Source organism: Physeter macrocephalus, chromosome 15 (genome assembly GCF_002837175.3).
Source record: "Physeter macrocephalus isolate SW-GA chromosome 15, ASM283717v5, whole genome shotgun sequence".
In the NCBI taxonomy this organism is placed as follows: domain Eukaryota; kingdom Metazoa; phylum Chordata; class Mammalia; order Artiodactyla; family Physeteridae; genus Physeter; species Physeter macrocephalus.
This window is the reverse complement of record NC_041228.1, coordinates 76,752,549-76,875,834: the sequence shown is the minus strand read 5'-3', so window position 1 is coordinate 76,875,834 and position 123,286 is coordinate 76,752,549. Positions and strand designations below refer to the sequence as shown.

General features: G+C 41.7%; 2 protein-coding genes across 8 annotated transcripts; one reads left to right on the top strand and one right to left on the bottom strand.

Moving 5' to 3' along the window:
- Positions 1 to 46,432: 46,432 nt before the first annotated feature.
- Positions 46,433 to 80,325, bottom strand: TMEM68 (transmembrane protein 68). 6 transcript variants are annotated; one of them, XM_055091010.1, is made up of 9 exons: positions 80,195 to 80,325; positions 73,180 to 73,224; positions 72,385 to 72,587; positions 72,194 to 72,293; positions 63,582 to 63,749; positions 60,764 to 60,957; positions 58,310 to 58,418; positions 53,457 to 53,596; positions 46,433 to 47,632 (listed from the first exon to the last, which is right to left on the bottom strand). In XM_055091010.1, the coding sequence occupies exons 3-9, from the start codon at positions 72,436 to 72,438 to the stop codon at positions 47,528 to 47,530; spliced, it is 870 nt and encodes a 289-aa protein (XP_054946985.1). In that variant the 5' UTR covers positions 72,439 to 72,587; positions 73,180 to 73,224; positions 80,195 to 80,325; the 3' UTR covers positions 46,433 to 47,527. The 6 variants fall into 6 exon arrangements, with proteins under 6 accessions (XP_054946985.1, XP_023982705.1, XP_007102687.2 ...); XM_024126937.3 differs by having other exon boundaries at positions 72,194 to 72,587; XM_007102625.4 differs by lacking the exon at positions 58,310 to 58,418 and adding an exon at positions 55,654 to 55,714 and having other exon boundaries at positions 72,194 to 72,587.
- A 584-nt stretch (positions 80,326 to 80,909) lies between these two features.
- On the top strand, positions 80,910 to 104,199 carry TGS1 (trimethylguanosine synthase 1). Of its 2 annotated transcripts, none has more exons than XM_055091009.1 (11): positions 80,910 to 80,950; positions 85,417 to 85,481; positions 87,239 to 87,411; positions 87,761 to 88,577; positions 90,736 to 90,853; positions 91,854 to 91,940; positions 93,146 to 93,320; positions 95,086 to 95,392; positions 97,455 to 97,613; positions 99,231 to 99,374; positions 103,024 to 104,199. In XM_055091009.1, the coding sequence occupies exons 3-11, from the start codon at positions 87,352 to 87,354 to the stop codon at positions 103,338 to 103,340; spliced, it is 2,184 nt and encodes a 727-aa protein (XP_054946984.1). In that variant the 5' UTR covers positions 80,910 to 80,950; positions 85,417 to 85,481; positions 87,239 to 87,351; the 3' UTR covers positions 103,341 to 104,199. The 2 variants fall into 2 exon arrangements, with proteins under 2 accessions (XP_054946984.1, XP_054946983.1); XM_055091008.1 differs by having other exon boundaries at positions 87,215 to 87,411.
- Positions 104,200 to 123,286: the final 19,087 nt, after the last annotated feature.

The window sequence follows — 123,286 nt, the reverse complement described above, 5'->3', positions numbered from 1 at the left end:
GAGCCTGTGCTCCGCAACGGGAGAGGCCACAACAATGAGAGGCCCACGTACGGCAAAAAAAAAAAAAAAAAATATATATATATATATATATATATATATATATATATTTAGCACAAATTATTCAAGGGAAGATTCTTAACATTACAATAGTGTTATTATGAAACACTTCTAAGCAGGCCTCAGAGCACCAACCAACATTCTCAGCAGATTTTCTGGGGCTGGATTGTGTTCAAATCCTGGCTCTACCATTTATTCGCTGAGCAACCTTGAGCAAGTTACTTAACATCTCTGTGTCACCCTTTCATCATCAGTTAATGGGGATATTAATAATCCTGACCTCACAAGGTGTTTTGGGCCAAACTGTGTCCCCCCAAAATTCATGTGTTGAAGCCCTAACCTCCAGTACCTCAGACTGTGACTATATTTGGACTAGAGCCTTTAAAGAGATGATTAAGTTAAAATGAGCCATTAATGTGGGACCCAAATCCAATCTGATTGGTGTCCTTATAAGAGGAAGAAATTTGGGGCTTCCCTGGTGGCGCAGTGGTTAAGAATCCGCCTGCCAGTGCCGGGGATACGGGTTCGAGCCCTGGTCCGGGAAGATCCCACATGCCGCGGAGCAACTAAGCCCGTGAGCCACGACTACTGAGCCTGCGCTCCAGAGCCCGCGAGCCACAACTACTGAAGCCCGCACACCTAGAACCCGTGCTCCACAACAAGAGAAGCCACCGCAATGAGAAGCCCGTGCACCGCAATGAAGAGTAGCCCCGCTCGCTGCAACTAGAGAAAGCCCGCGCGCAGCAACGAAGACCCGACGCAGCCAAAAATAAATAAATAAATAAATTTATAAAAAAAAGAAGAAGAGGAAATTTGGACACCTAAGAGACACCAGGGATGAGCAAGCAGAGGAAAGGCCAATATGAGGACACAGGGAGAAGGCGGCCGTCTGCAGGCCAAGGAGAGAGGCCTCAGGAGAAACAAAACCTGCCCATACCATGATGGTGGACCTGTAGCCTCTAGGACTGTGAGAAAATAAATCTCTGTTGTTGAAGTCATCCAGTCTGCGGTATTTTTTTGTGACAGCCCCAGCTAACTAATATACAAGGTTGTCATGAGGCTTAAAAAGGGTTCATGGGTTTCACTAGTATTATTTCATTTAAAGGATTTGTTAATGCTACTTCCCACTTATATGTTCTAAATCTGTCATAAACATAGGGTAACACTCTACTAATGAAATTATTCTCCTCTGCCAATGCTCCTGTACCCTTCTGCAAGCCACTTACCAGTCTGAGTTTCAGTTTCCGCATCCATAAAACGGGGAGACTAAACTTGAAATTTCTAAGAAAATCATGTTCATCTAAAATCAGTGATTTAAAGTCTACAAACAATAAATGCTGGAGAGAGTGTGGAGAAAAGGGAACCCTCCTACACTTTTGGTGGGAATGTAAATTGATATAGTCACTATGGAGAACAGGATGGAGGTTCCCTAAGAAACTAAAAATAGAGCTACCATATGATCCAGAAATCCCACTCCTGGGCATATATCTGGAGAAAAACATGGTTCGAAAGGATACGTGCACCCCAACGTTTGTTGCAGTGCTATTTACAGTAGCCAGGACACAGAAGCGACCTAAACATCCATTGACAGAGGAATGGATAAAGAAGGTGTGGTACATATATACAATGAACTATTACTCAGCTATTAAAAAGAATGAAGGAATGCCATTTGCAGCAACATGGCTGGACCTGGAGGTTATCATCCTAAGTGAAGTAAGTCAGACAGAGAAAGACAAATATCATATGATACCGCTTATATGTGGAACCTAAAAAAATGATACAAATGAACTTATTTACAAAACAGAAACAGACTTAGAGAACGAACTTCTGGATACGGGGGGGGGGGGGAGGATGGGGGGGAGGGATAGATTGGGAGTTTGAGATTGACACGTACACACGGCTATATTTAAAAGAGATAACCAGCAAGGACCCACTGTACAGCACAGGGAAATCTGCTCAATGCTCTGTAATAACCTATATGGGAAAAAAATTTGAAAAAGAATAGATACAGGTACATGTATAACTGAATCACTTTGCTGTGCACCTGAAACTACCACCACATTTTTAATCAACTACACTCCAATATAAAAGAAAAATTTAAAAATAGAATAAAATAAAATACAGGGATCTAAAAATGGCTTCGGGTTTGATGAAAGAAGCTCCTCTGAGGAGTATGGTTTGGCTCCAGCAACAAGCCGTTAGGCCCAGGCTGGAACTCGGGGCAGGAGGAATGATTGTCCTCAAGGCTCACCAGCTGCGGGAGAGGCCTCCGGAACACTCCAGAGGCTCCCATCCGCCCTGGGTCTGTGGGATGCAGAGAGAAGAGGATGCGCGACGCTCTGAACAGAAGGGAGGACAAGAACAAAGTACTGAATCTGGGCTTGAGCAGAGTGGAGGACATTTCATTAGAAAAACCCTGAATGATGTCAAACACTGAAAAGGAATCCCAGCCAAAAAAAGAAAAACGACTTGGAAATTAATTTAGAAGCCGTTAACTAACATTTTAGGAAAAGAAGGACATAAAGAGACCAGGGAATGTGGAGAACAGATGGCAAAAATAGAGCATTTTGTAAATAGTCACATGCATCTCACAGACTGTTAATATCCAATATCCTTAACTCTGGCCGAGTATCTAGACTTCTGCCTGGAGTAAGGTGTATTATTGGAAAATGGGGCATTAAAAAAACGGCTCAAATGAGGTAAAGCTGGATGCATTCGGTCTACATTTTAGCACATTTTAAACTGCCTTTCACTTAAATAGAAAATGATTAACACAGATACATATCACCCAAGTAATCAGCATGACATGACATGTAGAGAGCAACCATTTTTATCCAGCTTTAACCCTGGAAGATAAACCTGGGTTCTGAACTGCACACTGAGTCATTATTTGTCAATGTTAATTTAGAAAGTACCTGTCTCCTCTGAGCTGTCTGAAGATATCATTCAAATTTTTTTCTGTGAAGCGAGTATGCATTTGAGAGGTCTTGCTTCCCGAGCAAACATTTGCAAACTTCAGCTACATCACTGTAGGGAAACATATCAAGTTATCTCTAGACCTGGCAGTCATTGGCTGGGGAAACGATTCCTCCAGAGGTATTTCACTCCCCTCCCTCCCGGCGCAAATTGCCGCTAAACAGAAATGAAGCCAAGCTCCAGCTCTCTCCAGCTGGCTTAGGGTATTTTACCAATAGGAAAAATGAAAAGTAGAGGTAAAGATGTGTACAATTCATGCAAAATGTATGAGTTACCCTAACTAATGTGGATAAAGAGAAACATTCCAGAGTCCCATTTTTATGCTTCGACTCTTGCTAACTTACTAAGTAGGCTTTAAATGAAGAAACAATCTCACAGAATTTTCAGAACTGGTATGTTTTCTTTTAATATGTACCTTTTTGTGGAAAGTTTAAAGGGGAGGGACTAGAAAGAACTGAAGTCTCCCACACTTTTATTTCAAAAACAAAAACCTTCTGCTTATGGTTCTAGAAGCGGTGAGACATTGGTTAGTAGAAAGAAGATTCAATGGAGTGATGGGACCCTGGGCCACTCTAGTCCTGATTTTGCCACCAACTAATTGTATGATCTTAGCCAAGTCACCTAAATTTAAAAAAAAAAAAAGTGTCCTCATCTATCAAGTTAATCTCTAAGATCCCTTCCAAACCTAATACTCTTGAATCTCTGGCAACTGTGTATTGCCCAGCTCTGTATCTTTCCTTCCGACTTTCCCCTTCCTTGGTTACCTGCCCTGAGGTCTGCACCAGACAGTGCAAAGCACATCTTTTCTACCTATAATCAGGTTACAGTCTAAAGGAAGCTCACGATTCCTTGTTTCCAGAAGCCCAAAGTGAAGTCATCAATGAGTTTAATGTGTACACATCAACGTCGCCTGTGTAAAGTTAAGTCTTAAGAAGGAACTGCAGAATAAATATACAAACACAATGTGAAAAATTCCTCTCAAAACAAGAACAATTGGGCAACCTAGACTCCCAAAGAGTTCACTATGTTACAAAGCTACAATAACTAACAGAACAGTATTGGTGTATGGATAAATGAGGTGATTGGCACAGAAGAGAGAGTCTAGAAATAAACCCACACACAGATGAACGTTTAGTTAGCGACCAGGATGGCCTTGCCATTTGTGAGGACAAGAGGGACCTTTCCATCAACAAGCAGCTACCGGGAAAGAAAATTAGTTGGATCACTAACTCCCATTTTGCACTGAAATAAACTACAGAGGTCTGAAAGGCTTCGACTTTTTTTTTTCTTTTAATGACACCTTTATACGAGGATTAGAGGAAATCTTGGGAGACTGTTTTATTACCCCGAAGTGGGAAAAATCTTTGTAATAAAGATTCAACACCCAAAAGCCACTTAAAAAGGGAAGAGGGGATTTGACTACATTAAACTCTTTTCAAACGTCTACATTGAAAAATAAAACGTAAAGTAAAAAAAAAAAAAAAAAAGATATTTTTAAGTCTACTACTGCCAAGTAAGACAAAACAACCTCCCTGAGGCAGAGTAGAAGCTCATGCAATTTAGCTCAAGGCAGATCCAGGGCTCTGCCGCTTCTGAGCAAGGGTCGGAGCCTCAGTTGCCCCATCTATAAAATGGGGATGACAGTAGTACCTTCTTCAGGGGTGGTGGTCGAGATCGCGTGCAATAACACGTGACGTTCCCGAGCGGGTGGCGTAATTCGGAGCTCGGTACCCACAGCTTGTCTTCCCAGCATCAGGACGGCACAGGCAGAGGTGCTTTGAGAGCGGGGAGGGTGGGGAATCACGTCTAGCCAGGAAGTCAAGAAAGGCTCCTGAGCGCCAAGCGCGAGATGGACACTCGAAGGAGGAAACCGCAGCGCAGGCAGGCGCGGGCCCACGAGGGGGTGTCGCGTCTCCACACAGGCGCCCGGGGCACAGTGCGAGCCCAGCAGGCTAGCTGTCAAGACGGCCCCCCAGATTTACAAGCAAAACCTAGAAAACCTACAAAAATAAGTGTTTTGTGGTTTATCTAGGAATAATACAGAAAATATTGCTGCTATTTTTGGTGAGGAAAATCAATTTTGTATAGTTTATTCCAACCTAAATAAAATGTGAATTTTGTTAAAAAAAAAAAAAAAAAAAAGACGGCCCCCCAGGTCCAGCCGCTTGGAGGGCCACCGGCGGGTCTCCACTTGTAAATGGGAATTCTTTTCCCCTGCAGTCTGTATTTGGTTTTTAAACTGTGAAGATCTGTAGGTTCATCACAGTGAGATCGGTGCCAACCAGATGCCAGCTCTGTAATTAGTCGGTGTTCTATAATCCTGGGATATTAGCGCTGGGGTAATAACGAATCATCACTACCATTTATTTCGCACCTCTTCTCTGCCAGGCACTCTACCCGGCATTTCTGACCCACAGGCAACCCGGCATTGATGAGGCCCCCTGTGGCCCGCGGGTGCCACAGGTGCTGGGGACAGTTGTCCCTGACACCATCCCTGACCTTGGCGCGCTCAGCAGGGCACGTGGACCAGGACACAGGCAACGATAACATATTATTTTGTACGTTGACGTGTATTACGACTTGTATGAAGTAGGACGGACTCGGCGGCTTTGGAAGGAAGCGGGCAGCCACGAGGGCCGGAGGCTCGTGGGTGGAAGGGCGGCTGCGCTCCTGGCCTCGGCGCAGCCGTGGGCGCACCGGCAGCCCCTGGGAGCTGTGGGCCGTCTCGGAGGCTGCAGGCCACCGCTGGCCACCACCCCTCAGCACTGTCTCCGTTCCCAGGTGTCTTTCCGGCTCACCGCTCTGTGCGGGGACGCCTGGTCTGGCCTCTCCCCGTAGAGAGCCTGCCCGGGGCCGTGGTCCTCACCTCCGATCAGTACGTGCGCTGCGCAGCCGGGCTCAGCCCAGGACCCAGCCCCGCGCCCAGTCTCTTCACCCTTCAGGCCTCTGTTTCCTCCCCTGCAAACGGGCCCAACAAGGACCTCACAAGGCCGGGCTGTGTCCCAGTACCTTCTCCTCACACACTGTGCATTCAGTAAACAGTCACTGGTCTTATTAGAGCATTTAATCTTTAACAGGTTTGTTTGTCCAAAGAAGAGAAGGCAGCGAGGTTTTATTATGTATTTCAAAAAGTAAAGAACTTCTTAAGGCTGGTATTATTTTTCTACCAGATGAAGCAGAGGAACGTTCACTCCGTATTAACTGGAACTTTCCACTTTTCGGGAAGCACCCACCATTTAGCCTTCACGCCGCAGCCTGCAGCAGGGACCAGGGCTCTCACCCCAGTTCTTTTCTAGCGGACAGATCTTAACTGACCTATTAACTTCTCTGGGTCTCAGTTTACACCATCTTCTAAGTGAGGGATGTGAGCTAAAAACCGGCCTCTCCTGTCAGCGTAAGCGTCTTTCTCTAAAGGCTCGAGGGGGAAGATATGCGAGGCCATCCAGCCCAGCATACGATGGGGGCCTCAGAAATGCTGGCCGAATAAGCCAACGATCTCAACAGCTAGGTTTAAAACAGAGACACAGAGGCGGACTGTTTAGCCAAGATCAAGCACTTCTCCTGTAGCCAGGCCAGGACTATGATCCAGTATTTAGTTTCATGTCTCACGAATTCTTTGCTCTCAAAGCAACAGTCAGAAGAAATGGAAACAGGACAATGCATTTTCTGTAGCATCAGTTGCTTAGTTATCTCTGAGCGCTGTTTAGTTCTGTTTCCATAGCTGCTGGAGAACGCTGAGGCTGTGATCTGAAGTCCATCTTCATTCTCTCCGTCCTTTTTCTAAAACAAATGCAAAGTAACCATTTCATTGCTCTAGCACGGCTTTATCATCTGAAATAAGCCCTTGAAAACCACTTTGGTGAAGACGTGCTGCCTTCTATCTGTATCGTGTTCAGTGACTTGAAAACTCCTATGGAGAAAGTAGTTTTTGCAAAATATTCATGTTTTATTTCTCTGAGCTCTAACTCATTCTCTTTCCACTCCTAATGAATTTCCTCCCCGTCTCAGGCCTCCTTCTGCACGGTTCTTTTGTTTTGTAAGCATCCCGTGTGTGTCCTAAGCTGTTCTTCATGTCCATTCTTGGCCAGATGGGCTTCCATGGTTCCTTCACACCGTGGTTATAAACACTCATGTTTTGTTTCTGTAGTTGCGGTCTCTCTAACTCCTTTTTATGTTTAGGCAGATGTGTTTCACTCTGTCACCCTGAAATGATGAATGGACTAGGATGAGACGATATTTCCCTAAGAAGACAACTTATTTTTTTCCTGCATTAGTTTGGAAATCCATGAACCATGTCCATGAAGCAATAAGAAGGAAAGTGAATTAAACCAGTTCCACTATTAGGGCAATTTTTTCTCTTTCGTCCTGTTTATTCTCATCTCCAGAAAGCTAAAAATGAGCTATTTACCTGTTAACGAAACTAAATTATTTTCCTGGTTACACTATATTCTTTTTCATTTAATCATTTTGTTTTGAATCTCAGGATCCCTCTTGAAATAAACAGGTAGTGAGGTTCAAGCTTGTACCTACTTGTTGCTGCAACTGCATAACACAGTGGACGAGTGGCTCCACGCCCCACCTGCCACCTGGGCGCTCCCCCAAGACTGGATGCTATGAGTACGCCGTAGCCAGGTTTTATGGAGTTCTGCTGGAGGCCAGCAACTTCTCCCTCTGGGAGACCATCTTGAGGGGAGTGGATGTGTCGAGTGATCCCTGGTTTTTTGAGATAAGGAAAAAACAAAAGGACTAGCAAGTTTTATTTGGGGGCAAAGGCATGTAAATTGTTTGGCATATATTGAGACTGAGAGGCTGTGAGATCACCAGGCTTGGACATAAGATATGAAGCTCAGGACAGAGAGGTGGGTATATCAGATGTAGACATAGACATACCAATAAATTCTTTTACAGAGGATAATGGAAACAAGAGGAGAGATGCTCAGAGAGAGAAGAGGCCTGTGAAAGCAGTCTTAGGACTACCGACATTTCTTTAAGGAATGAATATTCCAATGGAAATCAAAAAGGAACAGTATGACAGTAGAGGAAAAATCACAAGAATGTGTTATCACAGAAAAAAATGAAGAAAGTAAATCAAGACAGAGAACATTATTAAGAAGAAAAAATGCAGCAGAGAAGTAAAGCAAGATAAGGACTGAAAAGTATCCACTGGATTTTTATTGAGATAGAATTCATACACCTTAAAATTAAAGTATACAGTTCAGTGAGTTTTACTGTATTCAGCAGGTTGTGCAACCATTAACAGTCTAATTCTAGAACATTTTCATCACCATACCTGTTAGCAGCCAGTTCTCACTCCCTGGCCACCACTTTCTGTCTCAATGGATTTGCTTATTCTAAAGGTTTTGCATAAATGGAATCATACAATGTGTGGCCTTGTTTGTCTGGCTTCCTTCATTTCTCCTATTTTCAGGATTCATCCATCTAGCAGCGTATATCAATACTTCGTTCCTTTTTGTGGCTGAATTGTTGTACACCAACTGATTTTCACAGCAAGTTTGTTCCTCTGCTCTCAAAAGGGTTTAAAAACGCTTCGGTGGAGTAGAAAAAAAGGGAAGTAAAGAAGTTTCTCCTCTTCCCTGGATTCTATCTCAGCCACCTGCCATGGGAAGCTCTGCCCTCCACTGCCTTGTAAGGCGAGACCCACAAAGCAGTGTTTATATCACCCCTCACATCACAAGTGAGCAGAGATGGAAGGCTATAAGGGAATTCAGGGACTTCTGAGGGCAGATATAATATGTACCCTTATATTGTTTACATTTTTTTAATATATTGTTTAGACATTATCCTGTTGATAGATTTTTAGGTTGCTTCCAATTCAGGGTTCTGATGAATAAAACTGCTATTAAAATTCAGATACAAGTTTCTTCGTGGACATATGTTTTCATTTCCCTTGACAAATACCTAGCAGTAGGATTGTTGGGTCATAAATAGGAGCACATTTAATTTTGTAAGAAATTGGCACAAGGTTTCTCAAAGTAGCTGCATGACTGTATCTCCCACAGCAAGGTAGGGAAGTTCTAGTGGCTCCACATCTTTATCAACACTTGGTGTTGTCATATTTTTCATTTTAGTGAAGTGGTACCTTGTTTTGGTTTTAATTTGCATTTCTCTGATAACTAGTGATGTTGATCATCTTTTTGCATGCTTATTGGACATTTGTGGTCCTCTTCTTCTCCTTCTTTTTTTTGTATCTGTTCAAGTCTTTTACCTATTTTTTAAAAGAATTGTTTATCTTCTTACTACTGAGCTCTGGATACAAGACATTTGTCAGATATATGTATTGTGAATATTTTCTCCCAGTCAGTGGCTTGCCTTTTCATTGTCTTCATGGTGGCCTTGAAGAGCAGAAAGGTTTAGTTTCAGTAGACTCCAATTTGAACTTTTTCTTTAATGCTAGTGTTTTGTGTCTAAGAAATATTTGTCTACTCCAAGGTCATGAAGATTTTCTCCTACTTTTTCTGCTTTTTAGCTTCTACCTTTAGGGTAATGATACATGTCAAATTAATTTTTTCATTTTTTTAAATTGAAGTACAGTTGATTTACAATGTTGTGTTAGTTTCTGTTGTACAGCAAAGTGATTCCGATATATATATATTATTATTATTATTATTCTTTTCCATTATGGTTTACTACAGGATACTGAATGTAGTTCCCTGTGCTATACAGCAGGACCTTGTTGTTTATCCATTCTGTATATACTAGTTTGCATCTGCTCACCCCAAACTCCCAATCCACCCCTCCCTCAGCCCCCTCCCCCTTGGCAACAAATTAATTTTTATATATAGTATGAGGTATAGGTTGCAGTGCATTTTTTTATCGAGTTAAACCGGCTCAAATTGTTGAGGAGATTATCTTTTCCCCCCATGGAATCACCTGAGCGCCATTGTTGAAAATCAGCATGAATCTGCTTCTGTACACTATTCTACACGTGTATCCAACACTTCACTGTCTTGACGTTAAGTCTTGAAACAAGGTAGTTTAGGTCCTTCAGCTTTTTTCTCCTTTTTCAAAACTATTTTGCATTTCCATGTAGATTTTAGAATCAAATTGTGGATTTCTACCCACCCCACCCCTCCGAAGAAAGACGGCTGGAATTTTTTTTTAATTGGAATTGTGTAGAATCCATGAATTGATTTGGGGAGATTTGATATCTTATCAATATTGAGTTTTCTAAAATATGAACATGGTGTATCTCTCCACTTACGGCAGCCAGCAGTGTTTTATAATTTCAGTGTAGAGGTCTTGCACATGTAATGTACATTTATTTTGAAAATGTTCAATTTTATTATAAACGATGAAAATGTTTGTAGTTTCTAAAACATTGGCAAAAACTTTTTAAGTGTTTTAAGTATAGACAACTTAGTAAGCAAAATCTTTTTAAGAATAAACAATGCCCAAAATGTTAAAATGTCTAAAATGTGTTAAGTAAAGATAAGGAGTTACAAAGTAGAGCGTGTGTGTGTGCTAAACATAGGTAAAAGGGGGTGGAAGGAGCAAAAAAATACCTAATATTCATGCAGCACCTGGATACTAAATATTCATGACACACCAAGTACCCTGGAGGTACTAAATATTCAGGATCTATTAAACATTTAAGAGGTGTATACAGAACTAAATATACAAGAAGCTCAAAATATTCAGGTTACAGTACATATTCATAGGCACTCCATATTCAAGAGGCCTTAAATCACCATCCTTGGTGACATTCATTCTGGCCTCAAGAGAAACAAAACCCAAGCCTGTTCAACAAGCGAAGAGCAAGCAACAGCTATGGCCAGGTTTTATCGCACCTACATCATTCCAGTAGAGCAAGGGTGTGTCACTGGCCCAGGACATCTTCTGTCTGTGAGGCCCCCTGCTCAAACCTCAATTCTTGTCCTTGTAACACATTGTCAGTGGGGAAGGCAGATGACGCAGAGGGAGAGACAGGACAGGTGAACCTAGCAGAGCCCAGGGTTCAGATAAGGTAGCACTTCCATCTGCCTGCACTCTCTCCAAAATGTGCTGAATACCCCATGTCTCTTTCCTTGCTTTTTTTGCCTGGTGTTTGTTAATTGATTAAGTAAACCATGTGATTTGTGTTTCTTCTTCTTTTTTTAAGGCAGTTCTTTTAGAGCAGTTTTAGGTTCTCAGCGAACCTGAGGCGGAGATACGGATTTCCCATATACCTGCTCCTTCCACACATGCACAGCTTCCTGCCTCCCCCCCGGCCCCCGTCAACACCCCCACCAGATGGTACATTTGTTACAATCCATGAACAGTTGACTGACACATAATTATCACCAAGAGTCCATAGTTTACATGAGGGTTCACTCTTGGTGTTGTATATTCCATGGGTTTGGACAAATGTACAATGATATGTATTCATCCTTACGGTACCATACAGAGTATTTTCACCGCCCTAGAGATCTTCCGTGTACCACCAATTCACCCCTCCCCCTGCACCCACCCCTGGCAACCACTGATCTTTTTACTGTCTCTGTGGTTTTGCCTTTGCCAGAAGTGGGGCTCATACAGAATATGGCCTTTTCAGATTGACTTCTTTCACTTAGCCTTTTATTTAACCTACTGGTCTTTATAGTTAAAGTCCGCCTCTTATGGACCTCATATAATTGGGTCTTTGTCATAGGTTACATTCTCCAAAAGCAGATGCTGAACTGGGAGTTTGCTGTGCAGAGTACTTACTGCACAGCAACTGTGGAAGCAGGGGTGGGGAGTAAGCAGGATGGGGCCGAAGAAGAAGTCAAGCTGCACTGAAGTCTTTGCAGAGAGACTCAGCTGACCCGAGAGGGAGCTCTGGTGCACGCGGGGCTTGTCAGAGTTCTCCCACCTTGGGCTGAAATGGTCAGGTCTTTGTGTTCCTGCCTCAGTCAGTGATTGGATGTGGACCACACTGGGAAGGGCATGGGCAACAAGTCCTTCCTTGAAGAGGGTCTGGTAGAGCAGCTTTATGTCCACCATAGTCTTGACTTCCATCCAGTCTGTCTTTAAGTGGAATGTTCGGTTCATTTACATTCAATGTAATTATTGATATGGTTGGGTTTTCATCTACCATATCTTTGTTTTCTATTTTTTCATACTTTTTATGCCTGTTTCTCTCTTCCTGCTTCCATCTGGGGTAATCAAATAATTCTGATATTCTTTAATACTTAATAATTCTTGTATTGGCTTTTTAGCTGTGTTTCTTATCATTACTTTTTTAGTAGGTGCATCTTTAACTTATTGCAGACCACTGGCAGTCCTCCCCTTCCGGCCACAATGGAGTAACCTGGACTGGATTTATCATTTCGCCTGAAGCAATTAAAGACCAAGCAGAGTATGTGAAATAACTTTTCAGGCATTGACACCAGCACCCGAAAAGACTCGCCTCCTATGTTGCATCCAGTTTTAGACATTTTAGTGGGAAGGAAAGTCTCTTGATTGTTAAATTTTGTCATTAATAATAACTTATATTGACAGAGTGCTTTCACATCATTTTTCATTACTCAATATTTATTGATTGTGCTGAGTAATTTGACTTGCGTCATTTGATCTCAGTCTCATATAAGGAAAAGGGTTTCTTCAGGCTTATTAGGAGAGTGAACAGCCTGTACACCCCGGGAACACCTGGTATATTCCAGGTGTTTTCCTTGGAATATCTCCATCTAATTCCTCCTAACAATCCAGGGAGGACTATATTGTTATCCACATCCACTGGATGAGGAAATGGGACTCAGAGAAGGTAGACAGCTGGACCAGTGTGACTCTGTCACTGAGAAGTGAAGCTTGGTGATCAGACTGCAGGCCCGCGTCCCCCAGTAACAGCCTTCCTCTGCAGCCTTCTCCTCCCAATAGCAGGTTCCGAGGTTTAGGAGGGTTAATAACCCGACCAAAGTACCCTGGCAGCAGGTGTTTGATCCAGGTCCTTTTGTCTTCAGATGTAGATGATATACAAAGGAATGATCATCAAATGAAACCCATTTCCATTACATACTCTCTAGTCAAAACAATTATTTTGTTATCCTTAAATTCATAAAACCATGTCCACATCTGGGACTTGACTGAGATTTCAGAAATTCTTTGCAGCTATTGCCACTGATACATTATTAAGGCAAAATGTGTTCCAGGAGTGTTTTGTTAAGCCACATTGTTAATACTGTAGATGGATTAAATGATGCATCTGATGTCATTTCATTTTTTTGCCGTATTTGTGATCATCCTGACGGTTTAATAATAGAGAGTCTAGTCTAGACAGCAGCTGCAAACACACACACACACACACACACACACACACACACGGCCTGATTGAGGAAGTAGTCAATGCTCATGAGCATTCATCACCCACTTAGCACTGTGGCATATCCTAGGAAGGCAGGATTTATATATCCTGCTTTCTCCATATCCATTTTTCCAGAGACTTCTTACTAAACACACCAACTGAAGAAATATTACAGTAGTGTGGAAGGTCATGCTCTGTCTACTCATAGCATCAGGCTAGAAAATTCCCTGATGGGGGTAAAAGAAAAATAAATAAAGGTGAGAGGTTTATGAATTGTCTCTCTTCTGGAACGTGAGCACAACCGTCACTTGGTGATGAATTTGACTTCTCTGCTGCTGGGTGCTCCAAACGAGGAATGATTACTGGGTGCCACTTGGCACTAAGTTTAAAGCAGACAGTAAACCTGATTAACCAGAGACATAAACCCATCCGAATTTTTTATAGCTTATGACTTTGGAAAGAAAAGTGTGGGTCATAAGGAAACCAGATTATTTTCAGATTTATTCAAAAATTTACTGCGCCAGTCATGCCGTGGGGTCAGTGAAGACTTGGCTAGATTTCCTGCGCGTATTCCAGAAGAAACCATGGCGGGGGTCTGGATGTTATGATAGCCTTAGGGCATTACAATAGCTTCAACCTTCAAAGAAAGATGCCATTTTGTTCGGAAGATTGCACTTATGAAGACAGAGGCTGAAACACATTTTGGCAGACTTTACAACCACAAAAATAGCGTGCAGGCTAACCCATTAAGTAATGAGATGATTTCATCAAAACATCTCGGTTCCTCCACCTTCGGCCCACTATTTTCCAACGCAGAGGAAAATAAAATGTCTACCTGGATGAAAGATTAACGGTCCTAAGTGGGTGATGGTCCTTATTTCTTGAAGACGGGGCTTCTGCTGAGGAAGGCACCCCTGTCCTCCTCCAAGTTATCGCAGTGAATTGGGCTCTGCTGCTGGTTTGCAGCCAGTATTGCTGATATTGCTTCGGTAGAGCTGTATGGATTATACATCATGCATTTACTTCTTGATTTACAGCACACAACTTTCGAGCAGGCATTCTGGAGATAGCTAAATGAGCAAAATGCAGACAAGCCCACAGTCCGAATAGGGATCGAGGTTTACAGCCAGATACACTCTAATTCACAGGGATGGACAAGTTCAAAGATCCATGGGTGCAGAGAGACTGTGTAGACTAACGGTGCCCTCGGGGCTGGGAAGAGGTGTGATCAGGCAAAATGTCAGAGAGTCATCTGGGCTGGGTCTTGAACAACGGCGAGAATCCTTCAGGCTTCTGGGAGAGCATCACCAGCCCTTACTGCGGCCCCTCCCGCCAGGCAAAGCTGTCCCATCTTTGTGCTCTGTTTCTTAATCCCAGGAAGATGGCAACAGGTCGGCCAAAGGCATTGTCACCCTTGATGCTCATTTTACCTCTTCTCAGTGGAAGTACCCTCTTGGAGCAGGAAGAACCACGGATGTGATGACTGCAGATGACGTCACTGAAAGATGCTGTGGGTGCCCACAGCCCCAGGGACGCCCGCCGGCCACAGGTGAGAGCACAGCTGTACTGCCGGGTCTGCCTGCTTCGGACCCCTGTACTTGAAAAGAATCCGAGAGGCTAGCAACCTTTCAGAGGCCAAACAGGCAAAATAGCAACTCCTCATCTTTGTACAGAACTTGCGGTTAAGTAGAACTCACAGAATGTTAGAACAGGACCCGCCTTACAGGTCTGTAAGTTTCCCAGGGTTTACTGATAAAACACAGAGCCACCCCCCACAAAACTATCTTCTAGAAAACTCTGCATTTTTAGTTTTCGTGGATTTAAATATTAGTTCCTGTAATTTATTAAGACCCCTGCCTTCCAGGTAGTAGGTACGGCTGGCTTTTGGGGGTCACCTAGACCCTTTGGGCCCATGCAGAGGGTTTACCTGATGGAATCTTTGGTCAATTGACATGTACGAAACAAAGTACGGGGGAACTGACGGGAGGCAGGGGAGAGGGCGGGGGTGGGACAGGGGTTCGGTGACTCAGGGCTCAGGGTTCCGCACTTCCTGTCGCCCCGACCTGGGATGCTCTTCCCCCAGATCTCTTCAAGGCCGGCTCCTTCTCATCCTTGGCCTCATCTTAAATACGCCTCACAAGAGCCTTCCCTGACCACCAGCGCTCTCCTTATATCCAGAAATTATTCTTTTCCCATCACCCTATTTCAACCGTATTATCATTTTATTCTGATCTTGATGTTTCTGGGCTCTGTTACTTTCGGTCTGTGTCTCCCATTAGACTATGAACTCCTCGGGGCAGGCAGACTGTGTCTTCACTCCTGGACACACAGTGTCTGGCCCACAGTCGGGACCCGGCGGATCCCTGGATCACGGCATCAGTTCAAGGAAACAGGCAGGGGGCCTGGGGAGGAGGAGCTTCAGGCCCCCACCAGGCCCACGGAGCTCGCCTTGCAGGTAAGGACGTTTCCCATAAATGAATTTCTACCCCAAAGCTAACTCAGTCACTCACTGCTCCTTGCTCTGAAGAAAGATTCCGTAACTATTAACCAAGAGCAGCAAAGTGAGGCTCTGGTCGGACTTTGTGAAGAGGAAGTGAAGCTGTCTTAGCTCTCATTTCACCTCTGCAGGGTGGCTGCTGCTTTGGAGGCTGAGAGTTGTATTTTTGCAGAACATTGGAAGATAACTTGAATTTTGCCCAGTACAATATAAATATGAAACGGCTCTATACCAAATCCAAGGGATGGGAGGATTATTATAATTTAAGAACCATGATAAAGTAAAATGAACATGGCCTTCAAGGGCTGCGACAGAAGTTATTTTAGAGACAACACCAGCGGGACTAATGAAGGTTAGACGTGGATTCTGTGAGAAGCACAATTTTTGAAACCCCGAAGCCAATACTTATCTATTAACGCGCACGTTGCCAGAGGGAATGAAACGTGAGTTAAAGGGGTTTTCCTTTAAGAAAATTCAAGTCTCATTTTCCTCTCGAAAATAAGAGCTTCCGCCAAGTTTCTTTTTCTCACTCTCCTCTTTGGTGTGAGTGCTCAGCTCCTATTTAGAGAAATGAGAGTACTATGCGTCCGTCCAAAGGATGCATGCATCTCTGGGCATCACCATTCCAGACAACCCGCTTCTAAGCGGCCTTTTTTGAATGTTCACGTACGGATGAAATTTGGCACGTGCGGGAGAGGGGCAGCACTGTAACCTATCCAGCTGATTTTTCAGCCTGGCAGTGATGAAGTGAACTGAAACTAATTCAGGGCTCTACTTCACATTTTTGGCAAATGAGCAAATATGCAGATTCGTCCCAAACAGATGTGTCTGCCAGTTACCCCCGGAGCAGTTCCAGAAGCTGAGGTTCACGGAGCTGGTGCTCCAATTAGCGAGAACATCATAGCAAGTATATAATTATTCTGGAACCTGTTGAGCTTTCATCTGCTATCGATTTCATTTCATTTAAGCCCAATTCAGGCTGAACTTGCAGTGAACTCTATGCTTTAAAATGGAGATCTTAGATTGTCACAGCTTTTGTGTTTGCCACGTGCTTTTGAGGTAGTGGTCAGGAAACTGTCTTTGCAATTGGCACACTCTGTATTCCAGTGGTCTCTCTGATAGATTATAAAGCTTTATTGGCAATGCAGTCATGGTTATTTACAGTCCTCTCCAGTAGTGCCGTAGTAAATTGCTTCCAATGAAAAATGTGAATCCTGAAAGAGAAGTGATGGTAGCTTGCACTGTCTATCCAGGCAGCTAGCCAGTCATTTACAGTGCATTAGGCACCAGGCTGGGGGTACAGAGGTGTTAAGATGTGGTTTCTGTGACTGTGGGACTCAGATTGGGAGAGGAAGTTGAGTAATCCAAACAAACTCACAGCCCAGTGACCCACTGTAGCCATTGGAGTGGAAGGATGGACTGGCTGTTATGAGAGCACTGAAGATTTAGCAACCGATTTTGCCTGGAGAAGTCCAGGAAGGCTTCCCAGAGGAAGGGGTATTTGAGCGGAGTCTTGAAAGGTGAAAAAAAGTTTTCCAGGGAAAAGAAGAATGGGGAGAAAGGGGGAACTCCAAGTTAAAGAGACACATGGACTCATGAAAGGGAGGGATATGTTTTAGAAATAATGAGAATTCAATGTAGCAAGGATCAGAAATTAAGGGAAAAAAGGACTTTTCACTAAACGTGAAAATTTCAGAAATTCCTGCAGCGCCCCGCCAATTTTCTTGTGGTACCCAAAGGCACCTCAGTACTCAGTTTGGGAACCACTAGGCTGGTGAATAGGTTGAAGTCAAACCATGAAAGACCTTATATAACAGGAAACCTTTCTGAAGTACAAATGTGACACAACCATGAAAGTGAAGATGTAATCAACCAACACCTTTGGTTTTTTTTTTGTTGTTTTTTTTTTGCGGTACGCGGGCCTCTCACCGCTGTGGCCTCTCCCGTTGCTGAGCACAGGCTCCGGACGTGCAGGCTCAGCGGCCATGGCTCACGGGCCCAGCAGCTCCGCGGCATGTGGGCTCCTCAAGGACCGGGGCACGAACCCACATCCCCTGCATCGGCAGGCGGACTCTCAACCACTGCGCCACCAGGGAAGCCCCAACCAACACCTTTGAACTGAATTTCTAAAGGAGATTTGAAAATAGGTAGATGAGACAGGTAAATAACATTTTCTCTTCACATTCCTGATGCATAATGAAGTAAATAGAGATTCTTTAATTTCTCTCAATTCGAAACAGAGCCGGGCCTTATGGTCCTTCCCCTCCACCCCCCATGTCCTCAGTCTGCCTTTGTCTGCCTTTCCACACAGTAGACTATTATTCAGCCATTAAAAGGAGTGAAGGATTGGGGCTTCCCTGGTGGCGCAGTGGTTAAGAATCCGCCTGCCAGTGCAGGGGGCACGGGTTCAATCCCTGGTCCGGGAAGATCCCACATGCCGCAGAACAACGAAGCCCATGTGCCACAACTACTGAGCCTGCGACCCACAACTACTGAAGCCCACACGCCCTAGAGCCCGTGCTCCGCAACAAGAGAAGCCACTGCAATGAGAAGCCCGTGCACTGCAATGAAGAGTAGCCCCCGCTCGCCACAACTAGAGAAAGCCCGGACCCAGCAATGAAGACCCAGCGCAGGCAAAAAATAAAAAGTAAAATAAAATAAAAATAAAAGGAATGAAGGATTGAGACATGGAAGAACCTTGAGAACACTGTGCTGACTGAAAGAAGCCAAACACAAAAGCTCACATGTTGTGTGATTCTACTTTTCTAAAATGCCTGTAAGAGACACATCACAGGAGTCCATAGAGACAGAAATGGTTGCCAGGGGCCAAAGGGAGGGAGGAGTGGGGAGTGAGGACCAATGGGCATGGGGTTTCTTTCTGAGGGGATGAAAATATTCCAGGATCAGATACAGTAGTGGTGATGGTTGCACAACTCTGAGAATATACTAAAACCCACGGAACTGTATACTTTTAAAAGAGAGAATTTTATGGTATGTGAATTATATATCTCAAGGGGAAAAAATCAGAGAAGGCATCACTTGCAAGAGATCCATCCCTATTCCAGCCCCTCAAAATCAGGATTCCCTCCTGTCTCCACGGGGCCACGTGGGTGTGACGTTAACTATCCCTCTTGGACAGGACAGCGGCTGCCCCCAAGTTTCCTGGGGCCCGTCTCCTGGGCGCCGTCAGGAGGGGCATTTGCTGAATCAGCAAACTGTGTCCGCACTACAGCGCCCTCCCGCTCCTGCCGTGTCCCCCTGCGCCTTCCCGCGTCTCCTCCCGGGTGTCATCGCGCTCAGCTCACCTGAGCTCCACGAGGTGAAAGAGTAGCCACACAGCCGAGTAGAATCTCCTCTGTTATTTAGCCGGCAGAGTCCTGACTTTGACATTGCTCTGCAGTTTCGTGCGATGTCACCCTTGGAGGAACTGGGTGAAGGCGCGGGAGACCCGGCAGCGGCAAACCTGATCGGGCCTGTTTCAAAAGGCAATTCCGGGAAACGTCAAAAGGAGCTTGGTATCCAGAAGAGTTTTAACAAGTCACGCGAAACCACGAGGGTGGCGAAAATCCTCCAGCAATGTGCCTCCACTCCCACCTGAAGTCACTATTTACTGCCCGATAACCCGAGAATGAGGACCCTTCCTCTTCCTTCCACTTACCTGTAATATTTCAGGAAAGTTCCTTGATATGTTTAGGTCTTTACTGCACCATCTGGGGAGAAGCGATAACACGGTTTTTATTGGGTAGTCTTTGTAAAGCATTTTGTTTTTTCAGCGCAGAGTAAGTATATTGAAGAAAGAAAAAATGAGTAATAACTACAAGGTCGGGGCACATGGAACCCCCGGCCGGTGGCGGTGACTCGTGCAGAAGCAGAATCACGAACCGCCTTCACCAGCCCGCTTCCTCTCGCGCATGCGCAGAAGCGCCCACGCGCTAGATCCCGGGAGGACCCTCCCACGTGGTTTGGGTACCTTTGTACTATGTCCTGTGCAAGATGATCTCCTGAGTTACCGGGGGAAAAAAACACTACAACTTCATTTATTTCTTTTTATGCTTCTGTTTATCTTATTTTTTTGTTAATATTTGTTTTACCCTTAAACTTGGGTTTCCATTCCATTTCTGCCATAGAATTTTATTCAAATTTAATATATTTTTATGTTTGAAAGCTTTTTTATTGATTACCCTCAATGAATCAAAGTTACAATTTGGAGTTGGTTGTTTATTTCCTATGAATCTAAAGTTCGAAATGTTTTAAAATGTGTGGATTGAATTATCAGTCAAATGATCAGTATGACGCCATTGAGTAGATACAGTATATGGTCAAATATATTACATGAAAAGTAAAAGATAAATTGGAAATGTTCATCCGAACAGATTTTGCACAGTTCTTTTTTTCTGATGCATTCCTTTATCCTTAGGTGATGACAACGTGTTGCTAAAATGACACAGGGCACAGCATTAATTCTATCCTGACTTTTCTTTTTTATGGATGAAAATGCTGAGAATTCCTTACTCACCTAAGTAAGTAAATGGGAATGAAGACATTTGGGGATACAATGTCACTCAACTGCTGAATTCTCCCCGAATTCTATTTCCCCAAATTAGCATAGTTATGTATCCTCAAAATGTATTTTTAAATGATCTGTCAGCTAGCTGACAATCAAGTTCTCCTTCAATTTTGTTGGAAGCCAAGAATTGGAAACCACCTGACTTAAAAAGGAATAGCTACCCACTTGCTAGAGTTTATCAGTTTCTTAGACCCACATCAATATTTCAAAGGATCCCTTTGCATGAAGGTGTTAACACTCCAGAGCATTATGCTGTAAGGGAATTCGCTGGTGGTCCAGTGGTTAAGACTCTGTGCTTTCTTGCTGAGGGCCCAGGTTCAATCCCTGGTCGGGGAACTAAGATCCCACAAGCTGCATGGCTTAGCCAAAAAAAAAAAAGGCTCAGAGCAATATGCTGTCGTAAGATTTGGGATGGGTGCGAGGTACCCCTTCCTTCTGTTAAGCAGGAAAGGGGTCAGTATGAAAGGGGTGGTGGGAAAGAAGAAGCAGAAAAACACCTGGACCACAGGGGGCCTTCTCAGGGACATCAACTGTCCTGCTTGTTGACAGTCTTAGAGTGGACTACCTTAAAGCTCTCCCTGCTCGAATAACATGGATGCCTTTTGTACTCCCTTATCTCCAGTGCCCATTTCCGGGTTGTGCAGCCACTGGGTGGGGAGAAGGGAGAGGTGCTGAGCCACGAGCCTGGCACCTGATGGAAAAAGTGGCCACTAAGCAATGTCCTGAGCAAGGCAACCCAGGGGCATGTAGGGGCTGGAGCTCCCAATGACCAACGCTAAGTGGTCTGAGATTCTGCCTGTAAATAGTGTCTCCCCACACCTTCCTAAAACCTGCCACCCACAAGTGCATCACAAGAGAGGGCTTGTGGAAATCAGCCAAAGCAACAGACTTCCACTTTGGGTCAGCACAGCACAGAGAGAAGTGAGAAGTAATAGGCCAAAAGGAGAGATGGTAGAAGCTCCAGAACCCACGAAGCAGGAACTTTGGGCCAGAACAGAGCATGGGAACAACAAAAGTCTCCAGGAATCCAAGGAGAACTCAGGGAAGACATTGGTTTTATCCAGGATGTGAGACAAGAGTTTGTATTAATCTTCTTTGAGCTCAGAAAACAGGACCACCTCAGCTGAAAGCTGAGTTAGGCTGAGCAAATTAACACCTGGAGCAAAGTGGAGAGAAGCCAGCCAAAGTCCCGTATCCTCTGGGCTCTCACCGATACCTGAACCAAGCGTTTGACTATAAGATGTGCTCAACTTCCTGCTCTGCCACTTACCCTCTGGTGACCTGGGGATGTCATCACCCTCTCTGTGGCTCTCTGTCTTTATCTGTAATAGTTATATGTTGCTCATTCATTCCTTGTGAAGATTAAGTGACGTTGCGTCTACAGCATATAGCTCGCAATCGCTGTTTTTATTACTATTATTACTGACCATTGGTTCTATTCCTGTATCTTCTGCTAAAATAGCTTATGTCCAAATTTTCTTTACAGACCTTCCAGAATTCACCACTCATTCAGCAAATTTTTATTAAGTATCTTTTATGTGCAGAGCACAATTGAAAACAAAAATTTAATTCGTTCTTTTTTTTTTTTTTTTTTTTTTTGCGGTACGTGGGCCTCTCAGTGTTGTGGCCTCACCCGTTGCGGAGCACAGGCTCTGGACACGCAGGCTCAGCGGCCATGGCTCACGGGCCTAGCCGCTCTGTAGCATGTGGGGTCTTCCCGGACCGGGGCACGAACCCGCGTCCCCTGCATCGGCAGGCGGACCCCCAACCACTGCGCCACCAGGGAAGCCCAATTCGTTCCATTTTGTTTATCATTGAATTTATATCTTCATTCCCAAAGAATTTAAAGAATCAAAAAATATATTGGACAATTAAAAGATTTTGCCCCAAAGATTAAAAAATCTTGGTGAAGGAAGAATTGGTGTCACATAATGAGATTAAAAGCAAGAAAAGTTAACAACTATATGTGTCATAATGGCCTGCAATTAGTTATTAAAAGTGGGCCACACACTTAATGCTGAATTGCCTACCTAGCAAAGCAAAGCCAAAAACATAAGCAGTTAGGGAATTCCCTGGCAGTCCAGTGGTTAGGACTCCGTGCTTTCACTGCGAGGGCCCGGGTTCAATCCCTGGTCGGGGAACCAAGATCCCACAAGCTGCATGGCTTGGCCAAAAAAAAAAAAAAAAAAAAGCAGTTACAGCACTCACATTGCCCATGAGACGGACTGAATGTTATTTACATGAGAGGCTACAGCTGTCAGTAGCAGCAAGACCTAAAGAAAATTACCCCGGGTGACACTGAGAGACCTCCTACGCACTGAGGACACAGAAGAGACATCCGCGACATCCTGAGGAACATTCGTACAAAAGCCACAACAATATTGCATTTCTATTTAATGATTAAAATAAAAAAGAAGCTGAGACTTCTGAGACCCAATGGCGTATAAGAGGTGGGTGAATGCTGACCAAAGAGGGGAATTACAAGTTCCGGTGGTTCCCTCTCCAGTCAGGGGCCCGTCCACACGGACGGCGGAGACCAGAGAGGGGCTGCTGTACAGCCATGACTTCTCAGAAAATTGGATTCTTTCTCTACACGACTGCTTCTTCCAAGGTCTCTGAGGGCCTAACACCACAGCACCATGTCGTATAAAGATTCTGTGGTCTGGCTTGGTCCGGGTAGATTAGAACGTGGAGAGGATGGGTCCACCCGGAGCGTAGGCCTGCTCAGTTCATTGCAGGGGTCTTTGTCGCAGGCCAGAGGTTCGGATTGCAGAAGAGCACGGGGGCCAGGCCTCAGTGATTCTGTGCTGCTGGCCCATGGACCAGACTCTGTGAAACACAGATCTACGTGGGATGGATGAACTATATATCCTTCAGAGACTCCCTCTTTCTGCCTGAAACGAAGCTACAAAGAGAAGTAGGTTGTGATCAAGGGTATATTTGCAAACAAGAGCCCAGGGCACACGTTCTTGCTGCAAGATTTTAAAAGAGCTATATCTTTTTAATAGACTTGAATCATCTTATAAAAATTAAGAACGTAATCAGACTTACGTCAGACTAGAAGACGGGCGAGGAGGAATATTCCCCAGGTAGGGCCAACATTTCTTCAAAACAGAATTCTGTGTCTGCTTCCAGGCTGGGTGCCAAAATTCCACACTGGAGGACATTATTAATGTCGTTTTGGTCTGGAAAAAATATAAGGCACTTATAAACTTCTCACCTTTGCCATTTAAAAAAAAACAAACAAACCCTCAATGAGGCACCTGTGAAATAATTAATTTTAAACAGTGTCTTAGAAAACCTCCAGGGCAAAATTAGGTGGAAAATGTACTCCTGAGCATCTAAGTGAGTTGATCCAACGACACAAAATTGTTGACAATTAAATTTTGAGGGCATTTCCCATAAATGTTGATCTAAAAGATTTTAGAGTAGTTGGTTTTAAACCATTCTTTCTCACTACTTATAGAGCAAAACCACTCCTGAGACTACTTCTACTTGTGACTATAAACCCATATCTTCAGCAAATAGGACCAGAGGGGTACAATCCTAATGCATCCGAAAGCAGCTCAAATCATGAACGTACATTTTTTTTATAAGGGGTGTAAAAGGAAAGCAAAATATACCCCTCTTTTAAACTATTTATACTCATCTAACTTCTCAGTAGACTGTCTTTGCTGCTGATTTTGAATCTCACAGTAGTATTAATTACAAGTTATGTGTACGCGTCAGTGACCAAGATACATGGTCAGTTCACGTGACTTATTCTGACTAGTTCCTGTCCAAAATCAAAGGCAGCAGAGATTGTGAACCATCTAGTCCCTCACCTATTTCTCCATAACAGCAATCAACAGTGAAATAAGTTCTCAAAGGCCGCTTACTAGCCTGAGAAAAGAAACTAGCCATTGTCAGGAACCGCTGCTATCGGTAGATGGAATGTTCCAAGTGGATCGGTAATTTAGGGGAGTAAAGACTTTTCCTGCTTAAACACAGGACAGACCAGTGCATTCTTAAGTGGAATCCCATGAGAGAGAAGGGCCAGAAAGTTGGGGTCCTGGATCCTCTCCACTGCTCCAGCCACAATAGCTCTTCTTGTTCCTGTTTTCTTTGGCTAGTCTTCCACAGAAGATTTGTCTAGGGAAAGAAGTTGTAAAAGTTTTAAAGAAAACATAGAAGAATTCTCCTGAGTCCAACCAGAGAGGAAATTCCAACAGAGTTATTATGAATAAACAAAATAACCAGCAATTGTAATAGACCTTGAGGAATTCAGGTGGCAGGAAGTATTCATCAGGTTTTTAATTAACTTTGGTGTCTAATTAACTATACAAATGAGGGAGCCTTATCAGAACAAATAAAGGAGGCACAGGCAAAGTTCAGGGCGCTTTGTGCTGTGGGTTATAGAATTAGGACAAGGAAGGCTCACTAAGTGTCAATAAAAGTCACCCACAACACTTATAAACAGTTATCTTTGTCCATCATTTTGCCTTCAATCCATTTCAGATGCCCCGACATAGAGCCTCTCACATGGAAATGATTATACATGGTTTAGGAGAAGTGACGGATTTGAAAGGAATCCGTGATTGGCCTCTTCCAAATTCTATTTATTAGGACAACTCAAAACCTGGTCAGTTTGGGGCTTTGATGTGTTTGTATATTTTCCAGTTAACAGAGTCCTTGTCAATCCAGAAGTGTGAAGGGGGGAGATTTACAATTTGCCCCACCATTAAATTGATAAAGCCAATTTAATTTGTCCACAATTTGTTTAAAAGAAGGAAGAGAAACTTATCAGAGCAGCAGAGGCTTTGATTCAAGATCTTCAAACAGGAAGAACTCAGCAATAAAATTGGGAAGCCTTATTCCACCTCCCTCTCCTCAAGCCCTAATCTCACCGCTCACAATTACAGAACAGAGAGCTAGCTGATGGGACAAAATTGACCACTGAGGCCGAGCCAGAAGTCCCAGAGCTGGGAATAAGTAGGAAGAGGCTGACCATTCCATCTTCGACACTAGTTTCAGGGTGGAAATCAGATTTGCCCTGTGCAATCATACAGATTCACACTCCTTTTTCCAAAGAAATATTGAAGAAAAATAATCTAGTCACTTGAAATAGTTTTATATTTTTATAATAAAAGGAATCATGATATACTAATAAAAACTCTATAAGGTGTATACTATCTTACCTATGAGAAAACTTAGGCCCCAAAAAGGATTAAAAATTGGCTTTGAATTTGAGAGTGAGGAAGTATCTTTGAAATGAGTCTGTCTACTTAATTCAGAAATTTCATCTACAACATCACCAACTCATGATTATTTATTCTGTTTGAATACCTTCTGTGATTCAGGAAAATTCACTCCACTTTTGAACAGTGCTCATTATTAAAAAGAGCTTCCTCGTATAAAGGTAAAATCCGCTTCTCCAAGAATTTCTCCGTGGGTCTTAGTTCTGTGCCTTGTGTCTGCACAGAATAAATTCACCTCTTTTGCTACAGAGTCCTGAACATTTCGCAGGGGTTGGTTTCGGTTGAGGGCTTCTACCCCATTCTAATTCTGGTCGTGCTTTTACGGATATACTCCAACGCATAAAGAGCTCTCTCAAAAAGTAATGGCGCCGATGGACATGTAAGCGTACGGTGATACAAAAGTGTACAGTGTGGAGCTATCACATCCTTTGACTTGGACACTAACAGATTGTCCTGAACCCTAAATTTATGTTGTACCATGTTACATCCTACAATCTCTTTTTTATATGAACCACAGTAGAGCTACCAATATGCAATTTATTTCTAATAGAGTTCATTACATTTATTCGATGCAACTTTCTCTTGTTTGTATTAGTGTAAATGTTAAGTGTCAAGATATTTTTAAACCATAAGATTACCATCTAACACATAGTGTGTCCTAACTACACCATGCCTGCGGCCGTCACTTCCCCATCAATCTGAGATTTTCCTGCTTGTCAAAAATGCAGATTTCTAAGTAAGACACACTGTAGATCTTCTGAGGCTCAGAACCTACAGGGAAGCAGGGAGGGAAGAGTGCAGGACCCAGCCATGGGCAATAAAGGATGGAGTTCAAACTGTCTCCTTTTCCATCTCTTCTGAGTAACTTCCTTAAAATGTGGAAAAGTGGAAAACGATCGCCAGAATAACCACCGTCATCACCCTCACTTTAGACCCCACCCCTTATGTCAGAGAGAAACGTAGGGCTGGACCACATGCTCATTGAAAGAGCATGACGTCCGGGGCAGCCTCTGGTATTTCTTGTCTGACTCCATCACCTCCCACCTAAAACCCGGGAGGCATTGAGACTCCAGTGAATATGCTGTCAATATTTATTTTGCTTCCTAAACTGATAAACCTAGAGATCTGGGGTGAGGAATGCTCATTGGAAAGTTCTCACAAGTTTTCCCTTCCCTCCCTGCTACTTCAAGTCCATGAGACCGAACTGGCAGCAAGGTGATTCAAACTGTAAAACTTATTGAAATGCTCTTCCACAATTTTGAGGAGTGGTGGGGCAGAGAAGATAAAAGGTGTACATGTATTTTTTTCTCTTTCTTTTTAAATTGAAGTATAGTTGATTTACAAGATTGTGTACGTTTCAGATGTACAGCAAAGTGATTCGGTTTTATATGCATATATAAAATAGAAATGTATATTTATATACATATATATTCATATTATTTTCCATTAGAGGTTATTACAAGATACTGAAGTAAACGCATTTTTACTAAGTCAACTTCTTTGCTTTTTCAGAGCCAAGGTAGGTGTCACACCAGGAAACGACGTTGCATCTCTGCACGGCAGCTAAGCATACAGCCTTGCACTCACACAGGTTGGATTCGAATTCCACCCTATCCGCTAGTTATGCAAACTCGGGTCAAGTTTCTTGTCTCTTGGCGTCTCCATTTCCATATCTGAGGAGCTGGAACAACTATTATACCCACCTCAGAGGGCAATGTGAGGGCTCCATGAATTCAGGTGTCTTAAAGCACTTAGCAAAGTGTCCGGCACACAAAGTGTCCCCGCACCTTGGAAGGGGTGAAGAAGACCTCCACGGTCTGCCCTGGAAGCACCGAGGGCACGGAGTGCTCTCTGCTCAGGTACATGAGGTCCTGGAAGCCACAAGGAAATGGCCCTCTGCCACCTCTCTTTCACGCCCTGATCCCCAAAAACTTCTTGTGAGAATAATGGCGACCTTGAGATCTGCAGTAAAAGAAATTCGAGAGGTCCCGTGAGCTCTGTCAGCTCTGCTCCACAACACGCGTGATCGACACTGCAGCCGGTGTTTAGTGTAGCAGGTGCTCAAAATGTCACTAGTCGGGGCATAACTTCATGCTGGTCTATTAACCATGTCTTTCGCTTTCTGTATTCTGATGCTTGGGGGCCTTGCCTACCTGGACAGATGACCCCTCCCAGGGTAGCCAGTTCCTAGAGTTAACAAACCCCCTGCGTGCCAGTGTACTTGAGAAAGGGAATTTGCAGGTCTTTATCCAGCACCATCTAGCATAGACATAGGATCTGTGGACACAAATCTCCCTGTCACACGAGAGCTCTACTCTCAAGCCAGAAAAGAGGCTTGAATGCTGCCGGGGATTAAGACCTTCAAAAAAGATGTTTCAGTTCTCTGACTTTCAGCTCCTTCAGCTGCAAAATAGGAATGATAATGTCTTCTCTGCAAGATTGTTGTGAAAATTAACAAAACGGAATATAAAACACTTGGCAATAGCAGGTGTTTTATTGTTATTTTTATCCTCATTGTTGTTCATCTCTCTTTGCCCCATTTCCGTATCAGGAAACAACACGTGGATTATTAATTTAGCACCGACAGATACAGTGGGTAGAGTACCCTGCACAGCAGACACGGATACTCTGGTCTCTCTTGCAAATTAGCATATTGGCCTGCACGCCGGACTTGCGAGTTTGGTTAGTTAAGTCAGTCTCATCTGTTCTGAAACACTAGTAAAACTGCGCTTACATATACGTAAAATTGAGGATCGGGCTCTGGAACACCATCGTATGGTAGGTACTGCCTTCTGGGGACGCATTTCCTGAGTGGCTGGCCGCTAGGCCACCCATCACACTGCCCCCTATCCTAGTCCTCCAACTGCGGTCAAGGGCTTGAGCTAAAGCCATGTGTTCTCATGCCCCATGGGAATACTCAGAATATTTGGTGAGACCAGGTGAAGGAAGTTAGTATAATTGCTTTTATTTTAAAATACTTTTAAGTGTAGCATATCATTTAATTTTAATGTCAACTTTGTGGATGTAGAGAGGAGAGTGAATCAGTCTTTCTCTTAAAAAAAGAAAGAAACAACTTTGAGAAATTAAAAGTCTGCCCCAAATTGTGTAATTGTGATCAGGTGGGATCAGAATCTGTGTAGATCATTCCCCCCCATAACCTCTTGCAAAATACTATAGAATTACATTTATACAAGATTTAGCCAACTTTTTTAGTACTCCCTTTTTAGAGGAAACCCTTCCCTTGCAATCATTTCTGATAACGCAATAAAACAATTTTACGTCACTGAGACTTCATATTGTAAAAAGGAGTGAGAACAACATATATAGTGGTAAACTGGAAAAATTTGGCTTAACCGTTGACCTTAAAAAGATGCTCTGGCAATGGCCAGGTAGTTCCTGTTGGACCAATCTTTCCACAAATAACAACTACAAACTCTGGATAAAATATAAAAACAACTAGCTGAAGATCCTAGAGAACAGACAAGAGCAGGAAGATATCAGAACGAAATTAGCACAAGGAAGAAGGGAAGGCACAGGGTGAATTTTCTATTTTTATGGTTTTTAACCTGAGGGTATGTCCCAGTCTGTACCATGTGCCTCCACTTGGGATTTAAAAAAGTTTTTTTAAAGTCTTATTTGCTTGAAGAATAAGAGAACTGAGATTGGATAGAATTAGCAGCTGGGAAATGAGGAGGAAAATCCTCAGAAACAAGAGAGCCAGAGAACTAAATTCTGTGTATCAACATGGCCCAGACCCTTGCCAACCTCTAAATCACACTTGCACAGCCCAACTCCAGGTAGAATGAAACAGGGAAGACAGAGCTTGTGGTTTGAGTTCAACAAGTTACCCATCTGCCTAAACAAAACACTAATGCTCTTTGTAGTAACATAGCAGAATCAAGATCTATATGGTATATCACTCACAACATTCATGACACATTCCAAAATTATATGACATACAAAGAAACAGGAAAACGTGACCCATACTTAAAAGAAAAGACAATCAGTAGATACTAACTCTGAGATGATCCAGAGATTGGAATGGCTTTAAAGCAGCTATTAAGACTATGCTCTAGGATACAAAAAAAATATGCTCATAATTAATGCAGAGGGAAAAAAAATCTCAGCAGAAAAACAGAAACCATAAAAAAGAACCAAATCAAAATTCTATGACTGAAAAGTTTAATATTTGAAATTAAAAATTTATTGGATGAGCTTAAGAGCAGACTGGGAATGTCAGAATTTTTAAAAAAGATAAAAATAGAAATTTTCCAGTATGAAAAACAGAGGGAAAAAAATGTATATTTTAAAAAGTGAACAGAACCTCAGGGAACTATGAGATCCCCAGGTGAAAGCAGGTCATCAATACTAGTTGTCAATCAGTTAGCCAACTGTCCCAAAGATTAAATTATCCCTCGTTCACTTATATACATAAACTCTGAATAACTTTATTAAATATAACGCATACAACCCACAAATTTCCAATAGGACTAAGAAATTGGGTCCTAATGGCAAAATGACCTTGATCATGCAGAAGACCATGTGAAAGTTAAAGAATATATCATTTCCTGGAAATACGTGAAGCTTCAAGAACTAAAGCCCTCCTAAAAGACACGGACTTAAAATTCCCCTTGATGTAAAAGCAAGATTGAATTATAAAAACAGACTTGGCCTTTTTATAGAGGCTCACATTTAAAAGTCTTGGACATCACAGTGGATTCTGGGTCCTGACCAAGAATCAGTTGCTTGACAACCAAATCCTGCAGCCTCAGCTAGTCTGAGGAGGTAGTCTTTTCCTCTTAGGGCTCTTAAATCTCTCTACAACTCTAGGAAGGCAACTCCAGAAAAATATGTGAAATCAATCAATCAGTCCATGACATAACCACATTTGCAACTGGTATTAGCAAGTGTCATCAGTTTGGTAATTATCACTATACTTCTGTGCATTTTTTTTTCTGCTTCTTAAGGTATTTGAAGCATTGGATGGGTGAAATCCATGATTTTATTGAATGTTTAGAAGAGTATGATTAAATGTTTGCAATCAATGCTTAAGCATTTGGATAATTTAATTTGTTAAATGTGTAAGTTTTGATTTATTCATCTTAAGCAGCAGGTAAATACTTAGAAGAATATCAATCATTTATGTTTAATGTCTGAAGGATGCTTAAATAAATCATAATATTAATAAAATAGACATTAAATAAAATATAAATAGGTGTTGGTGTTATTTACTGTTTGAAGTGCTTTTGTTCACTGAGAAGAATCCAGCCAACAATTTTTTATAAAGTTCTATAGCAAATGTGAATAAAACCTAGAAGGAAATAGATATTTTATGCATATTTCCATAATATTGTATTGCATACTACTCAAATTCCAACTTAAGAGATTTCTAGCTTTAGTATCGTAAGTTCCAGTTTCAATAGATCAGATTCAATCCCGTTCTGACAAAAGAATAATACGCTGTTATCTCAACAGCAAGAAGAACAGCTCAAGGAAGAAGGTCATTTCTGCATTCCTGGCTGAGATTCATGCCCCACAAGAAACACGTGTGACGCTCTATTGTTTTACTTTCGAGTGCCGGTGTCTAAGCGTCCCTGCCAGGCTGGCAAGGGGCTCCCACACAAGGGAATGGGGAGTGACTGCTTCAAGGGGCACAGGGTTTCCTTTTGGGGTGATGAAATGTTCTCGGAACTAGACAGAGGTGATGGCTGCACAACACTGTGGAGTACTAAAGGCCGTTTAATTGGACACTTTAAAATAGCTAATAGCTACATTTGTGTTATGAGAATATTGAATTAAGACAAAAGAACAGTGGAATGGGGGAAAAAGGAATAAGTCACTGTTGGATGAGAAAGAGAGTTTTTGAGAAAAAAAAAATATTTCAAGAAGGCAATATGAGGACAAAAAGAAAAGTGATATGGCTACAGGGGTAAACTGAAGGCTCAGACCTGCTTCGTGCTGTCTCACACTGAGCTGAGGGGCTGTAAGAGTAATATATAACTTCTTCAAGATCCTCCCAAATTCTTCTCAATTTAATTTTGGACACTTGGACACCACTGTGGTGTCCAAGACTTTTAAATGTGAGCCTCTATAAAAAGGCCAAGTCTGTTCTTATAATTCAATTTTTCTTTTACATCAAGGGGATTTTAAGTCCATGTCTTTTAGGAGGTTTTAGTTCTTAAAGCTTCACGTATTTCCAAGAAATGATATATTCTTTAACTTTCCCATGGTCTGCATTATCAAGCTCATTTTGCCATTATGACCCAATTTCTTAGTATTACTGGAAACTTATGGGTTGTATGCATTATATTTTAAAAAGATATTCAGAAAATCAAAGCAGCCAGTAACTTAACATGTATCAACCTCAAGGGTAGACTGTTATAAAAGTGTAGTCAGCAGGACGTCACCTTAGCCTTTATCAGAGTCAGGTCACTGGTTACTTCCTCAACATGGGACCGAACCCCAGTGGCATCCAAGGCTAAGGTGAAATTTTCTAGCTCAGAATTTGATCAGTGCTCCCCCTATAGAGTAATCAAAGTGACTAAACAAGAAGTATAATTTTTACCCAACAGATTGGCAAAATTTTAAGATTACTAAGAGCTGGTATTGGTAACGTGTGGAGGAACATATTCTCACGCCAAGATCCCAGGAGTGTAAAGAAGATCAGCTTCCCTAGGGGGTAATTTGGCAATATGCAATCAGATTTTTAATATGCATACCCTTTACGCAGCCATCTTACCTCTGTGAATTTATCCTAAGGAAAGAGCTAGAAAGGCATACAAAGTTATATGCAGAAATACGTTGATCATGGTGTTATTCGTAATAGCGAAACAATGAAAAGCATGTTTTCTCAATTCTCAATAGGGAACTTGTTAAATAAATTATGGTACAGCCACTCAATGGCTGTTGCCATGGCAGATTTAAAAATAATCTTGAGGGCTTCCCTGAGGGTTTCCCTGGTGGCGCAGTGGTTGCGCGTCCGCCTGCCGATGCAGGCGAACCGGGTTCGCGCCCCGGTCTGGGAGGATCCCACGTGCCGCGGAGCGGCTGGGCCCGTGAGCTGTGGCCGCTGAGCCTGCGCGTCCGGAGCCTGTGCTCCGCAACGGGAGAGGCCACGGCAGTGAGAGGCCCGCGTACCGCAAAAAAAATTAAAAATAAAAATAATAAATTAATAAAAATAAAAACAATCTTGAGGATCAATATTCTTTATGGAGGAAAATACGATATGTTATGTTTAATAAGAAAGATTACAAAACATTGTAATACAATCACATTTTTTATATGCATAGAAAAAATACGGAAAGGCACACATCAAAATGTTAATACGATTTCTCTCTGGGTGGTGGTTAATTGTCATTTTTACTTTACACCTTTTTGTATTTTCCGGATTTATTTCTATTAATGTGCTATTTTCATTATAAGAAATAATAAAGTTATGTTTATTTTGAGCAGCAGTCTAGTAAAGGAAAAATAAAAGTGAAAAAATTTTAGAAACAAACAAGCAAAATCTCCAGGGCAAAGATACCGATTGGCTCAGCTAACGTTGGAGTCCAAGCTTAATCAATGGGCTTAGGCTGCTGGGTTCCCACCTGTGAATCAGGACTCTTCCTGATTCATCCTGAGCCAGCCATCCACCCAGTTCTTGTATAATTACGCAATTTCAGTGAGTTTATCAACACCCTGAAGGCAATTCTTAGGCCGCTAGGTCTAGACCAGGAGTTCTAATCGTGGCTACACACTGGAAACACTTAGATGAACAGGATGGGTCTGTTGGGTGAATCACAACATCTCAGACCTTGGAATCAAACTGGACACTGCTGTCCTCATTTCCTGTTCACAGGAAAACCACTGGGCTTTGTGTGGTATTTGCTTTCTATTTCAACCACTCTGGAAAACACCTTTGCAAAGGTATAATGCCATGGAAGGTAAGTAGTGTGATCCAGTGTTGAAACTGTGAACCATTTTAAGCTAGTGATTCATGCGGTGTCTGAAAGATGTCCGCTGTCTCTGTGCTTGCCTTGAGCGTGGTACCCGTGCCTCTGCTGTAGCGTCTCAGCACGTGGAGCAGTTGGGGCAGGGTGTCTTAGCTGATGCGACTTCTTTAGCTTCACTTCCACCCTCAGCCGACTATTCCCATGACCACACTTGTCCTTGCCATAGCCTGGAGTATCTTTACCTTTCACCCTCACGTTCCACTCTTTCACACCCTGATCTGCTTTTATCCATCACACACTCTCTCTCCTAATTCCTACTTTTACTTCATGAAGCTCTCAGACTTCTTCACTTTTCTATTTTCTACCCATCTATCAACCTCTTTCTGCTTAAGCATTTCCCTATTTAGCCAATCATTCTACTTCTCTGCTTAAGACCCCACCCTGACGAACACGAAAAGCTCCATGTAACACACACTACTATATATAAGATAGATAACCCAAAAAGGACCTGCCATATAGCACAGGGAACTCTACTCAATATTCTGTGATAACCTATATGAGAAAAAGAATCTGAAAAAGAACGAATATATGTATAACTGAATCACTTGGCTGTACACCTGAAACTAACACAACCTTGTAAATCAACTATACTCCAATAAAATAATAAAAAAAAAAAACTCCGTGTAAATTGGGATCTGTGGTCTCCAACATCATCAAGATTCTAAACCCGAAGACCCTTTATATAATCTTAGTGGCTATCCAAAAATGCTTCCAAACTTTCCCCTCATTTTTGGAAAGTCCCACTACGTTGCCTTCTGTCTTGTAATTAGCAGCTCCATGAACTTTACCAAGAAACTAACTAAGAATCATAATCCTCAAGCTAGAACTCACCCAGCTTCCTACCGCACTCCCACAAATATCTCCCCATCGACCCAGGCATCTCCTCTCGTGGCCAGGAGCTTCCCTTCCTCCTGTCAAGGCGAATACCCCCACCTCTGCCCAGGTCCTCCTCCGTTTGTCCCTGCAGATACGCTCTCCCCTCTTCCCCCAGCTGCACTCCGCTACTGGGGGGCGGTGGGGGGAACCACTCCCCTGCCCTCTGGCTTCTGCTGGAGTTTTGGCCAACAGGCCTGTGCGGAAGGCCGGGAAGGGGAAGGAGGGGAAGGTCGGCTGATACAGCCCCCTGGGCCCCTCCAGGCCGAGCCTTGAGTTGACAGTGGCCGTCTGTGTCTGTCAAGCCGCAGCTGCTCCTGGGCGGCCCTGGCTTAGAGCTGGGACAGCTGGTCTCCAGCCACAGGTGGTCTCTGGCCCAGGAGTGCTCTCCTGGTCTCCCTTACCCCCCCCCCCACCATGGTAACTAGGCCCTTCGTTCGTCTCACTTCCATCACCACTTTTGACTGTGTCATCTGTTTCCTGTTGGGTCCCTGGTGGGGTACAGATGCACCTTTTATACGTCTTTATGGCAACTCTTTCTAGAAAATGCCATCCTCTGGCTAGTGGTAATGCTGATAATAAACTAAATAATAATATAGCAACAACTATGGCTTATTGAGCGGTTGTGACGTTCTAGACACCACGGCAACAGTGCGACACATGTGATCTCATTCAATCCTCACGCTGAAACTGCTGCCGTCTGTTCCCAATCCCCTTTCGCGGTGTAGAGAGCTGAGGTTTACAGGGGATAAGCAACCTTCCGACGGTCACACAGGGAAGGGGCAGGTTGGAACTGAGCCCAGGGCCATGAGGGACTCACCTGCACACATTCCTCGCCATCAGTCCAGGCGGGCTGGACTTGACCTCCCCCGAGCTGGAAGGGACCAGGAGAAGGTCCCATGTGGTCTGTGGTGTTGCGCTGACGATTTCCATGATTTTCAGGTTTTAAACTTGCTTCTTGGATCCCTTGGTTTAAGAGGAATGCAAGCCAGCCGGCTCTGGAGTTGCAGCTGGTTCCTGCGGGGCTGGAGGGCAGAGGGGACGAAACCTTCGTGGCTGTGAGCAGGGATGAGCGGAGGACGAAACCCACGAAAGACGCGTGCGCACACTCCTTTCGCTCCTTGTTCCATCCGGAGAAGGACATTTGCACGCCACCGAGGACTCACTTTTATTTTAAGCCCTGCTCTGCCCCAGCATGCAAAAAACTCACGGCACGTTCTGTGAGGTGTTTCCCTAATGAAGGGACTGAGCTCCCGTCAGTTGGCAGCAGGGTCCACTTTGATTCCAACGTCTGAGATGTCGTGCATCACCCAACAGACCCAGAAACTCCACGAGTAAGTAATTGTGTTATTTAAGAATAAATTAAAATAGTTGTTTTCCTTTCAAATGTATGTGTAGTACTTTTTTCAAATGGCTAAATTGTTCAGGTTTGAATACATATGAAGTTGTTTAGATCTAACTATTCAGTGAATGGAATTGTTAGGTATTGCTCTTGGCCTGGGTGCCCCATACAAAATCTATTGGGACGCTGAGGATGCTGTGACCTCAGAAAGTGTGCAGACCTCAATGCTAATATGTTTTCAGCTACATCTAAAAGAAAGTCCTGTTTTTTTTCCAAAACTCCACGTGCAAAAGAATAAAGTTGGAACTGCACCTTACACCATGTGCAAAAATGGATGAACTCAAGTTGGATTAAAGACCCAAAGGTAAGAACTAAAACTATAAAACCTTTAGGAGAAGACTTCATTTGGACGCGGATTTGGCAATGATTTCTTGGATATGACACCAAAAGTACAGGCAACAAAAGAAAAAAAGTAAATTGAACTTTTTCAAAATGAAAACTTTTGTCCATTAAAGGCCACCATCAAAAGAGCGAAAAGGCAGCCCACAGAAAGGAGAAGATATTTGCAAATCATACATCTGATAAAGGATTAATATCTAGAATGTATAAAGAACTCCTAAAACTCAACACCAAAAAAATTCAATTCAAAAATGAGCAAAGGACTTGGCAGATGTTTCTCCAAAGAAGACAGGCAAAAGGCCAATAAGCACATGAAAAGACGCTCTGCGTCACTAACCATTCAGGAAATGAAAATCAAAACCACAACGGGACACCACTTCACACCCATTAAATGGCTACTATCAGAAAACCAGAAATAATTATTGGCAAGGATTTGGAAAAAACTGGAGCCCTTGGGCACAGCTAGTGAGAATGTAAAATGGCGCAACTGCTACGGGAAACAGTATAGCAGCTCCTCAAAAAATTAAGCCCAAAGTGGGTCACGTACCAAGCCCTGAACCAACGTCTGGCAAAGGGAAGGGGCTTCCCTAGACTGATCAGCAACTTTTAGGTGCCTTGTGGGGAAGGTGGTCACCCAAGCCAAAGTGTGGCTATTTAGCAAGAAGAAACAGGAATGCTGTTTCAGGATGGAGAGTGGACCTCCAGCGTCAGAGCCAGTGCAACGTAGAATGCTGGATGATCCATTCGAACAGATGCTGCAGGGGATCCAGGGTCACAGTGGGCTAGTGTGGGGAGATTGTTGATTACATCAGGAGGTTAGTAGGTGGCAGCGGCAGAGACACATGAATGACGCTGAAGCAGAAGATTATGAAAAGACGCTGCAGTTTTTGTTTACGTTTGGATAAAATGGGCAAATAGTGGCCTCCAAGTGGTAACAGGCATGCCAATGCAAAGTGCATAAAGAATCTTGTCACCCACCTTTTCATAAAAACTAACATCGCCCACGTTAGTAAGAAAGAAAGATGAGAGAATGAATACATGCTCAAATGTGACCCCGGTGGAAGGAGGGAAAGGAAAGTTCTTTCAGGAGAAAATGGATGGAATGTGTCTTTTATGTAGTATTATCTTTAAAAGAAAAAAATCTCTCTGGGCTTCACAACCTCCCTGTCCAGCCTATTACAGTACTTCATCACCCTGAGGCTCAAGAAACTTAATCAATACCACCCTTGCCTAAATTTAACGCCAATTATTCTTTTTCAGTCTTTAACGCACACAAAATACACTGTTCTTTTCCAAAAGTTATCCCACACAGGTTTCACAAAATCCACTTAATTGTATCCTGGAACATTTAAAAGAAACCTCTTGGTAGCATTTCATGATGGTAGTGCCAATCGATGAAAATGAACAATTCCTAGATTCGATTTTCAGGAAACTCAATGCAATACATGTCACAGAGAGGATTTGTTTGTTGTCTACATTCTAGGGTTAGTGTAGTCCTGAACATTGATCTTTAGGGGAATCAAGTTCTTTTGATTAATCAATAGAGCAAACTATTTTCGAACTGATTCTAATTTTCTAGCTAGTAGAACTTGGGATTTAAATACAACGGTGAGTTCTTACAAATCGATTAAATTGCTTTTTTATGTGAAGTCAGTCACATGGTTTCTTTTATCCCAAGAAAATATTTTAGTCTTCTCATACACTTTGTTCATTTATTCAGTAACTGTTTATAATATGGTAAGTATTCTTCAAGGAACCAAGGGCACAACTGTCAGGGCTATGTCTCTTAATTTGCTGATTCTTAATATTAACAGTATACGACCTGCATCCAGCGTCTATGCCAGCACCGTGCCAAGTAAGTTACATCTGGTTTTTGCTTGAAGAGGTGATGTGAGTTGCCCAAGCTCTTCCTACTAAGATGTGGAAGAAGAGACATTCAAACCCAGTTTGGCTGTCTCTGGAGCCCAAGCTCTTAATCACAGTGCTACCATGCTTCTGGCAGATAACGTTTATTGCATCTCAAGTGTGACAAATGAAAAAGAAAGGAAATCTAAGGCACTCAAGCCTGCAGGGGGACAGAGCAGACCATCAGGGATAGGGCTTGTCAGCTGAACAAGAGTTAGCCAACGAAAGCTGGAGGAGTCGAGGGGATTGTGCAGCTAGGCAGAGGAAAAGTAGGGGCGAGGTGCAGAGAAACGAAAAACTAGCACACACCTGTATGACTAAGAGCAAGTGACTGGAGGAGGGAGAGAGGGCGAGTAGTAAGATGCAGGCTTGCTTGTGACCCTTGTGAGTAACACAGGACTTTATCTAAATGCAGACCGGAAACACAGAATTGTCATCTCATTTAACTTAATGCTTAGTCCCCTGGGGAGACGGACGTCCCCGAGTGAAGAATGGATGTGTAACAAAGTATTTTCAATCTAGTTTTCACCTCCTCTCATATTACAAATTCCCTTGAAAAAGGGTGTTTTATATTTTTATCATCTACTGTCTATCTTAGCCAACACTGACAGAAAATAAATATTATAGCTTATGATTCTGTTGGTGTCTTCACAACAGTCCCAGTCAATTTGAAATAGAAAAACATAACTGCACGAAATATCATTGCTTTCATAGGACATGCCTCAGTAAGAGTACCTATCACAGTGCCCGTTCTTATTTAAATTCATTTGATTCAACATTTAAATTACAAAAGTAATACATCTTCTGTCAAAAGCACACACACAAAGAATAGGTACTTGAAGAAAGGTAATGCAGCATACACAATGTTCACAACTTACTCTGAATCCTTCTGTCTCTAGGCTAAATAATTAAGTATATAAGTTTAAAAAAGAAACAAACCAAAAAAAGTGGACTTGATTTTCCCCCTTATTGGGTAGAACCCAGGTCAGAGCGGCACCAGATCATGTGCCTTGGTTTATCACTCTTGCCCGGAGCAAGAAAAATCTCTCCCTTCTGGGGATTCCCTTCCTCAAAGTTTCCAAATTGTGGGCCCCCCCTCCCTAAGTCTGAGTATTTGCCAGGAGAAGTGGACCAAGGCTGCGAGTCCACAGTCACCCAACATCGTTCTCACTCACGATTTCTTCAAGGTGGCCACGGCCTCCTGTATCCTAGTGTCCTCTCTTCCTTTCCAGGAACCTCAGTTTGTAGCTGGGCGCGCACCACCAGCCTCCTGCAGTTAGACGTAGTCGTGTAGGTGTTGGCCGTAGAGGTGCAAGCTAAACTAATGTGTGAAAAAGCCCAGGAAATGTCTTCTATGGGGGATACCGAGCAGGACCCTGGGACGCTCCTGGGCACAAAAGCCTTTCTGATTACAGGAAATAGGCTTCATTAAGCTTCCACGACCTTCCCTGAGTTCCAATGTGCAGTTTCAAACAGTTGCTAATTAGGGAAGGGAGGGGATGTGGAAACAAGGGAGAAGCAGTCAGGAAACAATAGTACAGCCTGGGGGCAGGGTCCCGGTCTCCCCACCCCCACCGAGGGATACACATCACAGTATCTTTGAGCTGTTCTGCAGATCCTGAAACCTCCACCGGGTGGGAGAAGTTAGCTGTGTGCTGCCTGCAAGCACGGAGACCCAGACCAGCTGGAGCCAGAAGGTTGGTGATGCCGACTCCCACTTACCTCACCACCAACCAATCAGAAGAAGGCCCACGGGCTGACCACGCCCTCTTTGAACCATGACTATAAAACTCCTCACTACCCCTTCCAGGCAGGACACACAGTTTTGAGGGCGTTAGTCTACTGTGGCCTCCTTTGCCTGGCAAAGCGATAAAGCTATTCTTTTCTACTTCACCCAAAACTGTCTCCAAGAATTAATTCAGGGTCGGGGCACAGAGGCCGAATTTGGCTTTAAGAGAAAGAGGTAGAGCCGTCCTCTGCGCACCCTCCTTCCTGTAGCCTGGACTGGACCTTGAGTCACCTCATGGACCATGACCCGCCTCAGGGAGCCACAGGAGATCATAACTGAAGGGTCCAAAGCATGGATTTCCTTTTTTTTGGCCACACTGCACGGCTTGTGGGATCTTAGTTCCCCGACCAGGGATTGAACCCGGGACCCTCGGCCGTCAAAGCGCAGAGTCCTAACCACTGGACCGCCAGGGAGTTCCCGTGGATTTCTTTTAAGTTAAAGAGAAAGTTCTAATGTTTTGAAGCCACTATTATTTGGGGTTTTCTGTCACATGCAGACAAACCAGTCCTAACTCATACACTGAGCTTTCAAATTCTGTGGTGATTGATTGCTTGTTTACTCATTGTATAAGTTTTACCATATGCCCTACACTCTGTGCTTTATATGTGATGCTACTAGATGCTATAAAGTGCTAATAAACTCTTTATAGAACGATTTCCATTCATGTGCTTAGCAAATCTGTGAGACAGGAGCTTTTATTACCCTTGCTTTTCATAGAGGTGAACTGTGGCTTGAGGGGGAAGTAATTCTACCCAAGATCACACAGCTGTGAGGAGGTAGAGCCAGGAAACTGAGAACCTTGAAGTCCAAAGCTCTTACACACAACCCCACGTCACCATGCCACTACCCTCCAATGTTAGTGAGAAAGGCAACTAGCAAGTAACAAATTGTATGTTATATCATTTGATCCTCACCTCAATCACTACCACAACAGCACAAGCAACGAAAGAAAAAATAGATGTTAGATCTCATTAAAATTGAAAACTTTTGTGCATTAAAGGACACTATCAAGAGAGTAAAAAGACAACCTACAGAATGGGAGCAATATTTGCAGATCATATATCTGATAAGGGGTGAATATGCAGAACATATAAAGAGCTCAGACTTGTGGTTGCCAAGGGGGAGGGGGAGGGGGATGGACTGGGAATTTGGGGTTGGGGGATGCAAACTATTGCATTCAGAACAGATACACAACAAGGTCCTACTATATAGCACAGGAAACTATATCCAGTCTCCTGGGATAAACCATAATGGAAAAGAATATTTAAAAAGAGAATGTAGGGACTTCCCTGGTGGCGCAGTGGTTAGGACTCCACGCTCCCAAGGCAGGGGGCCCGGGTTCGATCCCTGCTCAGGGAACTAGATCCCACGTGCATGCCGCAGCTAAGGGTTCGCATGCCGCGACTAAGGAGCCCACCTGCCGCAACTGAGACCCCGCGCAACCAAATAAATAAAATAATTTTTTAAAAAAAGAATGTCTGTATGTGTAAAACTGAGTGCCTTTGCTGTACAGCAGAGATTGGCACAGCATTGTAAATCAACTCTACTCCAGTAAAAAAAGCAAAACAAAACTCAACGACAACAACAAAAACCTAATTCAAAAATGGGCAAAGAATTTGAATAGACATTTCTCCAGTGAAGATATACAAATGTCAAACCAGCGCATGAAAAGATGTTCAACCTCACTAGTCATTAGGGAAATGCAAATCAAAACCACAGTGAAACACCATTTCACACCCAGTGGGATAGCTGTTCTCAAAAAAAAAAATAAAAATAACAAGTGTTGGTGAGGATATGGTGAAACTGGAACCCTGGTGCACTGCTCCTGGGGCTGTAAAATGGTACCGTCTGGTGGAAATCAGTTTGGTGATTCTTCAAAAAGTTAAACATAGAATGACCATATGATCCAGCAATTCCACTCCTAGGTGTATAACCTAAAGAAATGAAAGCAGGGACTCAGACAGATACTTGTACACCAATGTTCATAGCAACATTATTCACAACAGCCAAAGAATAGAAACATTTAGAATATAGAGACAAGATGTGATATATACCTACAACCGAGTATTTTTCAGCTGTAAAAAGGAATGAAATTCTGACACATTCTACAATGTGAATGAACCTTGAAAACATTATTGTGGTATAATGAATAAACAGATATATTTGGTCTTTGTTCCCAGCTCCTGGCACTGAGCCCCTAAAGCTCTCCGAATGTCCTGTTAGGAATACCTTTTGTATGCTAATGAGATGACTCCTGGTCCGGGGCGGGAGTGGCTAAATAGCTTCAGGGTGGGAGCTGGTTACCAGAGAAACTAACTGTGTGATTAGAGGGTTAGAACCTTCAGCCCCATCCTCAATGTCCAGGGAGCAGAGACGGGCTAGAGATGTAGTTCAACCACCACTGGTGATCACTGTGAGGTCTGGGAAGGCTTCTGGGTTGGTGAACACGTGGACATGCTGGGCAGGCAGTGCACCCAGAGGGGGCGTGGAAGCTCTGCGCCCCGCCCGCTGTAGCTTGCCCTCTTCCATTTGGCTGTTCCTGGGTTGAATCTTTGATAATAAAATTTTTAGTACAGCATTTTCCTGAGTTCTGAGTTGTTCTACGGAATGATGCCACCTGAGGGGATGTCATGGGAACCTCCAAATCTGTAGTAGGCCAGGCGAAAGTGGGAGTGGCCTGGGGGCCCCATTTGCAGCTGGCATCTGAAGTAGGGGCGGTCTTGTGGGACTGAGCCCTTACCCTATAGGGTCTGTGTTGACTCCAGTAGTTAGTGTCACACTTGAATGGAATTGGAGGACACCCAGCTGATGTCAGAGAACTGGCGTTGGAACTATGTCATTTGGTGTCAGGAAAGAGCTCAGATATTTATGTTAAGTGAAATAAGCCAGACACAAAAAGACAGATATTGTGATTCCATTTATATAAGGTACTTAGAGTGGGCAAATTCATAGAAACGGAAAGTAGAATAGAGTTTACCAGGAAGTGAGGGAGAGGTGAATGGACAGTTATTGCTTAATGGGTACAGAGTTTCTGTTTGGGATGGTGAAGAAGTTCTGGAAATGGATAGCGGTGATGGTTCCACCATATTGTGAATGTACTTAATGCCAGTGAATTGTACTCTTAAAAAGGGTTAAAATTGTAAATCGTGGTATGTATATCTGCCCAATAAAAAAGTAACAAAAATATATTTTAAAAATAGTAATCATATACATAAATACAAAAACACACGCAACTTATCTCTGTAAATGTCTATTATTTCAATGGTTCATAAAATGTCATAAACTTCAAAGGGTCTCATATTTAAATCACTTAAGAGTATATGCATTATCCTTTAAACAAATATGAACCTCAGATGATAGGTAAATGTTTGGTGTATGGGGGGGGTGGAAATTGGGAAGTTTCTTCTTACAGTAGGATATGCCAACTCATAAACGTAGAATAATAATAATAGGGTTTCACACGTTGAAACCCTCAGAGTAAGAATTTATCCCGGCAATACTCAGTTCAAAGATGTTAAAACTAGTGGGTGAAAGTTTGATGAGGAACAGATATTTACATATTCTCTCCATAAACTTATTCATGACAAAGGAAATAATAACTTTACAGGGAAGAAACCTGGTGGGCGCCACGTTAACCAAGTGATCAAGTTACTACGATTACTAATGACACAAACCAACATTCCATGCCTCCTGATATGACCCATTGGAAAGAGCACAGCATCATTTATGTAGCATTTCTGGAATAATGCATAACCTGAATCAAATCACGACGGAACATCAGGGAAAAACAGATTGAAGAGGTGGCTACAGAACAGATAGTCTGTCTTCTCCAAAAATGTCAGTATCATTAAAGACAAAGTAGGGCTGGGGAATCATCCCAGATTAAAGGTGACTAAAGACATAGGAAAACTAAATGCAGTGTGTGGTCCTGCTATGAGCCATGCATCAGGAGGAGAAATTGATGCAAAGGATATTATTGAGACAACTGGTGAAATTTGAATCCGGTCATTAGATCAGATAATACTATTATCTCAATGATAAATTTCCTGATTTTGATCATTGCTCTGTGGTTCCGTAAATGGACGGCCACATAGGAAGGGGCATGGTATCTGCACTTACCATCAGACAATTCAGGAGAAAACTTTATAGATATATATGTGGGGAGAGAGGAAAGAGAGGACAGAGAGAGAGAGAGAGAGAGAGGGAGGGAGAGAGAGAGGGAGGGAGAGAGAGCGTATGAAGGTAATAAAACAAACGTGTTATAACAGTTGGGGAATCTGGGTGAAAGTATATGGAGTACTGTGCACAATAATTGCAACTTTTTGGTAGATTTGCAATTGTTTCAAGATGAAAGTGTTTTTGAAAGGGTATGAAAGATTTCCCATAAAACTGGGCCAAGTTCATGCTTCTGGAGGGAGTTCCTGGCTTTCATCAGGTTCTGACTTGAGGACATATGTTTCAAAAAGCGTGAAAAACACCCCCTCCTTGAAAACCACAATTTGAAAAGATATGCACTTCCCAGTGTTCAGTGAAGCACTATTTACAATAAGAAATGGAAGCGACCTAAGTGTCCATCAGCAGATGAATGGATAAAGAAGGTGTGGTACATATATACAATGGAATATTACTCAGCCATAAAAAAGGATGAAATAATGCCATTTGTGCAACATGGATGGACCTAGAGGTTATCATACTAAGTGAAGTAAGTCAGACAGAGAAAGAAAAATATCATATAATACCACTTATATGTGGAATCTAAAAAACTGATACAAATGAATTTATTTACAAAACAGAAACAGACTCACAGACATAGAAAACAAATGTATGGTTACCAAAGGGGAAAGGTTGGGGGGAGGGATAAATTAGGAGGTTGGGATTAAAATATACACACTACAATATGTAAAATAGATAATCAACAAGGACTTACTGTAGAGCACAGGGAACTCTACTCAGTACTCTGTAACGACCTGTATGGGAAAAGCATCTAAAAAAGAGTGGCTGTATGTATATGTATAACTGATTCACTTTGCTGTACACCTGAAACTAACACAACATTGTAAATCAACTATACTCCAATATAAAACAAAAAAAGTTTTAAGACAAAATGGTCAACTAAAAACAAAGCAAAACAAAAAAACAACCCCAACACCTCCTCCTTTCTATTATTACTTATGTCTCTGTATTTAGTTACATTCCCTCATTCTTCTAAATGGCATTTAAATTCAAATAGCAAAGATAGAGGGAGGGAGACACAAGAGGGAAGAGATATGGGAACATATGTATATGTATAACTGATTCACTTTGTTGTAAAGCAGAAACTAACACACCATTGTAAAGCAATTATACTCCAACAAAGATGTTAAAAAAAAAAAAAGCTAGAGAGCTTGCATCAGACAAGACAGAAAGCCTTCCTGTTAATCTGAGTATCAAAGAAGAGAAAAAGGTTTTAAGTAATGCAGTAAAACTTAAATACTGTAAAAAAATAATGGCTTTTGCTACATTAGCAATGAATGTTTCTTTCTACAGTTTTTAAAACCCAATAGTTGCCAAAAAATATTATTCTCGTTCATATTATGATCATTTATTTCTTCATTCTGGAAATATTTATCAATTTTAAACAAACACTGCTCCCTGCTAGCGAGGGAAAAAAAGCTGCAAAATATCATTAGTTGACTGTTTTCATTGAAATTGGAATTAAAATATATTTATTACATTGGAAAGTCAGGTTTTTTCATTGTGACTGAGATTGACGAATATGATTGTAGGTGAGAAATACATAAATAGTAAAACAAAAAAATCAGTTTAAAATAAGAAAACGTCACATATGTAATCTCACAAGAATATGAACTTCAGTTCAGCTTTACTTTTATTTTTATGCCACTTAATTTTATATACATTACACGTATCATACATACATACTTGTTATACAAAAATTTATACAAAAATCCAAGTAATGTAATATCTTAAAAAAGGAGAGGGACATACTGCATTTGACTTCTGGTACTATTGTGTTTAAATACTTTTAAATTCAGATTTCAAGGAGACAACAAATCGAAAGCCATTAATTTTTCAGAAAGACTTATGTTCACATAAATTCATTATTCAAGTATATTTTTTTGTTTTGTTTTGTTTTCGGTACGCGGGCCTCTCAGTGTTGTGGCCTCTCCCGTTGCGGAGCTCGGGCTCCGGACGCGCAGGCTCAGCGGCCACGGCTCACGGGCCCAGCCGCTCCGCGGCACGTGGGATCCTCCCGGACCGGGGCACGAACCCGCGTCCCCTGCGTCGGCAGGCGGACTCCCAACCACTGCGCCACCAGGGAAGCCCTCAAGTATATATATATATTTTTGTGTGTGTGGTATGCGGGCCTCCCTCTGTTGCGGCCTCTCCCGTCGCGGAGCACAGGCTCCGGACGCGCAGGCCCAGCGGCCACGGCTCACGGGCCCAGCCGCTCCGCGGCACGTGGGATCCTCCCGGACCGGGGCACGAACCCGCGTCCCCTGCATCGGCAGGCGGACGGGATCCTCCCGGACCGGGGCGCGAACCCGGTTCCCCTGCATCGGCAGGCGGACGCGCAACCAGTGCGCCACCAGGGAAGCCCAAGTATATTTTTATCGAAACAATAAACCATCTGACTGGTTGCAAAGTCAAGCTGAACAAGCCATGATGTTGAGCAAAAGCCGAGCTTTCTCTCTGTGCTTTCATCGGCCTAGAATCAGCTTCTAACATATGAGATGCAGGGCACAGCCGTGATTTCTAACCTGACGCTATTAAATGCCTATCACAGGGCTGACGATACACAGCTCACCCTGTACGGCTCGTCTACAGAGTCTCATTAAAAATATAATACTAGAAAGAATAATAACAATAATTAGAAATTTCACTTTCCCTAATTTCTTTTTTACTCAATTTGAAAAACAGTACATCTTTTTCATTGTCCTTGGCAACTTGACATCATACCTGAAGGAATAATTTAAACATCCTATGGACAAAATATATATATAAACTTCTAAAAGATCTTGGTATTGTTTAATTAATTGAGTTATAATTTCGTTCTACAGTTATCAATCACAGCAAATATAAAGAATTTAAAACAATACTCCTCACCAAAGTCTTAACATGTTTTTAAACATTGAATTGTTGAGGCATAGAAACATTATGTGATTTGCCCAAGGTCATGAAAGGAATGAGGGGCCGAGGAAAGAGCATTTTTTTCCTAACTGAAGTGTCTGTACTAAACCCTAGGTTATGCCACCTTACAAAACTAGCTCAGTGCACGAGATACAGAAACTAGATGCGTTATTTAGGAATGTTGGTTTAACCTCCATTGCTGTTATTAATAAACTTAACTTTAAGAATCTATGTTGACGATACATTATTAGGAAATTATAGAAAGAACCATGATCATTTTCTAAATAATTAGGCATGTAATGAGTTATTGTTTAAATCTGACACAATGGATTGCAGAAACAAAATTGACAATACAATGTTAAACAAGTTCAGTGAAAGATGCTTATTAACATGATTTTTTAAAAAAATACTAATTATAGAACCCACAAAATTTTGAAGACAGTCCTACAGACATAAACATATTAATATAAATGTATTAAAGAGTCTTCTAGTTGATCTTTTGTTTGTTATGAAAACGTTCTAGCAAAGCACTCATAACGTTTCCGGGTATTCTTTGGTGCTTATCAATCAAGGCTTGAACAGCATCCTTCGTCTATCAAGAAAACAAAAGAAAAGCCGTTATTCTTTTGGTTCTCAACGTAGATATTTAGTTAGTAAGGATTTTAACATACTATTACTTATAAGAAGTCTTCCCTAACTTAGCACCCCTCGCTCCTCAGAATAAATGATTTCCTTCTCAGCACGCCCATAGCATATTTCTTTTTGTTTTAAATGTAATACTGTGTATTTAACTTCAAAACCCTTTCAGCATTCTAAACATACAAAAAAATAACAGAACGTTGCAAACTGTGTTTAGTACAGAAGGTTCTTGAACTTTCATTGACGCAGTGGCTCTTCCCTGTGCATAGCATATTTCTTATACTTACTTTATTACACTTGAATTACAGATACTGTCTGCATGGCAACTTTCTACAGCAGGTTGTAAGCTCCTTAAAATACATCTTAGCATTCCTCCAGCACTGAGCACAGCAATGCCTTGCACATAATAAACACTAAAAAGAACTGAAGGGAAAACAATCAGAAGAAAAATGTAGTAGGAGATTTTCTGGTGGGCAGATGGAAGTTTTCACTCCTTTTCACCCACTAATAAAACTTTTATGTGTTTGTCTTTCATGACCATACACACTGATCGCATCAGGCAATGCGACAGGAAAAAGTGAGGAAAACTACGAACAAGCAGATGTGCTTTAGTCCTTTACCCTAATTTCTAGACAATTGAACGGGAATTTAAATTAAGTCAGAGCAATGGAAAAGTCAATTAGGATATATCAAGAAATCTTCTAAAACTATTTGTGCCCATTAAATTCATGACAAGTTTCAGCAATTTTTACTTGTTTTTCATTTATTTTACTGAAGCATGGTTGATTTACAATAACAATTTTTACTTTAAATCAGTTTGTGGCTCTCTAAAAAAAATGTTTCTGTGTGCACATAGTGCAGGCAGGCATACCCGTACACACTTCTTTTCAGATGCTAAACCTTTATTAAGCCTTCTTTTTACAAGTCTTGGACCTTCATTTATTTTTAAATATGATGAAGAAACCCTAGCCCAAAGATGTATTTTAAAAATATGCCTCTCTAATGCACAAGTTTTCACATCTGTGCGATGAGAACAATTTCACACACTTACGATAAGGGTTACATGCCACTGAAGCCATGTCTTCAGGCACTTAGCACAGCGACCGACACACAGGTTGTGTCCTGTGCCGTACAGTTTAAAAATTCTATTCATTCACTCAGAAGATACTAGATGCTTTGGAAGCTATAATGTTAGTGAAACAAGTCTCTGATCTCAAGGAGCTCGTAATAAGCATAATCAAGGACAAAGCAGTTAAAATGTAAGCTCATGTGCGAGCTGCATCGTCTGAGATGTGAAAAGAACACACATCTAAAGTTCATCGGTGGCCGGTGGCCAGGGAAGTTTGCATCAATGGGGTGCTGTTCGGTCTGGGTCTCCCCAGGCCTGTAAGAGTTCAGTAACAGTGAAGAAACGAGCAGCGGGGGATAAGACCACAAGAAAACAGTTAAGTGATGGAGAGCTGGCATTTCGGCTATGTGTTCATTTGCTGGGTCGTAGAAGGCTTTAAAGGTAGGCTTCAGTTAAATCACGAAGGGAGCTAAATACCAAGTGAAAAGGTAGAGACTGTCTAGTATGAACTGATGTATCAGGGAAGAAGTTTTGGGTGGAGAGATATGAGGTCTGTGCATCAAGAAAATACAGCTCTCGCAAAGATCACTAATGACCCCCTTCTGTCACGAAATCCCACGGACTTTCTTTTCATCTGACGTGACCTCTTAGTCACCATTGATCCTGCTTCTGGAACTCACACTCGCGGAGGAAAAGCGAGGTTTTCAGGACGCTCCCTGAAATCCGCTCGCGGATTTACACTCCCCAAATCAAGCACCGACTTATTCCTCCCAAGGCTCGGTAAGCTTTCCACAGCGTTAATTACCATCCACGTGCCGCCGACCGAGTCCCAGGTGGATATCTCCGGCCGCCCAGCCTCGGACAGGAATGTTCCATACGACCTCCCTTGAATGTTTTAAAGGCACCTCAAACTCAACATGCTTAATTTAGACTGAACTAACACTCTTTCCCCCCATCCCACCCTTTGTCCTTTCCTGAGTTCACGCCCTATTTCTGCAAATGGCCACGAATCCAGCCCAGTAACCAAAACCTGGGAATCATCCTTAACAAATCTTGCTTCTCATTCATGGAGAGTAAGAATCCATTGGTGGCATCCGTTAGCTCACCTCCCAGTATCACTCAAATCTACCCACGTCTCCCTACCTTCCTTCCACCTTGAGAGGACATGTATATTATATCTACCTGGACATATAAATCAATCTGTACTTAACGTATATGTGGATGTGTGTATGCAGAATGCAGAGAGCGAGGCACAGAGACAGATGGAAACAGAACAGACTTCTTTAAGACTGAGAGAACTTTAAGGAAGTATCCCAAGTGCCCTCTTCAGCATGAGTACAGTGTATTTTAATTTAGATTTAGATAGTGTCTACAAAATGAATCTTCTCCACAGTCAGTCTAATGCCTGAACAGTCTAGCTCCCATTTCTTAAATGAGGTTTCATTTCTACATTAATTTAGATGTTAGTAATTTTGAATTTGCGATAAGCCAGGGATCATTATGCTACAGTTTACGCTTATATTGTAAACAATGAAGATTGGAAATTCATGCACTGTATCCACAAAAGGAAAATTTCAAGTATTCTTTATTTCGAGTTTACTTTAGTTCAACAATGACAACTTCCCGTCAAAAATATGGATATGGCAACTATATATTTAAGGAAATTCCCTCAAGAAATTTTACTAAACTATGCTTTAGTAGACAACTTCTGTTACTTTAAATACTGCTAATAAAGTACATAAAGTAACTGGAGACAATAACTGAGGTCTTTCAATGATTCAGGAAGGCCTCTTCTTTTTACTAGTTTGAATTGGTAAATATAGAAATATATATTTTAACATCTAAAATATCTAACTCTACCAGTGCCACGAATGTATTTCTCACTCATATGAAAAACCAAGTCCCGGGAATTTAATGATCAGGAAAATGTATATTTTCCTTAGCTGAGAAAAATAAGGGAACAGGATTCATTTAATTTGAGACCTGGACGAAACCTCTGAGATGGCGATTTTAATTTCCCCATTCTACAGTTGAGGACACAGACCCAGGGAGGAACATACCATTTATCCAGCATGACTCTGCTGCCTGGTGGGAGAGCTAGGCTTAGGCCTCAGAACCCTAAACTTCCAGGCCAGTTTCTTTTCCCCTCTCTCTCCATTACCTTGTATCTTAACCATAAAAATGGACGGTATTTGTAAAAAAGTATTTCTAACTCGCTCTGACCCAATTAAATCCTAATAGTTAGGCGGGAAAAACCTTTTTAAAGAACAAAACAGAATTCAGCTCTATGCGAAAGGAGAATGCGTTTGTCAGGGAGCAGCAGAGATGTGGCAGAGGAACAATAAAGTGTGTAGGCAGAAGCGACATGACAGGGCGAGGTCTGAGCCCTGGTGTCACCTGAAGTCACCACAGTGAGGCGTCACCTGAGGATGGGAGAAGTGCTGTGCGCAGAGCCTGCCCGGACCGGGAAACCAGTGTGGGAGGGGTTTCCTTTCAGGAAAAGGATTGCTACACGCTCTGAGTTAACTCACTTAACCAGTTAGTAGAATAACTAGCAGGAGGTACGTTTTCTAAGAATGAAGTTCACAGACAAGGAACATAACGTATCATCAACGTCACCTTTGTCAAGCTTCCTACATGCCAGCTGCTTGATCTGAACAGTGTCATCGGATGTGACATTCTAGCTGCCTCAGCTGGGCATCCTTTCCTAAGTGCCAGACCTTGCTGAGCCCTGGGCATTACAGTTGCTCATCGGCGCTGCCTCTTCTGGGCCATCCCTGTGGAAAGGATCCAGTCCGGCCCCATTAACGCCCAGTGTGGCTGTGTACCTGCCTCGGCCAGTGTCACTGGGGGTGAATGGCTACTTCCAATGGCCTCTCCTAACGGAACTGTTCTTAGCAAACAAAATCCCTAGGCTGATACTTACCGGCCGAAAAATAGAGCTCCCACTTACTTTTCCAGTTTCATCTCAACCAAATGCTCACTACTCACTCAGCTAGTGATTCCCCCAGTTTATTCCAGAGCTGTTGTTAGCTGCCATTCCAGGAAAAAACCAGGAGCTGGTTTTGGTCAGATGAGACTGGGCAATGCCCTTTGAAACAAAGTTAAATAGACCTCCTTATTGCGGGGCTTCTTAGAACCTTCAAGATGCTCACATGCTTTGCGAAATTCCTGAAGGCGAGTTCATTAGGCACCCTTCCCAACCTCACTGTCCTAGTCCCATCAGGCTGCTCTACACGGTTGGTGTGTGCAGTCAGCTTTCCTACCACCGTTTCTTTGTTGGACCTCTTCCCTCCTGCCCCAAGTCCGCACGTCCAAGTCCCGTCGTCTTTCAAGATCTACCACAAATGCCCTCAATTCTAGCAAGCGTTTCCTATTTTTTCCCTCACAAAGCAGTCTCTTTCCCTTTTGAGCTTCTCCTGGTCTCACTCAAACTCAGCCTCCCTACTGCTTCTAGTGATCTTTCTAAACGCCAACCTATTACATCAGTCATCTGCTTTCAGTAGCTGCCCCTGGCTTTCAAGAAACAAAATCAAGGATGTGCCTTCGTGGTCCGGACACTCCTATGTTTCCAGCCTCATTGTCTATACTCTCTATCCCTTTAGCTACCCCAGACCACCCTCAACTCCCTGAAGACTTCACGCCAGTTCATGCTGCCATCCTTTCATACGCTGTTTCCTCTACCTCTCTACTCTTCATCCAGCGAATCCCTTTTCGCCTTTCAAAACTGAATTCAAGCATCACTTCCTTCAAGGAGGCGTCCCTGGTTTAATTTAGATGTCTTTCCTTTGTGGTTCCATAATACCCTAAAATAGCAGTTCTCAACCAGGGGAGATTTCGTCTCCCAGGGGATAATGGCAACGTCTAGAGATGTTTTTTTTTATTGTCACGGTGAGTGAGGGATAGCGATGAGATGCTACCAGCATCTAGTGAGTAAACACCCTACGGTGCACAGAACAACCGCACAACAAAACACCAATAGTGCCCAGGTTGAGAAATCGTGCCGCGAGCACACCACTGTGCTAACGCATCATCTTAAAAGCGTCGATTTAGTTATTTAGCTGCCACTCTGGGCCGTAAGTTCCTAGAATAACAGCAGTAGCCAGCAGTCATGGAACACTTACTAGATGGCAGACACTGCTCTCGATGATGGATGTCATCAATCACATGTGACCCTCAGGGGTAACTCTGTGAGTGGGCTCTGTTCTCTCTCCTGCTCCCCTGCCCGAGCAAACAAACAGTGCCACTAGAACAATCCGACTTCACAACCCACACTCTTAAACACGATTCCATTTTCCTCCCAAGGTATTTCTACCAGACAAAAGCAATTTCTTTTCACGGAGGTCAAAGCTTTCTTCTTCTGAATATCACTTAACGAAACCTTTTAATTAACGGTGCCAAGAACTTTAACCTCAACACAAATTGGCATTTTAGAAAGAACGGTTCTTTGTTGGGGGCGGGGCAGGTGTCCTGTGCACTATAGAATGTTTACCAGCATCCCTGGCCTCTACCCACTGGACGCCAACAGCACGACCACCTCCCGAGTCTCGTCCGTGGTGACGATAAAAATGTCTCCAGGCATTGCCAGATGTCCCCTGGGGGAAAAATCACCACTGATCCAGAACATGCTTGTAGAATTATTTAATTTTTAAAAGAAAACCTGAAAGTACAAGTGTGTCCTAAAACTAAGAAAGAAAGAATAATTTACCTTTTCAGCTAGTTCTTCTGCTGTGATCTTTGGATCGTATGGAATGGGGTCACCTAAATAGGTGCGTAACTTCACTGGAAAACCTCCATACATTGGAGCAAATGGATAGCGGAACTTCTCATACAGCCACCTAAATAACCCTGTTTTAAAGAAAACAAAATCATTTTAATTGGGTAAATAATCTGAGCATATAACTGTAAACTTTCAAATTAATTATGTAAGACTTAGAGGATGGAGGCAAACAGGATCACCTCCTGGCAATTAATACAATATCTTTTAAAAGATGAGCTTTTCATTGATTGTAGCAAATGTACCACACTACTGCAAGATGTGAATAACAGAGGAAACGGGGGAGCGGTGAGGTTTGTGGGTACTCGCTATGTCTTCTGCTCGATTTTTCTGTAAACCTAAAAATGCTCAAAAAAATGAGGTCTATTAATTAGGGGGGAAAGATGAGCTTTTAAAAATATAAGAATTAAAAAAGGCAAACTAATTACTATTATTGCAAAACACAGCATAAAGATTGCAACAAAGAGCTAGAAGCTAAAAAGTCTAGAGACTCACAAATATGTGACTTACACAAACAAAAGAAAAAATGAAAGCATAAAATAAATTCAAGTAAACATGAGACTAAAATGCGCCAATAAACTAAGTAAAGACTAAAAACATTACTGTAAACGAGGAAAAAGAATTATTAATGCTAATGACCAACAATGAAATTTAGCAAGATTAAAAGTGGTAGTAATGTAACATAAACTGATGGACTAAGTTTTAAAAAAAGAATCCAAAAAATGACAAGCAACATGAAACGCATAATTAAGAATTGTACTGAAAGTTTAAAACACTTTATATATGGAAACACAGAATATACCATGAGACCCAAAGTAATACTCAAAAAAAATACCACTACACACCAACTTTTGAGAGATTCAACTTTTAAAGTAAAAAAAGCAGTCAAAAAGAATTTTCAAACCACTTTACAGTTAAAGAAACAAAATTAGGAATAATTTCTGATATGCAACTTAAATTCTAAAGAAATGACCTGAGAGAAAATTAGAAGGATTAATTACACAACAAAAGTTAAACATCACATCAATCTGCTTTTCCATTCCAAATCTGAAGAAAAAGAACTAAAAAAAACATAATGGAATATCAACAATATACCAACACAGACATAAAAGGAACAACAGAAGTTTAAGGTTTTCAGGATGGGATTTGAATGTGGATAGGAACACTAACAATACAGCACTAGGGATATAAAACAATCAATCAAATATAATATATAAACCATAGGGTACAAAGCAAACTATAAAATTAAAAAAGAAAAGAGACTTTGCAAAGAGAAAGCACATTGAATTGTTATCACTCTTATAGCTAGGTTCAAAGCTTACTTTGTTATCAATAAATTAAAGGGAGGCAAAAAGAACTTTTCAATGTAAATCTATCATGGTTCAAAAAAAAAAACAAAACAAGAAGTAACCGAAATAAATTAAAGCAAATGATATCTCCTTAGGTTGTTAATCTTAATTCGATATTTTCTTGTCTAAGAACCTACTGTATAGCACAGGGCACTCTACTCAACACTCTGTAATGACCTATATGAGAAAAGAATCTAAAAAAGAGTGGCTATGTGTATATGTATAACTGATTCACTTTGCTGTACACCTGAAACTAACATAACATTGTAAAATCAACTATACTCCAATAGAAATTAATTTTTTTAAATTTAAAAGAGATTTATGCAAACATATATATATATTTTTCAAGATAAATAGCCTTTCAAATTCTGCCCCCCACCAAATTTTTTTTATTGCCATCCATTTTTAAAGCTGTCACTTCTTCAGGAATGAGTTAGGAAGATAGTCTTTATTTACAAATAAGTACATTTGTTTTAAACCTCAACAACATGGTTTAACACAGTAAATTAGAAAAGTCACTCTGTAAGTTTAAAAAGCCCATGATAAATAAGCTTCAGTATATACGTGAGACTCTTAACAAAAATCTAACATCCAGAACCACCATTACTTAGAACCAGTTATCATTTAGATTTTAAAGAGAAAAACATCTAAATAGTATATGCATTTTCTAAAGTAATAATTCAAAAAGTTTTCCTATAGTGTTCAAAAGCCCAAATATTTAAAATATTACATTCTAAATATTACATTACAACAGAAAAGCCATATGAATCAGAACTTACTTGTTCCGCCGAGGGATCTAAATCCTTCTCGAATATTTTGTGTAAACATAGGGATAATGGGCTAAAGAGACAATTTGAATTAAAAAGTAAATACATTAATCCAGTTGATGTCTCTAATGCAAACTTTTGAGGGCCTGTTTAAGTTACAAAACCAAGGCATTTAAAAAATAAAGGTATACTGTTATCACCAGTATGATTTATCAGACTAAAATTAACATGATCATTTGTAGAAAAATATAAATTGGAAACACTACCTTCTAGTGGTAATACATAATATTTCATTTACCAACTTTCCTATCATTCCACATGAACTCTTGAAACTCAAGATTAAAGTGATCATTAATTTCATTACGTAAAATGAATGTGATAATTAAATTGGTTTCAGTGGGCTACTGAAGAAAAAGTTTCAAGACAGAAATTCTCTCTATGGAGAAACTTACATATGTTCAAATGACAAGTTTTCGCAAGATGCCGTCATGGAATTAGTGAAACACCGTATTTTTGTGAGCTTATTAAATCTAACAATGTTCAACATCAATGAAAAGTAAGTATAATACTCAACACCAAAAAAAAGAAAAAAAAAAGGAAAAACATATACATAAAAGAACCCTTTCTATCATTATTTTGGAGGATATCTGCTCAAAAGTTCATGGTTTTTATTTTTCCATGAATATTATTGATTAAATATGATTTTTTAAAAATGGAGACCTTATCTAAATGTCATGAAACAATGGATAAAGTAGCAAAGGATCATGTAAGGAAGTTACGCCACGGCGAAACTGAAGTGGATAAAAAATTGAATGAAACACTTTAAGAGGTACACAAAATATACTGAATTAAATGATGTTTTAGAGTAGATAAAACTGGAAGGGGGGGGCGAGGATCACTTTACTTACAGTCTACTATCAGCATTTGTTAATACAGAATTACCTGCCTGAGTGAGCAGGGTTTGAAACATTTAAATAAGCTGACATTTAAAAAGCCATTCCTTTTCAGCTTTGGAAAGCAGTAAAATCTGGTGGACTAAAGGAAAGAGACTACAGGCACAGCTTTCTTCATAAAACTTACTCCCTTTAAATCACCTAACTGATCATTTATTTATTATCTCTCTCCCCTCGCTAGAAGGAAGACCCCCCATAGCAGAGACTTGGTTTCATTCACTGCTGGAAACATCTAGAACAGTGCCTGGAATAAAGCAGGTACTAAAAGACAGTGTGACAGGTGAACTAAAGAAGGAATGGATCAACAGGACAGAGAGAAAATGCTTCTAAGGAATTAGCTTGTATTCTCTGAGTACAAAGGGTAGGAAACAGGCAGCAGCAATTTTAAAACCAGAAGAGCCGGGTAAAGAAGCAGCAGTCCGATGAATAATTTAAAACCTGAGGGAGTTAATTCACAAAGCTAACACCTAAGATAAAGTAGACTGACTCTTTTGTAAAAAAATTCAGATTATGATTTTCCTAAAACCACCACTAGTTTTGCAGAATAAAGTGATGGTTGGAATCCCAATGTTTTAAAATACTTCTACAATGTCTTTAGAGTTGAGAACTTAAGATGCCCAAGAAGGAACAGAGCGCTTTCAGCTCATATATACACCACTTTGCCTTCTCTGACAAGTGCTGCTAGATTTTCGTCTACTGACTGGCATGAACCCCGAAGTTAGTACTGAAGGATGCACTATATAAAGACTCTTCAGGTATATATATCGTCCTTTAAACGGCTAACTCTCCAGAAGCTGGACATTTCTAGAAGATACTAAACAGGAGAAGGCTCGCCCTACAAACTCAGTATTCCAGGCTATACCCTGGTTTCTAAATTTACATTCAAGCTTGCAGCCTTACAGCTGCAAGCATTACCTTATCCCAGCTTCATACTGTAGTTCGTTCCTTTGTTTGTGCACACTTTGTATAACAAGGTAGTTGCATAAGTAACCTAGAATCAAATTGCTTACATGTATACATGTATCTCTGTACGTATATGTACACGTGTGTGAAGAGGTAGAGAATGTGTATTTTGTTAAAACTATTCTTGGGGAATAGAGCGTGGCCTTGGAGTCTTAACTTTGCCTCAAAAATTTAAGTGGGAACCATTGGACAGGTCACTAAACCTGTTTCTTCATGTATGAAATGACAAGAATAATAATTATCCCATCTCAAGGTTTTTATAGATTGGGATAATACATATAAACAATTTTATTGAAACGAATGCTATTTTCTTTTACAGCTGTTATTTGCTTTCCAATTAGAGTAAATGGGCTCATTTTTTCCCCAAATTATTTAGCTATGAAATTACCTAAAAACTCTTAGCAAAGTCAGAATTCTCAGGAGTTCACAAAATAAGAGTGATTTAGATTATATCAAAAAGCCTGCAACTTGCAGACGAGCCTTAAATATTTTCTGCCAATATTTTGTGAATTTCCGTTGATGACCTAGATTGTTTTCACTTGAATTTCCATTCCTTTGTTTCCATTTAAATGCGGTTAGTCTTGTAACAACAGTCGTAACTTTTTATTCCAAGCTTATGATAATTCTGTGAGACCTAAGAAGGACTTTTTCAAATAAGTTGCTGGTGCCATTTACAACTGTATCCACATGTGACTGAAAGGTTTCCCTCGCGGATCTGCAAGGCCCTCTAATCTGGGGGTCGGCGGACTCACTGTGAAGTGTACCAGCTGCCCGCGGTCCTGAACTGTAAGCTCTGCTTCTGACTTGCTGTGTGACAGGGTCCCTCCATCCCTTCATCTCTGTGTGCCTGAGTTTCCTCATCTGTAACATTGGAATAATTACATATGTCACCTACTTACTGTACAGGGGTACCAACATAAAGCCTTTAAAAGTGCTCAGAAAGGTTAGGGTGGTACAAGATTTATCAGTGATACAGTGCTATTTTGTAAATCAGCAATGTTAAAGATTTTTGTTTATTAACTTGTAAAAGGCTGCTTATTAAATTTTCTCAAGTTTTGTATAAAAAACCTTAAATTATCTAGGTTATCGGGGTTTTTTTTTGGCTGTGCTGGGTCTTCGTTGCTGCGCGCGGGCTTTCTCTAGTTGCGGCGAGCAGGGGCTACTCTTCGTTGCGGTGCGTGGGCTTCTCATTGCGGCGGCTTCTCTTGTGGCGCACGGGCTCTAGGCAAATGGGCTTCAGTAGTTGTGGCACGTGGGCCCAGCAGTTATGGCTCAAGGGCTCTAGAGCGTAGGCTCAGTAGTTGTGGTGCACGGGCTTAGTTGTTCCGCGGCATGTGGGATCTTCCCGGACCAGGGCTAGAACCCGTGTCCCCTGCATTGGCAGGTGGATTCTTAACCACTGCGCTACCAGGGAAGCCCTATCTAGGTTATCTTAATTAATTATCTAGAAACTCAGGGATTGATAAAAGGGCTTCTTTCTCTATATAATTTTTTTCTTTCAAGACTTCTTCCAGGCAATGGTCCTTAAAACTGTAACTTAAGGATGAGGAATTAGAATTCCATGATCAATCTGTGTGATTCCAAATCTATTTTTGTCACTTTTATCTTAAACCTTGGAAGAAATAATTCTCTCAAAATACAAACCTGAAGATTGAACTACCTTTAAGCTTTTAGCTGTTATCATTGCTTTAATGTACATTTATGCTGATTATCCTTAATTTCTGAACAACTGTGCATATATCATCTTATATTCTACATTATTCATAAAGTCTAAGGTTTCGTTTTCTACCTTAGTACATAAGACTTTTTGGAAAATAAAATGGGCTATAAATTAATTTTCTGTATCATTAATACTATTAACATAGACTTAAATACAAAAGACTCCTTTCTTGTAGTGTTTAAAAAATCAATTCAACAAATACAGAGAGCCTAAGTGCTAGTCATTGTACTAGGAACTCAGAATATAAAAAGTGGCTTTGTCCTAAGGGAGTTTATAATCTACTATAGGACAGTAGTGTTTAAATTTTTATGCTGTCCATTATTAAACACTTGGACAAGTACATTAACTTATACCAAGATCACACTGTTAAAGCACTATAGCAATAACTTACTTCTAGGAATTACATTACAAATATGTACAGTAGAGAATAGAGCTCAATGTATTTTATTTTATTGTAACTCTGCAATTAAAAAATAAAGGGAAAATGTCCATTCTTCTTCAAATGTTGCTTTTGGGTTAGAAGGAGTCATCCATAATCCTCTCCTTTTTAATCAAAAGTCTGTATCTGCAAGATACAGGCAAGCTAAGGGTGCAGACTGGTGTCTATATGACAGCAGTGGAAACACACACAAAAAAAACAGAAATGTGAAAGCATTAGCAGCAGTCTCTAACTAATTGGCCTGGAAAAAGAAAACCACCTTGTCAAGTGCTATGATTTCTTTTTCTGATAGACAATCTATAATGAAAACAAACAGAAAACAAAGAAGAAACATTCCATAAGTAATAAATGTTTCATAGGAGAAAGTACAATACAGAGACCAAAAAGCTTAGATATACTTTCCAAAGCAAAAGAAAAGAACAAGATGGCATTCAGATTTTCCAGTTTACTAAGTAGAATAATAACAGTGAATCCCAGAGGAACACTTAATTTTATTGACAAATTTGTTCTTTTAAAAAGATCTAAACTACACCAATAGCTCTTTCTCATCTTTATTCATACTATTAGAGAGCTGATCACATTTGCTTATGAAAAATGGTAGAAACCATATATTATCTGAGCTCTATTGTTATATAAATTGGTCACAGATACAAGAATTATAATGAAACCAACCAATAGCCATCACTGAAACATGCCAACTCAGTTGAACCAAGGGATTAAAATACAGAGTTGGACTGATTATACTTATGAAAAAAAGTATAACTGAAGGAATACAAAAATTTCATAAATATGATTAAAAGAAGCTGGATTTTGAAGCATAAAATAAAGCTTTGCTAGATATTTGCAAATTTCCAGATTGAATTTTTTTGTAAAGATGGCTTCCCATGCACAAGGAATATTTCTCTATTGTTATCTTAGAGTTAAAGACACTAATTTTTAAAGTACTGCAATGACAGTATCTAAATTCTGATATACTCTTAAGCTATTTAAGCATTTATTTTAAAGTAGACATAGCTTTCCTTTAATAATCAGTTTTATACAACTCACCACTTTTGCATCAATTGCAACCTGAGCGAAGCCTTTACGATTACCCCACACGATGTTGTAGGTCTCATCGCTAATCAGGGCTTCTCGAACACCACCTGGTGAGATAGCTAACAAGTGACCACTCCGCAGAATTTCAACACATTTTTCTCTTGGTCCATGTATAGCACAAAATACATCAAGTAATAAACTAAACCCTGTAAGAAACATTAGCATGAAGATATATCTTAAGTACTTCTTGTCCAATTCTTCAAGAGCAAAAATCTTCACAACCTACATAATGTACTATCTACACTTAAATCAGTAAATTCTTTTTTTTAAACCAACAACAACTCTTAAGGTTAACATAAGATTAATATTGCTGGTAAATTAAAGCTATGTCTTGTTGATTACTTCCTCAGTGATCACCTACTACCCTGGCTACATATTCAAATTCTTAATTAAAACTCATGGGACTTCCCTGGTGGTCCAGTGGTTAAGACTCCATGCTTCCACTGCAGGGGGCACAGGTTCGATCCCTTCCAGGGAACTAAGATCCCACATGCCGTGCAGTGTGGCGGCCAAAAAAAAAAAAAACCTGGGAAAATAGGGATTCTTATCCCCATTTTACAGATGAGGAAAGTTGACTCAGAGAGTTAAGAAGCTTGCTCCAAGTCACACACCTAGCAAAGGGCAGGGCAGAGATTCCGGTCCAGGTATGCCTAGTCCAAAGCTCCTTCCACTGCATCTCATGGTCAAACACTGTCTACAGTATTTATTAGAGCAATCAGAAAGGACATCCCATCAGCAATCACACATCTAATCTTCCATTAACCCTATAAGAAAGAGAATCACTCAAGAGAATGTGAGTCTGACTGGTCTAGCCCTACCAAAATTGGCAAGCCACAGTTAAATCTATTGAAATTAAAAGTTACATACTGCTAATGCCACAATAAAAATGTCTTAAAATCAACAATAATAGCAATATCATTAAGAGTTTTTAATAAAGTGAGTGGTTGGCTCAGGAACAATTAATTCCCATCTTAATATTATACAGTTTTTCAAATTACAACTATTTATGGATGAAAGAAATAATCCTATCAGTAATTAAATATTTTAACCAAATCCTAAACTGGAAATTGAGAGGACTGATGTTTGTATACATTATCCCTTGAGGCTGGGAAATACGGGGATGGACAGTGAAAACTGAGCAGAATAACCAAACTTCTCACAGGTTTAAGGCTCTGAAGCCAGATTATCAATATTATTGAGAAGAAATAATTCTCATCCTATACTATGTTAAAAGTTCACTGATTTCACTAGTTGTATTCTCATGATAAATGAATAAACGGGGGAGGTTTAATAAATTACAAGATGGTCATAAAGGGGAAAATTTTTGAGTCAAATGCTAAATAAAAATATTCACATTTATTATTTATAAAAAGAAAAAAAAGTAAGCAACCTAATGTTCCATAAGAGAAAACTAGTAAAGTAAATATTTTAGTCATGTATTTAAAATGTTACTTATAAAACATGGGAAAATGTTAATGCTACACTAAATTTTTAAAAAAAGAACAAAACAGTTTGCATAACGTGAAGATGTGCAAATTAAAAATGAAGCGGGGCTTCCCTGGTGGCGCAGTGGTTGCGCGTCCGCCTGCCGATGCAGGGGAACCGGGTTCACGCCCCGGTCCGGGAGGATCCCACGTGCCGCGGAGCAACTGGCCCCGTGAGCCACAACTACTGAGCCTGCGCGTCTGGAGCCTGTGCTCCGCAACAAGGGAGGCCACAATAGTGAGTGGCCCCCACTCGCCGCAACTAGAGAAAGCCCTCGCACAGAAACGAAGACCCAACACAGCCAAAAATAAATGAATAAATAAAAATGAAGCAAAATAAATCAAAATGATAACTGGATATATGTTGGGGGGTAAGACCATATAATGATGTTTATCTTTCCTCTAGTTTCCAAGCTTATTATAAAGTGATCATATTACTGTCTAAAGAAATACCTTTTATAGCCAATTTAGTTTATACACAAAGTACAAATGGCTTTTTAGTGACACAAGGATGCTGGAAACATTAACCATGTCTATGAAAGGCACTAAGAGAACTGTTATTTCATTCACTGTCTGGTGTTCATCTGCTTGATGGTTGGCTTTTGCTTTTACAATTCCAGAGAACATACTATAAACTTTCTTGGTTTGTTTCTGGTGACTTCGTGACAGAAGAAAATAAGATTTAATCTTAATGAGTTTACTTTAGAATGATTTTTTTTAAAGTCTTATCACGTTTGAAACCATTCAGTTTATTACTCTTTTTAAAAAGGTACGAAGCCTTTATGAATATGAATATTAAAAAAAATGTAGTCCTCAATCTTAAGAGTTATAATTCTACCAAGCAAGTCAAGTATGATAAGAGATATAACAGGCTCTTTAGGTTAGGATTTCTGAGGCAATATTATATGACAAAATATATCCTGGCTAATTTTTTTTAACTTTGATTTGCTATCAAACTGACAGTAATCAAACACTAATTACTATAAAATTAAACTCCCAGATCAATATCTCATGGAAAAATTCACCATATGAAAAATCAACTACCTTCTATACCAAAATATAAATTAATTGTTTGGCAAAAGTTACAATTTCTTTTAGGATTTAACTTCAAAAAATAATGACTACCTGTTAATAGAGAAAGAAATTAGATAATATTTTTGGCCATAATGTTTTTATATTTAAATATATTACCTAAAACAGATACTAAACTCAGACATACAGACTGTCACATAATTTGATCATGGTAATTAAACATTTTAATATCACCAGCTACAGTGAAAGTTTACCTGGAATTTTAAAAACAAAGTGATCAGCTACTACTCGGCAAGTTCTGCCTTTATGGATAAAAATTTTAGCCATGAAGTAGTAAAAATCGATGGGAATAGCTCCATGATAAAAAATGATCAGTGCTGGTCCTTCTTCTGGTATTTTTTCCATCCCATGAACTTCATAACCTGTTAGACAAAATACAGATACTTAAAATGTATTTAATATTAGTTTATTTATATACTAAAGGACGGTTACTAACTCAGACACACTCAGTCTTTCTTTCGGGAGAGCAAGCCCCCGTTTCCATCCACTTTCCCCTTCCCTCCCTCCCTGAATATATCGGTCCTACAGCGGTTGGGTAGGCCGGCGTGCAGTAGGTGCCTGGGTGGAGGGTGGCCTGTGGTGGGTGCTGGAGCCCAGGCAGGGCAAGGAGGGCATCCGTACAGTGTGGCCCGGGGTGGCGAGTCAAAGCCCAAACGGTCACGAGAGCACCGACACAGGAGAAGAGCCTAGAAAGGGTGCTGGGGCCTGGGCGGGCAAAGGAGGGGAGCCACGTGGCACGAGGATGGGATTCAGAGCCCGAGTTGAGCAGGGTGGTGTCCCTGAGTAGCAGGGGACGGTGGCAGCGATGAGAGACTGATTACACCCAGGGGGCCTGATCAAATCAGTTTACATATTAAGGATAACGTCAGCCTGGTTTCTCACTGTTAGAGAAGGCTAACAGTCACAAATACAGAGAAGGAGAAAACTAAAAGCAACTCTGCAGCCGTAAGAGAACCTCACTCCCACCCCAAGAAGGAGAAGCAAGCAGCAGGTTAGGAAGCTGAGGTCGCTCTCTCAGCCGGGTGGGAGGGAGGGCAGGTGCCACGAAAGTGGGAGAGAAGAAAACAACCAAAATGTTAACAAACACTTAAAGACCGAATGTGGGCGAGCGGTAGGTGTAGGATCCCCGGGAACCCAGAGACAAACAAGAGACTGCACCCACTCCCCAGCCTCACGCAGGCCTCAGCACGTGTGCACGAGAAAACCAGGGGCAGGGCAGGCCAGAGACTCACGAGAGACCCTGCTAAAGATTCAGAAAACAAAATCCCCCTCGCTTCCTGGAAGCTTCTCTTATAAAAGCAAAACCTGGCCCAGGGAGAAGCGCAGGAAAGCCTTCCACCGCTTCTAAGAACCGGTACTTGCCAAAGGTATCTGACGCCGGCAGGGACAGAGTTCCACTCCCCGCCTCCTCTACTACTGAAGGAATAAACTACTTGGTAATATTTCAAATGGGCTCAAGAGAATGTTTTTAAAAACTAAATTTAATGATATTTCAAGATTCTGTACGTGTCTATACTTTTAACATTTCTTCCCAATTACCAAATTCTAATTCAAATAATTCAATTTACTTAGAACAGTCTCTGAAGTTGTCTGACGTTATCCAAAGGATCGATTGTCCCATCAGATAAATTTTCCAAGAAATAAAGAATACTTCTTTCAGGGATTCTGTACAGAATATTCCTGAGGTTCTCTCTTGTTTTCCAGAATACATTTTTAAAAAAAAAAAGAATTGAGAAATAATTGTTACTTAATACCAGATCACCTGATTGAAAGTAGGAAAATTCAATGAATCAATTCATTATTGACAAAAACTGGAGTTTACCATCGTGCCACTAAATATTAAGCCCCAATATTCAACTGTGTCACTCGTAAAGCGTGGATGTGGTCATACCACCCCTCGCTATAAAAGCACCAGCAGATAGATAAACACTCTGGTCAATGTCAAGGCCTTTTAGGTCCCAATTACCGATCAAGTGATGTCAGAGTCTTTCGGTGTCACGTGGACTCAGGGCGCCTCCCTCCTCTGTGCTGCTCACGTGACCGCCTCTAAAGGAGCACTTCCTGTCCCATGTTTCCCTGTCGAGCAAAAGCAGAAATCCTGGGGCACGTTACCTGCTCCTCCCTCAGACTCCGTATTCCCCTGGTCACCAGCTTCTGTGCGTTTTACGTCTAAACACTCTTAAATCTATCACTCCCTCTTCGCAATGTTGGTTTTGAAGTGTGGCCCCGTCCTCTCCTGCCTACAGGACCCCAGTCCTGGGGGTCTGAGGGCCAACAGCAGCTCAGAGAACGCAAGCAGGAACGCAGCTATCGCCACCGTCCGTCCATCCGCTGTCCAGGGACGGGGAGCCTCCATATGCACATTTTATGCACATTTCGAGTGGTCTGGGCCCCTTCAGTGAAAACAGCCCTACTCTGTGACGACTGTGGTTCTCTTATTTGATGCCGAGAGATGCGCATTTATTTACCTCCCCTGCTCTGTCCCCTGAGCCTAAGCACTCTCCAGATTCTTTGGCTTCCTGCGTAGCTAAGGTCACGGGGAGCTCAGGTAGCCTCATCTCCATAGCAATTATTTATTATGTAAATGAGTTACTGCCTACTGGCTTTAGACGTCAGCATCACGAATCCAGATAAGGATAATCTTCTCCTAAGAGATGGATCCTTTCTAAGTTTGTCACCAAAAATCCATTTTTAAGGCTATACACCCACCCACTATGGTAAAATAACAATACCATCCTGAGTCTTCCTCAGGAAAGCACACAGAGGCAAACTACCTACAAAATAAAGTCAAACTCCTGAGCATAGCATTCAAGAGCCTTTAAAGGCTAATTTCAGTCTACTTTTCCAGGTTCATCCTTCCGCATACATCTCACCCATGAATGATTCATCTTCTGGTCCTGAAAACACCCTGTATTTTATTCAGTACTGGGGTGTGTGCATCTTTTAATATAGGGAGTTTCCTATTAGGACTATAGTAACGAATCTCAGTTTTTCCATTCAACAACGTACCTTGGACATCTACTTGATATACACATGTAGTGATTTTTTTTTTTAATGGCTGTAAAGTATTCCATAATGAATTCCTATCACAGTTCATTTAGCCATTTTCCTATTTAGGGACAACTGGATTGTTTCCAATTTTTCAAATATTAGTTGCAATGAAACCTTCGTTTATATGCAACCTTGTGCACTGAATGTGTGAATTTATCACTAGACTGGATTCTAAGACGGGCAACCGTTGATCGTATGGTACGCGCCCATTTTAAATTATAACAGAAACTACCAAATCTTCCTCCTGACTGGCCACACTACAGTACTTTCTCACATGCACTGAGCGTTCCCATCTCCACTTTCTCATCCTTTAATGTCAACAAACTTTATTTGCCAATCTTTTGAGTAAAAATGCTATCTCAGTGCAGTTTTAATTTGCACTTTCCTAATTACTAGTGGGCTTATGAATCTGTTATAATTATTGGCATTTATTTATATTTAGACCATTTTTAGACCACATGCTTAGACCACTTTTAAGTTGGATTTCTTTTCTTACTAATTTATTATTTTCTAAGCTATGTTGTAAATGACTTGTGGTGATCTGCCCCATCTTTTGATGTGTCTTTTGGTTCTTTTTTGAACAGTTTTTGTTTTTTTGCATCTTCTTTAAGACCTTCCGTACTTGGAGATCATCAAATATTTTCCTGTATCTTTTCCTGCTGATCTGGAATACCACTTTTATCATTTACTAAATTCACGTTTCTGACTTTTTCATGTTTGATCTGTTTGTGATGATCCTTTCCCTGTACCAGCGCCGTAATTTTAATCATTATAAATGTTAATGGTTTTGATATGATAGGGGAAAACTTCCTCTTTTGTTTTTTCAAATTTGTCTTGGTTATTCTTGTTTGCCCTTTTATATGAATTTTAGACGTTGATGAAAAAGTGTTAGAAGTCTACTGAATTGGTAAAGAAACTGGGGGTGTGAGCTGTAGAGCAACATCTCTACTACGCTGAGACTCTCTCTATCCACTTCACCTTTTTTGAATTCCATTTGTAAAGTATACAGTTTCTCCATAAAGTTTTTACATGTTTTTCTGTTAGATTTAGTCTCAAGTAGCATTTTTCCTTTCCATTTTAAAAATTATTATTGGTGGTATCTGAGTAGTTACTAATTTTGTGTTTATCATATGCCCATTTCCCTTGCTAACTAATCTGATTAGTCCTGATAAGTGGATTCACTTGGTTCTTTCAGGCATCTCTTCTTTTCTCATCTCTAGACTTATTTCTAGGAGCTCCAGGACAATGTTAAATAGTAGTGGTGAGAGCCTCCTTGCCCTGGTCCCTACTTAGGGGACTCACTTTAATACTTCTCCACTTCTCCAGTGTGGATCATCTTTGCTGAAGATTTCTGGTACATTCCCTTTATTGAAGTAGTACCTTTTAGTCTTCACTTCCTAAGATTTTTTTTTTATCATAACTATTGAATTTTATAAAACTACATTCTATGAGACTGACCTGCAAATCTCCTTTTTGTGGTCTCCTTAGTTTCGATAGCAAAGTTCTGCTAGCTTTGCAAAATAAACCTTTTAGTCTTCACTTCCTAAGTTTTTTTTATCATAACTATTGAATTTTATAAAACTACATTCTATGAGACTGACCTGCAAATCTCCTTTTTGTGGTCTCCTTAGTTTCGATAGCAAAGTTCTGCTAGCTTTGCAAAATAAACCTTTTAGTCTTCACTTCCTAAGATTTTTTTTATCATAACTATTGAATTTTATAAAACTACATTCTATGAGACTGACCTGCAAATCTCCTTTTTGTGGTCTCCTTAGTTTCGATGGCAAAGTTCTGCTAGCTTTGCAAAATAAACTGTGTAGCTCCACATTTTTTCCTACACTCTCAAACACAGATGGGCATTATCTGTTCCTTAAAAGTTTAGTATAACTTGTGGGCTCTCGGCCCTTTGTGAAGGGAGGAGGATACAGACTTTGACCACTGTTCCAATTTATTTCATGATTACTGGTCTGTTCTGTTTCTCTCTCCTTCTTGAACCAATTTTGATCATTTCTCTTTTCCTGCAAAACTGTCTATTTAATTTTTAAACAAAATGGTGTGAAATAGTTACTCAATTTCTTTCCCACTCATTCTTCAAAGCCTCGTTCAAAAGTTACTTTCTCCATGAATAGTGCTTTCCCTTCTGTCCCATAGAAACAAGAATGAACATTTCTTGAGCATTCACCTGCCAGGTCCTGTACTGGATCCGTAATAACTATCTCACCTGGTCCTCACAGAGTCCCTGCACTGAGCAGGAAACCCAAGTAAGGAAAGCCCACGTAACTCACTCGAGGTCACACGGTGGTACGGCCAGGACGCAAGCCCACATGCGTCTGACTCCACGACCTATGCCCTTCCCCACACCACACCTCCTACCAGAGATGCGCCCGTGCTAACCTGCCCCTGTGATTTTCAAATGCTGGTTTTGCCATCGCTCACCGAGCTATGCGATCACTTCAGTCAGTTATAGTCAGTATTAAGAGAGAGTAGAATAGAAAATAGAGCAGGTCGCACGAAGAGAGTATATACACTTTTGATGAAATAGTATATACCTGCATGTATATACTGGGTGGCAAAATGCATTTCTTGCTTGCAATGAGAATCAAAACTCTGAAAGCCTAAAAATATACCTTGAAAATACTAGGAACCTTGAACATAGTGGGTGTGTGAAGTTAAACTTAACAGTGACCAAGAAACAAGTGATGTATTTTGGTGCTTTCCAAATTATTGGAGAAAGATGCTCTGTAATGATGATAGCTAACATTTGTTGAACTCTTATTATGTAATAAAAATTATTCTAAGTAGTTTACATCAAGGCCCAGTGAATCCTTACAACAACCCATTTTACAGAAGAGGGAAATGAAGTCCAGAAAAGTTAAGTATCTTGTTTGAAGAGAAGGGTTATTTACATAGTCTTAAAGGAGTTCTCCCAAGACATCTATCAATTACAAAGTAAAAAATAGCAACTTTGTGGTGGAGAAACCTAACAGACACCTCCTTAACCACGTGATCAAAGTCACTATCACCAATAATAAAACATGTCAACATCATGAACCTTGGATACAATGTGCTGAGAAGGACCCACCATCAGAGGGATTCTTACCAAAAATGCACAACTTCTATCAATTTATGGAAAACATCATCAGATCTAAATTAAGAGACAGTCTACAAAATCACTGAGCAGTACTCCTCAGAAGTCTGAAGGTCACAAAAGACTAAAAAACCATCAGAGATTGGAGGAGACGTGACAACTAAATGCAGGATGGGATCCTGGTAGAAGGACACTGGCAGGGAAACTGGTAAGATGTGAATAAGATCTGTAGTTTGGTTGGTAGTATTATAGCACTGTTAATCTGATAACTCTACAAATGGTTATGTAAGATGTTAACATTAGGGGAAGCTGAGTGAAAAATAGGAACTCTGCACTATTTTTGCAATTTTTCTGTAATTCTAAATTTTTGTTTAATGAAGTTCAAAAAAATCATAACTGTTGCAAAAGGAAGGGAGGAGGAGGAAGAGGGAGAAGGGAGGGGAGAAGAAATCAGGTAACCTGTCCAAGGTCCCCCAGCGGTGACTGGCAGAGCCTGGTTTGAACTCAGGAATCGGACCCAGGAGTCCTTCCCTGGGGGAAAGACAGAGGAGGGGAAAGGAAACTCTTACCCAGCTGAAGGACAGCAGGAATGTTCTCCTGAAATCCCAATTTAATTTTCCCATAAAAAGCTCTACTACATATGGTTTAATTTATAGGACCCTTTTAGTGAATAAAATATGTCCATTTCTTTAAAAAAATAATAGTAAAATGTAAAGTAAAAAAGTCAAAATTTTTATAGTTTAAAGGCTGTAAGCGACTTGAGGGTAGGGGCTTCATTGACAGACTACCTAGAAATGCAGGTATTTAAGAAATACCAAATTCATGTTTCTTGATGTAGTAGAATCAGATTTTTTTGAAAAATGATAAAGGGTAAAATTTAACTTCAAAGCAGGAAACACTGGATAGATTCTTATACAAAGATACGTACAGTAAGCCAGTTATAAACAAACAAGAGTTCAACAGGTAAGTAAATTAGTTATAGGATTTACAGGGTCCATACAGTCCTCATAAGTCATGTAAGGGGCTCAGTGACATGGAAATACTAGTCTGCCACACAAACAAAAAACAATAAACACACAGAGTTCGACTGCATGGTAAATTTCAGGTGACTATTATTTTCTTCTTTATTTTTACTCGCCACATTTTCTAAAATGAACATTTTTATTAGTTAAAAAATTCCTCTGAAGACTCTTTACAAAGCATAAATTAAAACTGATTTGACATCAATGCAAAATCCAAATATGCACACAAATACCTTTTGTGTATGTCACTGAAGAACAGAGTGGAGAAAATCATTTTTAAAAGCGTCACTTATCTTAATAAAATATGTTAAATTATTATAAATAAAACACTAAAACATGGTAAGAACTATATATTTTACTTCCTCTGAGCCACAGGTGCATATTTTTAAATACCTCAGAAAAATAAATAATAAATACCTCAAAATTATATATGCTCCTACAAAATAAGTTTAACACTTGAATTTATCCACATTAAATCATGTCTCCGGACACAGAAAAAAATTCAAATTCCTTACAATATATACTACCCTGAAGTATAGGGGGTTATAAGTGGGAGGGGGACATAGTTTCCCGAGTACCGTAAACGAGGCCACTGAATTTCTGTCCCACTGCTTTAAAGACAATGAACAAGAGCAGTCCACACAGACACGGCCTCTGGTCGCGGAATGATGAAGCGGCATCCCGCCTCGGGTGAACGACCACGGGCAGGTGTGAGGGTTGTCCGGACTGGCAAGGGCATTCGTATTAATGGGTAAGTACTAAGGATTCCGCGCATCGACGGCACGTGGTTCCTGTCTGCAAAGCTGCTGACGACTTTGCGCGACTCTGACCCCGAGCCGCAAGCAGCGACAAGCCTGCGGCGCAGCACAGATCAGAGAGGCACAGGCCTGGAGCCAGGACTCAGGGCTGCAACCCGGCCCTGCTCCCTGGGGTCCTGGCGTGCTCCCTGGGGTCCTGGCGTGCCTCGGGCACACAACGACCTCGCTGTTCTCCAGTTTCCTTACGGGAAAACTGTAAAATGGAGGTAACACACGGACTCTCTCTACAGCGATGTTAAGAACTGACGCACGTTAAGCCTTCGACTGTACGGCATAGTCAAGTGCTCCAAAAAGATGTGCAGGCATATGCGTAGGATTACAACGACAGCACGTCAGCTGAATAAGTCACACAGCAAACGGAAAACGGGTAAATTTTGGTATATATAGTATGCCTAATTTAATATTATTACTACTTAATATTACTTAATATTTCATTTTTTAAAAATCTCTACACTGGGAAAGTCAAATTTATTTTGAACAAAATGGAAGTAAACGCAAAATAAAGCATTTTCAAAACAGCTTTCTATACTGTTTTAATTCACCTCTTACTCTCTTAGATTCTTAACTATTAATTTTTTATTTGAGCTTATAGTAATAGTCTACATTATTACGTGGTTCTTTTTTTAATGGAAACTAGTGTGCTCAGAAAAAATCATTTTACGAAAGACATATATATGCACAATGCATGCAAACAGGGAACAGGAAATAGTAACTATCGCTTCCATTGTATTTTTCAATATTTCCTCAATCAACCAAATGGAAGGAGAACACGGTTTCAGCGCCACCCACACGAGCAGGAGCCCAGAACTCAAAGTAATCTCGCTTACCGTGCCAGACGGCCGCGTGTCCATCCCACAGCGTTGCCACCGTCTTCCTGGCACCGTCCCATAAATTATGAGAGTAAGCTTCTTTTAATACATTCTTCCTCTTATAAATGTGTAAGAAAATAATAGTAAGGTAGAGGAGAAAGATAGTAAAGTAAGGAAGTATTAAAAGTATGAGTGGTGTAAAAACCCACAAGAGATAGTTTGCAAAACTCCAGTAGTCCTCCAATTGCCCCACACCAAACCATTCTTCGAGTACGTGGATCAGACAAGTCATGTAGGGCATGGGATCCTGTCCCATACCACAGGTTTGGTTTTTGTCTATCATTTTTCTTTAGGTGAAAATGACAAATTCAGTCTCTTTCTTCGACGTCATGGCAGATCTTTAATTTAGCCACTAAAAGGGAAAAATAATTCAAAGTTATTCTCTTCACAGCTGAAATGTTAAATGTTTTAGCCTACATGAATACTGTGTAGTCATTCCTTAATACCAAAAATGAGTAGGTTGTTAACAAGTTAACTTTGTTGCAGATTTAAATGTGAAAATGGGTTTCATTTGTGAAGCGTGTTGGGTTTAGCTTCTGAAATAACTCACAAGCTACAATTACAAGAGGAAAATAAAGCTGATGAATGAAATTTCAGATTGATCTTAATAATGTGACTTATATCTTAAGTGGATCATACTGAACGTTTGTATCTTAAACTAGGTTATGTTGAGATAACTATTCTTCACAGAAGAAAACATCAATATCTGATTCAATAAAAGTAACCCAATTCTTAGGAAATGATGACATACAGTTTTAGATATTACCTTTTACAAGCAAGTTTATAGAAAAGCTCTCTGTTCCTCTGACATTATACAATAATACAAATTTGTCAGTGTCATTTTTATCTTATAGTCACTAAAATTTCTCCTGTATCTTAAATGATTGAAAAAATACAGCATACAATTATTCTACGTCATTCTCTAAACCATTCTCTTAACTTACCAGAAATTAGATAAATATCTTGTCCCAAGCTTCAATGTCTGTATTCTGAAAAACACAGTGTATAAAAGGAAGAAAAATATGATTTTAAAAAAGATAATCATTAATACCCAGAGATAGAATTTCCATAAAATAAATGGCAAGACACATTGACCAATGTGTGACAATTATGCTTACAGCCCTGTACTAGTGTATCACAATTAAAAATTATACTCACACTACCAATGCTTTTAGTGAGGACACCTCTATACACTGTTTTAGTTTCACACTATAAAGCCCCACCTAAGACATTTTTTAAATTCACAGCTATAGAAACTTTGCTTCTTCAGAGAAATAGTATGAAGTTGAGATGTGTAACAGACTCTGTCTCTTTTTAGTAATTGCCAGATAATAAGCTGACGGTCAAACGTGAGATTCGATGATGCAATTATATTAGCCCTCATGATCATGTTCTCCTACATAAGATTTCCTTCTTCCATTCCTATTTTCTCTGCTTCCGATTCTACCCTTAGAGATATTTTATCCTTATTCCATACCATATAAACTTAAGGAAAATCATCTCAAGTCCTTTGAGGATGAGGCAGGAAATGAAAAAATGAAAGAAAGGGATGGAGGGAGAGGGAGAGACAGATATATAAGAGCAATTACATGTTGTCTTGAAGCCAAGATTATCTTGCTAATAACTGGCATATTAGCAGGGCACAGAATTGACTTGTTCTTCCAGGGTTAGAGGATTTAGTCCAGTTTCCTCGTAACCAATAGCATTTATCTGTGAGAAATCTGGGCCTGTTACGGTAACGGAAGGTGGACACAGCACACATTAAGCCCACAACCTGTGTTTTATTTACATCACATTTTAATCAATCCATCTAAAGAGGCAAACCGCTAAAATTTACCAGTGTTTGATCATTTAGAGTGCAACATAGCAAAAGTTACTACTTTTTAAAATGAGAGCTTTCCTCACTAGAATGGCTATATTCAAAAAAAAAAAAAAGGAAAATAACAAGTGTTGTTGATAATATGGAGAAATTAGAACCTTCATACATTGCTGGTGGGAATATAAAATGCAGTCACGTTGGAAATCAGTTTGGCAGTCCTCAAAAAGCTAAACATAGAGTTACCATTTGACCCAGTAATTCTAGTCCTAGGTATACACCCAAGAGAACTGAAAACATATATTCACACAAATATCGGCATACAAGTGTTGACAGCAGCATTATTCATAATAGCCAAAAAAGGGACAACCCAAATGCCCATCCACTGATGGATAAAAATATGCTATACCCAGAAAACAGAATATTATTCAGGCACAAAAAGAAATGAAGTACTAGTTCATACTACAATATGCGTGAACCCTGAAAACATTATACTAAGTTAAAAAAAAAGTCAGATACTGAAGGCCACAACTTGTATGATTCCATTTACATGAAATACCCAGGACAGGCTAATCCACACAGACAGAAAGGTTAGTGGCTGCCAGAGGCTGGGGGAGGGGACAATGAGAAGTGACTCCCAATGGAAACAGAGGTGTCTTTGGGGGATAATGAAAATGTTCCGGAATTGGATGGTAGTGATGGTTGTACGACCTTGTGAATATACTAAAAACCACTGAGTTGCACATTTTTAAATGGTGACTATTATGATGAATTACATCTCAATAGAAAGCGCTTTCAAATATTAATACATTAAAATTTATGATAGCCTCTCAAATACACTAAAAGAAGCTTTTCCCAGGCCTGAAAACCAATCATTTTGGTGATCTGACCCTTACTGCTTAATACAATTGTCCCAATAATCTAGTCTCAGGACTTCCCTGGTGGTCCAGTGGTTAAGACTTTGCCTTCCAAAGCAGGGGGTGCAGGTTCGATCCCTGGTCAGGGAGCTAAGATCCCACATGCCTCGCAGCCAAAAAACCAAAACATAAAACAGAAGCGATATTGTTACAAATTCAATAAAGACCTTAAAAATGGTCCACATCAAAAAAAATCTTTAAAAAAAATCTAGTTTCATTTCCAATTTTTAATAGGATTGTAAAATCTTGTGATTTTAAAACCTTCTTTTGTACCTCGCCCCACCCAAATTGGTAAAAGAACTATACCTCTTGTCCATAGTTACGTTCTGATTTATTACACACACTTAACACACACAGTAGAGGGGAGAGGGACAGTGCAAAGGCAGACACCCAGGGACAGAGGCTATGCGGACCCCTCACAAGATCCAGCCGTCTACTAACAGCGACCAAATGCTGCACGCAAGGACCTCCTCCAAAAATGATCAACCCAGATTTTGATTTAAAACCCTCCAGAACAGAACACTCAAAAGGTGCCCTTTCCACCATCAAAACCGTTCATCGAAATGCTAAAAAGATCTTCCTTACACTTACTTCACTGGAATTTTCCCCATGGACCTAGCTCTGTACCACTGAACCTCTTCCATTAGACAACCTCTTAAGTTTTAGGACAGCTATCACAAAGCTACAAAATCCTCTTTTCTAGTCAGAATCCTTGTTAATCCTTTCATCCACTCCTCGGACCTGGTTCCGTAACCTTTCACCACTCAGGTCACGCCCTGTGACTGACTCTGCTTATCCAATATCGATCGGAGCAGGTAGAGTAACCCACCTGGGCCTGGGTTTGCTAAGATCTATAAACTGGGCTAACAGTAGAACTTAGATATACTACATTAGATGATGGGGGTGCCATGGAGACAACATCCCGCAGGCAAGGGGGTAAGGAGGAGAAGGCTGCTACGTTATACAGCGTGGTCTGGGAAGGCTTCTCTGAAAGGACGTTTGAGCAGAGACCTGAGGACGTAAGGAAGCAAACCGGGTGGGCGTTTGGAAGAGAATTCCAGCTGAAAGAATAGTGAGTACAAAGGATGTGCGCTTGGAGTGGTCAGCAAAGCAGTCAGACTGAGGAAGAGGGACGGGGCAGGGGCGGGGCGGTCAGAAGTGGGGAGCACTGCAGAACTTTGTGGGCCAGCTTTCACCTAAGTGCGATGGAAAAGGCACCAGAAGGGTGGGTTCTCAATGACTGCTGTGTTGAGAATACCTTGCACAGGGAGCAAACAGGAAGTTACTGCAGTCACTGAAATGAGTGATGAAGCGGCTAGGACAGGTGTGCCAGCGTGAGGGCCGTAAGACATGATCAGCTTCTGGGTATATTCTGAGGATAAAGCCAAGAGGATATGCTGGTGAACGCATGTAGAACGTGAGCGAGAGGAGAAGTCCGATATGGCCTCACGGTGTCCAGGCAACATGGGTTTGTATCCTGGGAGGCTCTGCCACTTACTGTGTGACCCAGACAAGTTACGTTAACATCAGTTTCTCCATCTATAAAATGAGAATAACAACAGTACCTACCTAATGAGACTGTCGTTAAGAAAAGCTCAGAAGAGTGCCTTCCACCATAAAGGCACTAAACAAGTGTTACTATCATCATCATCATCATCGTTAGCTTGCTTGTAAGAGGATGGGCTTGCCAGAAGAACAGGTCTAGACACCCCAGGAATTCCCGGCCATCAGGAATTCAGGACTGAACCCGTTAAGATTCTACTGGACATCCAAGTGGAGATGTTCAGTAGGCAGCTGGACACAAGCAGAGTTTAGCAGGAAGGTCAGGGCTAAAGAAATATACCTGGGATTCGGTGACATACAGACCAGTACTGAAAACCGTAAAACCAAAGAAGATCCCTTTAGGGAGTGAATATAAAATTAAAAAGTTTCCAAGACTGAGCCTTGGGGCATTCAACATTTTAGAAGCTGGGAAGCCACTGAGGAACCAGCATTCTCCTTCCAGGCGTGGCATCTTGGATGTCAAAGTAAGAAAGTGTTTCAGGAAAGGAGTCCTCAGCTGTTTCATATGACGCTGGGGGGTCTAGTAAGATAAAGATCATTGATCCTTGGATTTTACAACACAGAGGCACTGACAAGCCCTGATAAGAACGGTTTTGATAGAGTGGGGAGAAAAGTCAGGTGGAGAAAGTTCAAGAAAGAATGGGAGGGAATGAATTGGAAATAGCAAATACGGGCAACTCTTCAGAGGATTACTGTTGCAAAAAGGAACAGAAAAACAGGTGTGTATCCAGAAGGGAATGTGGATCAAGTTTGTTGTCTTACGATGAACAAAAATACAGCCGTTTTTAATACCAATGATGATGTATAAATGGGAGAACGAGAAATGGATGATGCAAGAGAGATCACTGTTGAGGCCTAGGCCAGAGGGGATAGAATACAGTGTATAAGGAAGAGGATGCCCCCCAAAAGACTTACATCACTCGGTTTTTAATTCATTTACTCAATAAATGTTTATCAAACAAGTATGTAGTTTGTGCTCGGCACTATTCCAAACACAGGGGATATGTCACTAAATAGACGGTTACGAGAAAACGTATGTAAAAGCACTTAGAATAATATGCCTAGCACATACTAGGCACCTAACCAATGCTGGCTAACTAAATACAGATGGATGTAAACTCTGTTCATCCAAATTTTTGACAAAAATGTGGACCAAGACAGTGTCCTAAAATTTGTCACTAGAGAACTATCAAAGGAATTTAAATAACAAGCTTTTGAATTGATAAAGTACTTACTTATGATAAAATGGGAAAACGGCCTTAGAACTCAATGAATACAACCTCTTAATTTTGTGGAAAAGTTAAAAATAGAAAGCCAAGTTGACTTACCCAGTTACTAAATTAATTCAGTGAAAAACCAAGAGCCAAAATTAAAACTCAGTTCTCCTACTTCCTATTCTGATTTTCATTATACTTCAAGTCTCTCTCTCTCTCTTTCTCTCTCTCTAACAGAAAGGCTGAAAATATTAAGATTGCAATTTCTACCTTCCCTCTATTTCTGCCTGGTTCTTCTTCCCCTCCAATTTACCATAGGCTGTACGTGACTCCCTACCACTTTATTTTAATCCAATAAAAACTATAATTGTTAAAAGATGTTTGGGGGGCGGCTTCCCTGGTGGCGCAGTGGTTGAGAGTCCGCCTGCCGATGCAGGGGACACGGGTTCCTGCCCAGGTCCGGGAAGATCCCACATGCCGCGGAGCGGCTGGGCCCGTGAGCCACGGCCGCTGAGCCTGCGCGTCCGGAGCCTGTGCTCCGCGACGGGAGAGGCCACAACAGTGAGAGGCCCGCGTACCGCAAAAAAAAAAAAAAAAGATGTTTTGGGGGAGATATAATATTTTAGTTACCAAAATTCTAGGTTATTTCCTAACCCCTCCCCCCCAAAAATCTCCAGTGAAACAGTCCTATGCATCACATATTTTCCCATCTGGAATTCACGTAACTTGTAAGAAAAAGTTGACAAGCTGAAATATCAGCATGTTGATATTGATGGCAAGGAACATTTACAAGAATTAACTTTATAGATGTTTAAAATCAGAATATTTCAAAAACTAATAAAACAGGATTTTTTTGTTTTGTTTTCTACAAAAACTTAAGGAAATAAATCTATTCCTTTTTTTTTTTTTTAACCATTACTGGTACTTTTAGCACCATGTATGGTAGCAGATTCATTTCTTACTTTTAGTATGTGAGCCACATTGAGGATGCGCTGAAAATGCCAATCACAAGAAATACTGAAACCCAAATTAATTTTCCCTTTTCCTTTTTGCCGATTTAATAATGGTTCAACAGGGCTTTTGTACTCCGTTTTAGTGAGTACACTCTACTTCAAACCATCAATAAAACTGAAGTTTAATATTTCAGTTATGATATCTGGCAAACTCAACCATTTTATCTCTAAAGCAATATCTTTTGGATTTCAAGCTTCGAACTCTAGGTTCTGAGATGAATTACCTTTCAAGGTGGTTTTTTTTGTTGTTGTTGTTTTTTCAATCCTAGAATGTCCTTCGACTCCCAGCTAAAATCTTCCACTCTGTTTCATAATTATCGTTCCACCCTTATCTTCTTAACTATCCTCATCCCCCAAACGTTAACACAACCGTACTGGTATAACTGTGCAGCAGTCTTATCTTTTTGAGTCACTAACATGAGTAAGGCAGCAGTAAGGATGCGGGAATAAACATTTCATTTGAACATTAACCTTCTACTTCCACTCACCAGTAAATGCGGCCAAAATATTAGGGGCCATTCTAAACGTCTGGATTTTATCTTAGCTCTTACATATTCTAAAGGAATACCAAACCAACTTCGGCATCCATCGCACAAGCCAAGTCCTAAGTGCTCCGACAACCTTCAAGTCTGAACGTGCTTCAAGAGGAAACTGCCTGGGCGATCTCAACCAATGCCACGCACCAAACACTGATTGCTTTTTTCAAATCCAGCAGCGCTGCTCCAGTTTTCGACATCCTGGTTTGTGCACATGTATCTTTCGTATATAATCAGCAGCTGGAGGGCTGAGCCCTGTTTCACAGGCTGCAGACTCCGGAGACCGAAACAGGGCCAGGCGCCTCCAGAGTATGCACCCACCCGGACTATTACCAGCACAGGTGAGAGGTTTGATACCCACTTCGGTCCTTCCAGCAGTCCGAGGAAGCAGGTCCTACGAATCATCCCTATTTACAGATGCTCACAGCGAGGCCCAGGAGGGTTCCGTGGCCCGCCCGGGTCACACGGGTGGTATAAAGGGGCATCGACCAGGACTCCCTCCGGGACTGACGTGTGTGGACGCGACCCCCTCCCCACGACCACCTTCGGCTTCACTCAGTGGGCTCCATTCGCCTCCCTGTCAGAGCGGCCCCGGGAAGCCCAGGGACCTGCAGGGACGGCGGAAGGCACCTCGCCCCGACCCAAGTGGAGCCCGCACCCGCCGAAATGCAGCGTTTGGGGCGCGAGGGGAGATGCGGGCCGAGGTGAATGGGCTCGTTGTGACCCAGGCAGGGCCTTCCCTCCCGGCCACTCTGGGGCCCCAGCCGAAGCCCGAGTCCTGCGGGAGGCCGGGGACTCCGCGCGGCCCCGGCGAGACGAGAAGCGCGGCCGCGGCGCCCCGGCCCCCGAGGCTGGCAGGGCGCCGAGGAGCGCGGGGAGGCCCAGGCGGGGACGACGCACCTCAGGCAGCAAGCAGAGAGGGCTCGGCTCGCCCTCACCCCGCAGCAGCGGCGGGAGCTCCTCGGTGGCTCACCCGGGGAAGCAGAGGCACTCGAACAGCCGTTCTCCCCGAGAGACCCGGAAGGAAAAAGCCAAGCGCCGGCTGCAGCCCGAGCAGCGTTGAGTGTGACACCGCCCGTCGCCCCGTCCCTTCCTGTGTCCCCACCCCCGGAACCACTTCCGTCTGCGGCTTCTCCCGTGCTCCGGGCTGGAACGCTCCTGGGGCCGTCCCTCCCCGGCAGCCGGGCGCGCCTCCAGTCCTGCCCTCGGTCCCCAGCAGCCGAAGAGCGGCCCGGAGGCCTTCCCGCGCCGTTTGCCGCGTGGCCGCCTCCTCTGAGGCGCTACGATGTACTGCGAGAAGTGGAGCTCCGTGGCGGAGATGTGTCTCTTCCTTGAAGACCTGCGGGAGGGCTCCTGCATCCTCTGCCTCTGCTCCAGGGCATTTGTGGAAGATCAGAAATAGTGCAGTTTGGGTTTAAAAGGCTACTACGTTAAAGACGATGGCAACAGTGCAGGAGAGCAAGCTACAGAAGAGGAAGAAGGTGGTCATTCCCAGGGCACTGCAGAGTCACGTGACAGCAAAGATGCAGGCCCAGATGAAAGTGAACTTGATTCTGAGGCTGAACTCATGAGAAGTATGGGACTGCCACTTCAGTTTGGTAGGGTGTCTGGGGAGGGCTCCTGCATCCTCTGCCTCTGCTCCAGGGCGTTTGTGGAGTAAGTCGCACGCGGGCCTCTCGGTTTCTCGACCTGTAGGGGTTGGGGTGGCGATGGATCCCCAGGACCGGGGCCAGAGTGTCCGACCGTCGGGTACAGTGGTGCCTGAGAGAAAGGAAGCACCGTCTTCGGGCTTTACGGCGTGCTCGCCCACGGCCTTGAAGTGATGGAGTAAGTCTGCTCTGCGGGCTGTTAGGAGAGAATGTGGTGGCCCGTGTTTGTCATTTTACACTCGTCGACTGAGGGGACGGTCACAAGCTGCGGGGAAGTGAAACGAAAGCGATCTGGGATGTGATAGCACAGGGTGGAGGTTTGAAGATGAGTAACGTTTCTGGTTAACATCTTTTTTTTAAACCTTAAGGTTTATTAAAGCGCAAATGCACATAAATAGAACTTCTCATTACCCGGGAGAAAAGCTTTAACTATAATCACATCAGTTTTTGAGCCGTGCTTATCTTTGGAAAATACTTGTTTCGGCCACAAATTGCCCTGCGTGGCAGACAGTGGGTAGGAAAGCACTGACTCAAGAATTGGATTTTAGGGATTTAAAAAAAAAAAAATATATATATATATATATATATATATGTATGTATAGGGTGTGTGAGTTCCCTCACTTTATCCTTTTTTTTTTTTATATCTCTGAAACAGGTATATCTACCCTAATCCTCTCACTGGCTTATTGTTAGATCCAACTTGTGGAAGTGAATTTTATGTGGTACTTTTAATATAGTTTATTTAGAATTATAGAATTAAGACAGAATTTAAGTTGGAAGGAATTCTTACTATTCGCCGTGTGTTTTTGTGGAGTAATCGGCAAATTAATCCGGAAAAAAAATTAAGCGCTGTATTAAATTTAATGAAAAAATATTGTCGTCTGGGGACTTCCCTGGCCGTCCAGGAGTTAGGGCTCTGCGCTTCCACTGCAGGGGGTTCGATCCCCGGTCAGGGAACTAAGATCTCGCAAGACACAGGGCTCGGCCAAAAAAAAAAAAAAGCAACATACTGTCGTCTCTGTGTTCATGCAGGCGTGTGTTCATTCAGCGAATTCTCTTTGTGCTCCGTCGTGGTAGGTACTGGTTAGCACTGGGGTATCAGGCACAGCCCATCCCTACATCCTTAGAGTTTACTTTCTAGCAAAGGTGATCAATATTAAAACAGCAGGTACGTAATTACTTGGTTAATTATAGTGGTAAGTACAAGATGGGAGAGAAGTGCCAGGTGCTCTTATAGCAAAAACCCAACCTTTTGCCATGGATCACAGAGATTTCTTAGAGAAAGTAGCGTTTGAAAAGTGGTCCAAAAGGTGAGTGGAAATAAACCGGCATATGTTTGAGTGGGCGGAAGCATTCCCAGCAAGGCAGAACTCTGTAAAAAGCCTCGAGGGAGCAAAAGAAAGCCTGTGAAAGGGAAACAAAATGACTGGGAAAGAAAAATAGAAGATAGGGTTGGTGAGATACGCAGGGTCTAGACATGCAGGACTTTGTAGAGGACAGGTTCAGATTTGCATCTCTGAAGATGCCTCTAGTAGCAGCGATGTGCGGGCCTAGAATGAATCTTATATACATACCAGCCAAGGCACGTCCTTGGTTCTTAGCCTGCAGCCTATTTGAGCCTTGGTGCCGTCTTCATGAAGTCTCCTTCCCGAAAAAGAAAAGAAGGGGAGGGAATGTAAGTTATAAAAAGTTGAGAAAAATACCTTACCTGTAGAAAACAATATGCAACTGGATTTCAATTAAAGCCACTTTATTTAAAATACAATTGGGAGTTCCCTGACAGTCCAGTGGTTAGGACTCAGTACTTTCACTGCCGGCGCTGGGTTCAATCCCTGGTCGGGGAACTAAGATCGCGCAGCCAAAAACAACAACAACAAAAATAATTCAATTACCATATAAATCACCAGTTATGTTGCATTTAGTCTTTTTGAGCTAAAATGTGCATTCTTTTCATTACAGATAATTTCATACCTTTCTTAAAACTTGGAAGCTCTACTTCACTTTTTTAAACTACCTTCTAAGTTCAAAATAGGTAAAGAGAAAAGAGTGACTTGGTCTTTTCCTTTAGATCAGTTAATGCTCAAATTATAAACCTTTAGAACATAAAGGTCTTGGAGATACAGTCTTAGAATTGTCGCCAGTAGTCATTGAAAAGTCCTTGGGAGTGGGAGACATGCTGGAAGCTCAGAGGCTCGTGAGTATAACCCTGATTTTCTAGGTAGGGAAAGTCTGTTTCCAAACTCTAAGAACAATACATTTGATTGTTGGCCAACTTCAAATTGATTATTAAAGTGAAAGGTCAGTCCAATGTAGCAGAAAACAGAAAGTGAGCTTTAGCATAGGTGCCAAATAACTGCTCAGTAATTAAGAGAAGATTATTTTCACACCTCCCCTCAAAGGCAGGAAATAGAACATAATATTGTAACTAATTTTTATTTTCTGAGGACATTACATTAACATACTGTCTTATGAGTTCAATAATTGGAGTAATAATTCTGTCTCATCTACACACTTAATTTTCTCTACACTATATGAAGTGGACATATAATTACAGTGTTACAGGGCTGTTAAAAATAACCATTACAGGACTTCCCTGGTGGCGCAGTGGTTAAGAATCCACCTGCCAATGCAGGGGACATGGGTTTGAGCCCTGGTCCGGGAAGATCCCACATGCCGTGGAGCAACTAAGCCCGTGAGCCACAACTACTGAGCCCACGTGCCGCAACTACTGAAGCCCGTGCGCCTAGAGCCCGTGCTCTGCAACAAGAGAAGCCACCGCAATGAGAAGCCCGTGCACCGCAACGAAGAGTAGCCCGGTTCCTGTCTGAGCCAGCTACCTCTGAGGTTCCCAAAGAGCGGTTCAGTGTGTCCATCACTCCTACATTTGTTAGTTAGCGTTCTCTGTGGAGCACTTTCCCTTCTCTCCCCGTTGTTTGTTCACTCCCTTATTTCTATTAACATGGACTCTGGACAGTTAATTTATTCATGGATATATTGTTACTCTCCTCATTTATTTTGGTGTTCCTTTCATCTCAGATGGCTGGTGGGAGCCCCTTGAACTGGCTCCTGTATCCTTTTGATGGGTCCCTGGCGTTCTTTGCGCTCTTCCTAACCTTCCGGCACAATAATATAATTTTACAGTCTACGCTCCAACATGGAAGCGCCCTTTCTCCAAGGTGCCGTGTTCCTTTTAGTGGAGAGCAGGGTTTAGAAACTAAGACTTGGGCGCCCGTTGTGCTCATTGCTGCTGAGTGTTCAGTGCTTCTACACCCTGGGCAGACACAGTTAGGCAGGCTACAGCGCATTTTACGTACATACACAAATGTGTGTGTTGGAGAATCTTGGCTGTCGTTATCCTCAGTGCATTCACTTATTTGCTCGGTGTAATCAGTCTTGCAACCATATCGGCCCTCTTCTCCACCTGACACCTTCATGCCCCATACCCTTGGGTACTGGCAGGCACAACGTCGATGCCTTCTGTGGCTGCCCCCGCCCCCAGGCCTCAAGTTGCTGGGGGTCCATGGGCATGCTGCCAGAGCACATCTGCACTTCATCCCCTCCCCCGTTCACTGTCCTGCTAAGTCACCACCTATGTTACGTTTTATAAAGTGTCAAATATAAATAAATGGGGATGTGAGCTATATCAAGTACACAAGAATTTTGTTTGGTTGAATTTGTTGTTGCTCCCATTGGAAAAGTGGTATTAGCTATTACTTGCAGATGGCCTTGTTATGGCAGTTATGACGGAGTTTATTATAGCTTAATGTACCGGTAGGAAGATAATAGCAAAATTCCCCCACTTCCCTTTATTTTAAGTGTTCTTTTAGGTTTATTTTGCTTATGAAATTCCTATCTTAGTAGAGAAAAAATTTAGAAGTAGATATGTCAAGAAAAGTTCAACTATTCACTTTTTAAAACTCTGAGACTGAATTGTTTTATTTCGATTTACGTTTCAGTTTAATAAAATTAGAACTTAATTTTCTGTTGGTCCGCAAAACCACCTTAGCTCAGACCATGAATATCTTATCTACTAGGCGGTGGATGATTTGGCCTGTTTGCAAATGGACTAGGGTCTGCGTGTGGGTTTGTAAAGGTGTAAGATAAATCTTTTCACGTTCATGCTCACTTTCTGCAGCAAATTTAAAGAATATTTCACTGTTTGTATATCACAAGGAGGATCAGATTCTTTCCCCAATATCCAGAATTGCCACTTAATTTTAATAAATTAGTAGTTATCATTATAGCGTGCTTTGCATGTGATATATACCAAATGCTTTACATGTGCAGTCAATCCTTATTAGAACCCTATGAGGTATGTATTGTTACCTCTGTATTACAGATAAGAAGAATGTATTAGCAGACAGCTTTTCTGTTTTTTAACCTTTTTATGAATCTGTGCTGCCTTAAGCTTGTTTTTTCACTAAATTTATGGTTTAATTTTTTTCAATATTGACTGTTTAATTTGCTTCACAGAGATCGGAAATTGTGCAGTTTGGGATTAAAAGGCTACTACGTTAAAGACGATGGCAACAGTGCAGGTAATACGGTATGAAGCTACATAGCCCTTTTTTTGCTAAAACTAACCGTGGTACTGTACAGAGGAGAGGCGGAAGCAAAGCGAGGAAATTACTTGCCTGGCCGTAGTTGGCGCAGCCGCCTTACTTGGGAAAGCTTTCTGGGCTGCTCGTGTGTGGCGGTTAAGCCCCGTTTCCTCAGGTCGGAGTGGCCTGGCCCTGGCTTAGGTTTTGGCTTGTTCGGGGAGGCCACCGAGGTATCAGAGCCACCCCGCGCTAACGGCCTCCTCGCTTAAATACTTCAACAGTTTTATACATAAACCATTCAGGATAAACTCCAAGAGAACAGCCACAGCCTTTTGGCTGATGTGAAGAGGCCACAATCTGGATTATCTTTCCCAAATAACAAATAGCATTTGTTCTACGCTTTGAGCCTCACCTAGTTACCTGAAAACCATCTTGGTCTCTGTCAGACTTCCCTCTCCGGGCCCCATTTGTCCTTTCCACACGGATCTTTTATGTTTCTCTGGACACGGGGAAAACTGCGGCCCAAGGTGTAGGCTGAAATCAGCACAAGTAGCGAGCGTGTCACGTTACCCTCGAACACCCCCACCTCTCACGGTGATGGCGCAGATCACTGCATCTTCAGCTACACGCCGGATGGAACGTTTGGTTGCATTTCAGGGTTACACTGTACGCAGAAGATTTCTCTCGACCCTAGGGTCCCACCTAACATAAGAAAACACGCACACCGTGAGAGGGGCGCGAGGTGAGCCGAACCTCGTTCCCTGTTTTGCTCTCTGCTGAGCTTGCACAAGTTCATTCCGTGGAGTGGCAAGGGGAACCACCTTCATTATTTAGATAGGTGACTTTTCCCCTCTTTCTTTTAATAGAATTTGTGCCCTTCAGATCTCTTTCTCGGTCTCCATCTTTGCAGTGGGAAGAGTCCCTGTTCTGTTGCCTGAGATCATGGAGCTGCAGTGCAGCCCAGCCCTAGTTGAGTGTATGCTAATATATAAAGGGTTTTGTCTCCCATCTTAAAATCGAGCATTTGGATGGCATTTGGCCAATTAGTGGTATGATCTACTTTTAGATACCACATTAGGAAAAAGTAAAACTGCTTTTGTTATGATAAAGCAGGTTTTCTGTAAGACCTAGAATCAGAGAGCTTGAAAGGATCTTCCAGTTCAGTGGATTTCAGACTTTTAACAGCAGAACGTTTTCATTAAATGAACTTCCCCACAGAGTCCCAGGGTGTAAATCCAGTCGTGACTGAAGTACGCGTGGAGGGCCTGAAGACCTACCTCTCATCTGCCTTGTTAATAGCTCCTAAAATAACTCCACGAGTCATCATTTTAAATCCACTGAGCGAGTGCAGCAGTGCTGCAGATGGGGATGTGGAAATGCAGGCATTTTCCCCGGGGCTGCCCTGCTGTGTTCCCTCGTGTGTCCTCTGTACTGTGCCCCGCACCCAGCGAGAGGAGGTGCTCCGCGGAGGGAGCGAGTGAGCAGCTGGGCGGACGGCGGCCGGCAGAGCCAGGCTAGGGCTTGTCTCTTGGTTCTTAGTTGGCTGTTTTTTCACAAGTCCATATTCCCATCAGTTCCTTTTTTTTTTTCCTTTTATTTTTCTTCCCCTGAAAAGCTCACATTGGCACACCCTTACTTCGTGCGAGTCATGTAATAACTTTGGGTCTCAGGTTCCTTTTCTTTAAGATGAGGATGATGAAACCTGTGTCTAAATTTTCTCTAAAACTAAGCTAAAGTAACAGTGCTGTGTGTAGGAGAGCAAGCTACAGAAGAGGAAGAAGGTGGTCGTTCCCGGGGCACTGCAGAGTCACGTGACAGCAAAGACGTAGGCCCAGATGAAAGTGAACTTGATTCTGAGGCTGAACTCATGAGAAGCATGGGACTGCCACTTCAGTTTGGTAGGGTGTCTGCACATAAGAATTTTGAGGTAAGTATTAGCTTACTTTGCTTGTTTCTGTTTCTTAGTTTTCTTCATAAAATGTCACGTGGAATCTTTTTATCCCAAATCTAATGCATTCATGAATTAGGGCACCTCACCTCTTTTTAAATGTACGTACATGTTTATAAGTTAACGAAAACTGCAGGTTGTGGTACGTCCCGTGTGTGATTGTTGCTCCTCTTGGAAACGCAGATAGTAAGATTCACTTGTTGGTGTAACTGAAACCCAGGTTGGGGGGTTGAGGGTATTTTGTTTAATTTAATGTCAAAATAGATTTAGATTCCACCTCTTATAGTTTCTGAAGTGTAATTTATATTCAAGTTATTGACCTTTGTAGGTATCTATGAATACTAGAAACAAAGTTAAAACAAAAAAGAAAAAGAAAAAACATCAAAAGAAGTACTTAGATGAAATTAAGAGAGAATCTTGGAGACAAGAATGTGAGGAAGATGACATTTTGGCTTCAGATGATCCATCTTCATCTGAGAATGAGAACACCAGAAGGTATAAACTTCAAACCAAAAAAGACATTGAAGGTGAGAACCTTCCTGCTGAAAATACATTACCTCCAAAGCTGGAGATTACAGAGCTCTGGGAGAAGTACTGGAAGGAATACGGGGGGGAACTGCTGTGGCAGAGCTGGCAAGAAAAGCATGCAGGTCAGACGCCGTGCTCAGAACCCTGGAACGTCCCTAATACGAAGGAGGAATGGGAGCAGCATTATAGCCAGCTGTACTGGTATTATTTGGAACAGTTTCAGTATTGGGAAGCTCAGGGTTGGACTTTTGATGCTTCACAAAGCTGGGATACAGATACTTGTGGGTCTAAAACAGAAGTTGACAACAAGAAAGGCGAAAATCGCACGAAAGCAGATGAACTTTCTTCTCCATCTTCATCAAGGGGCAGCGAAAGCTCTCGTTCGGGTGATAAAGATCATAATGAAATTCTTGATGGACTTAGTAATATAAGTCTGAATTCAGAGGAAGTGGAGCAGAGCCGATTACATCCCTCTGTGAGTTGTGATGGATATCAGTGTTTAAGTGAAGTTAACAGCAGAAGAGAATGCCCTGCTTCGGGCCAGAGTGAGCCATGTAATGGAGGAAGCAAGGAGAGCAGCTTGTCTGGGAACAGAAGCACAAGCCAGCCAACTCAGGGTAAGATCGGCCAGGATTTGTCCTGCTGAGCAATGGTTAACAAAATTAGTCTGTTTAGCAAAGTAGCCAACACTAATCCTTTATGGTGGACTTAAATAATGCCAGCTACATTTTATGGTGTGATAGTGAAATGATCTAATCCATCTTACTTTTATGTCACAAGTTATTGTCCTTTTATGTAAATAAAAAGAATATTTGCATAGGGTTCTCAAAAGTATCACTCGTTCCTCTTGCACCTTGGTGGCCAGTGAATTACAACTTGGAAATCCATTAAGAAATCTAGTTTTAGAGTGAGCTTGGAATGTCCAAGTTTCTCTGGAGCAACTCAGTTTATAGGAGACGTGCTAAAGAGTAGCTGTGAGCATACATTTGCCGTTAGGCACATCTGAATGGGGGTTATGTCTGGAACTCACTGGGGACACGTGAAGTCTTGCTCTATAGAGAGTCTCAACAGGGCATAAGATTATTTTGTAACTGGACGGATTGATTTCAGGATTCTCATAAAATATCCAGGATAAGGAACTTGGTTGACTCCTGCCTGAGTGATTAAGAAATAATTGTTGAGCAGACTGGTGCCACTGTCGGGACTAAAGAAAGCCAGTGAGAGGTGTGCTAGGAGAAGCTAGAGCAGGCAGACAAGAAGGCTTTTGTGAGAAGGGGACCATCAACTGGTGCAGCAGAAAAGTGGGAGAGGAGGACATTTTTATAACCTGAACTTCTCCTGAAGCCCACTGACTTGTTGTCTTGGCATCCTTGATGTTTGGTGCTGGAAAAGTCTGGTTTATAGCAATTTTCTTCTCAGCCTCATTCACATATATAAAGCAAAAGGTTTTGGCTTTTTACTTAACAAGTGGGTTTGCTTTGCTCCTCTCAGATCACTGATCTTACTTCATCCTACAGTTTCCCTTAGAGAGTTACTAATGAGCTTCTCTGTCCTCTTACAATGGAGCTTACTTCAGTATGGTGTTCTCATTCCTTTCTATTTTGCTGTTATTTTCATCCTTTTTTAATGTGAGTATTTTATATTAGTCTTTTGATAAGTCCTGTTCTTATTTTGACCAGAAACCTTGGAGTATGTATATTGGTCAATAACTGCTTCATGTTCCTCCTTTTGATTACCCTCCCTTACCTTCCTTTGTTAAACATAGTAAACCTCACAGTCTCTGCCTTCGTGTTGCCTGTTTTCTAAGGTGTGTGTATAGACTGTTCCTATTGCGTGTTCCCTTAGTTAGGTATATAATTAGACATTTCTGCAGTTGGCTCCAGTGTGACCACCATCAGGATCAATTTGAGAACTCCAGGCTTTGATTTGTTTTGGATCCTCCTTGAGACCGAAGCGTAAGGCATACACTGCATCTCTCCATACGTATGTGCTCTACTGTTTGCGGCTGGGGTGTCCTGAAATAGCCTGTCCTCGCACAGTAGAGCTCCCGCCCTCTCCAGGGTAGACCCCTCTCCACTTCTGGTCCGACCCAGCCCTCTTGCTCCCGTCCGAAGGAATACAGAACACAGACACGTGCCTCAGCGGAGCCACCGCAGGTTATGAACACTCTTTTTAAATGGTGGTGTTTGTCCTTCTGTTACTTCCATTATTACTTTAAGAGCTATATTAGAGGCAGTTAGATGTATTTGCTTCTTAATAAAGAGAAGTTATTTTTAATCAAATGTGACCATGCCATTTTTAGAGTCATTTAGATTAGAATCCCATCAAAATGTGATAGCTAACAGCTATCACAGAGGTAACTTTGTGGATTAATTTGTATAGATTCAGACAGCTGTGAGGAAAAAGTAGTTTTATAGTTCACTCTTTTTTTTTTTTTTTTTTTGGCCGCACCTCAGTGCTTGTGGGATCTTAATTCCCCAAGCAGGGATCGAAACCGGACCACAGCAGTGAAGGCATGAAAGTGCCGAGTCTTAACCACTAGACCACCAGGGAGTTCCCTGTAGTCCACTTTTTAAGTAGTTAGGTCATGGAAACTTTTAGACTTGAATAGACTGAGCTGCACACTCTGCATGTAGATGTGTGGAATAGATGGATGTGGTCTAGCATACAGTTCATTGCAGGAGAGGCCCCGGAATACTTTGATTGCCTTTGCAAGTGATAGAAGAGTTGTCAAACCAAGGGCGGAAATCAACTGCAGTATCTCTACCTCTTTAGATTCACAAGAGTCCTCAGAAGCAAACACAATCAAAGACAGACCACGCCTCATCGGCGCTGATGGAGATGAGGGTGGCGAAGATCCTCCTGAACAGAAGCCAGGCAAACTCAAGCGGAGGCAAGTCGCACACTACCTCTCTCTGCCGAGCGTGGCAGCAAGCGGCAGAGGCCCAGTAGCTCAGTACCTAAAGCGTGTGCCTCGGCCGTGTTCCTTCCAAACGGTGTATGTTGCTTGTTAACTCCTCCTCTGGTTCCCACTAGTCCCAGAGGCAGAGACTCTGTGTGCATTATATTCTTGGGCCCTTGTACGTGCTTGTGGGTCCTCCATAAATGTTCAGCGAGCTTAACTTAATTTGCGCGAGTTATTTCTCGTCGTTCGCATTTGTGGCTGTCGCCCAGGTAGTAGGGATCACTAGAAGGTATCCCCAAAAGATGGGGGTTACTGAGTTACGTATATCACAGCCTACTTAACGGTATTTTTTCTTTTGTAATTTTCTTGGTTGGGTTGATACTTCTCAAATGTTTCCTTGTTTGTTTGTTTGTTTGTTTTTTGTGGTATGCGGGCCTCCCTCTGCTGTGGCCTCTCCCGTTGCGGAGCCCAGGCTCCGGACGCGCAGGCCCAGCGGCCATGGCTCACGGGGCCCAGCCACTCCACGGCACGTGGGATCCTCCCGGACCGGGGCGCGAACCCGGTTCCCCTGCATCGGCAGGCGGACGCGCAACCACTGCGCCACCAGGGAAGCCCTCCTTGTTTGTTTTTAAGGACAACCTCTAGAGATATCACCTAGGAGATTAGTTAAGGCTGCAGGTTAACTGGTGTTTTCCCAAAAGAAAATGGGGAAATTTTTATTTGTTCAGGAATAGAGGTAAACTACTTGACATGGCTTAAGATTTCAGTGCCCGTTGCTGTGTCCCAAACACTGCGAGGTAATTTATCTCATTTGGAAAATCCTGATTAAAGTACTCTTCTTCCTGTCTTCCTGCGTTTGCGAACTGTGGTTGATCGTTGTGGTGGGAAACTTTGCAGGGGTTGACTGTATGTACCTTTAAATATTTGCCTGAACTGGTGGGCTCTGGAGATAATGGCTTATCACTGTTTGCTTTGTTTATCTGTTTAGCCATGAAATGGACATCGATGAAAACCCGGATTCAGACTTGGATGTCGACGGTTCCCTTCTAGGATTCAAGCATGGCTCAGGACAAAAGTAATTTTCCATAAATGCCGTTGTCCTCCAGAAATCTTAACCACTTCAGCTCTCCTAAAGCTCTCTGATATTCAGATAGCGAATAATGGTTATGTATTTCATAACATTTGAGGTGTTACAATTAAAGCGCTCACCTCTGTTGCTAGTAAGAATTGTAGAGCTATCACTGTACATTTGATATATTCACATGTATTAACTCGGTTGCACTTCATAGCAATCCAATGTTTTTATTCTACAAAATTGTAATCATTTCTGTGTACTTTAGCCATATAGTCATTTAAGGCTAGAGTTCATAAAAGTTAATAACATAAAGGGTTTTCCTGATAACTGCCACATTTAAATTCCTGGCAGAATTTATTTCTACCCGCATGTAATTTTATTGAGAAATTACTTAGGTAGCTCTTGCTGGTATATACTCAGAGAGATTTATTCTGTTACCTGGGATTTAACTATTCTTCTATTTTAGAGCACCTAATTTCACTTTAAAGAGAAGAATAAGATACACTTTTTATGAAGAAGTTTATAATATAGGTAGACGATAACAACTGACATTTAAAACCAAACTGTTCAGAGTTTGTTTATAAGTGCTAAATTATATATTACACTGTGGGTCCCTCATAGTCTATAAGAGAGGCAGTTAGTGAGGCTTAATAGAGTCAGCGAAGGCTTCATAGCAGACATATATCTTTTAGGACTGGAAAAATTCAGATGGTTAGATCAGCAGGTTCTCTATTTTAGTAATGGGGGGTTTGCTTCTTAGGTTAGTTCGTATTGATTTAAGAATCTAGTGGCCACTTTTAAGACAATTTGAACATATCCAGATACTTGTTAAAAGAGCTTTGGCATCACCTCACTGTGAGAAAAAATTATATTTCCCCAGCATGCATTGGGGTTATAGTTTCCTGCTGTTTTGTTTTATTACATTTTACAATGTAATTTCTCCTTTCTGTTATCTGTAAGATATGTTGATATTCCCACCTTTGGTGTTTCACATTTACTTGGGGATTAACATACAAGCTAGACCTTAAAAAGTCCTCTGCATTTTTCACTTTATTTCATAGTTTCCATAATTTAAAAAAATGAAATTAAAATAGTGGCTGCTAAGAGGAAAAGAGTGAAAATTGTTCGTTTTCTTCGCTTTTCATACGAGGAAGCAGATTCATAGACCCTAAGGTTTGAGTCCACTTCTTTTGCTTTGGTCACAGATATGGTGGAATTTCAAATTTCAGTCACCGGCAGGTCAGGTATCTACACAGGAATGTGAAGTACAAGTCAAAGTACTTGGACATGAGAAGACAAATCAATATGAAAAACAAACACATCTTCTTCACTGAGGAGCCAGGAAAAACTCTTTTCAAGAAAAGCAAAACTTTGAGTAAGGTGTGTATAAATTTTGCTTTATATTTACAAATCGAGTCTCCTTTTTGTGACCTTTGACTCCTTAAAGTTTCTGTTTGCAAACAGGAACCCTGTTTCTACCAGATATAAGGGTACCTAAAATTCTTTTCCGTTTGCTTCCTAAAGGCTTATACTGTGTGAACTGAATTTGACAAAAGGGTAATTGGGGCTGATATGAGAGGGGGATGTTTTGAAAGCTACATAGGAGTAGTGTATGGAACAATAAATAGGTAAAATCGCCTTGTGTGTAGTAACAGCTCGTCTGTTTCAGGCTAAGTAGGACCCTGGAAGTCCAATTTCTGATGCAGCGTTTATTGAAAGGCTTAATCTTGAGGTCATCTAGAGGTGATCGATCAGACTTTGCACTAACAAGTTCATCCAAATGGCATGAGCCTCAAGGCTAATGTAGTGATTCACATTGTTAACTGGAGTATTTATGTCCCCTCTCTTAGACTTTGTTGTACCTGCCTTCTATGTACCTGGAAAACAAAAGTAGTTAGAATTGCTTTTGTTCGGTTTGATGAGTGATCCTTCTCCAATATAGGAAAGAAGCGCCATCCAGTGAGCAGAATTTTGTATCTGTCACCCCTCCAGCAGCTCTGTAGAGCAATGGAACAAAACCTCAGGTCCCACGATGACTTTGTTTTACCCTTAGGGTACATTATCCTTCCTTAACGTCACCATTTTTCCAAAACATGCTACAAATTTATAGCTGGTTTTATTTTTATTATATTTCAGATTGGTTGGTTACTGGTCATATTTTAATATTTTAGTGGCCTTGGTTATATGTGGAACAAATTTCCCAGTATCAGTTCAGTCAGTCCGACGGGCCTTTTTATAACGCGTTGGATGTGATAGTTCCCGTACATTCATCTGTAGCTGAAGAGCAGAAACGTGACTGCCACGTATTGCCGAGGAAGAACGTTATGTGACTGTTGTGTTCTTAGGCGTCCGATCGATATATAGGCACAGTCCCCTCAAAGGAAGATTCTGGGTCGTGGTCCATGTCCACCTTCTGTCACTCTTGTTCTCACTTCCTGACCCTTAGGAAGGTCATGAAGATCCATTATGAAGAGTATTCTTGTTACAGAAGATTGCAAGGAAGTATGTATCGTCTGACCTTGAGCCTGGTTAACATTTCAGAGAAGAAACTTAGTTCTTAGGTCATTTTACTGGCTCTAAGGTCATTTTACTGGCTCTACTGCTTCATTAGAAGGCAGCTCACATTCTTTCCAAGATAGCACTGCTTTAACAGATTGGCACTAAAGCTCTGTAGAGTTCATCTTTGATGCTGAGTACCATTCAACATAGATTGTATAGCTGGGGCCATTACAGAAAATTCTATATAATTTGAGAAGCTAAAAGCAGTGGCTCAACAACAGGTAAGTACATTTGTAATGGTAGTATATATTACGGTTATATTGTTAGAAGACGTAATGGAAAGTTACTGGCACAATAGAGCTTTATCCTCTTAGTGTTAATTGCTAACAGGAAGGTCATAGTCTTGTGTTTATTTAAGCTGATGTGTTTTTTTCCTTTTAAAGAGCTCTTTAATAAGGTCATGGTACAACCAGATAACAAAGTGTAATTAGGTTGGAATTACTTATTCACATTAGCTTGTATGATACAGGGTACTTATCAGAGCTAATACCGTGACACAGCTTGTCAAGTCACAAATGGTAAAGCAGGTGGAAATATTCTGTGTAATTGCGAATTAATGCATGCTCGTAACATCTTAAAATTTCAGGTAGAAAAATTCCTAAAATGGGTTAATGAACCAATGGATGACGAAGCATCACAGGAGCCAGCTTCTCATAACAACGTGCAAGATACTTGCACAAGCAGTGATTCAGAGGAACAAGAAGTGTCTGTGGAAAAGGGGGATGACCCACCGGAGACGGGTGAGCCGGAACCTGGAAAGCGTCGTGCCGTGTCTCCAGCTGCGGAAGTGGGAACCGAGAGAACCGACAGGGGCGGCACGGAAGCCGCGGTGCCAGATGAGGGGGACTGCCGCGCCCAGGCTGCACCAGACCGTCGTCAGGCAGAAGCCGAAGGTGAGGCTAAATGTGCTCCCGCTTGCTAACGGACTTCAGTTCCTTGTTTTACGTGTGTTTTTCCTTCGTTATCACTTACGAATCATCTATACCTAAGGATTCACTGCTGTTTATTCGTAAGTTGAAACAAGGCATATTTAGTGTAATGTGCTAATGGCCATGATTTTGCACCCAGAGCATCCTTGGCTGAACAAGCATGATAAAATAAAAGACTAAAGAGTAGGGGAAGCTGTTCGAGCACCTCCATCTGTGCCATTAAGACTGGTCTCTGCCGCCACCACTCTGTTCCGTGGGCTAGAGGTGCCAGTCCCTTTGATTCCTGTTGAAATCTAGGCTTGCCCTGATTTTCTTTTGGATAATTGTTTTGTTCTTGTCGGTTTTTTGTGGTGATGGTGGTTGGTAGTGATGTTTGTTTTCTAGATGGTACATTGACATGAAAAAGTTTTTACAGTAGTTGGCTATGATGAATGAGGAACAGGGTAGCATTTTCACTTTATGCCCTTTTGTACTATTTGAATTTATTTTATAATAGTTATACTCAGTGGAACATTATGGCCTTTATAAGGCAGACATTTTCATTTGACATAGTATTCATTTTTACTGATGAATTATTTCAGACGTGCCCTAATGAAACAATTATACTTGTGATGCTTTCTTATTTAGTATTGAGCGAAATACCTTATTTGAATCTTAATTTTTTTTTCCGTGTGTGTAAACCTGTGATCTTTGTATTATATATTTCTTTGCTTTTCTAAACATCATACTTAAAGTAGTTTAATATTTTTATTGCCATTGTACAACTGATGTTCCCGTGGCACTTGCAGATTTCTGAAATCAGAATGCCTTGTTCTCCTTTAATCTGTAAAGTAGCCCATTGAGATAGGTGAAATTGTCCCTGTTCTATAAATAAGTAAAGCTTACAGAAAATAAGAAATTTGCCCGAGATCACCCAGCCAGTAAGTAGCAAAGCTAGAACTTGGTACCAAGTTGTGTGATTTCTAAATCCCATTTTTCCACCCTACCCTAGCTCCCTAACCACCACTTGTCACGACGCTGGTGTTCTCACCTGGGGTGATACCACCATCTCAGGTATTTGGAAGACGGGTTAGATCGATCTGGGGGATTCTGGCATTTCATACTTTAGATTACTTAATGTTAAGTCCTGTACAGGATGGTCTTGCACAATAAAGAGTTTTTGACTCAGAACCTTAGCGTCTCCTCCCTTGAGAAACTCACTGCACTTTGCTATCGATGGCACCTTTTGCTGTTTGCGGTGATCAGATGACCGGTTTAGGACACAGTCCTTTGTTTGAGGACCACTTCAATGTTTACTTTAATGTTTATTATTTGTCAGCATCAGTTCTTGTCACCATACTTAGGTATGACAGCACTCTTGTCTTTCTAAGTTGCTGCATCTAATCTGCTCAGAACTGAAACCAAATAACCAAACAAATAAAAATCATTTATCTAAGAAAAAGTCAGTGTGAATGAATGAGATCCTTTTCTATTGAATGGAGCTAGTGACCCCTGTTTCAATTTCTCAGAGGCTGTAGGACTTGTAGGTCATGGCTAGGTTCAGAGGGTTGATGTGGCTGAGAGTTAGCGCTTAATCAGTCCTTGGGAGCTTTAGTTTTAAAGAAGGGAAGGGAAATGTTTGAATTTCCGTAATTCACCCACTAAAGCAACTTTATGTAAGAAACACTTATGTAATAACTTTTATACCTATAATAGTACCTCTCCACATCTCCTAACAGTCCTGTGAAGTAAGTAGCTAAAATACTCCCCATTCATTCATTCTTTTTGAGGAATTAAAAATTGGAACTTAGAGAGCCTGGTTTACTTTTCCAAGCTCAAGGAGCCAAGAAGTGGCAAAACGGAGGCTATAAGCTGAAGCCAGTGCTGTTTCCAGATGCCCTCCGCCCTCCGGCGTGTGGCTGCATACATGTGCTGGAGCGCAGTCCCAAACTGTAGCTATTTGCCGTGGCCACACTTTAGATAAATTCACCTGTGATTTCCTCTTTCTATAGTGAGCATCTGTATTATTTGTATTCTTTTATTGTAGCTGAAGATAAAAAGAAGAAGAAGAAGAAGAAGAAAAGCAAGACCAGGAAGGGAATAGGTCTGCCTCCTGAGATCACTGCTGTGCCCGAGCTGGCCAAGTACTGGGCCCAGAGATACAGGCTCTTTTCCCGCTTTGACGAGGGGATTAAATTAGACAGAGGTAAGGTATATATGTAATTTTTAATGTCATTCTGAAATAATTTCAAACTTACAGAAAAGTTGCAAGAATGGGAAGAAATTTTCATGTCCCCTTTATTCAGATTGAGCTATTTTTAACATTTTGCCACGTTTGCTCTGTCATTCTCTGTACGCATGTGTGTAGGTGTGTTTTCTGATCCGGTTGCCCCTACCCCTTAGCACTTTGGTGTGTATTTTCTAAGAACAGTGATATTTTTGTGTGACAATGATAAAGTTACAAATTTTGCATTGTTACAATATCATAATCAACAAATCAGTACTCTAGTTTCATCAATTATACTAATCATGTCCTTTAGAGCATTCTTTTTCTTCCAGTATAGGGTCAGGTATTACATTTATTTTCATGTTCCTTTAGCTTCCCTTAATCTGGGATAGTTCCTGAGCTTCTTTGTCTTTCATGACTTTGACATTTTCCAGAGAACAGCTGCCAGTTATTTTCTACAGTGTCTCTCAATTTGGGTACATATGTGTTTTTTAAACTTCAGACTCAGGTTTAATCTGTATTTTTTGCATCTTAGGATAGATAGCAAAAGCAATTGATAGATTATTAAACAGAACATCTGATGTGCAGAAAGATGTAAGTTAATGGCTTAACACTGGAAAGTTTGAATTCTTTCTCAAGTTCTCCTACCGTGACCGTGAAGAGCTAACTTAAACTCAGTTGTGCAAACTTGAGGCTTGCTTTCATGCTGGGGCTATACCTAGACATTGGTCTTTATTAACTGTCCAAATCAGGAGGTATTGATCTGTGTGGAGTTTCAGGGCTTCTCTGAGCCTCTTAAAATTATTTGTAAAACGTTGTGTATCAGGGAGAGTACATAAGAGTTTGTTGGGGAAATACGACTGGAGAAAAGCTTTTAATTCTATAAAAGGAGTTTATGTTTTTATTCTTCCAGCAGTGAGGAGCCATTTAAAGTTTTGATGAAGGAAGGGAACAGGAAAACTGGTGCATCATTTTGTTCAGAGAAATATCTCTCTGAAAAACGTAAATTCCTTCTATTGGGAAAGAAGGAGGGCAGTGTCCTTTTGTTCTGTGGAGTGGACATGGGGCCTCATTTCTGAAAATGATGAAGGTTCTGCTGAGCCTACAGCTCTGCAGTCTTGCTCTCACTTCCTTGCTTTTCTGACCCTTTAGACACGTGCAGATTTTGCTAAGTGTCCTGTACAGATGCGGTTCCCTGCTTGCCCTTCGGGAATTAAATAATTGGGAACCTCGGTGAAGTTTGGGGAGTTGGTCAATTAAAATAGCTAACTCTCCATTTTCCATGATAGGTAGTCAGTTGTTAATACTTCAAACAGAAAAATCAGAATTGCATTCAGTTGTTGGAGGGATATTGCAAAAGAATCAGGCAAGAATTGAGGTGGTTGTTTCTGTGGAAATTGGGTCTGGGAATGATGCTGCCCCTTTTGTAACAAGATCTATAGACCTTTTCCTTCAAACTAGATAATATATAATTTTTTGAAAGGGAGACTAAGTAATTTCTTTTAAGCATTTAGTATATAGTAATGTTTGCTATGTTTGTGTTTGGCTTGGCTTCTTGCCATGGAATGTCGTAACAGAAGCCCTCTCCCTTCGCAGAGGGCTGGTTTTCAGTTACACCGGAGAAGATCGCCGAGCACATCGCCGGCAGGGTCAGCCAGTCCTTCCGGTGTGACACCATAGTCGACGCATTTTGTGGAGTCGGAGGAAATACCATTCAGTTTGCCTTAACAGGAAAGAGAGGTAACTGGTCATCAGTAGTTTATTCGTCAATTAATTTCGGTTTATTCAGTAAAGGCTTCATTTTGCTTCAGCCTATCTCTACTGAGATTTAATAATTGATAATTTAATGCCAAATAGTTAACAATAATAGTTAACATATATTAAGTATACACTTTGTATACTGGTTTAAGTGCTTAATATGTATTTATTTAGTCAACGATCTTGTGATATGTATCTTTTACTACTGTCTGTGTTTCACAAATAAACCAAGAAATAAAAGATGAAGTAACTTGCCCAAGATCACACAGACACAGCTTGGCGGAGCCCAGATTATAGCATTACATAAGACTAAAAACACGAAAATGGGAGACTGTTCTTGGGAAGAAGAGAAGAGTAGGCAGCGAGTCCCAGCTCTGTGTCCCTCACCATCTGTATGACCTTGGGCATCCTTTAGCCTTACCTGAAAGGAGACATTAAACTGAGAGAACCTCTGTGATACCTTTCAGCTCTGACATCCTAAGACGCTAAGAACCTTGTGAATATTGGACTGTCCTCATGGTTGTTTGACTTCAGAACCACAAGAAAGAAAACCCCTGTTAAACTATTGATACATCAGTCTATATCTGCTAGGGACTGTGTCAGGTCGGCGGTACATGTGCTGGTTCCCAGGGGAAAGAAGGCTTTATGAAACTGGACAGTCGCCCAAATTGACTTAGCGGAGTCGGGAAGCCGGGGCTTTTACTTGGCTTTCTCTGTACCTGATACCCCTTTTCTTTCTCAGTTCTTTTTGAAATGTAGTAGAATGTGATATTTTAGAGATAGCAACTGTTAAGTCATACTCTGAAGAATCTTTTTTTCACCGATGTCTTTATATATAAAGCTCCCATTTCAGTAAATTTCAGTTGTCTTATTGATTTATATAAAGTTCTTTATGTTAACTAGGAAAACATGTGATTCTGGAAAGCATAATATAGGAGCTAGGAACTGATGAAGGGCAGCCCCACACTGATCTTAAGACCAGCGCTGACGCGCCGCGGCCCCTATTCAGTCACTCGACGCTGCAGGGCGTCCTGACGTGTGCTGTCTCTGTGTGGTCTCCTAAGAGTCTGCATGAAAGCTCTTTTCATATTTACCGGAAGAGTAGTTACTTTCTTATTTTTCCTGAATTTACTACTTTCTCTTAAAGTTCTTCTCTGCCTTTGCCAGATAAGCCATTCCTGTGAGCTCAAAACAGTGTTTATTGCATGGAAATGATTTTTTCCTCAAAAGTTGTAAAATCTGTCTTCATTTGGCGTTGTACTGTAACATGAATTAAAATATCTGCCCTCTGATAAAACAGCAGATAGATCTGGAAATTTTTTCAGAATATTACAGAAACAGTCCATATCGTAGTTTTGTATTTCTACGAATACAGGTCTGTTGCCAAGGCTCTCTGTAGCTTAGTGCACATTTGGTAAAGGAAAATGTCTAAGGTGGGTCCCAAGCTAAAGAAGACTGCTTCTGCCCGACTCCGTCACAGCCCCATCACTCACACCTACAGGTCTCCAGCCCCTGGGAAGAAAAGGAGGCACACCCAGACTCCACCCCTGCCGGGTGCGGTCGCGGTCTGGCTCGCAGCCTGTGAGGCGGAAGCTCAGGAGTCCTCAGTGTGTTCATAACGTGGTGTCCCGGGACCTTCTCCCCGAAGCAGTAGGGGCTCACGGGTGCTCTGACAGTCGTGGTGGGTGCTGCCCTAGTGTGGGCGAGCTGACTCCACTGGGGCAGGGAGTTCGAAGTACAGTTGTGTGTGTGTACACATATGCATGTAATCAATTACTCTTTATACACACACACACACACACACGCACACACTTGACCCTTGAACAACGCAGGGCTTAGGGGCACTGACTCTGCCCGCCCCCAGGTCAGAGATCCGAGCGTAACATATGGTCGGCTCTCTGTACCTGATGTTCTGCATCTGCAGATTCAAGCCCCTGCAGATCACGTGGTCCCGTCCCACACATCTAGTAAGGGAAATCCACCTATAAGTGGACCTGTGCAGTTGCAGCCCGTGTTGTGCAGGGGTCAGCTGTACACACACGCGCTTGTGTGCATACACATGAGAAAATGGCGTGTGTATTCGGCACGATCTCTTTGCGTCAGACCGATTTCCACCCACATAGCTGCTGTCTACGCAGGTACTCAACTGAATGGTTAGAGAATTCCCAGAGTTTGCATTTTGCTGTTAAAGTTTTTTTTCCCCCTTTATATGAATTCCAGTGGCTCTGTATCGGGTCTCCCGTTAGGACTTTCTGTAATGATGGAAATGTATCTGCACTCTCCAGCATGGTAGCCACTAGCCACACGTGGCTATCGAGCGTTTGAAATATGGCGGCGCGACTGAGGATCTCAGTTCTTCATAGTATTTACTTGGAATCGATTTAAAGGTAATATCCACATGTGGCTAGTGGCTACCATTACTGGACAGCACAGTTCTACATAGTATCCACCAGCATTTGTCGGCACTTCCTTCACGTGCTAGATTGAGTTGCTCGCACTCTCTTAGGCCTGACAACGAAGACGGCCTCCGAGGGGAGCACAGATGAAAACATGACAACTAACTGAATACATTGGGTGTTGAAAGGCATTTCTTTCCGTTGAATTTTTGCTATTGTCAGTATATCTTTGCATCTGTCTCTATACTATAAATGTAGCAGATTAAGCAGCTAAAAAGGACATTTTTCTCTTTTATAAATATGAATGTTATTTTTTTTAGAACAGAAAAAATAGTGATGCAGATGCATGATTTTGCAACATGACTGGTGCTTATAGTCATTGTTCAAGGGATTTATTTAGTGCATTATTTCTCAAAAGCATTAACAAATTTTGAAACCAGTATTTTCTGGAATGCAGTTGTTTCCCTGACGACCATGGTGTATGTATCAGGATTCCACTTAGCCCTTGCAGATATAAAATATTGCCACTGACATCCCGGTGCACGTACAGGTGCACTTGAGTAATTTACTGCAAGACACGAGTGAGCCAGAATTAACTTAGGTCTGTGTTGCTAATTACGAAATTGCAGTAAATTAAATGAAAGCCCGTGTGGTGAAAACATAACATCTGTTCCCTCTACCTAAAATGTCTCATTAAACGTCACCAGCAGATGTTTTTACATCTCTTCTTCATAAGTTGGCTGTATAGGTTTGTCAAAAGGTGTTTTATTTTGCCTTTTGGTAGAAGTTGTCAAATTTGGCTTCCTTTGGAAGTTGCCTCATTTTGAGGAAATTGGTCTTATCTGAAATCTTTTATAGGCTTTCCATGCAGCCATCACCTTCCCAAGTGTCTGCCGCTCGGCTGTGCACAGCACAGAGCCCCGTGCTGACCACAGACCGGGTTTAGTGGCTGCTGGGTGGCCACCGTCACTACTTGCCTCGGCCCGGCGGGCTGACTGAGGCAGCTCTGAAGGCCACACCCTTCAGTCACATTTTCTTGGTACCACACAAGGGAATCTTTCTAGTTTAGATTAAAATGTTTAATTCTCTCTCTCATCTATATGGCCTAATCTCCCTTTAAAAAGTCATTTAAGAAGGGTCTTGCACAGAAAATAAACCGACTGCTCAGAAGATGAACTAGTCTATCTAACTAATAATCAGCATCATTTAACTCATCTTTCTTGTTCCCATTTTAGTGATCGCCATTGATATTGATCCTGTTAAGATCGATCTTGCTCGCAATAATGCAGAAATTTACGGGGTAGCGGACAAAATTGAGTTCATCTGTGGAGATTTCCTGCAGCTGGCTTCTCGTTTAAAGGCTGACGTCGTGTTTCTCAGCCCGCCTTGGGGAGGACCAGACTACGCCACCGCCAAGATCTTTGACATCAGCGCCATGATGTCTCCTGATGGATATCCTTTGGAAGTCCTTAGAGTTTCCTCAGTGGGTGTGGAGAGAAAGGGTGTGTGTGTGTGTGTGTGTGTGTGTGTGTGTGTGTGTGTGTGTGTGTGAAATGAGTGAAGAGGAGAGCTATTAGCTAATAGCACTTGATAGATTCCAGTTTGTTTTGCATAAAAATTAACTGGTGAGTGATCTCCAACATTGTATTTATGTAACTGTGAGGTTCCATTTCCATTGGTTGCTCTCCAGTTTTACCATCACAAAACAAGAACTAGAAGGCATTAATTGTGTGGAATTATTGTCTGGAAATGGGGGTCTCCTCAAGACCTGTCCCTAGAGTCTGGCTGACTATCCCCTAACTTTTCTTCAGCTCACTGACTTGAATCCTCTGTGTCTCCAAAGTTTCCCTGTTACTCTTCCAGGATGCTGAAGCAAACCCTTATTTCATAAAGAATACCATTTGTTATTTGTCCCTTTCTCTATCTCTCCTCCCCGGAGGAGTCATGTATGACTCTAACAGGAATGGTGTTTTAAATTGCTAATTAAAATTTAGAAAAATACAGTGGACAGAGTTACTTGTCTTTCCTCTTTACCAGAAAGAGGCGGCATTGTGCTTTCCTATTCTTCCTGTTGTCGCAAAACCTAGGAAATGGCCGAAAGAAAGAATGTGTGTCTCTGGCTCTTGGTTTCCTACCACTAGGATAATTGAATAAATAGATTTAACCTCTAATCCTGACCCATCGGGGACAATATGCTACTTAATTCTCTTTTAGGTCCCATTAGAGGGTATTGTTACATATCAGAGTACATTTGGGTTATGATGTAGTAAGTGAAGAATATATCTCTGATCAGAAATTAACTACTGTTTTTGTTACTTTTCCTTAACTACTGTCCACCTTTGAAATTTTCAGGCTTTCCCAGAAGATCACTAATAATATCATTTATTTTCTTCCAAGAAATGCTAATATCGACCAGGTAAGCCATTACTGAAGAACTTCTATGAGCCTCTTGTGTGACTGTTACAGAGATTGGACAGAAAGAAATTCAGGGTCTTTCTTTACTTGAGAACGTGTTTATGAGAAGTCCCTGGCTTTTTGACTGTTATTAGAAAACTGGAAGTGCTTAGCAGTTAAATCCATGCCTGTTTCATCCTGTTCGTCTCCAGGGCTCCTGGCCTGCATAAACATAAACAGAGCACTCTGGGCTTTTCATTCCGTGTCCCGAAAGGATGAAATGTGTTGTGTTTCACATGTGCACGCCTAGCCTAGCCGAGATCTCTTTACTGCAGCCTACCTTGAGAGTAGGTTTTAGGGATTCCTGAAAATGGCAGCCTGGATAGAAATCCACAGACAAATAAAACCTCCATGTATCCCGGAACACTTTTAACCATAGGACACTTGACTAACTTTCAAACGTCCTTGTTCCGTTCTGATCATAAACATTTATTTTAAACATGTTGGGTTTTTTCCCTAGAATAATAACTGCCTCACAAAGATTTGATGATGTCTCTATTTCATGCTTTTGTTGGTGTTTTTTATAAGCGCTTAATTACATGTCTGCTTTGTGCGAAGCATTCTATTGAAAATCTTTGTCTTTCATATTTAAATTTTACTCCAGTGTTGCTGGGTGCCAGTTTTTCCTTTCTCTCCCTTTGGTACTTGAGAGCCAACTCTGTCACTGAGCTTTGTTCATCATGCTTTATTCTGGAGACATTATCTCCATTATTTGTTCAACTATGTTCTCACCATCTTTTTTCCTTTTTGGGGACATCTGTTATGTGGATCTTAGTCTCCCATAACTGTATTTTCTGGTGTTTTGTCTCCTTTTTCCTTCTGGGAGATTACCTCAGTCTGGTCTTCACTCCTCACATACATAAATTCTCTCTATCCCATCTGTTGTGTTTTTTATATTCTTTACACCTAATGTTTCTGCAGTGTGTTTTGTTTTCTTCTTTTGCACTCGAATATTTTTATTATCATAAGAAGTTTAAATCATGAATCTTTTTTATCCTTTCTACATCTGAGATAATTTCTAGGCCTGTTTGTTTTTCTTCCATGAAATACTCGTGGTCCTCATGAGGTCTTGTTTTACTGGCTATTGGCTATTCTCGAGTAATGCAGAAGGAGAAAGGCCAGGCCAGAATCCAGTGAGTGTCAGGCCTCACTGCCCTTCAGAATCATTGGGCATTTGTAAACACTGACTCTCCGAGCCCCATCCCAGAAATTGATCTAACCAGTTTCTTAAGCTTCCTGGGTCATTCAGATGTGCAGCCTGGGTTGCGAACCACTGTCTAAGGCTGTGTGGACCCCAGTGGCCACCTGCAGGGGTGGCGGTGGGTGAGCTCTGGGGTTGCTAACCCGCCAGCTCAGGACTGCAGTTCCTTTTCACCAAACACCATCACAGGACAGCGGCCCCCCTTGGGGAGGGGCTGAGCAAAAGCAGCGATCGAAGGCTGTACTCCTTCACCACAGAGTGTCTGGCAGCAGCCCGAGGATGTCTGGAGAGCAGGGTGGGAGAGGGCAGCTGCCAGGGCTGGGTCCCCACCTGCTTCTCTCAACTTCTCACATCAGAGCTTCTCTTCAGCCGCCCTCGCTTTCCAGCTGTAGCTCTGCAGGCGCGGCACAGACACTGTTTAGCCGAGGCCACGGCAATGGGCGGGGAAGAGCGAGAGCAGAATTTCACGTTTCTTGTGTTCCTTCCTCCTGTTTTCAATTCCCACAGCCACTGCCTCCTGCCCCCGGCCAGAGGCACTGCCCTCCATCCTACACAAGTACTCTCTCCCTCTCTCTCTCTCTCCCTCTCTCTCTCTCTCTCTCGAGCCACCCCAGGTCTCTCCATAGGTTTCTTTTGTTTGGTGGTTTCCCTCTGTTGTGTCTCCAGAGTGTCTTACAAGTCAGCCGGCACGCTAGTTCAGCATCTTCTCAGGATTACAAGACAGTGATAGTGCAGCCTTCTCCTAAGAAAGGCAGAGATTAAAAGCCCTGGCTTTCTGCTGGATGACTTCAGGAAAGGCCCTGGATGATACGGCAGATAAACCAGACTTTAAAGCTAAAGCAGATTTGACTGGAGGAGTTGAGGAGAAGGTGGCCAGAACATCAGTGACGCGGAAGTAGGAGTATGTGGGTGATGTTCCGGTAATGGGCTGGAAAAAGGGACGCTGAGAGTCAGACCCGAGTGCAGTCTCAGCCCTGCCACTCGTTAGTGGTGGTTTTGAAGAACAAATGAATAAGGGATAAAGCATTTTTCACAGTGCGTCTAGCCCATAAACCCTCAAAAAGTCGTGTGTCTGTTACTTAGAAGAGCCTGTCATAAAGTTATCGTGGAAAGAATGTAGACATTACTGGGCTTCCCTGGTGGCGCAGTGGTTGGGAGTCCACCTGTCGATACAGGGGACGCGGGTTCGTGCCCCGGTCCGGGAGGATCCCACGTGCCGCGGAGCGGCTGGGCCCGTGAGCCGTGGCCGTTGAGCCTGCGCGTCCGGAGCCTGTGCTCCGCAACGGGAGAGGCCACAACACTGAGAGGCCCGTGTACCGCAAAAAAAAAAAAAAAAAAAAAAAAAAAAGAATGTAAACATTACTAAGATTCTGAAGAGAACCAATAGGTAAAAAGATGTCATGTTTTCTCTAGAGGAGAGAATAGACAGCTTTGATATTTCTAAAATGGGGGCTTCCCTGGCGGTCCGCTGATCAGGGCTCTGCGCTTCCAATGCAGGGGGCACGGGTTCGATCCCTGGTGGGGGAGCTAAGATCCCACAAGCCGTGCGGCACGGGCCCCCCAAAAAAATATGTTTTTTTTTTGGTAAAATGACAGGATTTAATTTATAAACACGCATCCCAGATTATAGATTTTTTTCTTCCTCCTCTCAGAAACCGGTAATACTTAACTTGTATTGGACGTGCTCTTACTTTAATGTGTTACACTTTCCCATCTTTGGTTCATCCGCTTAGTCTTTGGAACACTGGGTCTCTCTCAGATCTGGCTGCAAATTAAATCACCTGAGTGGCTTTTTTGTTTTTGTTTTTTTTAATTGTGGTAAGATATACATGACAAAATCTACCATAAGTCATTTTTAAGCATACAGTCCATGGCGTTAAACACATTCGTGTTGTTGTACAGCCATCACCACCGTCCATCTCAGGACCTTTCCATCTTCTGAAACTGCAACTTTGCACCCGTTATACACTGACTGCCCATCCCTCCACTCCCTGCCCCTGACAACCACCATTCTACTCTGTGTCTGTAAATTTGACTACTCATGTATACCTCATACTTACATAGCTCATGTATATGGAATCATACAATATTTGTCCTTCTGTGTCTGGCTTACTTCACTTAGTATAATGCCCTTAAGTTTCATCCACGCTATAACACGTGTCAGAATTTCCTTTATTTTTAAGGCTAAGTAGCATTCTGTTGTATGCGTGCAGTGCATTTTGTTTATCCATTCATCCGTCCACGGATGTTTAGGGTCCATGGGTCCACCTTTTGACTGTTGTGGATAAGGCTGCTGTGAACATGGGTGTACAAATATCTAGTCGAGTCCCTGCTTTCAGTTCACTTGGTTATATATTCAGAAGTGGAGTCGCTGGATCACATGGTAATTCTATTTTTAGGTTTTTGAGGAATCACCCTACTGTTCTCCACAGCAGCTGAGCGATTTTACATTCCCACCAGCAGTTCCCAAGAGTTCTGATTTCTCCACAATCTCAGTAACACTTGTTATTTTCTGCTTGTTGTTGTTGTTCAGTAAGGGCCGTCCTAATGGGTGTGAAATGGTATCTCATTGTGCTTTTGACTTGCATTTTCCTAACGACAAGTGACGCTGACCATCTTCTCATGTGCGTATCTTCTGAGTATTAATCCATTACCGGATGTAGGCTTTGCGAGTATTTTCTCCCATCCCATGGGTTGCCTCTTTACGTTTTTTTGGCCACGCCGAGCAGCTTGTGGGATCTTAGTTCCCTGACCAGGGGTCGAGCCCCGACCCTCGGCAGTGAACGTGCGGAGTCCTAACCACCGGGCCGCCAGGAAGCTCCCTCTTTACTCTCTTGACGGTGCTCTCTGCTGCACAAAAGTTTTTAATTTTGATGAAGTTCAGCTTATCTGATTTGTTTGTGTGTTGCCTGTGCTTTTGATGTCATATCCAAGAAATTACTGCCAAATGCAATGTCTTGAAGATTTTCCCCTGTGCTTTCTTCTAAGAGTTTTACAGTCACAGCTGCGTAGCTTTTTTAAACTACTGAGACTCAGGTCTACTGAGAAAGATGGTCTCTAATTTATTTTCTGGGATGAGACCCAAGCATAATTTTTTAAAACCCCCCCACGTGATTGTCATGTGCTGCCAGAGTTGAGATTCTCTGTGTTAAAAGAAAAGGAAATAGAATTAACAAATCTGAGCCCCTACTCTGTGAGTTAGAAGGGGCTGCTCTGAGATCTTGCTGCCTGTTGTCTACCGATGAGCCATTGTATCTAAACGTTAGGTCTCTCAAATACTTTGTGCAAAAGAAAAAGCACTATCCCTTTGCTTTTTCCATTTTTATATCAAATTGAATATTAAACCTAATAATCTGCTACTCATGTGACTCAGATCTGCATTCTAGATTCCCAGATAAGGCTGAGCCTATTCCATAATTCTCTTTTTCTCGTACGTAAATATTATGCATCAAGAAAAGAAAAAAAATTTTTTAAAGAACAAAGATATTATGCATCATAACTAGTCTCATGAGAGGCTAGGTGATCCTTGTATTAAACATTAGATGGGCATATTTGGGTACTTGAATGACAATAGGAAATTCACTATTTTTTGCAAAAGTTCAAGTGAGTACATTTTTTCTAGTTAAATTAACACTTGCCCAAGGAGAAAGTTCACTTTTTTTCCTTCGTTTTGGTTTACTTCACACGCCTGCCAGAATTCCGGTTTGTAGTGCATTCACATTTTCTACCTCTAGAGGGAGTGATGATACTAGAGAATAGTAAAAGTCAAAAAGAAAACAAGAGTTCAAGCACATTGTATTGGTATTGAATTTAGGTCAAATTACAGTGGGAAATCACCTTTTCTTTTTATAATAAAATGAAGACAGCCTATCCTCATGTAGGATTTTTTAAATGAGAGAAGAGACGGTGCTACGAGATTTAGAAAGAGCAGAGTAGCAGAGAAGTCAACTTTTTTGTTAAGGAGCATTTAGAAGATCACAGCAACCTGAACTTACAAATGGCTTGGGTTCTAAAAGTTTATGAGTCTGCTGTTTGAAACTCAGCCTACATTTTTTCTCATAGAAATGCCTATAGAGAACAGTTAAGTTCCCATCCAGGGAGATCTGTACTCTGGATACCATTTATATTTAGGGTAGTTAAGCTGACTGTGGACTCAATACAAATATAAGTTGTCTTATAATCTTTCCACATAAGTAATAAGTCTCATTGTTTTCTGGATCTAGTAAAATATTTTTCCAGGTCGCCTTTTTCCTCGGTCTCTCATTCCCTTCCTCTGTTTGGGGTTTATTCCAGGACATGTGTCCCTTGTTATCCAGACTCTCACTGTCAAACTCAGGCTCTTTGGAGGCAAGGTATATCTCACTCATTGAAATCACTGTAGATGGAGTGTGGAATTATTGTATACTATCTACTTGACGCCTGTATCTTGCCGTGCTTTCCTTCTTTTCTTTCCTTTGACGGCCATAGATTTGCAGCCAGTACTAGCTTTGGGTTTACCATGCTTTCCAAACATGAGAATCTTCTCTTTTAAGTAGTAAATGTATACAATATGGATAGAGGTTTGAGCAGAGTAGAATGCTTAGCCTCCCCAAATAAGCCACATGGCAATGCTCGTCAGACGCCGTGTTTGTATGAAACCCCTGCGGGTGGAACATCTAACAGGAGGTGTCCTGTCTCCCAGACAGACCTGGGAACAGAGAGGGGAGCAGCTCCTGGTCAGTTTGATATAGTGCCTCCTTATCCTTGTGTTTTTGTTTTTTGTTTGTTTTTTTCATCCTTATCTTTGTTTGATTTCATAACTCTTAAAATGTGATTGCTCAGAAGAGTGAGAGCCTTTGTGCTTTTCCAGTCAAATTAATTGAAGTTACTTTTCCTGATAACTTGTTCATACCAGCACAGAGAGCAGGGCAACACGAAGCAGCATCCCTAAGGGTTGTGTTGAGAAAATTAACCGGGGGGCCTCCCTGGCACTTGTCTAGCAGACATGCTCCACCCTTCCATGACTTCCCCGGATAGACGTCATGACAACGGGCCAGACCGCACCTATTTTACTGCCTGCTCCTGACAGAGCAGGAGAATATTTACAAGTTAACCCAACACTGTAGGTAGGTAGGTAGGTAAACACTGTAGGTAAAACTTATCCTGCGATTATTTAAGTTGTGTCTTTAAGTGTAGAAATTGACATTAGATTTGATCAAGAGCCGTTTCTAGTCGGCAGACTTCTTGAGGCTCCCACCAGAGCCGACACACGGTGTCTAGGCAGTGTCACAGTCATCGCACTTCTGATGGTTTATTTTGTGAGATGGGGAGCGAGGACTTATTTACAGGGAGCATTTCTAAAACTTAACCATATAAAAGAATACAATTGTATGCGTTTGAATAGTTAAAACTATTTATAGATATGGAAACTATTAGGTAATTTTTCTGTTTGGGGAAACACTTTAACTATAACAAAATTCAGTTCATTCGCATTTTTAGTGTTTGATTTTTGGCTGAATACAATAAAAGTTTACCACTAATTTCTTTGCAAATATTAGTTCTAAGCTATTATAGCAATCTGCTTATTCAATAAAAGGGAAATTGGGGCCTTACTAGTTTCTAAATATTAAGCTTGATAAGAAATTGTGTCAAATTGCTCTAAATGAAATTTCCGTGGTAGAAATCTGGTCTGATGGCAGCACTTTCATGTAGCCAAAACTATATCCATATGGTAAATGTGATAAAATCACCCCAACCGTTGGAGGTCCCTTAAACTCCAGGTGTGGACACCAGAAGCAGGAGAGAACAGAAAGAGGGCTGAGAGCTGGACTGCGCTTCTGGTACATGTAGGAGTAGTAACTCTGAAACTGCTTTCCCTGAAAATGCCCAGCCTTTAAAAAGCAGGGCACTCATCCCACGGAATTACATTCATCCTGCAAAGGACCGTCCCCTGCCTTTATATACAACATAGGAGCCTTGTCACGGTGGCATACGTACTTAGAGTTTGCAGGGTGCCCTGCACGTTCCACTGGCTCCTCATGACAGCTCTGCAGTGAGCAAGTCAGGCCATCGCCTGCTCGCGCTGATGCGTGAACGAGGGGCGTGCAGGCATTTGCTGGTCTTTCTTTCTCGCGGCGGCAGTTAGTGCCTTCCTGTCTCCTGCTGACAAGGTCCTCATTACCAGTCACACAGTTGGCCACCATGAGAGCGGGAGCCGTGGACAGAAGTTGAGGTGCCAAGAGAAGCGAAGGGAATTAGACTTTTTGCTGGATCCGTTGTTTCAGTCCTGACTGGCGAGAAGGACAGCAGGGGCTAAAACTTCCCCTGAAGGTGACAGGCGCTTGCTGCTGAGCCTTGTCTGCCACGCGGGTTCTCTTCTCTCTTCCAGTCACTGGCACCCAGGTTTCCAGACCAGCTCCGTTCTTAGTGAGATTCACTGCTTGATCATATGTTGCGATTCAGGATACAGTTGATCAGCTTCTAACGTTTATCAGCCAGCCTTTCCCTTGGAAAGTTTGCCGCTGGACAGGTAGAGCAGTAATAGTCATCCTTGTAAGGCATGTACATCCTGTTTCGTGGAGGGGGGGCCTCCTAAGGCTAACTGAGAAAGTTCAAATGCTTCTGAACCTAAGCTTCTCTTTCCTTCCCTCCTCCGAATAAGTTTTTCAGTAAAGGATGCCACGCACAGAGCTGTATACAAGTCCTGTGCCGTTAACCAGGGGCTTCCTTGTTCTCTAGTCTGTTGTGCTTTAGAGAGCTTGTTGAATTTAAGAACGGTCTTCCTGTTTCCAGTACCTGTTCTGGTCACAGGTGAGGAACGAAGCTTAGTGAACTCTGGTTATTATAGCCTTCTCCTGAGAGATGCATGTAGGTGAGCTCTTGATGCCCAGGAGAATTTTTTTGACATGTCACCACTGTGCTCCTGTTGACAGTGATGGCTTTTTAAAATCTTATTTGTCTTAATCAACAAATAAATATTTGAAGGAAGAGAGAAACAGAGAGGAAATAATGTCTGTGAGAGCCTGAGGTAGCATTCGAGTTACATGAAAAACAGCAAAAAATAAAAAATAAGATTTATTCACCTAAGCATAGAAATCTCACTTCTGTTTACCATGTGCAGAGATATGGAACTAATTTCAATAAATATGCATAAGTTTGAGAATTGCCTGGTTTTCCATTGATAAAAAATACTTTCTTTTATTTCCCAGAGAACTGTTCATCAGAAATATTTTGGCCCAACCTCCATTTTTGTGAAGTTATTAGTTGGATGTAACAAAAGAAACTTAAGGAAAAAAGGGAATTGTGGGTGAGACACTTGTCTGTTGGACATTAGGTTTCTTTTTTTTTTTAATTAATTTTTATTGGAGTAGAGTTGATTTACAACGTTGTGTTAGTTTCTGCTGTACAGCAAAGTGAATCAGCTATACATATACATATATCCACGCTTTTTTAGATTCTTTTCCCATACAGGTCATTACAGAGTATTGAGTAGAGTTCCCTGTGCTATACAGTAGTCATTAGGTTTCTAATCAGAGCCAATATTTCAGATGCTTTTTGCTTATGTCACTGTAATTGACAGAGATCTGTAGGCCCCATAAAAAGTACTCTTCATATTCACTTGGTGTAATTTGCTTCTAAGCAAGATTTTGCATGTTGCAGAAATAATCACTTCTCCAGTGTAGTAGTAGGACATTTTTTTCAGTGTTCTCATTGTTCTGTATCTTTCTTATAATAAAGTATTTATTATATATTTTCCATGAGGATCCAGTTTAGAAATTATTTTATCTCATTCAGTTACCATATATTTTTACTTTAAATCAGTTTGCTTTTTAAAAAAAGTGCAATTTTTAATCTTTATTTAACTCTTAAATCTTCTGCACTGTACCTTTTATTTCACTAAAGTTATCACCTGCATTGTGATCTTTACCCATTTCTCTTTTCCTCGTCCCCAAAGAACAGCCTTATTGCCTGACATGAAATCTAGTTGATGAGAGTTCATTCCTTAGTTCTAGTTCCAGCCCAAACAAATTGTGATTTCTTTTGGTAAATCTAGTATATTTAAGTACAATACCAAAAATGTAGCATGTCATCTGGAGCTGCTGATTTCCCTCCCTCCTTCCTCCTCCTCCTCCTCCTCCTCCTCTCCCTCTCCTTTCCCCTTTCCTCTCTCTCTCTCTCTCTCTCAATTTATTAAACTTTAAGAAAGGGGAAGGAACCAGATGACAATCTGTCGGTTAAACCTGCTAGTGAAAAATAAAGAGAGCTGGAAATCGATGGCATTAAGTTTGCTTGAAACAAAATATTATTTAATGGCTTGAACTACATAATTTTTAGTCTTTCAACTCTAGAATTCTAACCTTGAAAATATATGTATTTGTGAAAATATTAGAAAAACACAAAAAGGCTAAGGTTAGAAATTATTTTTAATTAGAACACTTAAAGTAAGATATTAAGTTTGTTGTTTTTTAAAATTTCTTTCTAGGCACTAGATAGGCGTTTCCAATACTTGTTTTAATTGTCCGTCATCCGAGTCTCCCTGCTAGAATGTAAGATCCATGAAGGCAACATTCTTTGGGTTTTTTTGTCGTTTTTGTTTTGTTTTGTTTTGTTTTGCTACACTCCCCCGCCTAGAACCAAAACCTTTAAGCTATTTATTCAGTAGTTGTTGAATAAGATATTTTATTTTATATAATAATTTATAAATAACTATTTTAAAATAGACCTCAAAAACTCCCACGTAAGACGTCTTCATTCCTTTTTCTATCCAAAGCACCCAAGTCCAGGCAACCCTACCTTCTAAGAGATTTGTTTTACCGTAATTCTATTTATGGCTTACAGGGTGCTCTTTTTAGAGAGATAGGTAGTATTCCTGTTTTTTAGATTTAGGAAGCCAAACCCTGTCTTAATGGCTTTCTATATTGATGAGCAAATTATTGGTAGAACTGGTATTTAAATTTGCCTCTGATTGCTTTTCTCGGCTCTCCCTGTCCTAGCAGATTTTTTGCTGCCGTTTCAGCTCTTGCTTTGCTTCTCTTCACCTGACCTCTTCTCTCCGCCTTTCCTTCCTCTTCCTCTCTCCTTCCCCAACCCCACCCCCAGAGAAAACTTCTGCTTGCCAGTCTCACTTTCTTTAAATAAATCACTATTTAAGGAAATGGGAGAAATACGGCACTTAAGTTATATCTTAACTCGTAGAAAAATTACTGTGAAACAATTATATTTTAAACATACTAGTCAAAATGCCTTTTATCGGTTAAAGACAAATTCTTCATTTTGCCCTTCCTTGTGAAAAATCAGACTGACATAAAGATATCAAAATAGAAAGTAAAACGCTTCTTCCTAAGAATTGCTGCTCTAGTTCTACTTGAATAATTATATGCCTCATTAGTAAACAGTGGGATGTATGTGTGCATCTCATCCTTGTAACAGATACTGTGTTTCACTTCTGCTGTCATCTGTTCCTATTGGTAAAAACACAGCTGTCTTTTGCATCTCTCTGTGGGCCGGGTTGAAATTGACATTGTTACTGCCTTGGTGGGACAGCCTCTTTTTTTTTTTTTCTTTTAGTGTGTACTATAGAATGAGCTTTGCTTCTTCCCTATTTCTGTATCTGTGACGTTTTTCTAAGAGGAAGTTGAAATGCTTTAAAATACATACTCATTGGTGATGTACAATAAATCTTACCTTCCACTCGATGCTGGTGGAGCATGTGTAACACCACTGAGATTAGACCTCTCACCTCCAAACCAAACTAGACCGACAACACCTCTCTTTGCAAAATACGCAGCTACAGTTTTGCCCGTTACAGTGACATAATTACAGAGGTGGTTTCTCTGTCGTTGGTGCTGGTCCCTGATACCTGGGGAGCCCTCTCTGCAGCACCCCGTGTCTTCAGTTCCCTGAGTCCCCGGGCTTCCATGCGTTCCCTTCCCCTTCATCCTCGCTGCTGCCCTGGCAAACTGGTCTCTGGTGATGTGATCAAGGGCAAGGAGGGAGTATATTTGCTAGTAACAGACCTGAGAGGTTGGATGAAGAAATGTTGGACCAGAACAAAACTTTTCTGTCTAAGAACTTAGGGCAAAGCATTGCTAATTTGAAGCATCCTTTTGAGGTTAACTCTGTGGAGGTGGAGAGGGACGGTGCTTTTAGCTTCCAAATAACAGTGTTAGTCACCATATACAGTAGACTTCAGAAAGAGTGATGTATTTAACCACAATAAAAACGGAGGAGTGGGAGACCTAAACCTACACACGCAACAGGTGGAGGAGGTGATTCAAGCTGGGAGAACAGCACCAGAACCCACCTAGAGAAGTAAAAGGTGTAGGTGGTAGAGGCTGGAGCTCCCATGAAAGTCGGACGGGGTCTGTCTTGCTCTCTGATGTATTCCATCTTAATAAATAAACCTGCTCTTTGGGAACGATATGTTGATTTTCTGTTCCTCTAAGTTCTGTAACTTCTGGCACTGGAGAGATTAGGTCTTAAACAATAACATAGCACTGTGGTCATACCGGTAATGTCAAAAGTGTCTGAAACAAGTATTTCTGCCACCAAATACTGCATTAATACCCACCTGGAAAGTAACAGCGAACGGTTGAGATGCCTCTATTTGAAAGGCTTAAATAAAAAGCCAGAGCTGTATTATTTGATAAAGCATCTGAATGAAAGATTTCTTTTGAAACCATGCTTTATGTATGTGTGACTTTCTTCTGTTCCCTTTTTAGGTGGCATCCTTGGCTGGGCCTGGAGGGCAAGTGGAAATAGAACAAAACTTTCTTAATAATAGATTGAAGACAATCACTGCTTATTTTGGGAAACTGATCCGCAGATCAGCCTCTGAATCATAAGTGAGGTGCTCTAGAGACCAAAAGATCATAGTGGTCAGAACACTATTCACTTGGAATTTCTTCTCTGTATTCACTGATACTTTGTACCCATAGTCAAATGGGTATCTGTACCCTAATACACTTTTTTCCCCCACATTGATGCAGTACCATCTGGAATTTGCTTTTAAACATCCATTTATTTTATAAAGTTAGTGTTTCTTAAGTTTCTATTGAAAAAAATGTGAAATATATTTTGTAATATAGAAGTTTATATTCTTTTTCTATTAAAATGTCAGTGAAAGGAAGAAGAATATGTGTTGCATAACTGTTCATCCAAAAGGTGTGTTCAGTCGTTTTTAAAGTAGGTCAGAATTCAGGGACGGGGACTCTTTTGCCACAGGGGATCTGGGATCTTTATCTTGTAATAATATGGGCATATTAAACATGGTTTTGGCTGGGATAGAGCTGGGGGATTGAAATAAAATGGAAAATTTCCAGTAACTATTAGAAAAAAATAACTGTTAAATAAAAAACAACTTTGTTGGCGAATGGAGCGGCGCTAACTCGAGTCTCGTGAAACTTCACAAAGTTTGCCGATTGCCCTGCAAAACCACAGCAGTTGAACTGATCATTAAGGATTAAATTAATTTCTTATTATTTAATTTGCAACATCAAAATCTGTCAATGTTTTAGGTTTTTATACTTTTTCATCAGGTAGGATTAGTGTCTAAACCGTAAACTTGTTACCACTTTTTAAATAATGGCAGCGTTGGTCATAAACAGCTCTGCGCGTGGCCCTTAGCGCTAGAATAATGCTTACTTGGCCACTTGGGGTGGGAGATGGAAGGGTAAAAGCAGATTTCCAAAATCACCAATTATGTTTTAGTTTTTGTCACTTAACCTTTCATGCTTATACTTTTTTCCACAATACATTTTCGTGTATATTGTTAACATTAAAACTAATTTGTCTTCCTGAACATATGTGACCATGTATAAGTAGAACAGGAAGCCTAACCAAGGTTAAAATATTCCTGCCCTCTAATGGCACAGATATAGCTGACTTATAAAATGACTCATTTACAGATTAGTAGTGCTCAAAGAACTTTATCTACTAAGCAACCCCTGTGTCCCAATAAAATCTTCCCGAGCAGCCAAATCGGGTTCTGGTCCAACTCGGTTTTATTTTCTTGTTAAATTACAAAACTTTTTAAAGACACTTTTATAAAAGTGAACATGTATTCCAACAATTTAAATACAAAGTGAACTCAGCACCCTCATCTCACCATCCGCCCCTGCCTTGAGCCCTTCCTCTCCATCCCCATCTCCCACACCTCCACTCCTTTTCCCAAAGGCAACCGCTATTGACACTTTGGTGTATATCCTTTAAGACACTTCTCTGCAGTATAAGCTTGTGCATACACAGTGGGATGGGGTGGGATTGGATTATATTATTTTGGCATTTGAGTTTTGTTTTTAATTTAATGTCTTACAGATTTTTCCACATCAATATGTACACATCCTCTAACAATCACATAATATAAATCTATGAGAATTTCTTTAACCATTACCCAACTCTGAACACTTAACATTGTTCCCAGTTTTTGCAGTTGCAGGTAGTACTATGGTGTATATTTTTAAGTACAGTAGATTCCTAGAAGTGGAATTTTTAAGTCAAAGTTCATGCTTATTTTTTTCTTTAATGTATCATGTCAGGTTGCCCTCCAAAAATGTATATTCTCACTAGCTATGCATGAAAGGGGCTGGTTTTCCCCACAGCCTCAAAAACATAGCCTATTTTTTCACTTCTTACTGTTACCAATCTGAACAAACAATGAAGTTATTTTAATTTGCATGTCCTTATTACTAGTAAGGTGTGAGCAATTTTTCATATATTACCCAAATTGCACGTGTTAGGCATCTAATGTTGTCACCAAATGAACAGCTAACTGCTACATCATTTTCTATCAAGTGAACTAACATTTCTCCATTGATTTGTTTTATTATGTCTTTCAATAAAACTTCATCATTTTAAATGTATAAATCTTACATTTTTTTGCCAAGTTTGTTGCTTGATATTTCACACTTTTTGTTTGTTTTTGAATGGGGTCTTTTTTGTTGTTACATTTTCTAACAGGTGTATTGTATGTATGTAACAGTGCTTTTAATTTCTTCCTTACATCCAGTCACCTTACAGAACTCTTTTTAAGAGCTCTAATAGCTTTTCATTTACTTCACTTTGATTTTCTAAATAGGCAGTCATGACATCCGCATGAGTCGTTCTCTTTGCCTAATTCTTATTCTCTTCCTATTGCATTGGTTAGGACTCCAGGAATGTTATGATAATGGCATTTTTTTTACTTGCTTTTTATCTTACAATGAAAGATTAGAAGCATTTCTTTTGAATGTTATTGCAGCTTGCATTAAAATTAAAGATACTGCTTTTCTTTCCTAGAGTTTTTGTTCATATTTAATAAAGTACTAAATTACTTTTGAAATTTCCAGTCATTCAACCATATCTGCATTTTATCTTTAAATCCTGCTCTATCCTAATGTATTATTTTAGTTCACTACTGGATTTCACTTGAAGAGTTTACTTTGTTTTGTTTATGTTTGTTTTTTGTGCACCTTGCTTGGTTTTGGTGTCAGAGTTAGACTATTCTGGCAGAATGCTCTGGAAAGTGTTTTATTTTTTTGTGTGTGCTAGGTAACATTAATCTTTTCATTCGGGGTTTTTAAAAATGTCTTGATAAGTTTTTTGTTTTTAATTTATAATTCCCTGGAAAACATCCATTTACTTAGATGTTGGTTTATGGTTTATTGATATAACGTTAGTACATTTTCTCATATTTGCTTTCATTCCTTTTTTTTTTTTAATGTTTATTTGGTTATTTATTTATTTGGTTGCATCGGGTCTCCGTTGTGGCAGGCGGGCTCCTTAGTTGCGTTGCTTTCATTCTTTAACTTTTCATTTTTTAGTAATTACTATCATCAAAAGGTTGAAAAACTAGCCCCCAAATTTTTCATACACTGTTTACTCTTCTTCCCAAATGTGAATACCTTATCTCAGACTCCTCATAAGTGGACCCGGACAATTCTGGAGGAAACAGCAGAGGACTCTAAGGCAACATGAAGTGCTCCCCTAGCCCTAGGGGTGAGGTCACATCCTAACCAGCCAGAGGCAAGACTTAAGCCCGGCCAATGCTTCCCAACCTGCAGACCGTTGTCTGCTACCACGATGATGCTGCCACATCTGCGTCAGTATGTGCTGTTAGTTCTTTATTAACTCAGCTAACTTTTTAAAACAAAAGTTATTTGAGGGCTTCCCTGGCGGCGCAGTGGTTGAGAGTCCGCCTGCCGATGCAGGGGACACGGGTTCGCGCCCCGGTCCGGGAGGATCCCACGTGCCGCGGAGCGGCTGGGCCAGTGAGCCGTGGCCGCTGGGCGCGTCCGGAGCCTGCGCTCCGCAACGGGAGAGGCCGCAGCGGTGAGAGGCCCGCGGACCGCAACAAAAAAAAGAAAAAAAAAAAAATTTATTTGAAAAAGAATTTCACATACTGCCATAAATGAAAGATCAGTATGCCTTGATGTATTAATATTTTCAAAGTTCATCCATTTACTTTCTAAATGCTACGTACCTGAGAAACAGTGCAATGGATCGTGAGTGTAAAGGCGATAAAGAGCCACTCTGTCCCTCAGGGAGCTGGCAAGTGTGACTTGGCCTGCTTGCTGTGCCATGAAAGGCCGCCCCTGAACAGCACGGGGACACACAGTTGGGACAAGACATTCCAAGAAAGGAAACAGCATCTAGAAGGCACGAAGGCAAAAGAATGACGAGTATGCTTAGGCTTCGGCGAACGTCAGCCTCCTGGAGAAGCTGCTGAAGAGCGAGCCAGCGCCCTGTGCCGAGCGAGGGCGCGCCGGCTGCTCCCGGAAAACCGTGCGGGCCTCGTTTCTTAACACGCTGGGTACCAGCGACCGCAGCTTCCGAGCAGTGATGCATGTAAACGGGCTCTCAAGAAGCTGCAGCAACTGGAATGGTGCATGAAAACAACTAAATTTCTCTGGGCGGCAGAGCACAGGCACTGCCAGAAGCGCGCCCGTGTGCGGTGTTTGCCGTGCGCGTGCGCAGGCCGCCTGAACGCGCTCCGTGGTCCCGGGGAGGAGGCTTCTCCCACAGTCAGTGATGTGCCCCCGGGTCGGGAGTGAGGGCCGCGGGCAGAGGCAGACCTGAGAGGTGTAGGAAGCAGAGCCCGCAGGGCGTCTCCGCTCACTCGCTCCTCCCGATGGGCGCTCAGCTCCTAGAGTCCCTGAAAGACACAACCGTCTCTTCTGCACCAGAGAAGTGGGTTAATTCCCCAGCTTTGAATGGGGAAGGCGTTCTGTGACCAAGCAAGGTGCCTAGTGGAAATGCTGGAGAATATCGGTGGGAATCATTTAGAGCCACACTGTGCACAGATACATGCTCAGTAGAAATATATGAGCCACAAGTGGAACTGTAAACTTTCTAGCAGCCACGTTTAGAAGAAGAAACAAAAGGGGGGTGGGATGGATTGGGAGATCGGGGTTGACATACATGCACTACTACGTGTAAAATAGATAACTAATGAGAAGCTGCTGTAGAGCACAGGGAACTCGACTCAGTGTCTGTGGTGACCTAATGGGAAGGAAATCCAGGGAAGAGGGGCTCTGTGCATATGTATAGCTGATTCACTTTGCTGCACAGTAGGAACTAACACAACATTATAAAGCAATTATACTCCAGGGCTTCCCCGGTGGCGCGGTGGTTAAGAGTCCGCCTGCCAATGCAGGGGACACGGGTTCGAGCCCTGGTCCGGGAAGATCCCACATGCCGTGGAGCAACTAAGCCCGTGCGCCACAACTACTGAGCCCGCGTGCCACAACTACTGAAGCCCGCACGCCTAGAGCCCGTGCTCCGCAGCAAGAGAAGCCACCGCAATGAGAAGCCCGCGCTCCGCAGCGAAGAGTAGCCCCCGCTCGCCGCAACTAGAGAAAGCCCGCGCGCGGCAACGAAGACCCGACGCAGCCAAAAATAAATAAATTAATTTTTTTTACAAAGCAATTATACTCCAAAAAAAACTAGATTACAAATTCCTCAAAAAACAAAAATAAATAAATAAATTAAAGGTAGAAACAAACAGGTGAAGTTAACTTTCATAGTATGTTTAACTATATTGAAAATATAAGATGTACTTACAGTACATCCCAGTCTGTACCAGCTACACTTCAAGTATTCAGTAGTCACATGTGGCTGGTTGCTAGTGGCTCCTGTCTAAACAGTGCAGATCTAGATTTCTGGAGAACAAAAAGAACACTTTTTTTCACTGTGAGGCTTCTGGCCCCTTATAATTAATTCTAAAATGCTTAGGAATTTATAGATTTCATCCTTAGGTGACAGGGAGCCATAGGACTTTAAGCTGGAAAGTGAAATGACTAGATTTGCATTTGTCAGCACAGGACAACTAGAAACACGGAGATCAGTCTTTTACAGTATTTCAGATAAGCAAGTACTCAGCAAGTCCTAAATTAACGTTGTTCTTGTTTGATTGGCCCAACTGAAGTATATTCAAGATTTTTTTAATCCTTTAAATAATTAAGAATTATATAACTGAGATTAAAAATAGTAAATGTAAAAAAAAAAAATAGTAAATGTATGCACTGAAGGCTTTTGTTGTAACTGTTTCAGCCACTTGTTCCTGAGCCTAGACTGCCTGTGGATCTTGGATGAATTTGAATTTTTTCAGGCCTGATAGCCTCTCCCTGGGAGGTAGTGATTCCAAGAGACATGGACCTGCATTCTGGGAAACCCCTTCTAAGGGACAGGAGAACCATTAGCTCTGTTTTAAGACATATGCTTTCTTCATTCAAATTCATTTCTTTAAATGATTTTTCTAATAAATAAATAGAAAAAAAGCCTCTGCACGTTAATTTACATGAGGAAATGCAAATAGTATGCAAACACAAAAAACAGATTTATTCCCTAATTATCATTTATTAAACAAATAAGAGTGCCAGGTACTGCTAGACTTTGGGGCTTCATAGCACCAATTAGTGCAGGCTTAAGATGACAGTTTACAGCTCATCAGTTAGCAGTTTAAAAATAGTAATATCCAATGCTAGGCTGTTAGGATAAAATAGTTCACTCATTCACTGGCTGTTCAACATTAGCGCCTTCTGCAGAAGCCGTGGGATGGAATCTGAGGAACTCCAATCTGGGTCTTTTAAACCCAGAACCAACACTCAGTTCCTGAAGTGGAGTCAAGGGTCTCAAGTCAGCACCTGAATTAAAAATCCCTACACAAGTCAATCCATGATAAGGGCAAGGTGGACTTGGAGTGTTTTAATGTGAGCTCTGCCTTGATATTCCCTAAATTGCCCTGTGAAGTACAGTATCCATGGCTTTGTGTCAATAACCCATGCGCTATCACAGAGGATATTATTAGTGGCTCCCAACCTACCGGTCATTCCTAAAGGATCCTGAATTTCCCTGCCATGGTTTGTGTCGCTGGCCCCTCGGCCCTGTTCTCAGGGTGGGCCCTGCGTAGCCGGAGCTAATCAGTATGGTCCCATCTGCCCCGTCACAGCAACTGGATCAGAAGTGTACACACAATCTAAGTCACTTCAATCAGCAGGAACGTAGGGCTTGCTGTATATCAGTGAGAAGATGGCAATAAATAAGAAGCTATAGCCCTCGGCGTAGAGCAACCATCTCACTGCCAAGGCCAAGCCACGGCCAAGCATCTCTGGGCCCAGTGGCACCTGAAACCACATGGCTGATGAGCTCTACATCAGTACTGAAGTCAACTGCATCAGCTTTGTTTTCTTGCAACTGAAAGCATCCTACCACAGAGTGGCCATCGAGACTTGATCCATAGACTGTGCCCGTCGGCAGTGAAGACCAAAACACAACTAGCCGGGGCGACGTTAACTGCTTCTGCCGTCAGACGGAAAGAGTCCAGAAAAACACGATTAAAAAAATAAATGAGGGGCTTCCCTGGTGGCGCAGTGGTTGCGCGTCCGCCT

Excerpts from the sequence above, each read along its gene's own strand:
- TGS1 (XM_055091009.1), top strand. The coding sequence starts at position 87,352 with ATGAGAAGCATGGGACTGCCACTTCAGTTTGGTAGGGTGTCTGCACAT. Across the intron at positions 87,412-87,760 it reads CTGCACATAAGAATTTTGAG|GTATCTATGAATACTAGAAA; the intron begins GTAAGTATTAGC and ends TGACCTTTGTAG. Across the intron at positions 90,854-91,853 it reads CCAGGCAAACTCAAGCGGAG|CCATGAAATGGACATCGATG; the intron begins GCAAGTCGCACA and ends TTATCTGTTTAG.
- TMEM68 (XM_024126937.3), bottom strand. The coding sequence starts at position 72,518 with ATGATAGACAAAAACCAAACCTGTGGTATGGGACAGGATCCCATGCCC. Across the intron at positions 53,597-58,309 it reads GGCAGCTGGTACACTTCACA|GGTTATTTAGGTGGCTGTAT; the intron begins GTGAGTCCGCCG and ends TCTTTAAAACAG. Across the intron at positions 47,633-53,456 it reads CAGAAGAACTAGCTGAAAAG|ACGAAGGATGCTGTTCAAGC; the intron begins GTAAATTATTCT and ends TTTTCTTGATAG.